Genomic DNA, 130,724 nt, shown 5'->3' with positions numbered 1-130,724 from the left:
GGAGGGAGGGAGGGAGGTGACCTAGACCGTGGGTAGGCAACCTAAGGCCCATGGGCCTGATGCGGCCCAATCACCTTCCATATCCAGCCTGCGGACAGTCCGGGAATCAGCGTGTTTTTACATGAGTAGAATGTGTCCTTTTATTTAAAATGCATCTCTGGATTATTTGTGGGGCATAGGAATTCGTTCAAAACTCCCCCCCCAAAAAAAACCCAGTATAAACAAATAAATAAACAGAGGCCGAGTGGCGTTCTGCCTGCCAGGGGATCCTTGCCTGCGATTCCTGGGTTGGGCTAGATGACCCTTGGAACCCATTTCAACCCGACAGATTCTATTAAGAGTCAGAAGTGCTGTTGAAACCAGGGAGGAGAAGGATCAGACCAGCCCCAGCTCGGCAGCCAGACCCCCCCCCTACTCTGTCATAACTGCCATCATAAAGAAGGACTGTGGGGTGGGGTGGGGTGGGGGGTTTCCCTGCCCCAGACGCCCAGAGGAGGGGGATGAGTTGGAGGCTCTGTGCTTGACAAGAGGGGCAGCCCCCTGGATGTTTTGGGAAACAGTGAAGTGGGTCACTGGCTGGGCAGGTAGGTGAGGATTTTTTAAAATTGGCAGGTTTATATGAATTTAATTCATGAATTACCGGAAGTGGGTGTTCCGGTTTTCGAACGTTTTTTGGAAGCTGAACGTCCAATGCGGCTGTCAGCTATTGTTTCCGGGGCGCCTGCGCCAATCAGAAGCTGCGCCTTGGTTTCTGAACATTTCGGAAATCAAACAGACTTCCGGAATGGATTAATTTTGGCACGTTTGTTTTACTCATTTTTTTGCCTTTTTGGGGCTTTTTTGGTTCATTTGTTTCTGTGACTGTGTGGAACCCAGTTCAGCTACAGATGGATTGATTGTGTGACTGCGGAAATTGAGAAAAGCCCCCAATCCAAACAATGTCTGTCATCAGTGTGCAGGTCAGGGGAAAAATAATTTAAATTTTTATCATGTACAATACTATCTTCTTATTTCATAGTACAATACATTGCCCCTTCATGGATCAATACCTTGTCGTGGCGAAGGGGCTTGAAAAACTCAGAGAAGCTATGAGCTATGCCATGCAGGGCCACCCAAGATGGACAGGTCATAGTGGAGAGTTTTGACTAAACGTGATCCACCTGGAGATGGAACTGGCAAGCCACTCCAGTATTTTGCCAAGAAAATTCCATGGACAAAGACAACAGGCATATAAAAGTTATGACGCTGGAAGATGAGCCCTTCAGGTCGGAAGGCGTCCAACATGCTACTGAGGAAGAGCGGAGGACAAGTACAAGTAGATTCAGAGCTGATGAAGCGGCTGGGCCAAAGCCGAAAGGACGCTCAGTTGCGGAAATGCCTGGAAGCGAAAGGACAGTCCAATGCTGTAAAGCACTCAGCAATGGCCAGAGGATTGGAGAAGATCAGTCTACTACATCCCAATCCCAAAGAAGGGCAGTGCCAAAGAATGCTCCAACTACCGCACAATTGCGCTCATTTCACACGCTAGCAAGGTTATGCTTAAAATTCTACAAGGCAGGCTTAGGCAGTATGTGGACCGAGAACTCCCAGAAGTGCAAGCTGGATTTCGAAAGGGCAGAGGAACCAGAGACCAAATAGCAAACATGCGCTGGATTATGGAGCAAGCTAGAGAGTTCCAGAAAAACGTCTACTTCTGCTTCATTGACTATGCAAAAGCCTTTGACTGTGTCGACCACAGCAAACTATGGCAAGTTCTTAAAGAAATGGGAGTGCCTGATCACCTCATCTGTCTCCTGAGAAATCTCTATGTGGGACAAGAAGCTACAGTTAGAACTGGATATGGAACAACTGAGTGGTTCAAAATTGGGAAAGGAGTACGACAAGGTTGTATATTGTCTCCCTGCTTATTTAACTTATATGCAGAATTCATCATGCGAGAGGCTGGACTAGATGAATCCCAAGCCGGAATTAAGATTGCCGGAAGAAATATCAACAACCTCAGATATGCAGATGACACAACCTTGATGGCAGAAAGTGAGGAGGAATTAAAGAACCTTTTAAGGAGGGTGAAAGAGGAGAGCGCAAAATATGGTCTGAAGCTCAACATCAAAAAAACCAAGATCATGGCCACTGGTCCCATCACCTCCTGGCAAATGGAAGGGGAAGAAATGGAGGCAGTGAGAGATTTTACTTTCTTGGGCTCCTTGATCACTGCAGATGGTGACAGCAGTCACGAAATTAAAAGACGCCTGCTTCTTGGGAGAAAAGCAATGACAAACCTAGACAGCATCTTAAAAAGCAGAGACATCACCTTGCCGACAAAGGTCCGTATAGTTAAAGCTATGGTTTTCCCAGTAGTGATGTATGGAAGTGAGAGCTGGACCATAAAGAAGGCTGATCGCCGAAGAATTGATGCTTTTGAATTATGGTGCTGGAGGAGACTCTTGAGAGTCCCATGGACTGCAAGAAGATCAAACCTATCCATTCTTAAGGAAATCAGCCCTGAGTGCTCCCTGGAAGGACAGATCCTGAAGCTGAGGCTCCAATACTTTGGCCACCTCATGAGAAGAGAAGAATCCTTGGAAAAGACCCTGATGTTGGGAAAGATGGAGGGCACTAGGAGAAGGGGACGACAGAGGATGAGATGGTTGGACAGTGTTCTCGAAGCTACGAACATGTGTTTGACCAAACTGCGGGAGTCAGTGGAAGACAGGAGTGCCTGGCGTGCTCTGGTCCATGGGGTCACAAAGAGTCGGACACGACTGAACGACTAAATAACAACAACAATATTAGTATTCTATAGCAAAATAAAAAAAATCCTTCAGTAGCACCTTAAAGACCAACTAAGTTTTTATTTTGGTATGAGCTTTCGTGTGCATGCACACTTCTTCAGATACACTGAAACAGAATCCACCAGACCCTTATGTATATTCAGAGGGTGGGGGTGATTTGAATGGGTGATGGTCTGATGGGAGTGGTAAACCTGTAGATGGCTGTTAACGACTGTTGATGACTGCAATTGGTCCTGGGGGAAAAAAGCAAGGGTCTGGTGGATTCTGTTTCAGTGTATCTGACAAAGTGTGCATGCACACGAAAGCTCATACCAAAATAAAAACTTAGTTGGTCTTTAAGGTGCTACTGAAGGAATTTTTTTATTTTGCTTCGACTCAGACCAACACGGCTACCTACCTGTAGTTAGTATTCTATTTAATACTAATAAAAATAAGAATGCTATAACTATATATAATAGATATTAAACGTTCAATATTGCCACTGATGATGAATATTAATTGGGATCATAATTAATCCTATCACTTAAAAACTACGTACCGTAATACAGTACATTACTGTAACCTGCTCTGGCGCTGTATTTAAAGTACCGGTAAGACCCAAGCGACAGTTCCGCCTTTTGGTCGTTAGGGGGCGTCGCCTCTATGACGCCTTTCTGCGAATGCGCCCATCACCCGAAGTTGTTCGGGGCAGAACGCCGGACGAGCGAAGCCCGGCGAGCATTGCGCATGCGCAGAAGCCCTTTAAAAAATCTTATCCCCGCGAGACTCTCTGCCAATGGGAGTCGCGGTCCGAAAGGGTTTGGGAAGCGTGACGCGCATGCGCATAAGGAGGCGGGGCGTTGCTACGGTGATTCTCTCACGCCCTTTTGCGCATGCGCTTTGGCGAGACACCGGACTGTGGCGGGGGGGGCAGTCCGCGCATACGCTTTTGAGGAGGCGGGCCGTTGCCACGGTTATTTCCCCCTCGCCTTTCTCTCAACACGCCATTCTGCGCATGCGCTTTGGCGGGAGACAGGACTGTGGCGGACGGGGAGCCAGGAGACCGCGCATGCGCATGCGCCTCTGAAGAGGCTGCCGTTCCCACGGCAACTCCCCCTCCCGCCCGGTCGCCTTTCTCTCCACACGCCACGCCCCTCCGCGCATGCGCCCCCGCGCCTCCTCAGACCGGGCAGAGCGGCTCTTTTGCCCGTGGTCGGCGCGGTGCATTGTGGGGAGTGGCTGAGGAAGTAAAATGGCGGACCTGGCTAACGAAGGTAGGCGGCCGGGGGGGGGGAGGAGGGCAGGCGGTGGAGGGCGAGGGGCGGCGGGGGACCCGGGCAGGCGGCGGCGGGAGGAGGCGCGGAGGGAGGCGCCGCCCGCCAGGCCCCGAAGGAGGCGCCGCCCACCCCGGCCAGACCCGACCCAGGCAGGGCGCGGCCAGGCCGGACAAAGGGAGCGGCCTCTGAGGCGGGGCGAGGGCTCCTCTGAGCATGGGCAGAGGGCTGGCGCGAGGGGAAGGATGGAACGGCGAAGGGAGGGCTGCAGGCGCCGAGCCCCTCGGAACGCAGCCGTGCCTCTGAGCATAGGCGGAGTCCCCGGGCGGACCTCTGAGCATGGGCAGAGCGCCTTGGCTTCTTTGGAGGAGGCGGAGGCCGAGGAGGAACCTGGCGTGTCCCCACCTCTGGCCCGGCCCCCCGTTTCCTCGTGAATTAAAGGAATGATGGATGTGGAGAGGCAGCAGTGCCTCTGAGCATAGGCAGAGTGCTTGCCTCAGGGGAGGCGGGCAAAGGGTTCAACGGCGGGGGGGGGAGGGCTGCAGAAGCCGAGTCCCTCCAAGCGAAGGGGAGCCGTGCCTTTGAGCATGGGTGGAGTGGCGCCAGCAAGTGGAGTCCCGCTTAGGATGAGAGGCGGCGGGACCTCTGAGCATGGGCTGAGTGCCTGGGCGTGTTTGGAGGAGAAGGAGCCCGCCCTCTGTTTTCTCGTGGAAATGAACAGCAAGGGAATATTATTATTATTATTATTATTATTATTATTATTATTATTATTAAATTTCTATACCGCTCAGTCCTACGCAATTTTATTCTCGCCTGTTGCAGACGCTGCAATAATTGGCTAAGGGTGCCTCTGAGCATGGTGAAGGCGAACAGCACCACCTCCTAGGCAGAGTTTAGCCCTTGGAAGCCACACCTCCCCAATCAATACACAACTTTTAGAAGACATATGAAGGCAGCCCTGTATCAGGAAGTTTTTAATGCCTTGACGTTTTATTATGTTTTTATATGTGCTGCAAGCTGCTCAGAGTGGCTGGAGAAACCCAACCAGGTGGACAGGGTGTGAATTATTATTATTATTATTATTATTATTGCTAGGTGGTTGAACCATGCTTTTTTTTTTTAAAAAAAAAAAGAGGATCCCCTGGAATCGAGATTGAATAGGACAATCTTGCTTTGGGGAGGAGGTGAGCTCTTTCTGACACTAACTTCCTTTGGCTGCCCCAGAATAAATTGCAAGAGGAGACAGTGCCCCTGGCCATAGGTGGAGTGCCTGGCCTGAAGGAGCCCCTTCCTTTCTTTCTGTAGCCTGCCCTGGAATAATAAAAAAGGGAGGATGGTTTCCTCAAAATCACCTTGTCATAACATTATTAAAAACCTAACAATATTAAAACCAAAGGTAAGCAACAAAGATGCTAACACGTTAAGAACAGCCCCCCCCCCCGAAAAAAATCTCCCTTTACCAACTTGGGGTTCTCCAGATGTTCTGGAGTGCAGCTCCCACCAGCCCCAACTAACGCAAAGAAGTGGTGATTTAAAAAGAAAGAAAGACAGGCTTCAAAGAGCGCCTTTCTTGGTCTTTTCCCATTTTCAGAAATAGCTCAGCCGTAGGACACCTGCCTTGCATGCAGAACATCCAGGGTTCTGTCCCCGGCAACATCTGCAGGTACAGCTGCCAGTCAGTGCTGAGCTGGGTTGAGCAGTGACTTGAGATATCGCCTCTTCCTGCGTTAAGAGAGACTTTGGGTAATTTCCTAGAGACAGAGATTGCAGTAATCTCTGGGCACTACAGCCTAGCCTGAGGCAGGTGAATATACCACTCCGTAAGCATGTGCAAAGTGCCAACACTCTTCCAACTCCACAGTGGTTCTGTGATGCTCACATTTCACAGCTGCTCTTCGGTGAGCTCTGCCTGGCGCAGCACCCACATGCGATGGTTGTAATATGGATGATGTGAATTATTCCCTCGGGGCGCCACAAATGGGAGCTGCTGATAAACTTTCCTTTGTCTCCCTTCTCCTTTCAGTCAGAAGGTCTTTTTAGAGTTAGATCTTTCTCCCTTTCTCTAACCACACTTTTTAGATCCTCGTTGCCTGTAGCACATGGCTAGCCTTTGGCTTTGATCCAGAACGTTGGCGTGAGCAGTTAACCCTATCCTTTTTTTAAAAGCTATCTAAACTTTAAGATTAGACAAATGCTTGGAGGATAAAGTTATTGATGGCTGCTAGTGGGGAGAGTTGCAGCCTGTTGCGTTCAGGATCTGGGCTGCTACCGTGGCTGACCACTTTGAGAACCAGACCCTGGATCTAGCAGCCGGATAACACCATTCCTGGCCCCAACAACATCCAACATACCATCTCAGGACCATTTAATTGCTCATCTTCTAACATTGCGTATGCCAACAAATGCAAACAGTGCCCTTCAGCTCTCTATATTGGACAAACAGGCCAAACCCTACGCCAAAGGATAAGTGGACATAAATCTGACATCAGGAATCACAAGACAGAGAAAGCAGGAGGAGAACACTTCAATCTCCCAGGACATTCTATACAAGATCTCAAAGTAGCTGTCTTATTACAGAATATTTCAGAAACAAACTGGAAAGAGAAGTTGCTGAATTGCAACTCATTACCAAGCTTAAAACCATGGAGAGGCCTGGTTTGAATAAGGACATTGGATTCTTATCTCATTATACATGATAAAGCTTTCTTAAGCCATCTCACCCCTTGCTTTTTCCTGCAAGACCTATTGCAGTCGTTAACAGTCGTCCACAGGTTTACCACTCCTATCAGCCAATCACCCATTCCCACCACCCTTCTGAGTAATACCCCTCCCCACCTTCTGACTATACATACGGGTCTGGTGACTTCTGTTTCAGTGTATCTGAAGAAGTGTGCATGCACACGAAAGCTCATACCTATGACAAACTTAGTTGGTCTCTAAGGTGCTGCTGGAAGGATTTTTTGTATTTATTTTTAGATTCACAGTGAATTATTTCCCCCTTTTTGACGACCTTCTTGCAGCTGGAGAGACTGGTATTTTGTTTTGTTTTGTTTTCGGTAGCTTCCTTGACAGCAGGTTCTGCTTCATTCTAGCCAAGCTTGGCGAGGAGACATTCTGGACAGGTGCAGTCTTAAGGCCGTGAACATATTCTGTAGCTGCTGCCCAAGGAGCTCAGAAGACTATCACTAGACAGAGCAAGATATCACCTGTCTGCCCAGAAACATGGCGGTTTATGCTTTGGAATATATTTAAAAGCTGGTGTGGAATTTGGTGGCCGGGTCTCCTGGGCATATATAAGTCGAATTCTGGCTTGACTGCTCTGTCTCCCGATGGGTTTCCAAGTTCAGTTAAGAAGGTTTTGACCTATAAAGCCTTGCACTGCTTGGGACTGCCTCTTCCTCTTCCTCTGGGAGGAAGCAAGAGAACCAGCCTTCTCAGTGGTGGCTCCCCGGCTGCGTAATGCTCTTCCCGAGGCCACATGCCTGGTGCCCATGTTGTCAGATTTCAGGTGCCAGTCAAAGATGTCTTTCTTCTCCCAAGAAGGGTGGCTTGTTTTGGTGATGTTTTGGGTTGGATATTTTTCTTGGTGGTTGTGGATTAACACTTAGTGTGCCTATATTTTATTGTTTCATGTTTTATGGGTTTGGGTTTTTGGGGGGTAAATCATGCAGGTGCGGGGAGCTGCCTGATACTGGCAGGTATTGTCTACTCGGACTGGCAGCAGCTCTCCGGGGAACATTCCCAGCCCTACCTAGAGACGTCACTAGGCATTGATCCTGGGGCCTTTGCATGCAGAAGAGGTGCTCTATCATTAAGCTGCGGCCCTTTCCTGTAAAATTGATTAAGGTTCTAGTCCTCATTGCTCTGAATAAGGAAGATAGGAAGCTGCCAATCAGGTAGAATATAGAATCATAGAGTTGGAAGAGACCACAAGGGCCATCCAGTCCAACCCCCTGCCAAGCAGGAAACACCATCAAAGCATTCCTGACAGATGGCTGTCCAGCCTGTGCTTAAAGACCTCCAAAGAAGGAGACTCCACCACACTCCTTGGCAACAAGTTCTACTGTCGAACAGCTCTTACTGTCAGGAAGTTCTTCCTAATGTTTAGGTGGAATCTTCTTTCTAGTAGCTTGAATCCATTGTTCTGTGTCCGCTTCTCTAGAGCAGCAGAAAACAACCTTTCACCCTCTTCTATATGACATCTTTTTATATATTTGAACATGGCTATCATATCACCCCTTAACCTTCTCTTCTCCAGGCTAAACATACCTAGCTCCCTAAACAAAGGCATCGTTTCCAGGCCTTTGACCATTTTGGTTGCCCTCCTCTGGACACGTTCCAGCTTGTCAGTATCCTTGAACTGTGGTGCCCAGAACTGGACACAGTACTCCAGGTGAGGTCTGACCAGAGCGGAATACAGTGGTACTATTACTTCCCTTGATCTAGATGCTATACTGCTATTGATGCAGCCCAGAATTGCATTGGCTTTTTTAGCTGCTGCATCACACTGTTGACTCATGTCAAGTTTGTGGTCTACCAAGACTCCTAGATCCTTTTCACATGTACTGCTCTCAAGCCAGGTGTCTCCCATCCTGTATTTGTGCCTTTCATTTTTTCTGCCCAAGTGTAGTACTTTACATTTCTCCTTGTTAAAATTCATCTTGTTTGCTTTGGCCCAGTTGTCTAATCTGTTCAGGTCATTTTGAAGTGTGATCCTGTCCTCTGGTGTATTAGCCATCCCTCCCAATTTGGTGTCATCTGCCCCTTAGCTGTTGCTCTGTAGTCGTGTACATATTTTTTTTTGCAAGGGGATGTTTTCCCCGCCCCCTCACTCAGTGGCTACCCGTTCAGTGGGAAAGACAGCGGTGCTGCCACTGAGTTTCGAAGATCCTTGTTTGTGAAGACGGCAGCAGGCTGTGCATTCTGAGCTAACTTGAGTTCCTTTCCACTTTTTGTCTCTCTGCAGAAAAGCCAGCCATCGCCCCTCCCGTCTTTGTGTTTCAGAAGGATAAAGCACAAAAGGTAAGGAACCGGGGCTTGGAGAGGGGGCTTCCAAGTGCTGCCCAGCAAGTGGTCAGCTCTTGCTGGGAAGGCGAGACTAAGGGCTGAGAGGGATGTGCTGGGGATGGACTTGGAGGGTGGGCAGGCAGGCACCCCTTCTTGTGAAGCCGGGTTTGGGGAACCTTTGGCTCTCCACTTGCTGTTGAATGACTACTGCCATAATCCCTGGACAGTGACAGGGCTAGCTGCTGGTAGTTGTAGTTCCTCAGCCTCCGGAGGACTAAAGGGCCCTTGCACCCACATTCAGAAATCTCCAGGAAGCCTCCAAGGAACAGCCCTGCTTTGGGAAGGGCAGCAAGGTTTCTGTGCAGAAAAGGAAAGGTTTGCAAGTCTTTCCATGCTAATGTCTTCACGTTGACATCCTACAGGGCAGCTCATAACCAGACAATCATATGACAGTGTGTGTGGGGAGGGGGTGTGTGCATCCCATGTTAGTCCTACTCAGAGTAGACACTGTGAAAACACTGGGCATGGCTCCCTTATTTATCCACTTGATTTGTATCCCACCTTTAGTCCAAGGAGCTCAATGTGGCATACCTGTTTTTCCTTCCCCTTCCCATTGTTTTCTTCCCAAGGACTCTGTGAGGTAGGTCAGGCTTGGGAGCTGTTGACTGGACCCGAAAGGTCTCTTGGTGGGAGTGAGGTTGATGGTGAGAGAGTTGCAGTTAGGACTCAATTAGATCAGTTAGTTCAGTCGGGAAGAACAAAACGACCCCACTTTGAATCAGTCTAAGAATTGACTGCAAATTTGAGAGGGTCAGTGTTGTCTGTGCTCGCCAGACTTTGTGGGACTTCAGTCCCACTATGACCGAGGGCGGGGCTGTTGGGGAGGGAGGGAGGTCCTACCAGGAGACAACAGAGCAGGTTTCTTTTTACTACGTAGAACAAATAAAAGTTTGACGCAATTTAATGCTCCTCGCCTCGCAAAAAGGGGAGGGTGTCGCGCCTTCTACGATTTCCGTCTGCTGCAACACGCCTGTGTGTGTACTATCTTGTTTGTTTTTATTTTATTTGCTTGCTAAATTTGCCCACTGCCCTTCATCCGGAGATCCCAGGGCGGTTCACAACGTAAAAATGCAAAACGGGAATGCAAAACACATAATGGAACAAAAAGCAAACCAATAGCCCCTCTCCTGCCAAAACTGTGAGAAGACCGCAGAAATACGAAGACTCAGTTATAGAGAGACGTTTTTGCCTGGCGCCCAAAGAGATGTAATGAAGGCGGCCGGCGAGCAAGCCTGCCTTCGGAGAGCACCTTATATCTTAAGCAGGGGTGAGGGAGAATGCGGCTTTTGGTGCTCTCCCCAAACCACACACCCCTCCTCACCCTTTGCACCCTTCCCTGAATGTTGGAGTTTTTTCGGTGGGGGGCTGGCTGGGGTGTGTCTTTAGACTCTGACGGTGCCTCTGGGCCGTCCGGATCTCGGAGGCGGACATGCACAAATGTGCGTAAAATCTAGCCTACTGTACAAAGGTAACCGCTGCTTGTGCCAGTCCAGGCATCCCCAAACTGTGGCCCTCTGGATGTTTTGGCCTACAACTCCCATGATCCCTAGCTAACAGGATCAGTGGTTGGGGAAGATGGGAATTGTAGTCCAAAACATCTGGAGGGCCGAAGTTTGGAGGTGCCTGTGCCAGTCGCTCCACTGCCCGATTTTGCCTCTAGCCCATTCCCTCCGTTGGCACAACATGGCCCCTGGGAAGGGAAGGCAGCCCTCAGGCCGAGGGAGCTGCCTTGGCCCTGATCTTAAAGCCCCCTTGTTTTGGGAGCAATTCTTCATTTTACCCACGTGTTGATTTAGTTGTAGGCAAGTCGGCGACTTGAGAAACTCATATGAATGGTGGATTAAAAATCATTTGGACGGTGGCCCTGATTTCTTTGCAGCGGCTTTGCAACTCCTTTTTCACCATTCGGTTTTTTGCCCCTTGGTGTTTGTTGGAACACAATGGGCTTTGCTGCCCTGAGAATCCACTGGTTTCTGCTGGACTTGAGAATCACGTGTTTTCTCTGTCAAATTGGAGTAGAAATATACCCTGCCCATAGGGCTAAGTCTTAATACTGTATAATTATTTTGTCTGTGTGTTTTGGTCTAAGGCGGTATTAAGGCTGACTTCCCTTGAGTCACTCCTACCAAAAAGTTGTGCTTTGAATAGCTTGGCAATGTGGTGTTCAGTTTTGAATTCACCAACCTTTGCTGCAGTTCACCTTGTGCGATTCTGTTTTTTCTGTGTTGCAAATGTTCGATTGTGATCCCGCGGTTAGGGACAGTCTGGTCTTCTTATAGGTGCCTGGCTCTGGGTGTGTGAAGTACAGTAGCCGTGAGAATCTATCCGGCGCCTGTGTGTTATCCATGCCAGAGAGAAGCAGGAGAATAGTAAAGTGTGAATTCCGCATACTCTGCCTTTCCGAAGGACCTAGGAAGAGACCTGCCAGTTCAGGGGGGGAAAACCATCCCAAACCAGGCTTGGGAAAACCATCCCAACGTAGATCCATAAAAGCAGCTTGGAAAGGCCTGTGTCTGTTGCTGTAGCCTTGCAAAGTGATCAGTGGCGGTTTAAGGATTTTTTTGCTTTCCTGCCAATTATTCTTTCTTAGTACAGCAGTACCTCTGTTCTCAAACGTCTCCGTTGATTAATGTTTCAGAACCCGAATGCCTAAAACCCAGAAGTAAATGCTTCCATTTTCGAATGGCTTCTGTGGCGTTTTTCAATTTTCTCAACTGAGTATGCAGACAGCCTTTTGAGCCTCAGTTTTCAAACGTTTCGGAAGTCAAACAGTCTTCGGGAATGGGTTACGTTCGAGAAGTGAGGTACCACTGTACTGGTTTTTTATTTTTGTTTTTTTGTAAACTGCTCTGAGGGGACCCCCAGGGGTCATCCGGTCCAACCCCCTGCCATGCAGAAACCACAGCTTAAATGCGACAGTCAGTAGTGGAAGCACAACTAGCCGGAACACCCTGGTGCCGATGCCCGTAAATACAGTGGGCACTCGGGTTGCGAATGTGATCGGTGCAGGAGGCACGTTTGCAACCCACAGCGCCGCGTCTGCGCACGTGCGGATTGCAATTTGGTGCTGCTGTGCATGCGCAAAGTGTAATTTAATGGTGTGCATGTGCGCGCGCCGAAACCCAGAAGTAACCCACTCTGGTACTTCCGGGTTCGGCAGGGTGCACAACCGGAAAACGCGCAAGCCGAAGCGTCTGTTACCCGAGGTAGGACTGTAAGGCGCCAAAGATTCCTCGGGGTCTCATTTCTCTTTTCCAAGGGCGCGGGGTTGTTGATGGGAGACGGCAGGACCTCAGGAGGCCTGCTTGCCCTGAGAGCCAAACCCAGCACCCAAGACATAGGAGACGCCGTGGAGGCCTTCACGCTGTGGGACCGTGATGCTGGTGGTGATGCCCGGCTCCCAATGGACCCCCCCCTGTGCCCTTCTCCCTCCTTCCATTGCCTGGCACTGAAGGGCTCTTCTTCTCCTTTGCTCCCCAGTCCCTTGCAGAGCAAAAAGGGGTGTCGGACTCAGGCGAGGACCCCCCGGGAGAAGCAGAGCCTCCTCGCCGGCCTGCAGGTCACCCCAAGTCACCAGGGGGGTGCAACTTTGAGGCTCCCGCCCCCCCAGGGGCCGATTCCCGCATTCTTCCGGTTCGGCCCGGACTGGCGAGGGTAAGTCTTGGAAAAGCTGGCCGGAAAGGCCTTCCAGGGAAACACTCTCTTGAGTTCTGTTTCTCACCCCACCCCACCCCACCCCAAAGTATATGTTTTCTCTGCATACCCCAGCCTTGCAGTTTAACTTGTCTGCAGTGGCACAAATGCGTTTCCAGAGCTTTGGTTTCTCCCTCCAAAAGTCAGCAGTGCTGGGAGAAGAGGACACAATTTCTCCTAATTTCCACAGCCCGAGGGGTGCAGCTTTCGGAGGGCCAGAGGCAAAAAAGTGGGCTGTGCAGTCCCTGTGGTTCATTGTACAGTAGGGGGGCCAAATTGTCACAGTTCAGGAGACAGGAAGCCGTCCCAGCGAGAGTCCTGATCCGTCTCCATGCTGGCCTCTGACTTTATATCCACTCTCGGGCCTGACCATTGACCCTGCTGGCTGCTGTGAGTTGGTGCTCCAGGAGCCCCCAGAGAGCACAAGCATGGCCAGCCTGGCCTGGAGACAATAGCACAGGCTTCCTTTGTCATGTGTCTGGGGGTGAGGGTGGCCGGTTGCTGTGTGAGCCTTGGGAGGGTCGAGCTCAGGATGGAACAGGAGTTCCGAGATTGGGCTGGACGGCGGTTGGGTGCGCATTAAGTGGAAATTCTGGGATGCGGGTGGGCAAAGGTGTGCTTGGTAAGGGAGGGAACAAAACAGGGTGTCGCCTTTGAGAGCGCCAAGGACGCAGTCCTGTTTTTAGAGCTTTAAAGCAGCTGACAGATGCCCCATGAGCTCTGAGGCAAGGGTGGGATAGAAATACAAAAAGGGGTGGTATTATTTTTATTCCTATACTGCCCTTTGTTCCAAAGAGCCCAAAGTGATGCGTGAACCCATACTTTTGGGGTGCGGGGGAGCATGGGATGTTTGCAAGTCAGGAGTGGTGGTCCAGCCCAGTGTTCAAAATCCCCCTGGTGCCAGGCCCGTTTTGTGACTGGAGATCTCTGGGTGCCAGGTTGGCAACGGGCATCTTCCCTCTGGCTGGGCCCTCCGGCTTTCTTAAGCAGGTCAGCAGAAAAAACGCTCATTTGTTGCCTTTATGCCCCACCTTCTCCAATGAATACATGGTTCACCTCCCCCCTCCTCAGTTACTCCCTACAACAACCTGGCGAGATAGGTGAAGAGGCTGCGACTTGACTCCAAGGTCACCCAATAAGCTTCGTGACCGAGTGGGGATTTGAACCCTAGCTCTGCGTTGCCCACGCCAACTGGCATCAGCGGCGTTCTAGGGTTCCAGGCGGGGGTCTGGACATGCCGGCGGGGCCTTTGGTTACCTGGAGACCGAAGGCCTTCTGTGTGCAAAGCAGGCGCTGCACCCCTGAGCCAGTGCCCTTCTTGGACGGGGTGGTGAGGGAGAGGAAGGGGCGCTAGGGATGTGTCTCAACAGCGTGTCTTTGGGCGAGGGGTTGGCAGAACGCTTGCTGCCTGCCGTTTTTGGAAGTACAGTGGTGCCTCGAACTTATGAATTTAATCCGTTCCGAAGGCACCTTCGCAGGTCGAAAAATTCGTAAGTCGAAAAGCGCCATTGGAAACGTGATTTCCCATAGGAATGCATTGGAAATGGAAAAATTTGTAAGTTGGAGCAACCCCATCTAAAAATTCGTAAGTCGAATTCGTAACCGCCGCGGTTTCCATTCAGATGTCAAAAAAATTGAAAGCGTGCGGCCGTTTCCCTCATTTGTAAGTCGAAAAATTTGGTTGTCGAGTCGTTCGTAAGTCAAGGTACCACTATATCGAGATTTGGAAAGTGAAGGGAAGACTGTACCCTCGTTGCTTAATCCTTGGCAGCGTTTTAAAATCCATCCAGCCCGTGCCCCCCTGGGTGGCCCACCCAGGCGCCGCTGGGGCTCAGGGCACCCAGCAGCTCCAGAGGCCGGTCTGGCCACAAACGGGAGGGAACGAGAACTGGAAATGCAGCAGCCTTTGGAGGGACACAGATTTCCCATTTATTGGCCTGAGCATCCCAAAGTTCTCCTTCCCTCCGATTCCCTCCTTCCTCCTCCTGTTCCATCCTTGGATGCAATTCTCCCAAACTTGCTCTCCTGTTCTGTGTTTTTGGCCATTTTTTACTTACTTTTAATTGAGTTTTTAATAGCGTTAAATAGCTTGGGGGGGGGGAGGAAAAGAAATACAGGAAAATTCATTTTTTTAAGAAAAGTTTTCACGGTTGTCCAGCTGTGCTAAACATTAGGAAGAACTTCCTGGCAGTAAGAGGTCTTCTTCGGCAGTGGAAGAAGGCGATGGGCTTTTCAGCTGCAATTCCTGCGTTGCAGGAGGTTGGGCCAGAGGATCCTTTGGGTCAGAGAATTTGAGAGTTTAAGAGGACACAGAGTAGCATTCTTTCCAAATGAACAATTCTGTGGCTTCCCGAGTCCTTAGGAAAGCATTGCAAGAGGGAAAGAATGCCTGCGTCTGCCATTACAAAGGGTCCCGCGGCCTGAATTAAAACGGTTGCTCCTTTCCCCCCTTTTCACTTAAAAGATTTAAAAGTAAGCTTGGAGTGTGATAAATCCAGACTCTTGCGTAGACCTGTGGGACCTTCTCAGCTGCCGTGTTTGCATATAAAGTGGTACCTTGGTTCTCGAACTTAATCCGTTCCACGGGGCGTCCGTCCGACTCCCGGAACCGTTGAGAAACCAAGGTGCGGCTTCCGATTGGCTGCAAGAGCTCTCTGCACTCAATCGGAAGCCGCGTCAGATGTTCGGCTTCTGTAAAACGTTTGCAAACCGGAACACTTGCTTCCGGATTTGCGGCGTTCGGGAGCCGATTTGTTTGGGAGCCAAGCCGTTCGGGAACCAAGGTACCACTGTAAAATAAAATTTGACCAAACTGCAACAAAGTGGTCTTAGGCACTTTAACCCTGAATCTTTTTCACTTACGTGAGTTGTTTTCAGTGTGGGCGATTTGCCAAGGCTTGGATTCCCAATAATTGTGTGTGTGCGTGTGTGCGTGCAGTGGACCAGGACTTCCTCCTTCAGATCCTCCTCCAGCAACACCAAATCCCGTAATCGAGAAACAACCTATTTGGAGAAGGGGCAATCGTTGGGTGTGTCACAGATCGCTGTTGTTGATTTTGTGTGCATGTGTGTGAGAGAGAGAGTGTGAGATGCAATCTAACTCTTACACGCGTGTATATATATTTGTTACAGAGGTCAGCAGATGGGTCAAGTCCAGAAGACGGGGAAGGTGAGGGAGACCTCGTGTCCGCTGCCTAGAGACAGTCCAGAGGCGCCCCGAATTCCCATTCTCGGGGTGATGATCCCGCTGTGCCAGAAAGAGACACTGTCGGGATGGGTTGCCCGGAAGGCCGAAATGTTTGCGTCGCCGGCCAGGGTGCATGGGCTTATTTCACTCCAGCCGTTCCCGCCACAAGGGTTTCGCTCCCACAAGTAAAAAACCCTCCCGGCAGTCAATGGGGCCAGTTCTCGCGTTGGGCAGAGGGAGGTGGCGGTTCCAGGGGAGGGCCAGACAGCAGCGGCAAGGGATCGGAGAGGGAGAGTTGTGAGCGACAGCCGCGCTGGCCGGCCGAGGCTACTGGGGGGTCAGAGGCCAGCAGCCCTTGGGGGACCACAGACGCCCCCTTTCTTAGGGCCCGCTCAAGACGTTTTGCCGCCTGAGGACCAGAAGGCACCCTCTCCCAGGGCACAAGCAAACCAGTTGGGCTAGTTGTTGAATCTTGCTCAAAAACTGGTGGGAAGACACCATCACAGGATTAGGGCAGGCTGCACGGCAGTGACAGCTCAGGCTGCTCCTCGCCCCTCAGCTTCTGCCGCCTGAGGCAGCTCCCCCCCTCTTTCTCACGGCAGGGCTGGCATGGAAGACACGGCCGCCAGAGGAGTGCCCATCTGTTTCCAGGTGGTCCCTCCTGCTAGCCGGCTTTCCACCCTGAGGCTGAGATGGCACAAAGTGGGCTTCCCCTTCACCCTCTCTCCCTCTTTCTCCTTCCCCACAGAGTCCGACCGGGAGGATGGGAGCTACTGCCCCCCCGTCAAGCGTGAAAGGACCTCTTCCCTCACACAGTTCCCGCCTTCGCAGTCAGGTAAGGGGGGCGACTTGGGCGGTTCCTCTCATCCTTTCTCTAGAGGAGAGGGGGACGTGTGTTTTCTCTCTCTTTTTAAAATCTATACAACACAAAAACACAAATTATACACAACAAAACAAAATACAAACACCTCAATAAAAAATAAAAAATCAATCTTCTATCGTGAATCTTTATTGACTTCCTCCATTCCTTCCCCACTACGTTTCATTATATTACTTCCTTAGTACTTTCCCTATCTTGATTCCAATCTTTTTAATGATTATCTAAACCTATTAATACTCTTAATGGCTTATCAATACTAAAAATCTCTTATACTTATCTCAAAATACAATTCTATTCTAGTTAAATTTTAAAACTTAATACAATAACAACACTTAACTAAATCTTAATATATGATAATAACTCAACTAATACTCTTCTACAACCTCTTTATACTTCCAAATCTTTTAATAAAAACTGCTAATCTTACAATTCTTGTCTAAATAAACTTTAAATTTCTTCCAATCTTCTTCCATCAATTCTTCCCCCGGTCCCGGAGTCTCCCAGTCAGTTCCATAAATTCTATCAGCTTCAACTGCCAGTCGTCCACTGTTGGTACATCTTTAGATTTCCAATTCTTTGCTAGTACTAATCTTGCTGTTGTGGCATACAGAAAAAACGTAGTACTGTATCTTTCTTGGGCAGTTCCTCTCTAATTATCCCAAGTAAAAAAGCTTCTGGTTTCTTAACAAACATGTTTTTCAACACTTTCTTCAGTTCATTATAAATCTTGTCCCAGAAGCTCTTTACTTGGGGGCATGTCCACCACATATGGTAAAAGGTTACTTCCACAGTCTTACATTTCCAACATTTATTATCCTGCTTATGATAAATCTTAGCTAACTTTACCGGTGTAAGATACATCATCTTCATCATATTTTCTTTCAATGCATTACATGCGGTAAATTTCATATTCTTCTTCCACAACCTTTTCCAATCTTCTATCATTATATTATGCCCTACTCTTTTGCCCAATCAATCATCACATATTTTGTCTGTTCATCCTTGGTATGCCACCCAACAATAAATTATACATCTTTGAAAATTCTTAGTTTTAGACTCTAGCAAATCCGTTTCCAATTTGGATTTTTCGATTTGAAAGCCTACTTTTTTTCCATCTTATACAATTCATTTATTTGATAATATTGCAACCAATCATTCAAATAATTTTTCAACTGATCATATGTTTTTAACTTAAATTGGTCTTTCTCTTCCACCAATAATTCCTTGTACGTACGCCATCTGGTCTCCATATTCAACTTATTGTGTACTTTAGCCTCTAAGGGTGATATCCACCTGGGTGTTTTTCTTTCTAACAAATCTTTATATCTATTCCAAACATTAAACAATGATTTTTCTTATAATATGACATTTGAAACCTTTGTGAACCTTAATCTTGTCATACCACAGATATGCATGCCATCCAAATGCATTATCATAACCTTCCAAATCTAATACATCAGTGTTATCAAGTAGGAACCATTCTTTCATCCAACAAAACGCTGCAGCTTCAAAATATAACTTTAAATCTGGCAGTGAGAAACCTCCTCTTACTTTCGCATCTCACTTTCTGCCATTCTTTAAAACATCCTAACTTATCAACAATAGGTAATGCTTGAAACAAAAATAACATTTTTAGCAATACATTCATTTTTATCACTGATATTCGGCCCATCAACGATAGTTTCAAATTAGACCATGTATCTAAATCTCTCTAAATCTCTAAATTTCATTCCATAATTTCTCATAATTATTTTTGAACAAATCTATATTTTTTCCAGTCATATTTACTCCCAGGTATTTCACCTATTTAACAAATGTCAACCCTGTGGCCTCTTGCAACCTTTTTACTTCTTCTGGTGCTAAATTCTTACTCAACACTTTGGTTTTCGACTTATTCAATTTGAATCCTGCAAGCTGTCTGAACTCCTGAATTATCTCCAGTGCTTTAATTACACTGGTCTCTGGATCTTGTAATGTTAAAACTAAGTCATCCGCAAAGGCTTTTAATTTATATTGTTTTGATCCCACTCCAATCCCTTTAACCTCATTGTCCTTTCTAATTTTATTCAGCAAAACTTCCAGAACTGTTATAAAAAGTGGAGGGGAAAGTGGGAACCCTTGCCTGGTACCTTTTTCAATTCTGATTTCTTCTGATACCACATTATTCACAATAATTTTCGCTTTTTGCTCTGAATAGATAGCAGGTAGGTAGCCGTGTTGGTCTGAGTCGAAGCAAAATAAAAAAATTCCTTCAGTAGCACCTTAAAGACCAACTAAGTTTATATTTTGGTATGAGCTTTCGTGTGCATGCACACTTCTTCAGATACACTAGAAACAGAAGTGTCAGACCCTATATATATACAGAGGGTGGTGGGGGTGGGTGGGAATGGGTGATGGGCTGATGGGAGTGGTAAACCTGTAGATGGCTGTTAATGGCTGCTGATGGCTGCCTTGCTCCCCCCCCCCAGGACTAATTGCAGCCATCAGCAGCCATTAACAGCCATCTAATTGCCCATTCCCCGTCTAGCAATGGAGAAAGGGTGTGCGCAAATGAAGTGTGAAATGAAAAGACTTTGGGGCAGGTGGGCTGTTGGCCTCATCCAGCAAAACTTGCCTTCTGTTTTGACATATGCTTGTTGTGGGGAGCTAGTACTGTCCTGGTTGGGGATACCACTCAGTATTGATTTCACACACACAAGCATTTCCCCCCCTCTCTGATGCTGTTGCTCTCTTAGCTGCAACAGGGGGTCTTTCCTCAGCACCCAGGGAAATACAAACTCCCATTTCGTAGAAATTGCTTAGAAGGAAGCTGTGCGTTTTGTCCTCTAACCCTTCCGGGGACAGTTGGAAGCGTACTCTAAATGCCCTTTCCCTTAAGAACCTGAAGCCTTCCTGCTAGGAATTATGGGTAGTGAAACCCTCCCCAAAAAGTTCCGGAGAGTCTTTATGTATCTTACAGTCACAACCGGAATTGTAATCGCAAAAGGCTGGAAGGGAGAGGATATCCCATGCAAATTAGACTGGCAAAATAAAATGAGAGAGTACGCTGAGCTGTTGGGATTATCAGCAAGGCTAAGAGAACGTTACAGATGGAAAATTTATCAGAGAGTGGGATATATACAGAGTCTGTGTAAAAGAACATTGTCAAAAGATCAATCCGTTGGCAGGTTTTGATTGAGCTTCGGTGTGTAAATAAGATAATTTTATAAGTTAAATAAGTAAAGTTTAAGCACGTATTTAAGGAATTCAATTTGGGAACCCAGGGGAAGATTGGAGGTCTTGTCCAATTTAATCACAAATAGATGTACAAAGGAAGTATTAGTTTAAAAATGAATAATTATGTCTTTTTTGTTTCTCATTTTGCCTATAACATCTATTGTACATTTCTGTTACAAAGCTTTCAGTCAATAAAGCATTTTAAAAACAGAAGAAAGGAAACATACTCTTTTAAAAAGAAGTTGGGGTGGGGATTTGAACACAGCCCTCTCCTAGCTTCCGCACTGACTGCCCCCTTATGCTGATTCTCTGGGGGCGGGCAGCAAAATGGGGAGGGGAGCGCTTTTCCCCGAGGCTCTGAGCATCCTCTATCACCCTCTCTCCTCCAGTGACAAAGAACAATGTCTTCATGCCATCAAGTTTATGCGAGCCTTCGGCGGGGAACTCCGACTCTGAACCAGGTGATAAATAATAATAATAATAATAGTAATAATAATAATTTTTTATTTATACCCCGCCCTCCCCAGTCCAGAGACCGGGCTCAGGGCGGCTCACAACAAATATAAAACATTGATTAAAATGACTTAAAAACAGCTTAAAACCATCGCCCCTGCCTCCCTGTCCCCCTCCCAGTTTTGGAAGTGGGGAGAGAGGGCAATGTTTTTCATTTTGCATTCTAGAGGAAAAAAGCACTGGATTCCGGTTGAAGCCTCCCACTCTCATCCATGGCCAGGCGCCCAGCGCAGGTAAGGAACAACTCTTTTTACCCGAGGGCACTAGTATGATTGTGTTAATATTCAACCTTTCCCCCAAGGAGCTTGAGGTGGGGTCCGCAGTCCCCCACCCCATGTTCTCACAATAGCCCTGTGGGGTAGGCTAGGCTGAGTGAAAGCGGCTGCTCCCCAGAGGTCAACCCTGGCGAGCTCTCCAACTGCCATTGTAATAATGATGATGATAATAATTATAATTATAATTTATTATTTATACCCCACCCATCTGGTTCCCAATAGAATATTAAAAACACGATAAAACATCAAACATTAAAAAACTTCCCTAAAGAGGGCTGCCTTCAGATGTCTTCTAAAAGTCAGATAGTTGTTTATTTCCTTGACGGGAAGGCGTTCCACAGGGCGGGCGCCACCACCGAGAAGGCCCTCTGCTTGGTTCCCTGTAACCTCACCTCTCACAGGGAGGGAACTGCCAGAAGGCCCTCGGGAGGAGGACCCCGGTGTCCGGGGTGGAGACGCTCCTTCAGGTATACCAGGCCGATTATGGCTATTATTATTAATATTCTTTATGCCCTGTCTCCTGCTCTGACAGGACTCAAGGCAGCTGACGTATAAAAACAACCACTGAGAACAATCAAAATGCAATTATTTCATTTCTATTTATTTATTTATTTTATCAAATTTGCATACCACCCTCCTATCTGAAGATCACAGGGCCGTTCATGGCATTAAGCATTTATAGCATTAAAACTACATACGTATATAAAATCGGTAAAAACACACCAATTAAAATACAATAAAGACAGTACGGCACCGGCTTTCCCCCTAAAAGCAGTCCTGGAACAAGATCTTCTTCGCAGCGAGGGAGCCAGTCTGGTTCCTCTGGGAGGGAGTTCCAAAGCTGTCTGGGGGTTAGTAATGCAAGATGGACTTGTAAAAGAGCATTGGGACATGAATTGGGGGGGGGGTGTTTAAAAGCACCTTTCCAGAAAAAGAAAAAGAAAAACCAGAGTCCTTTTTGTTGGGGATAATTCAGACAGAAAATCCCAGGTGCCGAAAAAGGCTATTCCTGTCTGCCGCTGCTGCTGCGGCCTGTGTTTCGTTAGCCCAAAAAATGGAAAGCGAGCGAGGTCCCGACCAAAGAAGAGTGGCAACTTAAGCTGATGGAATATACGCAGCTTGCAGATTTAACATATACAATAAGAGAACAATAAGAACAGAGGTGTATAGAGGAGATTGGAAAATGTTTATTGGATATATTGGGGGGGGATTATGTACACTTGAAAACGTTGGCAGCATTAAGATAAATTCAACAGTGTAAATAAGTTTTGATGGATGCAATAATGGAATATTAAATGGTTTAGTTTAAGTAATGCAGGGATTTGTGATATGCAAAATGAACCATGCAAAGAGAAGAAGGGAAGGCATTGGCATTTTAAGGTGGTTTAAACAAATACTTGAAAGTGTAAAACAAAAAAATTAATAAAAATTATACCGTATTTTTCCATGTATAAGACTGGGTTTCCCCCCTAAAAATAATGTCCAAAATTTGGGGGCGTCTTATAGATGGGAGAATACGGTGTATATAATAATAATAATAATGCAAGATGCACTTTGCGCTGCCTGGGAGCTAATAGGAAGTTGCCGTCCAAAACATTAGGAGGGCGTCCAGGTTAGGGGTTGCTGGTGAGTTTTGGACCAAGCTGGGGAGGGGATCCCCTCCTCCATCTCTGTGGAAGGCCCCAAAGAATCATTTCTTCTGTTCTCGTCCCCCCCCCCTTAGGGGTCCCCAGCCAGAAACCGAAGGAACAGCAGAGAAGCGTCCTGCGCCCGGCAGTATTACAAGCCCCCCAGCCAAAGGCTTTCTCACAAACAGGCAAGTGACTCCCCTGGGCGTGGGAAGCGTCCGGGCGCAGGGAGCAGAAAGGCTTGCTTCCTAGGTCCATGAGCAGCCTTGTTTCTGGCAAGGAATAGGGTCCCCATCGAAGCCCAGCATCCTGCCCAAACAGGATGGCGCTGGGGTCTAAGCCGCTGAGCCTCTTGGGCTCGACGATCCGAAGGTTGGCGGTTCAAATCCCCGTGATGGGGTGAGCTCCCATTGCTCTGTCCCAGCTCCTGCCAACCTAGCAGTTCAAAAGCACACCAGTGCAAGTGAATAAATAGGTCCCGTCCTGGCGGGAAAGTAAACAGCATTTCTGTGCGCTCTGGTTTCCATCATGCGCCAGAAGCGGTTTAGCCCTGCTGGCCACATGACCCGGAAAGCTGTCTGTGGACAAACACCGGCTCCCTCGGCCTGAAAGCAAGATAAACATGCAACCCCAGAGTCGCCTTGGACTGGACTTGACCATCCAGGGGTCCTTGACCTTGAACTTTTACCCAACCAGAGACCTCCAAGGGGAAGCCCCCATAGCAGGGGGCCACTCTGTTGGCTCAAAGGAACTCAATCACCGTCACCACACGAACCCTAAATGTGTTCTGGGGTTTCCCCCAACCCTCCAGGGCAAAGGGAAATTTCTGTCGCACAAGCTGAACTCCTTGTGCTAATGGAACCAAACCCATCCATGTACATTGGTGCCTCGACTTACGAATTTAATCTGTTCTGAAGGCACCTTCATAAGTCGGAAAATTTGTTAGTCGAAAAACGCCATTGGAAACTCGATTTCCCATAGGAATGCATTGGAAACGGAAAAATTCGTAAGTCGAAGCAACCCTATCTAAAAATTCATAAGTCGGAAAATCTAAAACCACCACGGTTTTTTTTTCGGATGTCGAGACATTCATAAGCGTGCGGCCATTACCTCCATTCGTAAGTAAAAAAATTCGGTTGCCGAGTCATTCGTAAGTCGAGGTACCACTGTACAGTCGTACCTTGGAAGTCAAACAAAATCTGTTCTGAAAATCCATTCAACTTCCAAAACGTTCACAAACCAAAGCGCAGCTTCCGATGGGCTGCAGGAAGCTCCTGCAGCCCATCGGAAGCCGCGCCGGACGTTCGGCTTCCAAAAAGGGTTTGCAAACCAGAACAGTCACTTCCGGGTTTGTGGCATCCGGGAGCCGAAACGTTGGACTTACAAGGTGTTTGGAATTCAAGGTCCGACTCTATTGATTTTGCTTTTAGGTAAAATTGGGTCATGGATGTGTGTGTTTTTACATACATTTGGGAGCAGCAATGCTCCTGAATCCCAGTTGGAGGAGGGGAGAATTGCTGCTGTGCCCAAGTCCCCCTTTTTGGCTTCCCCTCGGGGCACCTGGCTGGCCAATGTGAGAACAGGATGCTGGACAAGATGGGCCTGATCCTGCAGCCGGGCTCTGCTTAAGCCCTTGTGATTCTGCCCCGCTTTTAAAAACCAACAAAACCGTCGCGGAGAAATAAGGGCTGTTGCAAGAACGAAGCCGGTGCTCCTTGTGTGCTTTTAAACGGAGCGTTTTCTCTGCCGCAGTTCCAAGCAGCGGGACCAACGGTGTAAGTATCCCTTCGGATCCCATGGCCGCTGTGTCGGAATCAGCAACGAACGCCGTGCCGAAAAGCCCCAACACAGAGGAGAAGGTGAGTGTCGGGAGCCCTGATGTGTTGGCGGGGGGGGGGGACGCGGGCCAGCGTCTCATCTGCTGGTCCTGGGTTTTTATTCTGCAATTTGATGATTGGCTCGTGGTGTTGGGGGGCACCCTTGCTGCAAGAATATGGGGGGGGGGGCTCCCTCAGTCCAGGCATTCCCTGGATCCCAAAGACATACTTTTTAAGGCCAGTACCCCCCCCCCCTGAACTACTGCCTTTAGCTGTTTTGGTGGTGCTTTCCAACCGTTTGTTTTTGTGCGTTGCTTAAGGAGTCAAACAGCACCTCGGAGACAGATAAGACAGACCACAACACGCCACAGTCCTTCGTGTTTGGGCAGAACCTAAGGGACCGTGTGAAGGTACGTGTAAATTTGATAGTAGGATAGGCAGGGTGGGAATCCTCTTGGCACCTGTCTGTCCTGAGAGACAAGGGAGGGAAGCCAAATAGCTGTGTGAGCAGCCTGGAAGTGGCCTCCCCGGGTTCCAAGCCTGGGCAGTGTGTCTGCGGCTGCCCAGACAACAGGACCCCCCTTTCAGCCTCGCTGATAGGGGCCAAAGGAAAGCAGAGCAATATGTTTTTGGCACCTGCTTGGCTGCCGGAAGGAGCCGTACAACGCCTTGGGGTCTCCAGATTTGTGTCGGGTTTACTCCTGAGCCTTTTCTTCTCCCGAAGATGTCCCACAAAGTTTTGGGTCAGCGTTTTCCTCGACGGGCTCCCTTCCCAGGTGGACAAGCCCCATCTGCCCCCCACCCACTTCCCTCTAGGGCGCATGTAGAAAGTGCCTTCCTGTCCTATGTGTAATAAACTGAGCTAGAGACAGGCGGCGACCTTCCTCAGCCCTCCCCGCCCTGCAAATCTCGACACGTCTCACTGCTTCCTGTCTCCATCCCAGCTAGGGGATGAAGCCGACGGCGCCGTCGACGCGCAGAACTCCCGACTCCCCAACTCGGAGGCACCTCTGGCCACAAACTACTTCCTCCAGTACATCAGCTCCAGGTGGGGAAGAAACCGCAGGCGATTCCCCCTCCCCTTCCCCTCGCTCACCTTGGGTTCTGCAGCAGCCTTGAACCCCAGGCCTTCCCTCGTTCCTCTGCCGTGTCACTGTCGCAGGGGGGAAAAAGAGCATTCCTCTTTCCCCTGCAGCATAGAAAACTCTACGCACAGCGCCGAGGCCCCCAGCAACAAATTTGTGTTTGGCCAGAACATGAGCGAGAGAGTCTTGGTGAGTGCTCCCTTCTCCCTGTTTGCTCCTCTCGAGTCCACAGACGGAGAACAACGTCCTTGCGAGGCCCCTGACAGTCTGTATTCCTTCCTCTCTCTCTCTATTTTTTTTCTTTTCCATTTCTATATATCACTTTTTCTTCCCCGGGAGCTCAAGGCGTCCTGCATGGTTCTCCCCCTCTAAGGCCCCGCAGTGACTTGCGAAGGTTCCATGGGGGCCAGTGGCTGCCTCTAAGCCTAGCCCGCCTCGCAGGGTTGTTGTGGGGATAGGAGGAGGAAGTGCGGGGAACCGTATGCATCACCTGAGCTCTCGGCAGTAAAAAAGGTGGGGTGAAATTCAATCGCTCAATCAATTCTTTGAATACCAAAGTGAAAACAAATCTTGCTAGGTTTCCCCCCCCCCTCCATTTGGGGGGCAATCGAGGTTCTGGCAGCCGTGTCAATTGCTCCTGAGAGCTTTTGTAGATTTAGACAGCAAAGATGGAATGGGGTGCTTGAGTATCCTGGTTTCATAGAATCACAAAATTGTAGAGTTGGAAGGGACCCCCAAGGGTCATCCAGCCCAGCCCCCTGCAATGCAGGGGGAATCTCAGCTCAAGCATCCATGACAGATGGACACCCAACCTCTGCTTAAAAGCCTCCAAGGAAGGAGAGCCCACAACCTCCCCGGGAGTCCATTCCAGAAGTCAAATACTCGTGGGCAAGTCCCACCTGGGTGGGAACCTATTACGGGGCAGCCAGCTCAACTCAACCAGCGGGATGCAGCCCCAGGGCAGCCGCCAGGTCGCTCGTCACCCTGGAAGCCAGCCTGGAGTGTTCCCTCGGTAGCATCCCTGTTTTCTGACCACTCTTCCTTTCCGGCAGAGCCCCCCCAAGTCGAGCGAAGCCAGCACAGACAGCGTCAAGGAGAACGCCGGCGGAGATTCGGGCTCGGAGTCCTCGTCCCAAGAAGCCACACCCGAGAAAGGTACGGTCGCTGGCCTCCCTCTTCTCCCCGTGTCCCAGGAGCCGTCCGCTTGGGGTCCGTCAACTCATGAATCACATGTGCCAAAGTCTGGTGGGTTTTGGCAGCTACGCTCTTCCTTGACCTGGGTGTCAAAGCAGGGAGGGGAGGAACCGTTGGTGCTGTGACATTTCAGAGCCCCTCTGTGCCCTTCTCTGCCCCGCCACCAACCAAAAACGTGGCCTATCTTACTATAAAAGAAAACTTTATGAAGATGTTATGCACCCCCAGCAAATGGGCCAAAATGTACAAAACCAACTCAAATTTATGCCGGAGGTGTAGAGAGCTAGAGGGAACGATGTACCACGTGGTGGGGTGGCAAAAATAAATAAAAAAAGAGCTTTTGGGAACTTATATATAACAAATTTTAAAAATGGTTTAAAGCAATGTTTATCAAAAAAGTATATGGAAGCCTTCCTCTTAGGCATGATGGCATCAGACATAACCAAGAGAGAAAAGGATTTTTTTGGTACACAACTGTGAGGGACAGAACATACAGGCAGGTCCCTCCCATCTTAAGCAGCAGCTCATCACCCAATGGGAGCGCTAGTGGGGAGGAAGAGATCTCCAGCGGAGATTCAGGAAGTGGTGTCCGAGGCTCAGGCAAGGTAGCGGAGCCCATGCCCAGTGTGGGAAGGGAAGTGGGAAGCAACGGAAGGAGACCAGTCCCCCCGACCCCGGAACTGAGGAGGAAGCGACGGGGGTGGAGATTCAGTATTCCTAGACTACTTTGCTGGAGGAAAACGCGCGAATCTCCATTCGGAGGTTCTGACCCCTAACGGACAACATGTACATAGTACTGCTCTGCACTGTAAATAATCAGCACTAAATAAAAGCATGAAAAGACAACGCCTGGAGGAGTCATTACTCTAGAGTAGCCACCAACACGCCTGTGACAACAACAATAGCAGCGAGAATGCTGATTGCCAAGGGGTGGAAAGGAGGTAAGGCCCCATGGAAAGAGGAGTGGCAAGTTAAACCGCTTGAATACATGGAACTAGTGAATAGGATGGAAAAGCTCAGGGATCGGCCAAGCCAAAAGTTTAAAAAGGAGTGGGAGATTCATAGGCAGTATTTAAAAGAACATTGTCCCCATCTTAAAACTGTGGGATGCTTTGAGTAACTCTCGGAATTGCATACGGTATAAAGAACACAAATAAGATATAAGACAGACTAAGTTTATTGAAAAATAGAGCCAAGTAGGAAGGAAGGAAAGAACCCACAGCAAGGAGGTCGGAGGTTGATGGCTGAAATGTTTTTGTGTTTTTGTGTTGTACTGTTTGCTTTTTTGTGTGAGTTATGTTGTTATTTTATTATTATTATTATTAGTGTGTCTGTCATTTTTAAACCAGAAAAGATTGAATTTTTATAATAATGATGATGATGATGATGATGATGATGATGTGGCCTATCCGTTCTCCAGCCAACAACATTTCAGAGTCGCTGGCCGAGTCTGCTGCAGCCTACACGAAGGCAACGGCCAGGCGGTGTCTTCTGGAGAAGGTGGAGGTGATCACGGGGGAAGAAGCCGAGAGCAATGTCCTACAGGTAAGCAGCAGAAGCGGGCGGGGGCAACGTCTGCATCCCAGCATGCCATCTCTGCAGGGACCAGCCCATTTGCAACCTTTGAGACAGTTTGATTGGTCGAAAGCACAGCAGCTTTCAGAAGTGCCCTTCAATCCTGATTAGGGAGAAGGAGCAGGCTAAACTGTACAAGCATAATATAATATACTCTATAATATACTGTACTAAATATAAAATAATATACAGCCGTACCTTGGCTCTCGAACTTAATCCGTTCTGGAGGTCTGTTCGACTCCCGAAACCGTTCAGAAACCAAGGCGCGGCTTCCGATTGGCTGCAGGAGCATTTCCCGGAAAACTGGTGTCTTATTTATCCGCTCAGCGGTCGTGAAAGCAGGAAAAAACTTTGGCTCGGGTGCCGAAAAGATGTTTGGGGCTCCCACCCCATATCTGCCTTGTGCTGCCTCCTGAAAACTTGTTGTCAGAGTCCTTTGCTGCATCACAGTTAGCACCTTGGGGGTTTAGCAGTGTATGTGTAATGAATTTTTATTTGATTTTCAAAAATATATCCATGCAACAGAAACAATTCTGAATCTAATTATCAAGATTGAATCTCCTGACTCCCCCCCCATCCCTTCCATGGGTCCCTTTGAATCTTATTTTCAGCTGCATATCACCCCTTCTCCAAATTCTTGTCTTCCTAACTTATCCATCCATTCTGTACATTACAAGTGCGTTTCAAACCCTGCTAATGCTTACAGTGATCTTGTATATAAATCCTAAACTTTGCCCCTTCTTTTATTGTCTTCTTGATTTCTGAGCTTCCCAGTTTGGCCTAGTCCATCCACTTGGTTTGTCATTCTGAGTTAGCACCTTGTTGACTGGCGGCCCCTGTTTCCCTTGCAGCCTCATTCACGCCAGTCTCTGCGCTCTGCGCATGCTCCAATGTCCTTTTCCTGCAGATGCTCCTTGCTGCTGCCGCCTTCTGCGCTGGTCTTTCCTCCTGCAGCTTTCGATCTCTGCTGCCTTCGCTGTTAACGTTCTTCAGCCCCTTTCCTCTGTTGCAGATACAATGCAAGTTGTTTGTCTTTGATAAGAACTCCCAGTCTTGGGTCGAAAGAGGCCGGGGACTCCTGAGGCTGAACGACATGGCTTCCACAGACGACGGGACGCTACAGTCGCGCCTTGGTAAGAGCAGGTGCAGAGAGCAAGCCCCCGGGAACTGGGGGCCGCAGCCGGGGGCCACATGGGGAAGGGTCTGCCAGGGGAAGCATTGCAAAGGCCAGCCGGCCGTTGGGGCTGAGCAGGACGGACACACACCCCAGAGATAGAAGACTTCCGTAGAAAGATATTGATATGCCACTGATTCCAACTGAAACAAGGAGGGGCTTTCTGACAGCAATGATGGCGATGATAATAAAGTTTATGCCCCACCCACCTGGCTGGGTTTCCCCTGCCACTCTGAGCGACTCCCAATAGAATCTTTAAAAACGATAAAACATCAAACATTAAAAGCTTCCCTGAACAGGGCTGCCTTCAGATGTCTTCTAAAAGTCGGGTAGTTGTTTATTTCCTTGACATCTGACGGGAGGGTGTTCCACAGGGCGGGCGCCACCACCGAGAAGGCCCTCTGCCAGGTTTCCTGTGATCTCGCTTCTTGCAGGGAGGGGACCACCAGAAGGCCCTCGGGAGAGGGGCCCCGGTGTCCAGGGTGGAGACGCTGTGATCCGAAATAAAATGCCTGGTTGCTCGTTTCAAATTTATCTCTCTCTCCTCAGTGATGAGAACGCAAGGCAGCCTTCGGCTAATCCTGAACACCAAGTTGTGGGCTCAGATGCAGATCGACAAAGCCAGCGAAAAGAGCATTCGAATCACAGCGATGGACACAGAGGACCAAGGGGTCAAAGTCTTCCTTATATCGGTAAGGGGGGGTAAGGCGCAAGGGGCAGAGGCGGGCGGCGCTGGGAGTGGGGTCCACAGGCCACATGGGAAGCGCAAAGAAGCACAGAGTGATGCGTGTTGGGGCAGAAAGACTTGCGCCCATGCTCGGGGTGGTGGGGTCTGGACCTGGTGGAGCCACCACAAACAAGACCTCGGGGTTGTAGCTGATTAGTCTTGAGGAAGGGGCAGCCGATTTGCAGGAAATATTCTATGACCCCCAGAAAAGAGACAAAGCACATACTGTATTTCTCCGTATATAAGACAACCCCTATTTTTGGATCCCAAAATTAAGAAATAAATAATTGCAACATTCCATGTAGACTCCCAATTTCAAACTTAACAAAATTGGCGGGAACCATAGTATTATACACGGAAAAATACACGTAATTTTGTATCCAAAGGAAATCTTCAATATAAATTACAGTGGTACCTTGGCTGTCAAATCTAATCCGTTCCGGGGGTCCCAGAACTGTTCGGAAACCAAAGCACAGCTTCCGATTGGCTGCAGGAGCTTCCTGCACTCAATTGGAAGCCACGTCGGACGTTCGGCTTCCAAAAAACGTTCGCAAACTGGAACACTTCCTTCTGGATTTGCAGCATCCAGGAGCCAAGCCCTTCGGAACCAAGGTACCACTGTATGAGAAAAGGCACACACTCCATGCTAGGGGTCATCAGGAAATGAATTGAAAGCAGAGCCGACAAGATCGCAATGCTGTTGACAAACCTTTGGGGCTCTGTGTGCTCTCCTGGTTGCCTCACCTCCCAAAGGATGTTGTAGGGTTGAGGAAAGGGCGAGTGGAACGATCCGAGGGAAGGTTGTGCCCTTTGGGACGACTTTGAGTGCAAGGCCTGGAAGGAGGAGGTAGAGGAAAGTCTGTCCCTCTACGCCAGGGGTCAGCAACCTTTTTCAGGAGGGGGCCGGCCCACTGTCCCTCAGGCCTTGTGGGGGGCCCGGACTATATTTTGGGACAAAAGAATGAACGAATTCCTATGCCCCACAAATAACCCGAAGATGCATATTAAATAAAAGCACACATTCTACTCATGTAGAAACACGCTGATTCCCGGACTGTCCGTGGGCCGGATTGAGAAGGCGATTGGGCCGTATCCAGCCCACAGGCCTGAGGTTGCCTACCCCTGCTCTATGCTAACATTGAGAACTCTGGGACTTACAGTGAAGCTGCATGTTGGGAGGTTCAAGGCAGCCCTCCCTCCCTCCCTTCTCTTCCTTTTCTCCTTCCTTCTCCTTCCTTCCTTCTCTTCCTTTTCTCCTTCCTTCCTTCCTTCCTTCCTCCCTCCCTCCCTCCCTCCCTCCCTCCCTCCCTCCCTCAAGCAGCTCAGAGCTAACCTAGGGAACTCCCTCCCTCCCGCAGGAGCCAGTGCCAGTGATGGGCCCTGACCTGGGTGTCTCTTTTTTTGGCTGCTTCTATCTTTTTTTTTATTAAAGATTTTCTTGATTTACAAAAATCTGTGCAATGTCTCTCGTAATGTTTTTATCAATTGGTTTCATTTGTTGAGATGGGGAAAGGTGGGTGGGGGAGGGGTCGGGTGGCGATGTTTCTATTTTGCTTAATATATGTGAGGGTTTTGTCAGCTTCACTTGTGCAGGTTCTCTGTTGTTCCCTTGTGTTCCTTTGGGGGTGAGAGAGGTTGGGGTTGGCCTAGGGTATGGAACAGCTTGCGTTTGGTGCCCTCCCGCCACCCACTTTTGAGAGCGAGCCGTTCTTTGCCCCGCAGGCCAGCTCTAAAGACACGGGGCAGCTCTACGCAGCCTTGCACCACCGGATCCTGGCCTTGCGGAGTCGGGTGGAACAGGAGCAGGAAGCCAGCAGCGCGGCGCCCGAGCCCGAAGTGACCCAGTCCAACGAGGAAGACAGTGACGACGACGTCCTTGCCCCGTCAGGGTCGCCTGGAAGTGGTGAGCAAGGACCGCGGGAGGCCAGGTCTCCCTTTTCCAGGGGCCTTAAGCATCTCCCACATTTTGTGGCGTTGCATTTTCAGTTTCCTAGACCGGGGGCTTTGCTAACGGCAGAGGAGGTTTGAGGGTGTTTATTTCTACCCTGCCAGTCTGGCTGGTTTCCCCAGCCCCTCTGGGCGGCTTCCCACAAAATATTTTAAATACATGAAAACATCATTCGTTAAAATCTTTTCTAAACAGGGCTGCCTTCATGTTAATATTCTCCTTCCTCACTCACGCTAGTGAGCTGGTAGCAGACCACATTGGATTCGTGAGAATCACTTGAGGGAAGCAATCCATTCTGGATTTGTTCCTGGTAAATCCCCTTTTAATTCCCTCTCTTAAAACAACAACGACACATTAATCTTCTCTTAAAGCAAGGTTGACTCACTTTCAGTCCACAGTGTGATCCTGGAGGAGGCAGGCTTTAGCTTGCACAGGTGAAACTCAGAAAATTAGAATATCGTTGAAGAGTGCATTAATTTCAGTAATGCAACTTAATATTTTTTTCTTTTTCTTTTAATTTTTACAAATGCTTTCTTTTGGAAATTCCACAGTAATAAAACAAATAGTTACAATGATACAGTGGTACCTCGACATCCGAATGACTCGACTGCCGAAGGTTTCGACTTACTAAGTTGGCAAACCCGGAAGTCTTTTCGCCGTGTGCACGTTTTGCGCCTGCGCAGAAGCAGCGCGTGCGGTCAGCGCATGCGCAGAAGCACAAAATTGCACATGCGCAAAACAGACGCTTCAACAACCAAAGGATTTGACTTATGAAGAGCGCTGCGGAACGGATCACCTTCGTAAGTTGAGGTACCACTGTACAACAATAAACAAAAATAAACATCACTATTACGTTTCATTAATTACATTCCATTTATAATTGACCCGCCTAATGACAAATAATTACATTTACAACAAATAAAGGCTTGACATATCTTGCTTTGTATGTCATGCATCTATCTCATATATTGGTTTCACCTTTTAAATTGTGTTACTGAAATAAATGCACTCCTTGACGATATTCTAATTTTCCGAGTTTCACCTGTAGGTACCGAGAAAAGTGTGGGTTCATCTTTATGGCCCAGGACCCTCGTACTTACGGGACTGTCTCTCCCAGTATGCCCCGCGGAGGACCTTAAGGTCCATAAACAGTAATACCTTAGAGGTCCCGGGCCTGAAGGAAATCAGAATAGCCTCTACTAGAACCAGGGCCTTCTTAACACTGGCACCGACCTGGTGGAACGCTCTGTCTCCTGAGACCAGGACCTGCGGGACCGGATTGCTTTCCACAGGGCCTGTAAGACAGAGTTGTTCCGCCTGGCATTTAGCCTGGAGCTAATCTGATTCCCTCCCCCATTTTCCCTTTCTTTTTCCCTTTTATATGAGGCTGCATTTTTTAATTTTTAACTTAATTTTGATGTATGTGGTCTTGTTGTTTGAGTTGTATTTTAATCAGTTGTTTTATATTTGGTGTTAGCCGCTCTGAGCCCAGCTTTGGCTGGGGAGGGCGGGGTATAAATAAATTATTATTATTATTATTATTATTATTATTATTATTATTATTATGAATGAGCCCAGGTGCTGCTGCTCAGAGCCAGCACACGGCAAATTACATCAAGATAGAACAAAAAGAAGAAGGGAAGATGGCTGTGTAACCGGCCCTTTTATGGGGTCTCCCCATCTACCTGGTCACACACAGAGGAAAGATGCTCTACACCAGGCATCCCCAAACTTTGGCCCTCCAGATGTTTTGGACTACAATTCCCATCTCCCCCGACCACTGGTCCTGTTAGCTAGGGATCATGGGAGTTCTAGGCCAAAACATCTGGTGGGCTGCAGTTTGGGGATGCCTGCTCTAGACCAGGTGGAACAGAAAGTCCTCCTGGCTGGACCAACATCCCCCTGTCCACTCTAGGCAAACAGGAAGTGTTGTACTTGACTGCTTTTGGGGTGTTACATCCCACAGAGTGTCCCCCTAAACCTGTTTCGACCAAGTTGGCCATTTTTCGTGTGCAGGGAGGGATTACGTTCCGAGGCACCATGCGCATGCTCAAGCAAAAGCTCATATTATTGGGGGAACCCCGTCGAAAAAGCCTGGAAACTCCCTCTAAAAACCATTGGGAAACCCTTTTTTAAAAACCCACCCTAATTGCTCCCTTGCAACCTTGCTCAGACTCCCAACTCTGCACAGCCTTCACAGATTGATGCAACGCTTTGCTGATGCAGTTTTTTGTTCCGTTTTCATGTTCTCTTGGTCCTTTTTTGTGCCGGCTTCACAGCGAGGCCTTGGAGGCGTGTATACGGGGGGGGTTGTCTGTTACCATATTTTGTGGGTTTTATTTGCATGTCATTTGGATGTATTTGACAGCTGCAGAAAATTCCTAACGAAACGTTAGGGACGGGGGGGGGGGGACTCTAGTCGCCTGGAGCCGCTCTGGTCTCTCTAGGTGACCACCAGTGGCCGGTTTTGCAGCACCTCCTTCTCTCCCCCCCCCCTTGCAGGTCCCACCAACGAAGGGGACGGGCAGACAACGGGCGGCACATAGCAGCCGCAATCCGCGCTGCCGGCAAGAGCCGCCGCCCCCCGCCGACACCACCGCCCTCTTTGCAGACCCCCCTCTTGTGGGGCGGGGAGGGACGCCCTCCCTCCGACCAGCTCTTGCTCCGGGCAGCGACGGAAGCGCTCGAGATTGATGAACTCTGCACATCCCAGTTCTGGGTTTTTTTTTTCTTTCCCCCCTTCCTCCCCCATCGTGAGTTGGACTTTTGGGGGGGCGGGGCAGGGGGGCGAATCTGTTGATTCCATATTAAAACAAGAAAACAAAACGCAGCGGACTTTGGACAAAACAGGCTGAATGTGGTTTTGGGACATGTAAAAAAAGAAAAAAAATGCTCATCATATTGATGAGTCCAGGGAGGAGAGAAATCCCCTTTTCCTCCCTTCCTCTCTCTGCCCCCCCCCCCTCCACACTTGGCGAATATTTGAGGGGGGGAGGCACCTTGAGACTTGCCACGACTTGCCCGATTCTCCTCTTGGCAGCCCTCGAGGCCTGTGCCGCAGGCGAAATCCTTCTCCACACGGAAGACTCTTCTCTCCCCCCCACCCCCCATTTGCCGTTTTCCCTCCTCTTTTTCTTTTTTTTTAAAAAAAGAAAAAAACACTTGCCCCGGCAGAAGAATCTTTCGTCCGACGGACATCTCTTGTCGTGTTTTCTCCTTCCTTGCCTCATCCCCAAACATCCACCCAATTGTGGCTGACGCGGAGAGACGCTTTGCTAATTTTTTTGGAAGGGGGTGTCTTTTTAAACTCTGCCTTTCCCCCCGGTTACATCTCACCAGGCCAATTCCTTCCTCCGATTTGTTGTGACTATCATTACTACTGGTTTGCCTTGCTTCAGTCGTGGCATAAACTATTCCTTGAAAGGTAGCCCCCCAGTTTTGAACTGGATTATCCATCTCTCTTGTGCGTCGAGCAAATTGGGGGGGGGGACCTTTTCTGTTCTTATTTAAGACAAGCAAAGCTATCCTACAAAATTCCCCTCAAATTTCCTCCTGGTCTTGTCACGGCGCCAAACAGCCGATTTGTAGGGTGAGGAGGGGGCTTTGATTTGCTCTCCCCCCCCACCTGATCCAGGAATATTTGCTGGGCACGCAAAGAAAGAAAGATATACCCCCCCACCGCAAGCGTCTTTCCCCGTGATCAGCCTACCTGGCGTTTGAGAGGGGCGTGTGTGTTTATTTCTTTTCTGGTTGGTAAAAACTTGCTGCTGTGTGTTATTAATATTATTTTTAAAATCGGAACGTGCCCTGGAATCGCCATCTTTAGAACGGGGCGCGGGGGTGTGTGTGTGTCGTATTCTCTGCCCCTTTGGCTTTTTGCCGGCCAAAGATGGCTTGCACCGTCTTTTTCTGGGTTTCTAGTGAGCGGCGAAGATGCCTCCGGGTTGATACGGAGGCAGCCTCGAAGTGCATGTGGCCGGGAACTGGACATCGCACCCTTCAGGCTCTGGACGGGGGCGCAAGCGGGATTCAGGGGGGAACACGCCCATCCACGGAGTACAGTTGGAAAAGCCGGCAGCTACCCCTGCTGGGCACACGGTTCCCAAGTAAACAGGGCCGTACCTGGTGGGGAGCCTTGGTGTGGCTGAACTACGACTCCCAGAGAGCTCTAGTTCAGCAATGCCCAGAAGGCAAAAGGGTGCTCTTGCCCCTTGAGCCGAGGCAGCCCCAGCTCCTGCCATCCCCCCCCCCCCGCAGGACAGCTCCTCCAGTGCAGGCAGTTTCCGCCTCTCCAAAGAGCGACAACTGTCCCAACTCTTATTTTTAAAGCCCTTCAGAGAAAATTGGGTGGGAAAATCTGGTCCTCAGTGCTAAAAAGAGACTTGCAAGGTGTGCGTTTACGCAGGCATGGCAGGGGGGTGTCCACTTCCTTCGGACCCCCAGAGTCCTGAGGGCTCCCCCGTTTGGGTGTCACACGTGCGAAAGGGTTTGCGAGAGGGCAGCGCTCGAAAGGAGAGCGCCTTCCAATGGTTAAGGTTGCATTGAATGTGTTTAAACAGTTTTCCTCCTGCAGAGTTCATCCTTTCCGGGGGGGGGGGGGGGTTATACACACACATATATATCTGGCAGCTATTTATGGATGTGGTTTGGATCCGGACACAAGTCACTTGCAGCGAAAGAAGAGGAGAGGGTGGATGGGAAGATGAATTTTTAAAATAATTTCCTGTTGCACAGTCTCCTGTTTCCTCTGCGTACTTTAGCCAGTCAGAAAACACCTGTTCCCCCCCCCCTTTTCTCTCTCCCCTCTGGTCCTGCGTTTTATTATTGCTCCCTTATTCCTCTCCCCAGTGTTGGAGGAAGGTTGGCTGGGCCAGAGACAAGGCTGCGTTGAAACTTTTCCCTTCCTTCCCCCCGTTTTCAACGCTCCCAACTAGCGACAAGTTGAAAAAAAACCAAAATACAATTCCCCCCCAAAAAAAGGCAAAAGACCCAGACAACGACCCCTGTGTTTTGGAAGATTTCTGTACAATTGTCATATCAGATGTATTTGGGAATTACATTAAAAAAAAGAGACAAAACTTGTAACAATAAGTCCTGCTTGCTTGGCTGGCTTTTTCTTCCATTCTCGCTAAATCTTCCAGGCGGATTTCACCATGCCCACGAAATATTCGTCGCTGTCGATGGAAGCGCTGACTGCGCTGTAGTAGTTCAGGAACTCCTCGGCCGTCACCTGCGAGTACGAAGAGCCTTGAGGGTTTGCCCTCTATTCGACACGCATCACCCTCATGACCATTTATTCCTGCCTTGCCAGAGGTCAGACTAGAGGACCTTTGGGATACCATCCACCTCTGCAGTTCTCAAATTCTAGGGTGGTCATTACAGAAGTACTAACAAAAGTTGCATGCCTCTTTTCACCCATAGATCTCGGGGCACTTCTCGGCGTAAAAATACAAGGTGATTGGGTGGTTTCCAACATACTGTATATAAAACCACAATAAAACATTACACCTTAAAAGGTTTCCCTGTACAGGGCTGCCTTCTAAAGGTTACAAAGTTATTTATCTCATTTATCTCTGTGACATCTGATGGGAGGGCGTTCCACAGGGCGGGAGCCACCACCGAGAAGGCCCTCTGTCTGGTTCCCTGTAACTTCACTTTTTGCAGGGAGGGAACCGCCAGAAGACCCTCGGAGGTGGACCCCGGTGTCCAGGCTGAATGATGGGGGTGGAGACGCTCCTTCAGGTCTACAGGACCTAAGCCGTTTAGGGCTTTCAAGGTCAGCTCAGAAACATCCTGGGAGCCAATGTAGGTCTTTCAAGACCAGTGTTATGTGATCTTGGCGGCCGCTCCCAGTCCCCAGTCTAGCTGCTGCATTCTGGATTAGTTGTAGTTTCTAGGTCACCTTCAAAGGCAGCCCCACGGAGAGTGCATAAAAAATGGCAAAAAAGGCAATCACGGGAATATGTAATCAGCGCAAAAACAAAACTATACTGTGATAAATCCCTGAAACGAGATTTTGATAAAGTGAATAATAATAAGAAAACTAAACTAATAATGGTTCAAAAAAACAAAATTAGCTTAAATCTCCCAAAAGAAACGATATAGAAAAAACAAATTTCTCAAAGAAACCTCTAAATAAAGTAAACCTTGACGGGGTGCCTGCTGAGTGACTCGTTTCTAAGACTGACATTATAACATCACAACTAGGAGAGTTTTTACAGCCCTCTACCTAATCTTTTTCAAATAGCTATGATATTCATTATTTGAACTGTCTCATAGGATTAACTAACCTTTGGTTTAAACAAAACTAGAGTCTTATTTTGGGGGAATTTACCCCAGACTGTGGTGTAGCTTTCAGTTCTTTTCAGAGTCTACAGTTCCTGTCTAGTTTTTGATAAGAAAACCTCAGCCCCTAAATTTTTTTCTTTTGATGAAACAGATAGAGATTTTCCAGTGAAACAAGAATTGTTTTTTTGAACAATTATTAGTTTAGTTTTCTTATTATTATTCACTTCATCAATATCTCATTTCAGGGATTTATCACGGTACAGTTTTGTTTTTGCGCTGACCACATAGAGCGCATGGCAGTAGTCCAAGCGGGAGAAAACCAGAGCATGCACCACTCTGGCGAGACAGTCTGTGGGCAGGGAGGGTCTCATCCTGCGTACCAGATGGATCATTTATTCCTGCATTGCCGAGGGTCAGACTAGAGGACGCTTGGGGTCTCATCCGGCTCTGCAGTTCTAGGATCACCATTATCTAATTACTAACTAGGCTTCTATACCTCCTTTCACCCATAGATCTCAGCGGTTCTCGGCATGAGGTGAAAAGCAGCCAGGTTTTTTATGTCCAAGCAGGGCGATCTGTGGCCCCTGGGTTTTGGGGCCCCCAGGGGCCAGCAGCTAGCATGGGCAATGGTTAGCGATGCGGGTGGGAGGAGCGGCAGCCAAAACTGCAGCTTACTCCATCCCGAAGGACCTGAGAAGAGCTGTGCAGGATCAGGCCAGTGGCCCATCGAGCCAAGATTCCCACATTGCTGGGGGTTGGACTAGATGACCCTGGGTGTCCCTTCCTCTCACCTTCCCATCCTTATCGTCCGGGGAGTCAAAGCTGTCCAGGAAGGAACGGAAGACCTGCTCCTCCGTCCACTCGCCGCTCTTGAACTTGGGGTGGCAGCGGCCGTTGTAGACCCCACGAAGGTCCTCCACTGTCACCAGGCCATCGCCTGTCCGGTCCAGTTTTTGGAAGGCTTGCCGGATGACCTCCTTCCTGGCTTTGGACATGGGGGGCTGGGAGGAGAAGGGGAGAGAGAAAGAGAGGCAAGGCGTTGTTTTCTGCTTTTGAAACTCGCTCCTCTCTGTCCCAGGTGTCAATGGCAAATGCTCAGTGGAGCCTCCACAACCAGGAGCAGTCTACCCTCAATGCCAGTTACAAAGGGGGTGTAACAAAGGAAATTCCCTGTACAGTATTGCAAAAATAGATGAACTCTAAACTACCACAGGCAACATGCGGCTAATAAGAATATGTGTGTGTGTGTGTGTGTGTGTGTATAGATGATAGATAGATAGATAGATAGATAGATAGATAGATAGATAGATAGATAGATAGATAGATAGATAGATAGATAGATGATGGATGCATGAACCAAATTAGAACAAACAAGCAAACAAGCCTTTCAACAGTCACAATCCAGTAACCTTGTGATAATAGAATCATAGAATCATAGAGCTGGAGGAGACCACAAGGGCCATCCAGTCCAACCCCCTGCCAAGCAGGAAACACCATCAAAGCATTCTTGACATATGCCTGTCAAGCCTCTGCTTAAAGACCTCCAAAGAAGGAAACTCCACCACACTCCTTGGTAGAAAATTCCACTGCCGAACAGCTCTTACTGTCAGGAAGTTCTTCCTAATGTTTAGGTGGAATCTTCTTTCTTGTAGTTTGAATCCATTGCTTCGTGTCCGCTTCTCTGGAGCAGCAGAAAACAATCTTTCTCCCTCCTCCATATGACATAATAGAAGTGCCAAGTTTAGAAACTCTTAATTAAACAGAAAGTATGTAATAGAATCGCAGGGAATGAGAGTCTGTCGTTCATTGAACGGAATTGGATATTAGTTACTAATATTCTTAATATCCGTGTCTTGCCTGTGATTGTTTAGAGTTTCTAAGTGGGGGCAGGAGGGTGGGTGGGCGGCAGGGAAGTATAAAGGAGGTTTTGCAACCTTTTTAGTTCAAGGAAAACTGGGGCAATGGGATGCAGGCTTTATAACAAAGGGCGCAATGAAATAAAACACTCGTAATACAAGTAGAATTGGCGGTAATACACCGAAGCTGAGCATTGGAAAATTTGGGATGGATAAAAGGAAGAACTTCATGAAATGCAGAGTTACAACAGCGGAACTCCCTGCCACAGGAGACATGGACGACCACCAACTTTGGAAAGAGGGTCAGACAACTTAACAGAGGAGGGTGTAGCTTCTAAGCTCTCCCACCGCAGTGGGCTGGGTGCTTCTGAATTCATTCATTTATTTCAGTCGTACACCACCCTTCGCCATGAGATCCCGGGGGCGGTTCACAGATTAAAATACAAGGATTAAAAACAAGGCCCACTGCAGAGGGTTTCTGCTGCTGCGACATATAAATGGAGCCTCCATGGATGGAGGCAGTCTACCTTAGAAAAGCGGCAAACAAAACTCGCTCACCCGCAAGGCCTCCAGGAACTCGTCAAAGTCCAGCGTGCCGCTCTGGTTCTTGTCGCAGGAGGCGAAAATCTCCTGCGCTTCGCCCCGTTCCAGGGGGACCCCCGCATCGCGGAGCCCCTGCACAAATTCCTCCAGGTCCAAAGTTTTGCTCCGGTCGTCGTCCATGACCCGGAAGAACCTGCGAGAGGAGAAAAGGAAGGTTTTGCTTTTCTGTGAGATACTTGCTGTTATTTTCCCATGCATAAGAGTATATTTCCCCCCCCAAAAAATTTATGTTTAAAATTGGGGGTCTTATACACAGAATGTTGCAATTATTTATTTCTTAATTTTGGGCTCAAAAATGGGCCATTGTATACATGGGGGCGTCTTATACACGAAAAAATGTGGTATTTTATTTATTTCCTATATTCCTCTTGAGTGTAAAAATTAACAAACCTCAAAGCAGTCTAGAGAAAGGATGAAACACTTACTGGTGAAAACAGTTGTTTAAAATGTTTGCAATTAAATTTAAATCGCTAAACTAGGGGGGGGGCATTAAAACACATGCCGATATGTCTGGACAATGGTTTTCAACAGTGCTTTTTGCAGGGGGGGGGGGGGCGTGTATCCCTAAACATTTTATGAATCATTTGTACTTTGGTCCATTTACTGTATTTATTTTCCCCGATTTGAACTACAAAATGGTGGTTTTCTTGAGTCAAAACATTTTTTTAGGGGGAAAAAGCTCTGGTTTTCAGCAAGAAATGAGTAACGGCTGTCAGACAGAGCGTATGTCCTTTACGTACCTGGCCAGCCCCTTAATCCCAGAGGCTCCTCTTTCCAGACACTTTGCCCGGAGTTTCGCGATGGCACCCGTCTCCATTTTTACCTCGGTGCTGGGAAAGTCTGCGGAGGGAAAAAGACACCCAGGGTGGATCGGGCCCTCGCCCTCTTCCCTGTCGGCCTGCTCAAATGGGTTGTAATTAATGGATTGCACCCAATGTTCAGTCATTGCGGGCCCACGGAGTCTTCTCGTATAATCAGAGTTTGGAGGGGATCCCTTGGGGTCATCCAGACCAACCCCCTGCAATGCTCGGGAGCAAATGGTCCCCGAAACACCTTCGCTGCCATCAGCTGTGGTTAGGGTGCTGTCTAGGGGGCCAGAGTATTTTAGAATACAGGGGTGCCTTGGTTTTCAGACTTTATCTGTTCCAGAAGTCCGTCTCAAAACCAAAGCACTCCAAAAGCAAGGCGTGCTTTAATCCGTTCCAGACTTTTAAATACAACCCCTAAAATAGCAATTGAACATGAATTTTACTATCTAACAAGACCGAGCCTCCAGGATGTTGGAAAACTCCCCGTCCGCCAGCTCCCTCCTTCCCAAACCACGTCCACCTTCCTTCATTGATCTTGGCTTCGCTCCTCTGAGATCCGTCTCGGACCACGACCCGCAATTCCATCTTGGACGGGGCTGAACCACAACTTGGTTTTGCAACCTCCACTTAAATCTCCCTCCTTGGCTCTTTGGGGAATTAAATTTAAGACTTCTTTCGGCTGAGATCTAACCGGCCAGAGCATCCCGAGACCCAGGGGAGATGGGAGGACATTGCAAAAGCCCTCTGGCCTCGTGCAGAGTGCTCTCCTGGACTTTGACTCTGCTGCCAGGATGAGGCAAAAACTTACTTCCAACTTTCAGGGTGAAGTAATAAAACCCCTTTAAATTCCATGGGACTATTGGGAACAGTTTAGAGAGAGCAGTTAAAAGGACATTATTACTGGGGTGGTTTTTTTTTGCAAAACCTCCTACCTGGGTGTGTTTCGTCTTCTGCTTCCTGGAGGTGTCTGAGCTCTGCCTGGCAAACGTCCTTGCACAGAGCTGGCTGTGATCCTGAGTTTGCTGGCAGACGTCTCCATAGCAATATCCCCCGGTTGCCAGGAGGCGCCTTCGGGGCCGGCTTGGCAGCCCAAGGGAAGGCCTGGCAGGCAGGCACAGCAGTTGGCAGAGCAAGGGAGCCCAGCCTGCCACGTAAAAAAATAAAATGAGAGTGTGCCACGTCGCGTTGGGAGCCCTCGAGGATCCTGGTGGCTCTTGCAGGGCCAGGGAAAATAATAATTTGTGGGGTGGCACAGAAGGGGCAACGTGAAATTTCTAAGTGGGCACACTGAGCCCCATGCATTGCAGGGGGTTGATCTAGATCTAAATCCAACTCAATGGTGTAACTTTGGAAAATGTCGATCACTTCTCCTACCTGGGCAGTTTATCTTATCTTTCCACAAGGGCCAAAACTTATGCCGAAATCCAGCATCGCCTGAGCTCTGCGAGTGCAGCTTTCTCCCGATTGAAGTGCAGAGTGTTTGAGGACCGGGACATTCGCAGGGAAACCAAAGTGCTTGTTTACAAAGCTCTTATACTACCTTGCTATGTGCTTGTGAAACATGGACCACTTATAAACGCCATCTCCAATTCCTTGAAAGATTCCGTCAACAGGGTCTCCGGAAAATTTTACACATCACTTGGGAAGACAGGTGGACTAATATCAGTGTACTGGAAGAAGCAAAGATCACCAGTGTTGAAGCGATGATTCTTCAACATCAACTTTGCTGGACTGGTCATGTTGTGCGGATGCCTGATAATCGTCTTCCAAAGCAACTACTCTATTCCGAACTTAAAAATCGAAAGAGTAATGCTGGTGGTCAACAAAAGAGGTTTAAAGACTCTCTCCAGGCAAATCTAATAAAATGTAGTATAAACACTGAAAACTGGGAAACACTGGCCTGCGAGTGCTCCAGTTGGAGAGCAGCCTTTACCAAAGTTGTCCTGGGCTTTGAAGACACTCGAACTCAGGACGCTAGGGAGAAACGTGCTAAGAGGAAGGCACGCTTGGCAAATCCACACCTGGATCAGCTCCCGCCTGGAAACCAATGTCCCCACTGTGGAAGGACATGTGGATCCAGAATTGGCCTCCACAGTCACGGATTCACTTTTGAAAACTGTGTTTATGGAAGACAATCTTATTTGGCTACAAGGGATCACCAAAGAAGAAGATAGTGCCAAGATCTTCAGCTAGGTTCCTGCCAGTCAGGGGGTTGGGCTAGATGGCCCCTGGAGGTCCCTCCAGACGCTACCTAAGATTTCAGAAAGGAATTCTAATGATAGGAGTCTAGCCATGGGTAAAGAGGGGTGGGTGAGCTCCGTATTTTGGGGTTGCCTATGGTCCAAGCAACAAGGAAACGGCTTTGTAAAGATGCAGGTTATTGTTTGATAAAGGTAAAGGGACCCCTGACCATTAGGTCCAGTCGTGACCGACTCTGGGGTTGCGGTGCTCATCTCGCATTATTGGCCGAGGGAGCCGGCGTATAGCTTCCAGGTAATGTTGCCAGCATGACAAAGCCGCTTCTGGCAAACCAGAGCAGCACATGGAAACGCCATTTACCTTCCCGCTGTAGCGGTACCTATTTATCTACTTGCACTTTGACGTGCTTTCGAACTGCTAGGTTGGCAGGAGCTGGGATCGAGCAACGGGAGATCACCCCGTCGCGGGGATTCAGACTGCTGACCTTCTGATTGGCAAGCCCAAGAGGCTCAGTGGTTTAACCCACAGCGCCACCCACGTCCTCTTGATAATAGTACAATAATGATAATGATAATAACAATAATAACTTGTTATTATTCTGCCCCGCTCAATCTGGCTGGGTTTCCCCAGCCACATTGGGCAGCTTCCAACAAATACATTAAAGGAGGAGCAAACCCAGACCAGAGGTTCATTGTGAATAATACAATCATAGAATCCCTCTTCCATGCAAGATATTTGAAGATATCTCCTCCCAGTCTCTCCTCTTTCCCAGGCTAAACATGCCCAGCTCCTTCAACCGTTCCTCATCAGGCTTGGCTTCCAGACCCTCGATTTGGGGACGGCACTCGGGGACTGTGAAGCGGGTCAACTGGACCCCCCTTGCGCCGCTGGCTGGCACAGACGCCCCTAAACTGCTGGGTGCAGATAAGGGTCTCAAGAGGGGAGAGCGGATCCAGCTTTCCTATGGTAGCATTGAGTGGCATATACTTTGCTCCGCCCACTTCCCTTTTGGCCACGCCCACTTCCCAAGTGCGGCCCCCTAAAAGCCTCCCCACGAGAGCATGCAGCCCCTGAATCGAAAACAATGCGCTTGGTAATTTTGTCTTTTCGCGACGCTTTCTCCCAGGAACAGACAGGAAGCTACCTGGGCAGGGATTTCCGAGATCCCTTTTCCCAAAGTTGATTTTTACATTGGCTGCTTTCCGAGACCTTGAGGACTAGTGTCTTGTTTTCATTTCAGTTTTTCCTAGAGGGAAATACCCAACATCGCCCCTGAGCACGAGGCTGGTCGGCTAGGAATGAAGACTCGCAAAGCACACAGATCCCGAGTATACCAAAATAGGTTTATTATTTGGCTCTAACGGAAGAGGAACAGTTTTAAATAGAGGTTTCCGGTGTAACAAAATCCCCAGTTATAGGCACTTGAAAGTGAAGCCAGGCGCACAAGTTTGACCTGGGAACGTGGTAACAGTCGTGGGGCAGAAATGGGCTGATTCTGCGCTCATGGCTATAAGAACACAGTCTGCCTCTCGAACTCTTGGTTGATGAGTAAGTCAAGGAAATGGGTACAAAAAACAGAAATGGAGCCATAAAAGCACGGAAGTTGGAAGGGGATCCCAGTGGTCATCTAGCCCAACTCCCTAGGAATGGAATGGAAGCGAAAGAATCCCTGACAGATGGCCAAGGGAAGAGAATCCACCACCATCCAAGTCAGTATTGCTAGCACGGACCGGCAGCCGAAGGCCGGGAGCCCTTGAGGTCCTTAAAAAGAAACAAAGCTAGTCCTCATTGTTCGGAACCGAAGGGCCGATTGAAGGCCCTTCTTTCCTGTTAAGACACGTCTTTGGGGGGGGGAAAGGAACGTTATCTCCCATTAGAAGAGGGTGAATAGGAATCTAGAATGCTGCACTGATACCAGAAGCCCAGCACAAAGTTTCCAGATCTCATGGTCTCGCTGGTTCAAACCAGGACACGTGAAATGGCCTTGCATCAAGTTGGAGGGGGTTGAGCCTGGGACGTTCTGCATGCAGGGCACGCGTCCGTCCGTCCCCACCCTCTTTTTAAAACTAAAACCAAGCTTCTAGACCTCATGGCTCTCAATAAAGGCTGCGAGAGGAACGTAAGAAAGTAGCCTCCTCCAGTCCTTGTGGTCTTTTTTAAACAGGCGCGCTGGGCACCTTCTGCACGCCAAGCAGGTGCTCTGACCCAATAGCTGGCACTTGCTCCCTGCACTTATCTGAGGTAGAACTGGGGGGGGGGGGGAGAGCTGCCACTGGGACTGTAACGGCCCCCCCACTCGGTCCTGGAAAATAAGGTTGCACAGCGAGATCAGGTTCCTGTATTTCTAGGTCGGAATAGCTCAGGAGACTCTTAGGGATGCGAGTTCGAGCAAAAGATCCCTTCCCTTAAAAATATTTGGTGCTGGTGGTGCAGAATCAGCATCAGGCCCCCCACTCACCCCTGCGAGGCGGTCCCTAGGGAGGCAGTCGTCCCCCCCCCCCTCGTCCCCAGAACACCCCAGAATTACTGCACTCTGCCCTGTGAGCCACGGCTGCCGAGAAATACACAAAAGTGACCCGGTTAACCTGTGGAACTCGCTGCCACAGGAGACCCCCCCCCCGTGGAAGGAAGGGGAGAAGAGGGCTCTCTATATGGCTCCTAAGCCAGGACGGCTCTGCTCTGCCCTCCAGGGGCAGCGATGCTTCTGAATCTCCAGCATTCGCACTCAGATCCGGGCTTCCCAAATGGCCATCATCCTGTGAGAAGAGGCTGCGGGAGCAAGTGAGCCGCCGATTTGGCCTGATCCAGCAGGCTTCTCCAACCCCCCCGCTTTCCAGGAACGCTCATTCATCCGCCGACGGGAAGGGGAGAGAGAAGTCAAGTCGCTAGTCCTCAAGCAATTTGTCTTTAGGTGCAGGATGAGGCCTGAGGGCGAACCGGTGATGCCAGGAGGGTGCAAATAATTCCACAATGTCCGCCTTCAACAGGGGCCGGACCCCCCCTATCCCATTCCAGACCCCCCAAACAGTGACTCGCACCCGCGCTCAGACCGTCGTCCCAAAAAGAGCTTTGTCCGAATCCTGGGGGTCGTCGCCTAGGGAGAAGTCTCTGGCGCCGTCCGGGACGCAGTTCGAGTCTGGCAAGAGGCCGCTGGAGTCCGGGGAGCTGCCGCTGCTGTCGGGCCCCAGCCTCTCCCCTTCGGACATCTGGGCTAGGAGGGTGTCCAGCACGGGCCGGCAGCGGCAGATCTCGCCCAGCAGGCGGCTGCGGTGACGGAGGCGCAGGATCAGGCCCTCCTTCTCCCGGATGACGCCCAGGAGCTCCTGCACACGGTCTTCGGATGAGCGGAGTTTCTCCTCCAGGGCAGCAATTTCCCTTTTTTGGGTGGGGGGAGAAAGGAGGAAAAGCAGCAGTGAGGTTGGGGGGTGCAGGGGATTAAGGCGCTAGTCCTCAACGTTTCGTCTTAAAAACGCAAGCTGCCGGTCCTCTTTCTTCCCACCCCGCCTCTCTCTTAAAAAAGGGGCTGGAGAAAGGGCTGCTCACTGGCAGGAAGGCAAATGTTTCCGAAGGCGGATTCTTCCGGCAGCTTTTTTTTGGGGGGGGGGGGAGGGAAAAGAAGGAACACCGCCTAGTTTTGGGGAGCCTTCAGGACGCCTTGAAAGGAGAAAAGGGAAACCGAGAGTGGCTCAAGGCGCTAGTTCTCAAGGTCCATTTCCCTGCCCATCCCCTTTCCTCATTCTCCGCCCAAGGCGCTAGTCCTCATGACCTTTCAGCTTGGCTCCTTTACTCCCCAAGGCGCTAGTCCTCAAGGTGCATCTCCCTGCCATTCCTCTGGGTGCTAGTCCTCCTGGCCCTTGCCCTTGGCTCCTTTACCCCCCAAGGCGCTAGTCCTCATGGCCCTTCAGCTTTGGTCCTTCCCCCGCTAAGGTGCTAGTCCTCAAGGTCCATCTCCCTGCTCCTTCCCCATGCCTCCTTCTCCACCGAAGGTGCTAGTCCTCGTGGCCCTTCAGCTTTTCTCCTTTACCCCCCAAGGCGCTAGTCCTCAAGGCCCTTCAACTCTGGCCTTTTACCCAAGTTTCTAGTCCTCACGGCCCTTTCCCTTGGCTGCTTGACTCCCCAAGGCGCTAGTCCTCAAGATCCATCTCCCTGCCATTCCTTTTTCCTCCTTCTCCGCTCAAGGCGCTAGTCCTCAAGCCCCGCCCCCTTTTCCTACCTGCCCTTCTCTCGGCTCAGCTCGTCCATGGCCCTGCGGGTCTCCCCGTCCTTCCGTATGAGACTCTGGGCCTGGCCCCGCACGGTCTCCTCGGCGGCGGCCAGGCGCGCCTCCAGCTCGGCCACGCGCCCGTGCAGCGCCGCCAGGTGCGCGTTCGCCTCCCGGATCTGCACCGGCGTCGGCGGCGACGCGGGAGGAGGAGACGCCATGACGGCCAGACGGCGCAGCCCGAGAAGATCCGCCCACCGCCAGCGCGCGGCCAATGGCATCTCGCCGGGGAGGGACGGAACCCCGCCCTCGTCCTCGGGGAGCCAGTCAGAGGCGACGCGGCTCGCGCACGCCCCGCCCATCTCCCCAGGCGCAGCCAATGGCGCTCAGCCGGGGAGGACAAGCCACGTCCTGAATATGATGCTCGAGCGCCCCGCCCACCGCCTCACGCGCAGCCAATGGCCTTCCCCTGAGGGGAGGAAGCCGAGCCTTTTGCTTGAGCATTACCCTCAATCAAAAGGGCCAATCAAAAGCATCACCCTCAATCACCCCAGGCCAATCAAAAGGGTAGAAGCGTGTTCAGCCCGCCCACACGCCGCCCTTCATTGGTCTGTTCCTGCATCAATCCCGCTTTTCCCAGCGACGATTGGTCTAGCACTCGCTGCCCCGCCCCGCCGCGAGAAGTAGACCCTCCGGAGACTCGCGAGAAAAGGCCGCCGCCAAGATGGCAGACTACTGGGACATCCCGGAGGGCACCGATTGCGCCCGAAAGACCTGGCTTACGACGCGCCTCGGGGCCATTATCGGTGAGGAGGCGGGGGCTCGGGCGGAGGGGGAGGCGCCTGAGTGCGGGGAGCCGCTCGCCCCTCCCTCTCGGAGCCACTCCGGATTGACTCCGGATTAGCTCCGTTCACACGAACCGGAGCGTGTTTTGGCCCGAGACGGAGGAGAGGCCCTTGCTCACGCTTTGCGACGCATGGGGGGGGGGAGAAAGAACCCCGCAAAGCGCACGTCCCCGGGGATGTGTCGATTCGGAGTGACTCCGGATTAGCCCCGTTCACGCAAATGGGAGTGGGGGGAAGGATCATGTTTTGCCCCGAGACAGACGAGAGGCTCTGTCCTCGCTGTGCAATGCATTTGGGGTAATGTGGGGAAGGACCCCCACAGGGGACGAATCCTTGGATCAATTCGGAGTGACTCCAAAATAGCCTCGTTCACACCAACCGAAGCGCATTGGGGAGGGGGTGTCGTGGGGGGCCAAGTTTTGCCCTGAGACGGTCAAGAGGCTCTGTTCATACGGAGCAATGCATCGGGAGTGATGTGAGGAAGGACACCCCCAAGGATCAAGCCTTGGATCAAATCGGAGTGGATTCTGCCACCCTGAAGGAGGCACAGTTTTGGTGCGAGATGAGAGCCCCTGCTTGCGTTTTGGCGCAGTCCTTATCCAGGGTCAATTTGAAGGGCACTTATAAACTTAAAAGTAATCCATTTGGAACCCTTCCAGTCAGGATTCAGACCTCATCATGGGACTGAAACTGCCTTGGTCGCACTGGTCGATGATCTCCGGCGGGCTAGGGACAAAGGTGAGAGCTGTTTCCTTGTTCTGCTGGATCTCTCAGCGGCTTTTGACACCATCGACCATAACATCCTTCTGGACCGTCTAGAGGGGCTGGGAGCTGGGGGCACTGTCATACAGTGGTTCCGCTCCTTCCTCCTGGGCCGTGTTCAGAAAGTGGTGGTGGGGGATGAGTGTTCAGACCCCTGGGCTTTCACTTGTGGGGTGCCTCAGGGTTCTGTCCTCTCCCCCATGCTTTTTAACATCTACATGCAGCCGCTGGGAGAGATCATCAGGGGGTTTGGGCTGGGTGTCCATCAGTATGCTGATGATACCCAGCTCTACCTCTCTTTCAAATCAGAACCAGTGAAGGTCCTGTGTGAGTGCCTGGAGGTGGTTGAAGGATGGATGGTGTTTAATGGATTGAGGTTGAATCCTGACAAGAGAGAAGTACTGTTCGTGGGGGACAGGAGGCGGGCAGGTGTGGAGGATTCCCTGGTCCTGAATGGGGCAACTGTGCCCCTGAAGGACCAGGTGCGCAGCCTGGGAGTCATTTTGGACTCACAGCTGTCCATGGAGGCGCAGGTCAATTCTGTGTCCAGGGCAGCTGTCTATCAGCTCCATCTGGTACGCAGGATGAGACCCTACCTGCCTGCAGACTGTCTCGCCAGAGTGGTGCATGCTCTGGTTATCTCCCGCTTGGACTACTGCAATGCTCTCTACGTGGGGCTACCTTTGAAGGTGACCTGGAAACTGCAATTAATCCAGAATGCGCCAGCTAGACTGGTGACTGGGAGCGGCCGCCGAGACCACATAACACCGGTCCTGAAAGACCTACATTGGCTCCCAGTACATTTCCGAGCACAATTCAAAGTGTTGGTGTTGACCTTTAAAGCCCTAAACGGCCTCGATCCGGTATACCTGAAGGAGCGTCTCCACCTCCATCATTCTGCCCGGACACTGAGGTCCAGTACCGAGGGCCTTCTGGCGGTTCCCTCGTTGCGAGAAGCCAAGTTGCAGGGAACCATGCAGAGGGCCTTCTCGGTGGTGGCGCCTGCCCTTCGGAACGCCCTCCCAACAGATGTCAAAGAGGAAAACAACTACCAGACTTTTAGAAGACATCTGAAGGCAGCCCTGTTCAGGGAGGCTTTTAATGTTTAATAGATTACTGTGTTTTATTTTTCTGTTGGAAGCCGCCCAGAGTGGCTGGGGAGACCCAGCCAGATGGGCGGGGTGTAAATAAAAATTATTATTATTATTATTATTATTATTATCCCGGGTCAATTTAACGGGCATATGAACTTGAAAGTAATTAAATTTGATAATAGTAATGAATGAGCTGCGTTAACATGGGCTGCAGATTAGTCCTGTTTGCGGCAGTTTGGTGTAGGGCGGCTCTGGACTAGCCGCATTGTGACTCCAGATTTGTTTCGTTCACAAGGGTCCATGTGCATTGAGCTGTGCAGGCCTCCTGCCATAGGAATTAACCTGAGGTTGACTTCAGATTAGCCCTGTTCCTGCAGGCTGAGGAGGCTGGTGACTCATCCTAAAATCTGTCAGGTCTGGGAAAGGTAGAAAATGTAACTCTAAAAATTGCACATACTTTTGTAAACCAAGAAATCTTTAATAAAAAAAATATGGAAGCTATACGTCGGCTCCCTCGGCCAATAATGCGAGATGAGCGCGCAACCCCAGAGTCGGTCACGACTGGACCTAATGGTCAGGGGTCCCTTTACCTTTACCTTTTTTATGTTAAAAACAATAATAATAGGCAGCAGCCAAGGAAGGTTTACCTCCTGGTTGTGGGTTAAACCACAGAGCCTAGGGCAGGGGTCCCCAAACTAAGGCCTGGGGGCCGGATGCGGCCCAATCGCCTTCTAAATCTGGCCCGCGGACGGTCCGGGAATCAGCATGTTTTTACATGAGTAGAATGTGTCCTTTTATTTAAAATGCATCTCTGGGTTATTTGTGGGGTGTAGGAATTCCTTCATATATTCTTTTCAAAATATAGTCCGGCCCCCCACAAGGTCTGAGGGACAGTGGACCGGCCCCCTGCTGAAAAAGTTTGCTGACCCCTGGCCTAGGGCTTGCTGATCAGAAGGTTAGCGGTTCGAATCCCTGCGATGGGGTGAGCTCCCGTTGCTCGGTCCCAGCTCCTGCCAACCTAGCAGTTCGAAAGCACGTCAAAGTGCAAGTAGATAAATAGGTACCACTCTGGCAGGAAGGTAAATGGCGTTTCTGTGCGCTACTCTGGTTCGCCAGAAGCGGCTTTGTCATGCTGGCCACAAGACCCGGAAGCTGTACGCCGGCTCCCTCGGCCAATAACGCGAGATGAGCGCCGCAACCCCAGAGTCGTCCGCAACTGGACCTAATGGTCAGGGGTCCCTTTACCTTTACAGTCAGACTAACCCAAGAAAACAAGAGGTGGGCACAGTTCCTTGGGGTGGGGGTCTTGAAAGGAGGGCGGCTGCCACATAGAATCCTTCCCCCACCGCCCATTTTTTAAGGGAGGACCAGGTTTTTTTTTTAAGCAGCTGAAGGTATATTATATTTCTGGCTTTTTGTTACAGAACAGGGGTCAGCAAACTTTTTCAGCAGGGGTCCGGTCCACTGTCCCTCAGACCTTGTGGGGGGCCGGATTATATATTGGGGAGGTGAAATGAACGAATTCCTATGCCCCACAAATAACCCAGAGATGCATTTTACACAAAACAACACATTCTACTCATGTAAAAACACGCTGATTCCCAGATTGAGAAGGCGATTGGGCCTTAGCTTGCCTAGCCATGTTTTAGAAGAAGAATAAAGAATGTATTTTCCTATGCAAAATTTTCCTGCAGGTCTGGTGGGGTCTGCTTACCGTGTGACCCTGTTCCCGTCCGAGACGACCCTGGGGGCTTTTCAGAGGGCGACCACTGGAACCGTCCTCATGGGTAAGTCCCGCACAGACTCTGCTTGGCAGCAGCCCAGCCCGCTTGATATTTGGGAGAGGAGAATGAGAACGAGATGCCGCGTCTATTCTTGTAGATAAGCGAGCCTCTAGGCGTGTAGTTAGCATAAAATCTAAATAATCATGATAATAATCAGTGGTTTTTTTTTCTGGGGGACGGCACAGGGGTACACATAGCCCTAAACATTTTGTGAATCAGAGTTTGGCCTCATTGAGGGGCAGTATTTCAATATAAACAGGACAAAAAAAATTTTTAGAAAAAAAAAAGGGCTGGTGATTTTGTTATTTGTGCCCCACAGCCGCAAATAAAGTTCTACTTATAGCTGGCTGTTCTGTAATTAATCAAACTCCCTTTGCGTTCAAACCAGGGCAAGGTCGAAAGCAGCCGCTCTCAAACTCCGAGAGCGAAATCTCAACATTGCTGGGTGTGTGTGTGTGTGTGCTTGCTGTAGGAATAATAGGGCTGCCTTATATAGAGTCTGCTTAGTTCAGTATTGCCAACACTGGCTGGCAGCAGCAGCTCTCCAAAGAGGCTCTAACCAGATGAAATGCTGCTGCTTTCTCTCGATTTCTTCCCCCCCCCCGTCTGTTTTTTTTTGTCTCTGCAGCCACCTTGGGGGCCGTTTTTGGGGTCACGACTTGCCTCAGCGCCCAGCTCCGAGAAGACCCAGAGGACCCAACAAACTACTTTATCGGAGGCTGCGCCTCGGGCGCCATCTGGGGAGCCAGAGGTCGGTCGCCCGCCGTCCCGACTCAAATTTGCCCAATTGGGAATAACCCCATGTTTCCGTTTTCGTTCTTCAAATTTCCCCGGAGACCCCCCCAAAAAACACGCCAGCAACACAACTTGAAAGGGCAGATCCTTAGGAAGGGATGGACCCCCCAAAAATAAGAATTGGGACTGGTCTTTGGTCGCCTGGGGAATTTGGGAATGAAAGGAAACAGTTCTGTTCTCCTGCAGATGTCTCTCTGTGCTGCGCTCTCCTCTCACTGGCCTCAATTGCTTGCGCAGTTTTTCCATAATAATAGTAATAATAATTTATTATTTATACCCCACCCATCTGGCTGGGTTTCCCCAGGCACTCTGGGCAGCTTCCAGCAAAATATTAAAATGCAGTAATTCATCAAACATTAAAAACTTCCCTAAACAGGGCTGCCTCCAAATGTCTTCTTAAAGTCAGATAGTTGTTTATCTCCTTGACATCTGGTGGGAGGGCGTTCCACAGGGCAGAATTTCCCCAGAAACGCGGCTCTAACCCCATTACTTGCCGCCAAGAGAAATCCCCTTAACGGTTTTCTCCTCCAAGCACCGATTCCCATTGCAACGCAAGTGCTGTGATTGCACCTTCTCTCATTAAATGCTTGTTCTGAACAATTTGGAATCGCCTCCCAAGATTCCTGCTCCATTTCCATTTCCGAGTCTGTTTCCCCAAATACGCTTTGACCCCGTATCCTGTTGCAGAAGGCCTCTGTATATTTTGGAGACCGCTCGGTTATTTTATTATTATTTTTTAAGATGCGTATGCTGCCCTATAAAAATAGCAGCCTTGGTTTTTGAACAGCTTTGTTCTCAAACGTTTCAACTCCCGAACGCCAAAAACCCGGAAGTAAATGCTCCGGTTTTTCGGAATCCGGACATCCGACATATATATATATATTTATATTTGACATCCGGGTTCCAAAAAACAGAAAAAAGAATATATATATTCTTCCCCAGCCACTCTAGGCGGCTTCCAACAGAAGGTTAAAAACACGCAACCAATTAGAAGCTCCGCCTCGGTTGTTGAACGTTTCTGACAGCCGAGGTTTGACTGTATAAGAACGCAAAATAAATAATACAAATACAGTAAAAGCAAAGACGACCCAATAAAGGCCGTCGGATGTCAATCAGCCCAAGGCCTGGTTTGAGGAAAGTTTCCATCTGGCAGCTAAAGGGGTTTTGCCACTTCCCCCTGCCTTACTTTCTCTAATCTACACTTTCCAAGGTATCCAAGTTTTTTGGCCTTCCCCGCCTCCAGTGACAGGGAGTTCCGCCGTCCGACTATGCCCTGCGTGACGGCGGGCCTCCTCTTCTCCCCTCTCCTCTCCCTCCAATAAAAACCACATTGAAAATCTTCCAAAATTATAATACAATCGAAAAGACCCAATTTTGTGCCCATTTTTATATCTTTGAATGACTTCCCATGCTCTGAAGTTCCTTTTCCAGTGGCAGGGAGTCCCGCCGTCCAGCTATGCCCTGCGGGACGCCTCTTCTCACCTCTCCTCTCTCTCTCCTCTCCCAGCCCACAGCTTCGCCACCGGCACAGCCGCCTGCGTGGGCCTGGGCGCGGCCGCCTTCCTTGCCAAAGTCGGCAAGAAGGAAGACTGGTGCTGGCTGCAGACTCGCAAAGACTGAACCCGGAGCCGCCCTCTCCGTCCTCCAAGCGCGGCGCACGATCGCCACCAACCACATCCCAGGGCATGGACTTTAGCGGGAAATCCTGGCGCCCGAAATCCCGGGGCCGTGAGCCAAGTGGCCCGAGAGAATCTTGTCCTGCAAATAAAAGCGTTGACCATTTTTCGGTCCCTGGAATTTTCCTCTTTGTGACTTCCTTGAGCCCAGACTGTAGGGGGACAGACCCTAAAACTCTTTAAATGCGCCTTAAAACACATTGTAATTTTTACCCCATTTTCTCATATTACCAAAAAACATTTTTAAAATAATATTTATTACGTTTTCCATTTTAGCAACCCAACAAAATCCACATTAAAACATTCCAAATTATAATACAATCAAGAAAAGAAGCCAAATTTCATGCCAAATTAGATACCTTTGTGTGCCTTCCCGTGCTCTCAAGTTCAGCCAAATATTGTGCTGCATTCCTTGATTAGTCCAAATAGTCATTTTACAAAATTGTAACACTATAACTTTGCACGGCCAATTTGGAAGACCAAAACTCAGTGCTTTTTTCCCCCTCTTAAAAAAATGTTTAGGGGTACTCTCATCTTCGACTTGAGAGAATCAACAGTAAATGGGGTGGGGGGGAATTCGCAAAATGTTTAGGGGAAATTAAATTCGCAAAATGTTTAGGGGTATGCGTCCCCCCCCCCCCAGAAAAAGCACTGCCGAAACTTCATGACCACCTTCTCTTCCCCTTTTCGCGGTTCCTTATATTCTAGATTTTAGCATTGCGGATCCGATTTTATTCTATTGGTAATTTATCCTTGAAAATCTATTTAAATGATCTCACTGCACGTTTTTATCCCAGTCCTGCGATGAAAACCCATCGTAAAAATGGGATCTTCCAAATGTCCTCAGGCCTACAGCTTCTCGGTCCCATATGGGTGGGGTATAAATTATTATTTTTACTATTATTATTATTAGTAGTAGTAGTAGTAGTTTTGCTTCCCCGCCATCAAGAGTGTCGTTCAGATTGCGCGACCCCCTAAGGGGGGAAATGATACAGTAGAGAGATGGTATATTTACAAACAACAATGGAAAACGGGATGGCAGCTCAATAAAACGAAAGTATAAATTACTATGGAAATTTTTGTGGAAACATTGTATTCAAACATTGTAAAAGAGAGGGAATATAGCAGGGTAAAATTCAAAGCAGGAGCAGCGTATTTATTCAAAATCCAGTTAAAACTATTTAGTTTTAATAAATAAGATAAATACAGTTTTTCAAACGGCTGCTCTAAAAGAAGCCTGACTTTTGGTCCTTGTACCTTAGTATTGCCCACACAGGCCAGCAGCAGCTCCTTGGGGTTCGAGGTCTTTTTTCTGAGCTCAGCCTGGATCAAATTTCTTCTGTTTCGCTCTTAAAGGACGAGCCACGGCTCTGCCGTAGAAGAAGTTTGACTCAGGGGAAAAGACCGTGAACCACGAGGAGCTGCTGCTGGCCCGTGTGGGCAATATTGAGCTACAAGGACCAAGGGTCTGGCTTCTTTTACACCAGCGGTCCCGAGCACTTGAAAAACTGTACTGTATTTATCCCATTTATGGAGGGCAATTTGAACCAGAAGCTGCCAGGCTCGCGGGAGCGCCGAGCTCAGGACTGTAGCCCCACACTGACCGGCAGCAGCGGCGCTCCAGGGTTTTGGATTTGGGGGTGAGACGCATTCTCAGCCCTACCTGGAAAGGGGCTCTAACCACCTTTCCCTAGCCTGGAATAAAGGCTGCAGCCTCCCTCCCACTCCCTGGTTGTTTTCATCGAGGGGGGTAGACTGCTCCTAGACCAGGAGGCTCTATTTCACTATTTGCGGAGTTGCAGATCCCGGCTGGGGCACAAACACCCCTGCAAAAAAGCCTCTCTGTCTCCCCACGTCATGCCCCACAGCATCCCCGAACCCCAATCGTGCCTCTTCTCCACCTGGCTAGAGGACAGAGAAGCGGGTGCGAATCTGCCTTTACCTACGTACTGTATTTTTCTGTGTAGAAGACTACAGGGGGTACTGTATTTTTCCGAGTAGAAGACTATATTCCCCCCCCATTTTTTTTAAAGTTAAAACGGGGGGGGGGGGTCATCTTGTACGTGGAATGTTGTGATTATTTATATAAATATAAATAATCATATTTCTTTCTTAATTTTGGGCTCAAAAAATAGGGGCCGCCTTACACACGGGAAAATAGGGGCCGCCTTACACACGGGGGGGGGGGGAACTATGGTAAATGTGTACACTATTGCAAACAATTAACATTTGCTTAACAGATTAGACAACTGGGCCAAAGCAAACAAAGCAAACAAGATGAATTTTAACAAGGAGAAATGTAAGGTACTACACTTGGGCAAAAAAAATGAAAAGCACATATACAGGATGGGAGACACCTGGCTTGAGAGCAGTACATGTGAAAAGGATTTAGGAGTCTTGGTAGACCACAAACTTGACATGAGTCAGCAGTGTGATGCAGCAGCTAAAAAAGCCAATGCAATTCTGGGCTGCATCAATAGGAGTATAGCATCTAGATCAAGGGAAGGAATAGTACCACTGTATTCTGCTCTGGTCAGACCTCACCTGGAGTACTGTGTCCAGTTCTGGGCACCACAGTTCAAGAAGGATACTGATAAGCTGGAACGTGTCCAGAGGAGGGCAACCAAAATGGTCAAAGGCCTGGAAATGATGCCTTATGAGGAACGGCTTAGGGAGCTGGGTATGTTTAGCCTGGAGAAGAGAAGGTTAAGGGGTGATATGATAACCATGTTCAAATATATAAAAGGATGTCATATGGAGGAGGGTGAAAGGTTGTTTTCTGCTGCTCCAGAGAAGCGGACACGGAGCAATGGATTCAAGCTACTAGAAAGAAGATTCCACCTAAACATTAGGAAGAACTTCCTGGTGTATCTGAAGAAGTGTGCATGCACACGAAAGCTCATACCAAAATATAAACTTAGTTGGTCTTTAAGGTGCTACTGAAGGAATTTTCTTATTTTGCTTCGACTCAGACCAACACGGCTACCTACCTGTAAACTTCCTGACAGTAAGAGCTGTTCGACAGTGGAATTTGCTACCAAGGAGTGTGGTGGAGTCTCCTTCTTTGGAGGTCTTTAAGCAGAGGCTTGACAGGCATATGTCAAGAATGCTTTGATGGTGTTTCCTGCTTGGCAGGGGGTTGGACTGGATGGCCCTTGTGGTCTCTTCCAACTCTAGGATTCTATGAACAATCTGAAGCTGGACTGATCTAAAAGACGTGCGATGATTATAATTCATAGCTTCTTATATTTATTTTTAAAATGGGAATTGGAATGAGGAAAGGCAAGTAGGAAAAAATACAGATGCTATGACGTAGAAAGGATGCAGGCAGAATTCGAATGGCTTACCAGAAGAGCTAAAATTTACAGTGGAAAATAAGGATGTGTTGAAATGCTACAAAATGGACAAAATTATTTATTATCACTATTATTATTATTATTATTATTATTATTATTATTATTATTATGTCAAACTGAACATGAAAATAATAATGCGGAATCAAAAGAGAAACAAACAACAAATTGATAAATACTATATTTACAAAACACACCTTTGTGGCAGGGTCGCCGCCCCCCATGCTCCGCTCACTGCACCCCACTGCCCGTGGTACCCAAAGGTGGGGGTAATAACATCCACATTTGCCTCTGCGCCCCCCCCCCCCAGGCTAAAAAGGGCTTCCCCACCCCAGGCGATCGGGGTCAGGACTCCCGGAGGGGAATGCGGCCCCCGTCCACCTCTGCCCTACATGCCTGCCTTGCCGTGCGCCAATCAAATCTTTTAATAGCCCCTCGGAGGGCACTGGGTGCGGATTCGGTGACACAGTTCTGGCTCCAGGAGCGGGGCTGCCCCACGGCCAGGGCAGGTGAATCCACGAGGGAGGGCAGGGGTGCCAGAGGAGGTGCCCCCTTTTCTAACCGGCTCCCGGCAAATCAGGCGCCCTAGGGGATCTATTTTTGGGCCTCCCCGATTTATTCAGGGCGTGTGACGTTCCCGGGCTGGCATCTCCGGGGAGACGCGGCCTAGAAGTCACGGCGACTTTGAGCTGCCAGCCTGGATTGGGCCTGGCAGCAGAAATCCGGCTGGGTCGGGGCCCAAGGGGGTCCCCCATTGAGCCCAGGATCCTGGCTGCCCCCCCCCAAAACGGGACACAAACTTCAAGAGCCTCCTGTCCTTCTCGTTTGGCTGATTGGATGCAGGAATTTTGTGCTTGGCCAAGGCGGGTCTTGTGGCAGGCAGTTCCCCAGTCTAACCAAGCCAAATCTCCCAACCTTCCGCTTCACGGGAGGCCCACAAATTCTGGTTTTGTTAACCCGGGAGGGAGGGAGGGCTTTCGCCTACCAGGGAGTGGGTGCGAGGGGCGGGGCGGGCTTCGCAATCCTTCCCAGAACGGCTGCTTGGAGCTTCCGCAGGGGAAAGGCGAGGAGGAGGAGGAGGCCGTTGCAACATGGCGTTGTGCCAAGGAGCTGGGCCCTGCGAGTGGCTGGCAAGGGGTTAATCACAGCAGCTGTTTCCCGCCTCTGCCCTGGGTGCAGATCCTGCCTCCCGAGCAGCTGCATCGGGGCTTCTCCCGCTGTTGCTCTGCGGTAGACTGGCTCTGTCCATGGAGGCTCCGTTTAAGAATGACAGGAAACTCAGTGTCCTGTCCTTGCACCCAGATCCCCCAAACAGGAGCAGAGTGTATGTGTGAATGGGTTTGCGCAGCCTTGGGGGCAAGTCATTCCTGCAGGTCGCTTCTCCGACTCCCCCTGCAGAGGGAAAGGCAAGCAGCACTCTGTGCGTGCCCAGAGGTGGTCCTTTCATGCAAGGGGAGAGGCGGCTGGTAGGCTTAGGCGGTGCACGCTCTGCATATGCCCAGAGGCACCCTTTTCCTGCAATAGGAGAGGAAGTTGGCATGCTCAGGCTTTGTCCACTCTGCGCATGCCCAGAGGCTCCCTTTTCCTTCCTTTCTTTCAAGGAGGGAAGCTGCACACTCTGTGTATGCCCAGAGGCACCCTTGTCCTGGAAGAGGAGAGGAACTTGGCATGCTCAGGCAACGCCCACTCTGCGTATGCCCAGAGGCACCCTTGCCCTGCAAGAGGAGAGGAAGCTTGGCATGCTCAGGCAGCGCCCACTCTGCACATGCCCAGAGGCGCCCTTGTCCTTCCTTTGGCAGGCTCGGGCCGGGCGCGCTCTGCGTATGCCCAGAGGCACCCTTGCCCTGCAAGAGGAGAGGAAGCTGGCATGCTCAGGCAGTGGCCACTCTGCACATGCCCAGAGGCGCCCTTGTCCTTCCTTTGGCAGGCTCGGGCCGGGCGCGCTCTGCGTATGCCCAGAGGCACCCTTGTCCTGCAAGAAGAGAGGAAGCTGGCATGCTCAGGCTTTGTCCACTCTGCGCATGCCCAGAGGCTCCCTTTTCCTTCCTTTCTTTCAAGGAGGGAAGCTGCACACTCTGCGTATGCCCAGAGGCACCCTTGCCCTGCAAGAGGAGAGGAAGCTGGCATGCTCAGGCTTTGTCCACTCTGCGCATGCCCAGAGGCTCCCTTTTCCTTCCTTTCTTTCAAGGAGGGAAGCTGCACACTCTGCGTATGCCCAGAGGCACCCTTGCCCTGCAAGAGGAGAGGAAGCTGGCATGCTCAGGCAGCGCCCACTCTGCACATGCCCAGAGGCGCCCTTGTCCTTCCTTTGGCAGGCTCGGGCCGGGCGCGCTCTGCGTATGCCCAGAGGCGCCCTGCTCCTCCTCCTCCCCTTCCGACGCGCCCCGGCTCCGCGGCAGCAGCAGCAGCCCTGCCCGCCCGCCCGCCCTCCGGCTCCGAGTCCGGGAGCTGGGAGGGCGGCCCTGGCCGCGGACCCGCCCGCCTGGCGCGGCCAATGGGCTCCGGGAAGGCGCGCTCTCCGCCTCCGATTAGCGCCAGGCAGGCAGGCAGGCAGGCAGAAGGAGCCGCGGCCAGGCGGACGCACGTGCGGACGGGGAAGGAGCGAGCAGGACGCGCGCACGGAACAGCTGCTGCGCTTGCAGAAACAGCAGCCCGGCCAGGTAGGAAGGAAGGCAGCCTCCCTCTATGCGCGCGCGAACGCGCTTCTCTCTCGCCACGTTTTCCAACCGCGACGCGTGCACGCCGCCCTGCCTCGTTCCCACGTGACGCGTGTCTAGGTGGGGGGTCTGGGGTGGGGGGAGCGAGCCCCCACCAGGCAGGGTGTTGTAGGGGAGAAACCGGGTGGGACTGAGCCGGGGGGAGTTGGAGAGGAAAGGGGGCGCAATGGTTGCCCCCCTCCAACAAGAGTGGTCTTCTCTATTTTTCTCGGCCCGCTTTTTTGTTTTCACTGCATCCTTGTAAAAGTCTTGGTTTGCTTAGAAAAAGGGGGAAATATATTTTGTATTTTGGTTCGTATTTGTATTTTGTATTTTTGTTTTGTGTTTTGCTCTGTAAGCCTTAATATTATGATGTTGTTGTTGTTGTTTAGTCGTTTAGTCGTGTCCGACTTCGTGACCCCATGGACCATACACGCCTATATTTATATTTATATACAAAATATGAAATATATATGGTCCACGCCATGGACCATAGCACGCCTATATTTATATTTATATACAGTATAATATTATACTGTATATAAATATAAATATAAATATAAATGAAGCCTTCCTCGCAGGGTCGTTGCCAGGGGAAAGGGGAGCAGGAGAGATTTATGGGCACCCCAGCGCCCCTTGAAAATCATGGTTGAATGCGGGGGGGGGTTGTGGGGAGTCAGACGGGCAGGAGATCTATGGGGTCTGCCGACCTCATGCCCCAGCTTTAAGAGGGGGGTAGCAGGCCCTCGTGGCCCCCCCCCCAGCCTACCCAAAATGGTGAAAGTGAAATAGGGGAAGTTTCTTCCTCTCCAGCCAGCCCACAGGGAAGAAGGAGCAAGGAACATCTGCCTGGCACTCCAGATGTAGAAGCATAGAATTGCAGAGTCAGGAGGGACCACCAGGGGTCATCCAGTCCAACCCCTGGCCATGCGGGAATCTTGGGCTCGAACTCACGACCCTGAGATCACGAGTCTCAGGCTATGCTGACTGTGCTGCCCTGGCCAAGACGGCAGGAAGGATTCACTGGGGGAGGAAAAAACCCAGTCTCAACTGGCAGCTACTGTACCGTCTTGGAAAGGTGAGTTTCTTGTACAGAGCAGAGGGGGTGCTCTGCATGCAGAAGGTTTTGGGGTCCGTCCCCAGACAGGGCTGGGAAAATACTCCCTGCTCAAAACTGTGGAGAGCTGCTGCTGCCAGCCTGTGCCGGCAGTGGTGAGCTAGGTGGGCTGATTTCAGCCCCGTTTAAACCAGCCGCCTGTTGATAATATTGAGGACCAGGGAAGGGCAGGTGCTTGGCATGTGGAAGGTTTTCCAGGTCCAAACCTCGCAGGGATCTCCTAGCAAGAGAGCTGCTGCCAGTCAGTGCAGGCTGTATTGAACTAGGCAGAGCAATGGTCCAAGGCAGCTTCCTCCATTGCTTCAGCTTGTATCCAGACTCATGAGGAAAAGACCGGAGCTTAGCGGTCAAGCACCTGCTCTGAGTGCAGAAGGCCCTCCTGGCACTTGAAGGTAGGGCAGCCGCTGCTGCTGCCAGTGCGGGCGACACAAAGCAGATCTCCATGCCCTTGTTCACAACGCCGAGGACCAGAAACTTGGTTTTTAAGAGAACCACCTTCGCCCAGCGCCAGAGCAGGTGCTCTGCATGCAGAAGGTCCGGCCATCCTGCGATCGTCCCTTGTCACCCTGCCGGTCAGTGCAGACATCACCAATGGATAAGCCCTCGGTGTCTGCAGCCTTTTGCAACTGCAACAAACCTGCATGACCTTCTGCATTCAGAGCACCTGCCCTGCCTCTGGGTATAAGAATAGAATGGCATTTGCTCTTGACTTTGAACAAAAAAAAACGGGTTCCGTTCTCTGTTTCCGGGGCTGTTTTTGCTCCAAAATCACTGATTCTTGCCGGGTTTCTGCTTAGGAAAAGATGGAGGCCTGTTCCCTGACGCAGGAGGGAGTAAATTCCTGCATGCCTTCATTTCATTTAATCTGGAAACGTTTTTTTATTTTTTCTTCTTCCCAGTGGGTGTAAGGTTTCAAATCCTTCTGGCGAAACAGCTTTGGCAGGAGCGAGGAAATACTGCTCCTTAATTCCAGCTCCGTTTTTCTGCAGGCGCTCCCCACGTGCTCAGAGGCGCCCTTTTGGCACCGTGCCCCGGACTCTCGAACGCGGCTCGGGGGCATTGCTGCTCCTTCGCTTCGCAGCTGTTAGGCTGAGAGGTGTCTGCCAATAATTCGGAGCCTCTCTGGACTTTTTTTACAGTCCTGTAAAATGGGAACGGACCCCGTCCCGCCTCGCAAGGTTGTTGGGAACAGAGCAATGATGCCCCAAAAGCCCGAGGCAGGACGATGGGTCTGTTTTATTCTTCCTTGCATTCACACCCCAGCCTCGGTTCTCCAAGGAGCTTGAGTTAGCATGAGTAATAATAATAATAATAATAATAATAATAATAATAATATATTATTATTATTTCTACTTTGCCCATCTGGCTGTGGTTCTCCCTCATTTAATTCCCACAACAGCCCTGCGAGGTAGGACGCTTGCAACTTAACAAGTGTATTCTGCTCTGGTCAGACCTCACCTGCAGTACTGTGTCCAGTTCTGGGCACCACAGTTCAAGAAGGATACTGACAAGCTTGAACGTGTCCAGAAGAGGGCAACCAAAATGGTCAAAGGCCTGGAAACGATGCCTTATGAGGAACGGCTTAGGGAGCTGGGTATGTTTAGCCTGGAGAAGAGAAGGTTAAGGGGGGATATGATAGCCATGTTCCAATATATAAAAGGATATCATATGGAGGAGGGAGTAAGATTGTTTTTTGCTGCTTCAGAGAAGCGGACACGGAGCAATGGATTCAAACTTCAAGAAAGAACATTCCACCTAAACATTAGGAAGAACTTCCTGACAGTAAGAGCTGTTCGGCAGTGGCATTTGCTGCCAAGGAGTGTGGTGGAGTCTTCTTCTTTGGAGGTCTTTAAGCAGAGGCTTGACAGGCATATGTCAAGAATGCTTTGATGATGTTTCCTGCTTGGCAGGGGGTTGGACTGGATGGCCCTTGTGGTCTCTTCCAACTCTATGATTCTAAGTGAGGATCCGAACCCAGGCCTCCCTTTTGATTATGTCTATAACCGTCTCTGATTAAATGCAGAATAGTAGAAACATGAATATAAAATATAAATTTCTACCATAGCCCACCCACCAGATCCAGCTCTGTGGAAGGATTAATTCCGAGTAGGTTTTTTCATTCTTTCGCAAACTGAAATTCCTTCATTTTGCAAGTTGCCATCTTTTTTAAAAGTGATTCGTGGATCCAGCTTTTTGAAATTGGCAAAGGACCGGCTCCTTGTTTTCCCCTCCGGAAGAAGCGAGGTCATTGCTTTTAATTGGGGAGGGGGCTGCTTCGAAAGAACCCACCCCCCAGGCCAATTCAGCCCCCCTCCAGGTGTGGTCTAGGGGGCTCTGCCTTCATCTCAGTGCCAGATTTCCTTCCTCCGCTCAGCGCTGCATCTTCCTCAAAGATGGCCCTGGCAACAGACTCTCCCCTCCGGATTGGGCCCGTCTCTGCATCTCACCCCCCCTTCCCTCCCCAGGCATGGGCACACAGCTGCTCTCCCCCCACCCCCTTTCAGATCTCAGCGGCTTTGTTCGGAGGTGGTCGTCTTCCTCCTCCTCCTCCTCCTCTCTGCATCCAGGGATTTTTGCAAGGAGAGAACGAGAAAGAGCTTGTCTGGTGCGGAGAGGAGATGTGAGTAAGCGATGCAGGGGAAATGGGGGGGGGGCGCAGAAACATGGGGTGATGATGGGGGGGGATCTGTGGTCCTCCAGAGAACTTTGCATGCCCACATGCGGCCGGTGATGTCTTGAGCTGTTGCAAATCGCTTTGCCGTGCGGAAAACCCTCCATCAGGATTTGAGCCCCGGAGCCCTCTGGCCTCCTGAACACTCGAATCCGGAAGCATTCCCTGCCTCTGGAAGCAGAGCACGGGCGCAAGGAGCCCCCCCACTCCACCCCACCCCCGTTCTTTTCTGCCCCGAATCTCCTAGCGTTCCGCTTTGGTTTTTATTTCATTGCAATTCAATGCTGCCGTTGCCATTTGTCATTCATTGCAATTTCCTCTCCGTTGCCATTTTTCATTCGTTGCACTGCACAGAATTCCAACGCTGGAATTCTGCTGGTTCTATCCTGCGAGGCAGTCCGCACGCTCCGGGTCCCTCAATGGAGCCTCCCCTCGCAGTCGCAGTCTACCTGCGATTTCCAAACGGCTCACCGTGTGGCATCTGATTGGGTGGTGTGGGAAACAGAAACCCAGGATGGACATTTAAAAAAAAAATCCTCTCACCGTCTTTCTTTAAAGCTATGATAGGCGCGGGAAGAGCCTTTCCTTCTAGGCCAGGGGCCACGTGGCCTTCCGAGGGCCGCCTGGGCTGGGAGCGAAAGCAATCGAGGCTGACTCTTTGCCCACTGAGCAACCTACCCATGAGGTTCACGTGCAATAACACTCCACCCATTTAGCTGGGTTTTCCCGGGGGCTGGGATGGATGACCCTTGGGTCCCAACCCTGTGCAGTTCTGTGATCCGGGCAAGCAAGCGGCCCAGCCCCTATACACAGGCAGTGGGGCTGCTCTCAGCCCTGGGCTTGATCCAGCCTGACTCCATCTCCTTGGCTGGTGCAAGAGGGTTAAGCTCCTCTCCCGGCGTCCCACAGGGGGCCCAAAGCCCCACGCTCAGGGCTGGTACCGCCTCCTGCCTCGAATCCTAACCCGGACTTCTCTTTCCTTGCCAGAGCTCAACAGCAGCGGAGGCGAGAGGAAGAGTCTGCCCTAGAACAGAGGACCTGAGCTGAGCCTGGCAGAGGCTCCTCCAGGTAAGCCACGGATCTGGGCCGCCCCTCGCCCGTGCCAAGGAGGAGCCCCACTTGGCCACCCAGAGGTGGGTCCGCTCGAGGGGTCCTGGCCCCAGCCTGTCCAGAGAGGCCAATCTGCTTTGCAGGCGGCTGGTTTTTCAAATCCCAGCTCCCTGTGCCAAGCCGGGTCTTGGCATGCCGGCTGTTGTCCTCAGGTGCCCTCTCTCCCGGCTGGCGGAGCCTCAGTCTCCCCCTCTGGAAAATGGGCCTGTTGCTTTTCACTCAGAGGTTGCGCCAAGGGGTTTTCTGGGGTTGGGGGCTGGTTCTGGACGACGGTTTTAATCGGGGTGACCCGATTAGGGCAGAGGCGCAGGCCAGATTCCTGTGTTCCAGCGGGTTGAGCTAAGATGGCCGTCAGGTCCCTTCCCTGTCAATCATTCTGGGAATCAAGGGGGGGGTTGGACTAGATGATCCCTGGGGAATCCTTTCCACGATTCTACGACTTATCCTAACATTGGAATGTTAGAAATTAGGTGGTTTTAGCCACTTGAGACAAGAAAAACTTTGCTGCAGGAAGGCTGTCTGCTGAGAAAGATTGATTTTTGGATGCTGAAACATGGATTATTATTTTTTACGCCAGCTGATGCCTTGTTCCTGCTTTGTCCCACACAGCAGGGCTGGTTTGTTTTTTAAACCCAGGAGAATGCAGTGCTTGGATATTTCTAATAGATTTTTTTTAATAAAACCCTCGTATTTAATGTTAATCCTTTGGGGCTTTTAAAAGGTATGCATGATATGACCATTCTGAAGGGTCTGTCAGTAAAGCACCAAGGTTTTACAAAAAGGAAGGAAGGATGGATGGATGGAAGGAAGGGAAATTAGGTGGTGAAGGAAGGAAGGAAGGAAGGAAGGAAGGAAGGAAGGAAGGAAGGAAGGAAGGAAAAGAAAGGATGTAGGTGGCGGAAGGAAGGAAGGAAGGAAGGAAGGAAGGAAGGAAGGAAGGAAGGAAGGAAGGAAGGAAGGAAGGAAGGAAAATTAGGTGGCAAAGGAAGGAAGGAAGGAAGGAAGGAAGGAAGGAAGGAAGGAAGGAAGGAAGGAAGGAAGGAAGGAATTAGGTGGCGAAGGAAGGAAGGAATAAAGAAAGGAAGGAATTAGGTGTCGAAGGAAGGAAGGAATAAAGAAAGGAAGGAATTAGGTGGCTTTGTTTTAGGCACAGATTCCATTTCCCACCCCGCTTCTCCCCGCTGGATCCCCCAACCCCCCTTGCGAGGTAGGCCAGGCTCCCCCCCCTGTGGGTTTTGGCGGGTCAGCCAGCTTTGGCTGCATTCCTCCCCCCTCGCTCTCTGCTCCTTCTCCCCCCCCCAGGTGCCCGGGGTGCTGAGCCGCCCCTGAGATGGGTGAGCGCCAGGCTCGCGCCAACAGCCTGTTCCTGAACGAGGAGGAGTCCAAGGCGCTAGGGCCGGGGGGCAGCCGGGCGCAGCGCCTCCGCCATGCCCTCCGGAAGAGGGCGGCCCGGGCGCAAGCCAGGATGTACGGCGTCACCCGGGCGAGCGTGCGGAGTTGCCTGCAGAAGAATGCCTTCGTCCTGCTCACCGTCACGGCTGTCCTTCTGGGTAAGGGGGCGCAAGGGGGGTCCCTGCATATCCTCAGATGGGCGTCTTTGGGGTGCCAGTGGGGCCGAATACCACCCTGCAGAGCTCCTTGCTATCCCCAGAAAGCCCTGGTTTTGTCCAGAGCGGAACGGTGGAACTCCCCGCTGCAGGATCGGGGAAATTTGTGGCGCGCACGGCTTCTCGCGACAAAATTGCAATGGGGGGAATCGAGGCACGGGCCAGGATCTTTGCTGGAGAGCGGTGGGCTCTTTTCGGAGGAAAGGGCTATTGCCGAATGAAATCGCGATCAGGATTCGAATCATGGGCCAGGGAAGGAGAAGAAATAAATGGTTGGCGACAGAGGATAAATGGCAGTGGAATGCTGTACTGTGAACAGCAAAGGAAGGAGGGGGAAAGAAGCATCTCTTGGGTGTGGAAAGTCCATTTTTAAATTGGTGGTGAATTCAAATTAATTTGCTGTTAATTTTGGAAAACTTAGGGGAAATGAATTGCCCCCCCAAAAGAAAATAAATGGCAGTTATGGCAGCCGATAAAGAAATTATCTGAAAGAAATGATCACACTGAAAAGGATTTGAATAATGTCAATTTTTGTGTAAAAAAATTAAAATTTGTATATTAAAAAAAATGGACGAGTGGTTTTGGGGCAGCTAGGAAGTTGCTGGCCTCTGAACTCCCAGCATGCACCTGGTTGGCTGCCCCCCGTTTCATATCATGATTGTCGGTGTAACAGACAAGGGTGGCCCCCGAGCATGCGCAGAGTGCCTGGCCACCACTACTTCATGCTTCTTGAGCCGGATGTGCTGGCAGGGCACTCTGCGTATGTGCAGGGGGGGCCTCACACGCACAACCCCCTTCAAGGCAGGAATCTTTAGCCCAACCCCTGACCCCAAGAGTCCCCTGCTCTAACCACTGAGCCATTCCACCGCTGCTCTGAAAGGGCATCGTCACTAGGAAGAACCAGGCGGGGGTGGTGGTTAAACTACTTCTTTAACATCTGACCCCCTCCAAGCCACAACGTGACCACCTAAAATCGACTCCCTCTGGGGTTGGGATGGATGGCCTTTGGGGAACCCATCCCAATTCAAGCCTGTGGTTGTTTAACCCCCTTGTGGCCAATCAAAGAACTGCAGCCAGGGCATCTGGCTGGGTTTCCCCAGCCACTCTGGACGGCTCCCAATCAAATATTAAAAACACAATACAGTACAGCATTAAACATTAAAAACTTCCCTAAACCAGGTGGTACAGTCCTCCTGGGAAGGGCTATAGCATTTAAAATAAATATATTTTTTTAAAAACGCTCCCCCATGCAGGTAGCAGGCTGTGGGGCTCAGAGGAAAACCTAAGGCTCGAGGTTCCAAATCTGCCCCCTGGAAATCAGATAATGTGCTTTCTTTCTTTCAATCCAGTATACGTAGCTCAATCGGCACGAAACTCGATCTCAGGGTCACGAGTTCGAATGCTGCGTTTGGGGGAAAGGATTCCTAGATCATAGAATCATAGAATCGTAGAGTTGGAAGAGACCACAAGGGCCATCCAGTCCAACCCCCTGCCGAGCAGGAAACACCATCAAAGCATTAGATTGCAGGGGGTTGGACTAGATGAGCCTGCGGGGTCCCTTCTGGGAGATCTGGACGTCGGGGAAGGCTTCTGCCTGCTTTGCGTGTGTGGGTCAGATTAAGCCGGTCACGAGCTGCTTGCAGGGTGACGCCAAATAGCTCCGGGTTCCGGAAAAAAATAAAAATTAAAAAGAGAGAGAAAGAGCCAGAAAAATTTGCAAGGATTACAGAGGATTGGGGGGTTGGGGTGGGAACTCTAGCAAGCTGCAGAGAGGAGATCTGCTTCGCTCTCTCCGCTTGCAAGATCTCAAAAAAGAATGATATATTTTCTTCAAAAGTTTATTTTTAAACTTTTTATTTATTTATTTAAGTTTTGCATTTCCTAATCCAGTCTCTTTGCAGTTCATCTCAATTTCACGCGTTTTTAAAACATTATCATTCCTTCCCCGAATTTGTTCCACCTGGTTTGGGAATTAATTGGCTTGGAGGGAAAGAATTGCATGAAAACTCTCTCTCTCTCTCTCTCTCTCTCTCTCTCTCTCTCTCTCTCTCTCTCTCTCTCTCTCTCTCTCTCTCTTTTTAAAAAAGGAAAATATTTAAGCTCTTCTTTAAATATCTCCCCTCCCCCCTTTTAAGTACCGTATACACAAGCTGCACTTCCGTGAAGGGAAATTGTTAATGTTTTTAATATTCTATTGGGAGCCGCCCAGAGTGGCTGGGGAAACCCAGCCAGATGGGCGAGGTATAATAAATTATTATTATTATTATTATTATTATTATTATTATTATTATTAAGCAGGTCAAAGGCGGACAAGAAAACCCAGCCGATATTCACGAAACACAATTAAAAATTTGATAAATAGTCTGGGTTTCTGAGCTTTGTGGGCCCACATCTAAATTGGCTGCAGAAGGGATTTCAGCGACTTTGCTCAACCTGTCCAACTCACAGGGTTAGATCCAGGACTCCGCTTCCCATCAGCCCCGGCGAGTGCGGTCAGGGGACCATGGGAGTTGTAGTCCGCCTCTTGCTCCGAGATTCCCCGGTGGCACTCTGCACATGGCTCCGGGAGCTCTCGACCCGCTATTCAAGTGCCGGGAGCAAATTTCTGTGCCCCTCCTTCCGCCCCGCAGGGATCACCTTGGCGATGGCCCTGCGGCCCTACAAGTTGACCTTCCGCCAGGTGAAGTACTTCTCCTTCCCCGGGGAGCTGCTGATGCGAATGCTGCAGATGTTGGTCCTGCCCCTCATCGTCTCCAGCCTGATCACAGGTGAGCTGCTGCACCTGGAGGGCTTCTGCCTTGCCGGACGCTAACCCTGCGGGGTGGGCCAGGGCGTGGTCTTTTTGCAGCCTGGTCTGCACTCATTTGCACGGGGAAAACACGGGTGTCAATAAATGTGTGTGTGTGTGTGTGTGTAATATAAATATTTCAATATAAATATTGGATTTGGATTTAATTACTTATATTTAAATATTCACTTTAAATTTGAATTTAATTACTTATGTTTAAATATTTACTCTGAAATTGAATTTTGATTTTGAATACAAGTACTTTTAATTTGAATTTAATTGCTTATATTTAAACATTTACTTTTAATTTGAATTTAATTGCTTATATTTAAACATTTACTTTTAATTTGAATTTAATTGCTTTCATTTAAATACTTTGAATTTCAATTTGAATTTCATTACCGGTACTTATATTTACAAATTTACTTGGCATTTGAATTCCAAATTTGAATTTAATTACTTATATTTAAATATTTGCCTTGGATTTCAATTTCAAATTTGAATTTCATTACTTACATTTAAACATTTGTTTTGAATTTGAATTTCATTACTTACATTTAAAACATTTATTTTGAATTCGAATTTCAAATTTCAATTTGATTTCAAATTCAAATAAATATGTATACTCCTGCGTACAAGACTACTTTTTAACCCAGGAAAATCTTCTCAAAAGTTGGGGATCGTCTTATACGCCGGGTCGTATTTCTTATATGGCGAGTATATCCCAAACTCTATATTTTAACTGGAAAAGTCGGGGGTCGTCTTATACGCCGGAATATACATAGTTTTTCCCAACTCCGCATGCTTGATCTTGAGCCGCCGCCGCTCGGCCTGTGTCTTGTCTCTGGAGAGCCTTCTCCCTCCCCGAATCTCCAGCTCCTTTGTCCCACCCCGCAGGCATGGCGTCGCTGGACGGCAGCGCCTCGGGGAAGATGGGCTTCCGCGCCGTCGTCTATTACACGGCGACCACCTTGATAGCCGTCTTCATTGGCATATTTATGGTCCTCATCATCCACCCCGGGAAAGGCAGCAAGGACACCCTCCACCGCGAGGGAACCGTCGAGCAGGTCCACACCACCGACGCCTTCCTGGACCTCGTCCGGTGAGTGGGAGGAGCTCTAAGATCCTAGAACTGTAAAGCCAAAAGGGACCCTGCGGGGTCATCCATCCCAACCCCCCTGAAAAGCAGGAATCACAGCTGAACCATCCCGGGCAGGAAGCCCACCTGCTTGGCGGCGGGAAGATAATCTGGTTTTCTTTCCCCCTTCCGTCCGCAGGAACATGTTCCCCCCGAACCTGGTGGAGGCCTGCTTCAGACAGGTAAGAGGGGCGCAGCTGGGCGGGTTCCTCCCCCCGAGAGGATCTGGCTCGGACTTAAGGGTGTTGCTGCCGGCCAGTGTAGGTGAGACTGGTGGACCAAGCCACAGTCTCCCGAGTTTGTATTCAATTTACCCCTTGATTCAGATTCACGGGTAGGGGATCTTTTTGCTCTCCGAGAAGCCTGGAGAGCTGCTGCTGCCGGCCAGTGTGGGCCACACTGAGCTTGATGGGTCGGGGAGCAGATTCCTGAGTCTGCATTAAATGAGTCCCTTGATTCAGATTCACGAGGACCAGATCCTTCCTCTCTTGGGCTCAGTACTAGATCAGGAGCCTGAAACCCTGGAGGGCCGCTGCTGCCAGCCAGTGCAGGCACTATGGGCTTTTCTGGTTTTGTATCCAATCCACGCTACGTTTTTCCTCTCCCCCTGCAGTACAAGACCCAGTACAGCGTCAGAGTCATCAACCGGACCCTGGCCGAGGCAGCCCCCACCGCTGCCCCCCAGGCCTTGCCCCACAACAGCAACAGCAGCACCGCCCTGGCCTCGCCCCCCTCGCTGCTGCTAACCCCCGCGGCTCCTGAGAACACCACCGGCGTCTGGCGCAATGTCTCCCAGGCGCTGGGCGCCCTCCCGGAGGTGCTGAGCTACGAAGAGGTGATCCCGGGCGCCGGGTCGGTCAACGGGGTCAACGCCCTGGGGCTGGTGGTCTTCTCCATCTGCTTCGGCCTGGTCATCGGCAACATGAAGCAGAAGGGGCTGCCCCTGCGGGAGTTTTTCGACTGCCTCAACGAGGCCATCCTCCGCATGGTGGCCATCATCATCTGGTGAGCGTCGCACGGGGATCTCCGGGTCGTGGGTTCGGGTCCTGCACCAGGCATGGCAGTGGGGTTGGGATGGATGACCTCTGGGGACGCCTCGTGACTCTACGATTCCGCAATCGGTCTGCGACTTCAGGCCAGGCCAGTCGGTAGAGCGTGAGACTCCCTTCCTCTCGGTGTTGTGGGTATGAGCCCCACGTTGGTTCTAGCTCCACCTCCTTGCGTTGCCCAACCTCAGACTCGAACCCAGCACCCCGAGTTTAAGAACCTTAATCTCTGCCAACCTCAAAGCAGTTTACAAAAAAAAACCAAAACAAAACTCAAAGCAGTTCAAAGAAACAAAATATAATTCTCCGTAAAAAGAACCGTTCTTAAAAAAAATAATTAAAATCAACCTGGTGTGTTGGTGCTGCCCAAGGCAGATTCCTAAGTCAATTGCCCTCATGAGGACTAGAGCCAGTGCTTTTTTCTGGGGGTACACATACCCCTAAACATGTTGTGAATTTATGTTTTATCCTCATCTTGGTATGAGGAAGCAATGTATCCCTATATACGGAATTATTCAAGACGCAAGCAAATCTTAGTACAGTAATGGGACCTTGTTTCATTAAGTAATTGCTACAGTACGTTGATTATCGCTTTCATTTTATGGATCAACGGTCTCGTTAGATAGTAAAATTCATGTTATTTTTTAAAATGTTTTTTATTTATTTCAATCTTTAAATATCATACACATAAGTCGCATATATTCTTTTTACAAGAAAAAGAGATAAAAGAAGTAAAAAGATATTTCATTGTTATATACAAAAAAATTTCACATTCAAAGAAAAAGGTGTAAAAGGAAGAAAGAAAAAAACAAACAAATATAAAAAAGAAAAAAAGAAAAAAAAGGTCTTCCAATCATATCCTACGTAGTTTGTATTTATCCGTCATATTTTACTTCTATATTCTCTTCCTTTAAGCTTCAACTTGGTTCAATTCTAGTCTGCCTTCAGGATTTGGTTACTTCATTCATTGATATATAATCATCAAAAATCCTCCACTCCTTTTTTATTTTTTGTTTTGATTGCCCTCTAATTTTTCCAGCGACTTTTGCTAGCTGTGAATATTCCTTCATTAAAATTTGCCAATCTGTTATATTTGGTGCATTCTTATTTTTCCAGTTTCTTGCGATCAAAACTCTTGCAGCTAAATACCGTACATAAGTAATATTCTATTTGCATTCTTAATATCTTCCGGTAAAATTCATGTTCAATGGCTGTTTTAGGGCTTGTCTTTAAAAGCCTGGAACGGATCAGGCATCCCCAAACTTCGGCCCTCCAGATGTTTTGGACTACAATTCCCATCATCCCTGACCACTGTTCCTGTTAGCTAGGGATCATGGGAGTTGTAGGCCAAAACATCTGGAGGGCCGCAGTTTGGGGATGCCTAGATTAATCCGTTTTGCATTCCTTTCTATGGGAAAGCGCTGCCTTGCTTTTGGAACGCTTTGGTTACGGAACGGATTAAGTCTGGGAACCAAGGTAGCTCTGTACCTGTATTAGAAGTTGGCTGGTGCCGAGGTTCCTGCTGTTTCTGACCCCACCTGCATGGGGCGCCCTTCTCCCCCCCCAGGTATGCCCCAATTGGGATCCTCTTCCTGATCGCGGGCAAGATCTTGGAGATGGACGACCTGGCGGTGATGGGCGGCCAGCTGGGCATGTACACTCTGACGGTCATTGTGGGGCTGCTGGTCCACGGCCTCGTAGTCCTGCCCCTCATCTACTTCGCCGTCACCCGCAAGAACCCCTGGCGCTTCATAGGCGGCCTCCTACAGGCCCTCGTCACCGCGTTCGGGACGTCCTCCAGGTAAGCGGGCGCCGAGCAGCCGCCAAGGGCCGTTTCTGGGACCCCGGGGGCCGGGTTCCTGGTTTGGGGTGTGTGTGTGTGTGTGCCGCCCTTCCTGGATCAGGCTGCCCATTTGGGCCAGGAGAGGGAGTGTGGCTGAGTGGTTAGAACGCCAGCGTTCAGGACCTCCTCCAGGTCAGTGGGCGTTGAGCGGCCACCAAGGCCCACCCCCCAGGGCTCTTTCCGGAGTAGATTCCTGGTTTGGGGGGGTGTGCCGCCCTTCCTGGCACCCCTTCCCCAAATCCTCGGCTCTTCTGCCTTTCCCATATTGTGATACGTTACAGGCAAGGAACGAGAGCAGGCAGCAACGAATCGTTCTCCCCATGGCATAGCTGCCAAGTTTTCCCTTTTCTCGCGAGGAAGCCTATTCAGCATAAGGGAAAATCCCTGTAAAAAAGGGATAACTTGGCAGCTATGCCCCATGGTGACAATCTTGCACGAAATAAGCAGGATCCGAACTCGTGCCTCTCTCCCCACCATAGCGTTTCTGGGACCCCGGGCGGATTCCCGGTTTGGGGGGGTGCGCCACCCTTCCCAGCACCCTGAACGGATCAGGTGTCTTATACATGGGGGGCATCTCCGCCCCATTTTCTTAAATTGGACTCCCAAAAAATAGGGTGCTTCTTATACATGGGGGCGTCTTATAGATGGAAAAGTACTGCATATAATATCATATCATATCATATCATATCATATCATATCATATCATATCATATCACATCATATTGTCTATAGAGATTCGGAGAAATCTCATCTTACGGGTATGCATTTGGCGTTTGTAATTGATTTGCATTTGTAAAACCAAATAAAAATGATTTCAGCGAATAGGCAATAAATCACAAGGCAGCAAAAAATAAAAATAAAACCTTAAAGATTGCTCAATTTTGGAGGGAGGTGTTGCAAAAAAAAATATGAGCTCAACAAGTTTTGTGTCCCGGTTTTCACTTTTTGAAAGATGGCCAGCCTTCGCCAACTACAAGGGTGGCCCCCTGAGCATGTGCAGAGTGCATGGCCGCCCCTTCCTCATGTTTCTGGCAGGGAAAGGAGCTACGGGTGCTTTGGACCTGGGTCCCGGGGGTGGGGGTGGTCTACTCTGAGTAGGATTTCCAGCCTGCTCATCCCAGAGCCGCCCTCCTACCCTCTCGCCTGCAGCTCGGCCACGCTCCCTGTCACGTTCCGGTGCCTGGAGGAGAACAACGGCGTTGACAAGAGGGTGACCCGCTTTGTCCTGCCGGTGGGCGCCACCATCAACATGGACGGGACAGCGCTTTACGAGGCGCTGGCCGCCATCTTCATCGCGCAGGTCAACAACTACGAGCTTGACTTTGGGCAGATTCTCACGATCAGGTGCGTGTCGAACTGCCGGGTTTACAGGTGAAACTCGGAAAATTAGAATATCGTCGAAAAGTGCATTTATTTCAGTAATGCAACTTTTTATTTTTTAACCAATGCTTTCTTTTGGAAATTCCACAGTAATAAAACAAATAGTTACAATCGTACAAAAATAAACATCACTATTACATTTCATTAACGAAATTCCATTTATAATTGACCCGCCTAATGACAAAAAAATTACAATTACAACAAATAAAAGCTTGACATATCTTGCTTTGCATGTCATGCATCTATCTCATATATTGGTTTCACCTTTTAAGTTGCATTACTGAAATAAATGCACTTTTCGACGATATTCTAATTTTCCGAGTTTCACCTATACGTCTAAGCTCAACAAGCTCTAACTTAGGGCCCCACTTTCTTGCCCCCCCCAAAAAAACCCACTGGATGCACATTTCCAAAATATAAGATAAAAAAACAAATATGTGCAAATGGTTTGAGATACCTATGAGTTCCATAAATCACAATATAGCATCTATTCAACACAAAAACCAGTGGCAATTTGCTGATGACAACGGACAGCTGGACATAGAAAGGGCCCCATTACCTTCAGGAGCTGAGGGCCGCATCAAACCTCAATCTGGCCCTGTGCGTGTGCGAAAGAGGGGCTCGATTTGTCCTCCTCCTCCTCCGACGCCCCTGCGAGGAAGGTTTCCTGCGGTTGCCGCTGCTTCAGACACACCACAATGTGCAAAACAAGGGTTCCTGTTCCCCACGAACCCTGAAATTCACGCTCGTGAAGCATTTTATTTTAACGATCCAATTTAGAATTTTAAAAAATCAGATTTAATTTTTTAAAAATCCTTGGTTTTTATCCACCCTGGTTAACTGTGTGGCGCATGTCCTTTAAATGACCGGCTGCAGAATCTGGCTGGTTTCGAAGCGCCTTTTGAGCGCCTCCCTGGCAATGCTCTTCGGGGCGGAGGGTTGCATCTTGGCAAAGGGACCCCCAAAGGACATCCAGCCCAACCCCGAAACCCCGGCTCACCCAACTCCCTCTTGCTCTCCGCAGCATCACCGCCACGGCCGCCAGCATCGGGGCGGCCGGCATCCCTCAGGCGGGTCTGGTGACCATGGTGATCGTCCTCACGTCCGTGGGGCTGCCGACCGAAGACATCACCTTGATCATGGCAGTCGACTGGTTCCTGTAAGTCCCTGCGAGGTGGGAAGGGGTGAGGCTGCCTGCCTGGGCTGCAGGAATTAATGTTTATTTCATTTTTTTAAATGAGATTTTGCAGATAGGAATCGTGAGGCTTTCTCGACACCTTTGGCCCCAAACTGCGCCCGCGGCCTGGGAGAGAGTCAGAGAGACAGCTTTTATTTCCAGGGAAGGACCCTGAGTTTCTAGTCCTCCGGTTTCTGGACTTCGGTGCCCTTATTTTTCAGGGAAGGATCCCACCTTTCTAGCCCTTAGGGTGCACTTGAAATAGGAGCATAGGAAGCTGTCTTGTATCGAGTCCACTCAGTAGAAGGGGACCCCGGGGGTCATCAAGTCTGACCCCCCTGCAATGCAGGAACCTCAACTAAAGCATCCATGGCAGGTGGCCTTCTGACCTCTGCTTAAAAAAACCTCCAAGGAAGGAGAGCCCACTACCTTCCATCCCAAACAACTCTGACTACCAGAAAGTAGTCAAAAAAATGAAAGGCACAAATACAGGATGGGAGACACCTGGCTTAACAGCAGTACATGTGAAAAGGATCTAGGAGTCTTGGTAGACCACAAACTTGACATGAGTCAGCAGTGTGATGCGGCAGCTAAAAAAGCCAATGCAATTCTGGGCTGCATCAATAGGAGTATAGCATCTAGATCAAGGGAAGTAATAGTACCACTGTATTCTGCTCTGGTCAGACCTCACCTGGAGTACTGTGTCCAGTTCTGGGCACCACAGTTCAAGAAGCATACTGACAAGCTGGAACGTGTCCAGAGGAGGGCAACCAAAATGGTCAAAGGCCTGGAAACGATGCCTTATGAGGAACAACTTAGGGAGCTGGGTATGTTTAGCCTGGAGAAGAGAAGGTTAAGGGGTGATATGATAGCCATGTTCAAATATATAAAAGGATGTCATATAGAGGAGGGGGAAAGGTTGATTTCTGCTGCTCCAGAGAAGCGGACACAGAGCAATGGATTCAAACTACAAGAAAGAAGATTCCACCTAAACATTAGGAAGAACTTCCTGACCTTAAGAGCTGTTCGGCAGTGGAATTTGCTGCCAAGGAGTGTGGTGGAGTCTCCTTCTTTGGAGGTCTTTAAGCATAGGCTTGACAGGCATATGTCAGGAATGCTTTGATGGTGTTTCCTGCTTGGCAGGGGGTTGGACTGGATGGCCCTTGTGGTCTCTTCCAGCTCCATGATTCTATGAAAGTTTTTTTCCCTGATGCTTATCTGGAATCTCCTTTCTTAGAACTTGAAGCCATGGGTTCGAGTTCTACCCTCTGGAGCAGCAGAAAATAAGCTTGTTCCCCCTTCCATGTGCGATATTAGAGGATGGCTCTCCTACCTCCCCTCAGTCTCCTCATTTCCAGGCTAAACACACCCAGCTCTTTTGACGATCCCTCATAAGGCTTAGTTTCCAGACCCTTGATGGTGTCGGTCTCCCTCCTCTGCCCCCCTTCCAGCTTGTCAACATCCTTCTTAAATTGTGATGCCCAGAACTGGACACAGGATTGCAGGTGGGGCCTGACCATGGCAGAAGTGATTGGGACCACAGGTGAAACTCGGAAAATTAGAATATCGTCGAAAAGTGCATTTATTTCAGTAACGCAACTTAAAAGGTGGAACCAATATATGAGATAGATGCATGACAGGCAAAGCAAGATATGTCAAGCCTTTATTTGTTGTAATTGTAATTATTTGTCGTTAGGCGGGTCAATTATAAATGGAATGTCATTAATGAAATGTCATAGCGCTGTTTATTTTTGTATTATTGTAACTATTTGTTTTATTACTGTGGAATTTCCAAAAGAAAGCATTGGTAAAAATTAAAAGAAAAATAAAAAATAATAAGTTGCATTACTGAAATAAATGCACTTTTCAACGATATTCTAATTTTCCGAGTTTCACCTGTATGACTTCCCTTGGTCTGGACACTAGACTTCTGAGGATGCAGCCTAGAATAGCATTCGCTTTTTTTGCTGCTGCATCACACTGTTGACTCGTGTTAAGCTTGTGGTCCACCAAGACCCCCTAGATCCTTTTCACATGTACTGCTAGTGAGCCAGGGGCCTCCCATCCTATATTTGTGCATCTGGTTCTTCCTGCCGAAGTGCAGAACCTGACCTTTGTCCCTAGGGAAATTCATTTGGTTTGGGTCCAGTTCTCCAATCTGTTGAGGTCTGCAATAAACCCAGATGCCAACTTTGCTGCCACATACACCCAGACAACACCATTACTGGCCCCAACAACATCCAACATACCATCTCAGGACGATTTAATTGCTCACCTTCTAACATTGTGTATGCCATCAAATGCCAACAGTGCCCTTCAGCTCTCTATATTGGACAAACAGGCCAAACCGTACGCCAAAGGATAAATAGACATAAATCTGACATCAGGAATCACAAGACAGAGAAAGCAGGAGGAGAACACTTCAATCTCCCAGGACATTCTATACAAGATCTCAAAGTAGCTGTCTTATTACAAAAGAATTTCAGAAATAGACTGGAAAGAGAAGTTGCTGAATTGCAACTTATTACCAAACTTAAAACCATGGAGAGATCTGGTCTGAATAAGGACATTGGATTCTTATCTCATTATACACGATAAAGCTTTCTTATGCCATCTCACCCCTTGCTTTTTCCTGCAAGACCAATTGCAGTCGTTAACAGTCGCCCACAGGTTTACCACTCCTATCAGCCAATCACCCATTCCCACCACCCTTCTGAGCAATACCCCTCCCCACCCTCTCACTATATATAAGGGTCTGGTGACTTCTGTTTCAGTGTATCTGAAGAAGTGTGCATGCACATGAAAGCTCATACCTATGACAAACTTAGTTGGTCTCTAAGGTGCTGCTGGAAGGAATGTTTTTTATTTTGTTTAGACTTTGGGCTCACATTTAGCTTGCGGTCCACCGAGACCCCCAGATCCTTTTCGCCCTCCCCTCATCTTAACTGCCGCCCCGTTTCTTCCGCCAGAGACCGCTTGCGGACCACCATCAACGTCCTGGGGGACTCGCTGGGCGCTGGCGTGGTGGAGCACTTATCCCGCCACGAGCTGGAGCTGCAGGACACGGACCTGGGGGTTGACTCGGGGGCTGAGGAGAACGCGAAGCCGTACCAGTTGATCTACCCAGAGAACGACACCCAGAAGCATCTCAGCGGAGAGACCTCAATGTGACGACGCCCAGGAGGGGCGGGCGGGTGGGCAGGGGGCTGGGGGCCGGCGAAGGGGGGCCGAAGGGCCTCTCCGGATCGGAGCCATCGACCGACTGTGAAATACCAAGGAGAGGCACAGCCATCATCTGTATCCCCTTCCCCAAATCCTCAGCTCTTCCCCCTTTCCCCATATTCTGATACATTATTGCAGGCAGCTCTCTAACGGTGACAGTTTTGCACGAAAGGATTTCAGGATTCGAACTCGCGCCTCTCTCTCTGCTGCAGCGCGGGGAGGCTCCCCTCTTCCTTCTTTCGATCGCAGGAGTTTCCACGTTATTTAAATCCGGTGCCAGTGTTCCTTTTTTGTGTCCCCCCCCCTCCCCGGTGGCGACCCAGGTGGCGCTGTGGATTAAAACACTGAGCCTAGGGCTTGCTGATCAGAAGGTCGGCGGTTCGAATCCCTGTGACGGGGTGAGCTCCCGTTGCTCGGTCCCAGCTCCTGCCAACCTAGCAGTTCAAAAGCACGTCAAAATGCAAGTAGATAAATAGGAACTGCTACAGCGGGAAGGTAAACGGCGTTTCCATGTGCTGCTCTGGTTTGCCAGAAGCGGCTTTGTCATGCTGGCCACATGACCTGGAAGCTGTACGCCGGCTCCCTCGGCCAATAATGCGAGATGAGCGCACAACCCCAGAGTCGGTCACGACTGGACCTAATGGTCAGGGGTCCCTTTACCTTTACCTTTTACCCCTCCCCGAATCATGTTCATCTCCATCACAAAAAACAAACACTCGTCTTTCCAACACTTGAAACAAAACACACGGTTTTTTTGTAAAAAAAAGAAAGAAAGAATGTATAGATGTGATGCTTTACCGGCGTAGAAAATAAACGCTGTTTATTTATGATGATGGTCGGCGCTTTTTTCCGGGGGGGGGGGGGGGACGGGACGCATACCCCTAAATGTTTTGTGAATCATTTGTACTTTTGTCCATTTGCTGTATTTATCACACACACACACCCGATTTGAACTATAAAATGGTGATTTTATAGAGTCAAAATGAGAGTACCCCTAGAAAAAAAGAACTAGATGATAGATAGATAGATAGATAGATAGATAGATAGATAGATAGATAGATAGATAGATGATGGACATACTAGAAGTAATTTTATTTTATTTTATAAAATGGTGATTTTCTCAAGTCAAAATTAGAGTACCCCTAAAAAATGTTTAGGGGAAAAAAAGCACTGAAGACGGTTATTAAAGCGGAGAATTGTGAAATGTCTGTGATGGGAGGGGGGAATGGGATCGGGGTGGTGTGGGAGCTACCGCAAGCAGGATTTGAACACAAGACCCTCTCCCCTTCAGTAAATTCCAGACACTGAGATTCAGGAGCACGTCTGCCTCTGAAAGCAGAGCCACTGGCACCATTGATGGTTTTTGCCTGATTCACTTTTAAAGCCTTCTAGGCTGGCAACCGTTAGGACACGGCGATATATTGATATATCATCCCAAACTGGTTTGAAGCCGATATAAGTTGCCCGTTTATAAAATGTGGTTTTTTGGTGGTGGTGGGGGAAGCTTTGGGTTCTCAATTTTATTTTTATTATGTATTTTGTGGTTTTATATCTTGATTTTATTCCGTGAACCGCCTTGAGACCCCCGGGTTATAAGGCGGCATATAAATGCAATAAATCATCATCATCATTTTTGACCTGGCAATATAGCGTGAAACACTTTTGCCGAGTTCTGTTTTTAACTATCGGTCGCTACGACGAATCTACCCGGGGAAAAGCAGGAAGTGTCCTGGGAAAAGAGGACCAATGGCAAGCCTATTATCATATTCTGTTAGAAGAATCCTAAGGCCTCAAATATAAAATGAATGTTCATAGGTGTGCTAGGTGAGCACGCATACATCCTATGCCCTTTTAAAATGTGGTTTTTGGGAGGGGGGCTATTGGGTTGTTTTTCTATCTATTATGTATTTTGTGATTTTATATCTTGATTTTATTCCGTGAACCGCCCTGAGACCCTCAGGTATAGGGTGGTATATAAATTCTAATGATGATGATGATGATAGAATCATAGAATCATAGATTTGGAAGAGACCACGAGGGCCATCCAGTCCAACCCCCTGCCAAGGAGGAAACACCATCAAAGCATTCTTGACATATGCCTGTCAAGCCTCTGCTTAAAGACCTCCAAAGAAGGAGACTCCACCACACTCCTTGGCAGCAAATCCCACTGCCGAACAGCTCTTACTGTCAGGAAGTTCTTCCTAATGTTGAGGTGGAATCTTCTTTCTTGAAGTTTGAATCCATTGCTCCGTGTCCGCTTCTCTGGAGCAGCAGAAAACAACCTTTCTCCCTCCTCTATATGACATCCTTGTATATATTTGAACATGGCTATCATATCACCCCTTAACCTTCTCTTCTCCAGGCTAAACATACCCAGCTCCCTAAGCCGTTCCTCATAAGGCATCGTTTCCAGGCCTTTGACCATTTTGGTTGCCCTCTTCTGGACACGTTCCAGCTTGTCAGTATCCTTCTTGAACTGTGGTGCCCAGAACTGGACACAGTACTCCAAGTGAGGTCTGACCAGAGCAGAATACAGTGGTACTTTACTTCCCTAGATCTAGATGCTATACTCCTATTGATGCAGCCCAGAATTGCATTGGCTTTTTTAGCTGCTGCTTTTTTATGATGATGACATGAACCCAAGTAAAATGATATAATACGTTACACCCATATATACACTGTAAAATAATATACAGCAAAATAAAACAAATATATATATACACTGTAAAATAAAATAAAATGACATAATATAATATAATTAACATATGTAGCACATATACACTGTAATATAAAATAAGGGAATAATGTAATGTAATATAACACACAAATTTACACACTGCATGAAATGAGACAATTCTCATTTTTGAAATCCTTCCTACCCGGGAAAGCCAAAGGAAACGAAACTGGCCAATCAGCGGCTGCGGCGCCTCGCCCGCCTCCCTCCCTGCCACCGGAAGTCCGCCCGGGCCCGCTCTGCCCCCGCCCCTTCCGCTCCCTCCCGCTCTCGGTCTCCCCTGCCTCCGGCGTCGCGCGGCGTTGGCGTCACACCTCGCGCGCGGCGTCGGCTTCCAAGATGGCGGCCTCCATGTCGGCGGCGTCTCCGCTGCGCCTGCTGTGGCGGGGCCGGGCCCGTCTGTGCCCGAGGCGGACTCCGGCTGCTTCCCGAGCCTGGGCGGCGGCGGCGGGGTCCGGACGGGCTTGGCTTCCCCCGGCGGCGGCGGTGGCGGCTCCTCGTCCTCCTCCCCCTCCCCCCCAGCGGCTGCTGTGCTTCGTGCGAGGCCCCGGAGACGGTTCTCCTTCCTCCTCCTCCTCGGACGGCGGCCTGGAAGACGGAGAAGGAGGCGGCGAAGGCGGAGGCGGAGGGGGCGGCCTCCCCGGGGATGGCGGGCCGGGGACGGCCCTGGCTCCCCTCATGGTCCCCGAGAGGGTCCCGCACGTGCCGCTCATCGCCGTCTCCAGGAACCCCGTCTTCCCCCGCTTCATCAAGATCCTCGAGGTAGCACGGAAACCCACCTCGCCCTCCCGGTCTAGAGCAGGGCTTCCCAACCTTTTGGGGGCTCTTAGAATAATTTTAAGGTCTTAGATATATCGGTCAAGCGGTTTCGGATATAGCTGGAGACCCACAGACAGACACATTTTTATTTATATAGATGTATGTGCTTGCCTTGTACATTTATGAACATTTTATTCTATATTTGAGACCTTAGGATTCCTATAAGGGGAGGCAAGGGTGCAAACAAACAATATTATTTTATTATTCTTACTATAGTTATTATTGTAATTGTTATATTGTTAGTTACAGGTAGGTAGCTGTGTTGTTCTGAGTCGAAGCAAAATAAAAAAATTACTTCAGTAGCACCTTAAAGACCAACTAAGTTTTTATTTTGGTATGAGCTTTCGTACGAAAAGGTGCTACTGAAGTAATTTTTTAATTTTTTTATATTGTTGTTGTTGTTCCTGCCCTGGTGTGGGAGAGGGGAGGGGAGGCCTCATCCTGATGTGGGGCATCGTGTGTGTGTGTGTGTGTGTGTGTGTGTGTGTGTAAACACACAACACACACACAAAAAACCCACAATCCCTGGAATTTTAGGATGTGACTCATAAACCGGCCGTCTGCTGGATTTCACACCGTTTCATCATCTCCTTTGCCGCTCATTTCAAGAAAATCGAAGCACAGCTCCTTTGGTTCGAACTATCAGCTGTTGTTTCCCTGTGGTTCCAGCTGAATGGCTTTTTGGATCCTTACCAACTCTGCAATGCGATGCCGCAATTTGCTTGCAGTGGCAACGCTTTCAGCCTTGGTGTTGTCCAAAACTCAAGATTAGACACACTGCCCTTTGAATTGCTTTTCCCCTTGAGAGGCCCAGAGCTCACCAAGGCCGCCTTTTCAAGGATTTGTTTGGGAGACAGACTGCGGGGAGAGAGAGAGATTGGGGGCTGTTCTTGTTTGGGCAGAAACCACAGTTCAGCATCTCTTGTTTCCTTGAACTGTGGTGGATGTGACAACATTTATATATGCTGGTAAGGAAGGGCAGAATTGAGAGAGAGGGCTGAATGTTCCTCAAGGGCCTTGTACGACCTTCTGGCAACCAATGTTCATCTGATTTCTACTCAAAATACAAGGAGCAAACCTTAATTCTAGTCAGGGTGGATAAAAATCAATGTTTTTAAATAAATAAATCAGTTTTTTATTTATTTAAATCAGATTTTTAAAATTTAAATTGGATTTTTAAACAACAACAACAACAACAACAACAATTTATTATTTATACCCCGCCCATCTGGCTGGGTTTCCACAGCCACTCTGGGCGGCTTCCAACAAAATATTAAAATACAATGGCCTGTTAAACATTAAAAGCTTCCCTAATGCTTTGGGAGGAAAAAACTTTCTAAAGATAGTTTTCTGTTTAAGTTGCATTATAGTCCAGAGGCTTTTATCAGGAAATAAGGATTTGTTTTAAGTTTTTCATGTGTGCTAAAATTCAGTCTAAAGTGGGGTTGTTGGGTTTTTTTAAAAAAATTGTGAAATCACATTGTGACCCATTGCGATGGCTTATAGCTTTTAGCAATAAAGATTTCATTCATTCATTGGGGCTGACTCCCTAGCAAATGGGCTTCGGTCCAAGAAAAGCTGCAACTTGGAGGTCCATGCTCCCCTCTTTGCCAGACTCTTTCTCTCCTAGGCTTGCCTTAATTGACTGTGACTGCAAGGTTGTTTTAAACTTTTCTTAGTGTTGCATTTTAATTGATGTAACCTGCTCCAGAACCTTAGGGTGAAGGGTGGGTAATTCATTAACAACAACAACAACAACGACAAATTAACCTTTTAGGTGAAAAACAAGAAGCTGGTTGAGTTGCTGCGAAGGAAAGTCAGCCTTGCCCAACCATACGCTGGCGTCTTCCTCAAAAAGGACGACAGGTAAGCCCAGAGATTTCACCCCAGTCGTTCCTGGGGTCCCACTCGAGGAATGCCACCCATATATTGTGCTCCAAAGGCCAAGTGCAGTTTTAAATCTCTCCCCCCCCCCATTTAATGTTCCGCCTTAAGGGGATGAGGTCTGCAGCTCAGTAGCAGATCACTTGCTTTGCATGCAGAAAGTCTGTCCTGTGGGGGCATCTCTGGGGCTGGGAAAGACCCCTGAGCCTGAAACCCTGGAGAGCCATTGTTGCCCCCCCCCCCCGGCAAAAAAATAAATTTCTCTCTGCCTGCCATTCTGCTTTCACTCCGTCTCCAGCAATGAGTCGGACGTGGTGGAGAACCTGGACGAGATCTACCAGACGGGAACGTTTGTACAGATTCACGAGATGCAGGACCTTGGCGACCGGTTGAGGATGATTGTTATGGGGCACCGGAGGTAAAGCCCCCCCCCCTGCAGGCCTCCCATCTCCTTCCTCATTGGCCTCCCCTCTGGTGAAGGGGAGGGTCGGGGAAAGAAGCGGCAAATGAGAAAGATGCAGACTGGATGACGAGCGCTTGCAATTGGGGAAGAATAGCTGCGCTTCATTCTGCCCCTCCTCCTCCTCCTCTTCTTCTTTGGCGATCCCTCATAGCCAAGTAAGATTGTCTTCCATAAACATGGTTTTCACAGTGAGTCCGTAAGTGACTGTAGAGGCCAATTCTGGATCCACACGTCCTTCCACAGTGGGAACATAAGTTTCCAGGCGGGAGTTGATCCCGGTGAGGGTTTGCCAAGCATGCCTCCCTCTTAGCATGTTCCGGTTAGCACTCCGGTTTGCAAACATTCTTTGGAACCCGAACGTCCAACGCAGCTTCCGATTGGCTGCAGGAGCTTCCTGCAGCCAATTGGAAGCCGTGTCTTGGTTTCTGATAATTTTGGAAGTCCAACGGACTACTGGGATGGATTCAGTTCGACTTCCAAGGTACGACTGTAGTAATTTATCTCCTTGCCATCTGGTGGAAGGGCTTTCCACAGGACAGGCACCACCACCGAAAAGGCCCTCTGCCTGGTTCCCTGTAACCTCGCTTCTCACAGGGAGGGAACCGCCAGAAGGCCCTCTGGGCTAGACGATAGGGGTGGAGATGCTCATTCAGGCATACAGGGCTTTAAAAGTCAGCACCAGCACTTTGAATTGTGCTCAGAAACATGCCTGGAGACACCGTGTGTGTGTGTGTGTGTGTGTGTGTGTGTGTGTGTGTGAGAGAGAGAGAGAGAGAGAGCGAGAGAATGCGGATCCCTTTACTAAGCCCATCTCCCCGCCCTCTGGGCCTTCAGGATTCGGATCAACAAACAGCTGGAGGTGGATCCCGAAGAGGCGGCTGAGGAGAGCAAGTCAAAGACCCGCCGGAAGCAGAAGCGGTCCAAGAGGGAGGCAGGCGAGCCTGTGGGGGACGTGGTGCTGGAGCCCCTCGAAGCGCCCCCAGGCGAGGTCCTCATGGTGGAAGTGGACAATGTGGCCCACGAGGAATTCCAGGTCACGGAAGAGGTCAAGGTGAGTGAGCTGGCTGAAAGTCGCCCCTTCGGTGCCCCTTGGGAGTCTGCAAAGGGAATGTTGCCCTTCCTGGACAGGTGCCGAGAGGGGCCAGGGCATTCCAGTGAGTGGAAATGGAGGTTCGTTCCTGGAGGGGGGTGTCCCTCTCCCTTCCCACCCTCCAACCGCCCCTACCGCTGTCTTCCTTCGCAGGCCCTGACGGCCGAAATCGTCAAGACCATCCGAGACATCATCGCGCTGAACCCGCTGTACAGGTGAGTTTGAAGAAGGCTTTCGCGCCACCCTCTTTGCCCCCCGGCCCTGCCTCCCCCAGGAAGTGGCCGTACAGGCAGTGTGGCCCTTGGGGGCTCTGCCCTTCCCTTGAGCCCCCGTTGGGGAGCTGCCTTGGGAACCCAATGGCAAACTAAATAGCAAGCTTCTCCCTTGGAACCATTTTCAACTGTTTTTATATGTTGAACAGTCTGTAAACGTTCAAATTCCTAAGGAATTGTTTTTTGCATTTTTCTTGCTGGAACCATCTTACTTCTTTCAGAACTCTGTATTTATTTTTTACCGTTGCCACACGCCCTGGGACATAGGGTGGGTGAGGGATTTAGGAACTGAACAAAGGAGTTCATAACATATTGGGAGTTTTGTTAGGCAAACAAAACTCCTCTATCCTCTATCAAACAAAACTTCCAATTACCTGGCCCGCCTTAGCAGGGCAATACGCAGCTTCTGAAGTGTACAGGAGTCCCAAGTCTAGCATGGAGTGTACATTGGGACTTTGGTTCTCAAATTTAATCCATTCTGGAAGTCCTTTCCAAAACCAAAGTGATATTTGGAGCTTTTCTTTTTGCTATTTTTCTTTTGCATTTTTGTTTGTGTGGCTTTTTCATTTCCCCCCCCCCTGTGACTTATTCTTCATTTTATGGGACTGACTTGTGACTGTGGCTTGTGACTTTGTTTTTGTGACTTTGTTTTTGTGACTGTGTGGAACCCAGTTCAGCTACTAGTTGATTGATTGTGTGACTTTTATCCGGAAATGGATAAAAGTCCCCCATCCAAACAATGACTGTCATCAGTGTACGTAAGAAAAAATAATAATTTCTATCCTCTACAATGCTGCCTTATTTATTTTATAGTACAGTACATTGATTCTTGCTTTTTTATGGATCAATGGTCTCGTTAGAGAGTAAAATTCATGTTCAATTCCTGTCTTAGGGCTTGCTTTTAAAAGTCTGGAATGGATTAATCCGTTTTGCATTACAGCCTATGGGAAAGAAGCGTGTCTTGGTTTTGGAACGCTTTGGAACGGATTAAGTTTGAGAACCATGGTACCACTGTAAAGTTATTTTAAACATTTTTTTCCTATTCATTATATATCATTTCCCGGAATTCCTTTATCATTTTGCAATTCCACCACATATGACCAAAGGTTCCCTCATACTAAACACCTCAGTCGAGCCCAGAAGCTGCGCATGCATGGAAAACTTCCCCCCAGTGTTGTTTCTGGGACTGAAGGACTCTTCCGTGACAATAAGTGGGAGAGAGGCAGCCCCTCCCTTCTGACTTGCCGTTTTGTCCCGCCCTTGCAGGGAGTCCGTGCTTCAGATGATGCAGGCAGGGCAGAGAGTTGTCGACAACCCCATCTACCTGAGTGACATGGGGGCTGCGCTGACGGGGGCCGAGTCCCACGAGCTGCAGGACATCCTAGAAGAGACCAATGTAAGTGGGGAGGGACAATCTGCTGGGGGGCCCAGGCGGATCTCTCTAGATCAGCCATCCACAGGTAGGTCGCCTGGGTTTTCCAGGTCAATCGTGGGGTCTAAAGAAGTGATCGCCTGGGTGCCCCCGTTCAATCGTGCCCCACCCTGCCCATCGCACCCCCGCACTATGTCCCATCACTGCTGTGAAAGCCTGTATTTTCTGCAGCGGCGGGCTGTTGGGTGAGCGATTTTAAGCATCCCCCCCCCCCAAAGAAGCTGAACAACTCTTGCCACTCTCTGCAACAGAAGCTTAACAATTCTGGTCAATGTCCCCCCCCCCCAAAGCCCAGCAACTCTGGCAATGACAATGGGTAGATCACTGCCAGTTTTATTATACTGGGAGTAGATCGCAGTCTCTAGAGAGCTGGACGTGCCTGGTCTAGATGAACTGGCCGGGTGCTAAGGGCCTCGACTGACCACCTTTCCTCGGTGGAACTCCCTGCCACTAGAGATTCAGCGGGCCAACTTTTAAGTGCCTCCTGGAAGCTTTCCTATCCTGCCAGGCATGTTGCAGGCAGCGAAGAAGACATCCTTCGACAATGGTTAATTGATTTCTCTTTTTAACCTCTCTTTTTTAAAAAAGCTGTTTTTTTGGGTGTTTGTTGCTGAAAACCGCTTTGGTACTCCCCACCCCCCACCCCTTAATATTTTCCCAGGCAGGTCTTTGGAAACTTATATGCAGACGATGCTGGCCTTGTGGGCTGCTGTTTTAATTCCTGGGTCCAGATGTGCAGCACTATCGTTTTGCAAAAAATAATTTCATATAAAACAGAGGACTGCTATAACAAGGATCCGAATGTGCTTGTGATTCATTCCAGCTATTGTTTTTTTTTAACTAGTAACAACGTCATTTTATAGTGATGTGTTTAAAATGTCAGATGCCTCCTTGAACCTTGGGAGAAAGGCGGGCTAGAAATATACAAATCAAGAATAATCCTTGGCGCCGTGGAGCCTTCTTGGACATAACTCTCCTTCCCCTGAACCCCAAGGCTCTCCGACCCCCCGAAAAGACACATGGGAATCTCTTTCCTTTCCTCCTAGATTCCCAAGCGCCTCTACAAAGCCCTCTCTCTGCTGAAGAAAGAGTATGAACTCAGCAAACTCCAGCAACGTCTTGGGCGGGAGGTGAGCAGAAGGTCTCCTTGGAGGTATTATGGGGCAGAACGAGGTTCCCAACAGAACATTAAAAACACGATAAAAGCTCAAACATTAAAAACTTCCCTAAACAGGGCTGCCTTCAGGTGTCTTCTAAGAGTCAGGTACCAGTAGTTGTTCATTTTCTTGACATCTGATGGGAGGGCGTTCCACAGGGCGGGCGCCACCACCGAGAAGGCCCTCTGCCTGGTTCCCTATAACCTCACTTCTCTCGGGGAGGGAACCGCCAGAAGGCCCTCAGGAGATGGACCCCGGTCCAGGGTGGAGACACTCCTTCAGGTCTACTGGGCCGTTGAGGGCTTTCAAGGTCAGCACCCAGACTTTGAATTGTGCTTGGAAACGTCCTGGGAGCCAATGCAGGTCTTTCAGGACTCGGGTTACATAGTCTCGGTGGCCGCTCCCAGTCCCCAGTCTAGCTGCCGCATTATGGATTAGTTCAGGTTCCAAGTCACCTTCCATGGTAGCCCCACAGAGAGCGCATGGCAGCAGCCCAAGCGGGAGATAACCAGAGCATGCACCACTGGCCAGACAGTCTGTGGGCAGGGAGGGTCTCATCCTGCGTCCCAGATGGAGCTGGGGGACAGCCGCCCTAGACATAGAATGGACCTGTGCCTCCATGGACAGCCGGGAATCCAAAATGACCCCCAGGCCGCGCAGCTGGTCCTTCAGGGGCACAGTTGCCCCATTCAGGACACCCGCCAAAGCCCTCTCCGCTCTCCCATGTCTCCCTGCCGGCAGGTGGAGGAGAAGATCAAACAGACGCACCGCAAGTACCTTTTGCACGAGCAGCTGAAGATCATCAAAAAGGAGCTGGGCTTGGAGAAGGAGGACAAGGATGCCATTGAGGAGAAGTTCCGCGAGCGGCTGAAGGACCTTGTGGTCCCCAAGCACGTCATGGAGGTCATCGACGAGGAGCTGAACAAGCTCGGGTTGCTGGACAACCACTCGTCCGAGTTCAGGTGAGTCGGGCGGGGGCAGGGCGGGGGTTCAAGCTGGAACCCAGCGGCATCCTTAGGGGAGGAGGGGCTTCCTGTCCTGACGCGGCCGCCTCTCCCCTCCAGCGTCACGCGGAATTACCTGGACTGGTTGACCTCCATCCCATGGGGCAAGTGCAGCGAGGAGAACCTGGAGCTGGCGAGGGCCCAGGAGGTCCTGGAAGAGGATCATTACGGCATGGAGGACGTCAAAAAAAGGGTTCTGGTAAGGACAAACGGGCGGTCGGGGGGTCTCTGCGCCTCCGAGGCGGGGTGGGGCGGAAACACAGGCCATGTTTTCCCCAAGCGCTGAACCGCGGTTAGGTATGAACCATGGTTTGCTCCTTTCCTTTCTATTAAGAGCAATGGAGAGAAGATAGGTACTGTATTTTTTTATTCTTATTTATTGAATTTATTTACCGCCCTGTAAACCGCGGTTACGTATCAACCATGGTTTGCTCCCTTCCTTTCGTCTTTAAGAGCAATGGGCAGAAGGCATGTAGAAACTCACAACTCATGAACAAATGGGGTATTAGCGTATTATTATTATTATTATTATTATTATTATTATTATTATTATTATTATTATATTATACTACCCTATGCGCTGTGGGTTAAAGCACAGAGCCTAGGGCTTGCCAATCAGAAGGTCGGCAGTTCAAATCCCCGTGACGGGGTGAGCTCCTGTTGCTCGGTCCCAGCTCCTGCCAACCTAGCAGTTCGAAAGCACCTCAAAGTGCAAGTAGATAAATAGGTACCGCTCCAGCGGGAAGGTAAACGGTGTTTCTGTGTGGTTTGAATGTTTAAAATATCTATGCAGTATATCACAAGTTTAATGGTTTAGTAGCTGGAAAATTGGGTAACGGGATCTGGAATGTAAAGATGATTTGGTTCATTTAAAGAACCAGAAGAGGGGGTGGAGGGAAGTCCAGGGATTTTTTTTGGGGGGGGGATGTTTTCTTTTGGTTTTTTTTTTAATGTTAATGAGAAATGTGGGGGATAATTTGGTATTGATAGAATATGGCATATATTGGATTTTTTTAATAACTGAAAACTAATAAGAAGTATTTAACAAGAAAAAGAAATAAGCTCGTTTTCTTTGCTGCCCAGGAATTCATTGCCGTCAGCCAGCTGCGAGGCTCCACTCAGGGCAAGATCCTCTGCTTCTTTGGCCCCCCCGGCGTGGGCAAGACCAGCATCGCCCGCTCTATCGCCCGGGCCTTGAACCGCGAGTATTTCCGCTTCAGCGTAGGAGGGATGACGGACGTGGCTGAGATCAAGGGGCACAGGTGGGGCGGCCATTGTTCGCAGCCACTTTAGTTGGGGGTTGGCTTAGAGGATGCCCTGGGGCTCCCGGGTTCCAACTCCTCTGCGGTCCTTTGCTTCTCGTGCAGGCGGACGTACGTGGGGGCCATGCCAGGGAAGATCATCCAGTGCCTGAAGAAGACCAAGACGGAGAACCCCCTCATTCTGATCGACGAGGTGACGGGGTCTTGGGGGCATCTCCTCTGGGCTCTTGGGCTATTGATTGACTGATTGATTGATTTGTCAGGAGGTTTTTAATGAATGATTTTTTCGTGTATCTTTGATTGTTTGTTGGAAGCTGCCCAGAGTGGCTGGGGAAACCAGATGTGCGGGGAATAAATAATAATTATAATTATAATTATTTGTATGCCGCCCCCATCGTTCAGCCCGGACACCGGGGTCCCTCTCCCAAGGGCCTTCTGGCGGTCCCCCCCCCCCCCGCGAGGTTACAGAGAACCAGGCAGAGGGCCTTCTCGGTGGTGGCACCCGCCCTGTGGAACGCCCTCCCATCTGACTTTTCTTAGAAGACGTCTGAAGACAGCCCTGTATTGGGAAGTTTTTAACGTGTGATGTTTTATTGTGTTTTTCATATTCTGTTGGGAGCTGCCCAGAGTGGCTGGGGAAACCCAGCCAGATGGGCGGAGTATAAGTAATAAATTATTATTATTATTATTATTATTATTATTATTATTATTATTATTATTTATTAAGATGGGCAGGGTATAAGTAAGAAATTATTATTATTATCTCCTCTGGGCTCTTACTAATTGATTTGTGTTCCGCCCTTAATCTGTGGGCAGCTCACAACATAACGTAACCCAAGTTGCGTAATGGAAACAAGAACAACAGCGGGGGTGGGGTGGGGGGAGGACCAAAACACAATAACCCCCCCTCCCCACCAACACATTTTAAAGGGTATATATATAGGGTGTTAATCAGCTCAAGACCTGGTTGAAAGGGAACAGTTTTGCCTAGTGTAATGAAGGCGTCAGGCAAGCCTCCCTGGGGGGAGTGTTCCACCAACGCGAAGCCACCACAAAAAAGGCCCCGCTCCTGCGTTGCCGCCCTTGGGGGGGGGCCCTGCTCCTCCCTGGCGCTGACGCGGCTCCTGTGCTTCAGGTGGACAAGATTGGCAGGGGCTACCAAGGGGACCCGTCCTCTGCGCTCCTCGAGCTGCTGGACCCCGAGCAGAATGCAAACTTCCTGGACCACTACCTGGACGTCCCGGTTGACCTCTCCAAGGTACGTTCCCTCCTCTCTCTCTCGAGGCTGGGCTCCCTGGACCCTTGGGGTGGGGTGGGGTGTGTGTGTTTGGATGGGCCCCCCAGTGGCCAGCAGGGTCAGTGGTTAGTGGGGAGGGAATCCGGGGTCAAGAGACTCCTTGGGGGTTACTGGGAGGCTGGAGAACATCTGTGGTGATGGGTGTTGAGATGGAACAATCATATTTCTATATGCCGCTTTTTGTCTTTTAAAAACATTTTACCCAATTTCCAGGAATTCCACATGCAATTCCAGTACATTTTTTTTTAAAAAAAATCCTTTCAATTGCCAATCCCCTCCGTTTGTCACAGCCCGCCTCCCCTCGTTTAACGTCAAAATCGTAACACCATCGTCTCCAAATCTTCCTGCTCGAATCCTGCTCACAGATGCTTCATGTTGTTGTATTTCTTCAAATAATCTGAATAATTTCGTCAGAAATAAAAGAGAGAGAAAATCGTCATTAGATTTTCTTATTTTGGCTGCCAGAGTTGACATAGTCTGTAATTTTGGTTATCCATTCTTCTCTAGTGAGAACTTCTTTCTTTTTCCATTTCTGGAATACACACATAAGCAACTTAACCATTTTGGGGGGGAAATTCTGTCCCTGTAATCCCTAGCAGAAAAGTTTTTTCTTTTTTCTTTTTTGGTGGGCTCACCTTTTTGTAATCTGTTCCTATATCGTTTCCCTGAACACCCTTCCTTTTTACACAACTCCTATCTGTGCCCCTTTCCATGCACATGAATCGCAAAGCGGAGGACTGAGCGCCACTTCTCTGTGCCCACCAGGCCAGAGCGGCTCTGGGTCTGGCTTTGCGGGTCTGCCAAGGTGCCCAGGCCTAAGCACGCTCTCCGCCTTGTGTGCTCCCACCCCAGGTGCTCTTCATTTGCACGGCCAACGTGACGGAGACCATCCCGGAGCCCCTGCGCGACAGGATGGAGATGATCAACATTTCGGGGTATGTGGCGCAGGAGAAGCTGGCCATCGCGGAGGTGAGACCCTGAAAGCCCCAGCCAAGCAGCAGGGGGATTTGAACCCCTGCTTAAAATGAATGAGCCCGGCTCTGGCGGAAAGGCAGTTTCATCTGCAATGGGTTTACGGAGAACGAGGAGCGAAATGTCCATTTTTAGCGGGCGCCAGGCTTAAGTCCGCCGCTAGGTTTAGCTTTTTGCGAGACAAAAGAGGGCAGGAGGTGAGCGGCTTCTAAGGATTGGGCTTCTCTAGAGAATGATAGAATTGGGAGGGACTCCCAGGGCCCATGTAGTCCAACCCCCTGCAATGCAGGAATCTCAACTCGGGGTGGGGGGGGGGGGTGGAACAGCCCCAGAGTCTGAACATTCAGCACAACTCACTCTGGGATTGAGGGAAAATGAGGTTTCAATGAGGACTAGAACCCCGGGCACTGTTTATATGATTGGGCGTTCCTTTATGACATATACCATACTTTTCTGTGCATAAGCAGGGTTATTTTTTGGATAAATCAATGTCAAAAATTTGTGGTCGTCCTATCCATGGCTAATGCAGAGTGGGGACGGGGGATTCGTCATCTTATACACGGGAGGTGGGGTGTTATACACGAAAAATACGGTATGTTATATACGGTTTTGTGTCATTCGTGGGGGGGCCTGATCTCACTTCTCTTTCCCTCCCCCAGAAATACCTGGTCCCCCAGGCCCGGGTCCTTTGTGGTCTGGATGAGGCCAAGACCAGCATCACCCAAGACGTCCTGACCGTCCTCATTAAGCAATACTGCCGGGAGAGCGGGGTGAGGAACCTGCAGAAGCAAGTGGAGAAGGTGAGAGAGAGGACCTTTTTGTTGTTGTGGAGGGGGGGGGGAACTGAGGCATTGTGTCCTCCCTCACCTTCCCACCCCCCAAAATAAGGGCTCCAACCCCCATCCCATTTGCTTGCTCAGGTGCTGCGGAAATCTGCGTACAAGATTGTCAGCGGGGAGGCGGAAAAGGTGGAGGTGACCCCCGAAAATCTCCAGGATTTTGTGGGGAGGCCCATCTTCACAGTGGACCGGATGTACGACGTGACCCCCACTGGGGTGGTGATGGGGCTGGCCTGGACCGCCATGGGTGAGACTCAGAAGCTCCTTTTCTTTCTCTCTCTCTTTCTCCCTCTCTGGATAAGAATTTTTATTAGTTTTCAAGTACAATACAGTGGTACCTCGGTTTATGAACACAATTGGTTCCGGAAGCCTGTTCATAAACTGAAGCGTTCATAAACTGAAGCGAACTTTCCCATTGAAAATAATGGAAAGTGGATTAATCCGTTCCAGACAGGTCCGCGGAGTACTCAACCTGAAGCGTACTACCCCGGAGCATGGGTGTAATTGGTTCCGGAAGCCTGTTCATAAACTGAAGCGTTCATAAACTGAAGCAAACTTTCCCATTGAGAGTAATGGAAAGTGAATTAATCCGTTCCAGATGGGTCTGCGGCGTTCGTAAACCAAAAATTCGTAAACCGAGGTGTTCATAAACCGAGGTTCCACTGTAATCCAATTATAGCCCCATTGTGTCACAATTACAATACAGTTCCCAATACAGTGGTACCTTGGTTCTCAAACGCCGAAAACCCGGAAGTCTGTTCCAAAACCAAGGTGTGCCTTTCCCATAGAAAGTCATGCAAAGTCACAAAAACAAATGAACCAAAAATGCCTCCAAAGCAAAATGAATAGCAAAAACAAAAGTGCCAAACTCATGGGTAGGCAGACTAAGGCCCGGGGGCCGGATCTGGTCCAATTGCCTTCTAAATCCAGCCCGCGGATGCTCTGGGAATCAGCTTGTTTTTACATGAGTAGAATGTGCCCTTTTATTTAAAATGCATCTCTGGGTTATTTGTGGGGCATAGGAATTCGTTCACCCCCCCCCCCAAAAAAAATATAGTCCGGCCCCCACAAGGTCTGAGGGGTGGTGGACCCGGAAATCGTTTGACTTCTTAAATGTTTGGAAACCAAGGCGCAGCTTCTGATTGGCACAGGCTCCCTGGAAACAATGGCCGACAGCCGCATTTGGCTTCTGGAAAACGGTTGGAAACCCTAACACTTGCTTCCGGGTTTTTGGCGTTTGGGAACCAATGTATGTCTGGCCCCCTTTCCCCCTCCCAGGCGGCTCCACCTTGTTTGTTGAGACCTCCCTCCGCCGCCCCAAGGACCGAGAGAGCAAGGAGGGCTCCCTGGAGGTCACAGGGCAGCTGGGCGACGTCATGAAGGAGAGCGCCAAGATCGCCTACACCTTCGCCCGGGCCTTCCTGATGCAGAGGGATCCTAGCAACGACTTCCTGGTGACGTCTCACCTCCACCTGCACGTCCCGGAGGTAAGAACGAGGCTGGACGTGGCACTGGGCAAGGTTCTCTCTTCCTCCTTCTCCCACCGCAAACAGTCATTAAGCTTTCCAGTCCTCACCAAGCACTTTTGCTGGTGGAGCTGAGGGTTTTTTTTTACCCTCTCAAGCTTTTGAGTTAGGCCCGTAGGAAACGATAGAGCCATAATGGGTTTGCTCCGAGTGAAGCTTAATAATAATAATAAGAAGAAGAATAAGAAGAAGAATTTATTATTTATACCCTGCCCATCTGCCTGGGTTTCCCCAGCCACAAGAATTTAAAAATACAATACAGGCGAAACTCGGAGAATTAGAATATTGTTGAAAAGTGCATTTGTTTTGTTTCAGTAAGGCAACTTAAAAGGTGAAACCAATATATGAGACAAATGCATGACATGCAAAGCAAGATATGTCAAGCCTTTATTTGTTGCCATTGTAATTATTTGTCATTAGGCGGGTCAATTATAAATGGAATGTCATTAATGAAATGTAATAGCGATGTTTATTTTTGTATTAGTGTATTAGTGTAACTATTTGTTTTATTACTGTTGAATTTCCAAAAGAAAGCATTTGTAAAAATTAAGAGGGGGGGAAAGTTGCATTACTGAAATAAATGCACTTTTCGACGATATCCTAATTTTCCGAGTTTCACCTGTATAAAGCTGCCCTTCAGATGTCTTCTAAAAGTCAGATAGTTGTTTATTTCCTTGACATCTGATGGGCGGGCACCACCACCGAGAAGGCCCTCTGCTTGGTTCCCTGTAAGCTCACTTCTCGCAGGGAGGGAACCGCCAGAAGGCCCTCGGAGCTGGACCTCGGTGTTTGGACTGAACAATGGGGGTGGAGACGCACCTTCAGGTACAGTGGTACCTCTACTTGCGAATTTAATGCGTTCCAAACGCACATTTGTAAGTAGAAAAAAATTGTAAGTCGAATCCCATAGGAATGCATTGGGAGAAAAAATTCTCAAGTAGAAAAAATCCTATCTAAACCGCATCCAAGATGGCGGGCGGAGCTCCATTCGTAAGTAGAAACATTTGTAAGTAGAGGTACCACTGTATACTGGACCTTTGAGGCCGTTTAGGGCTTGAAATGTCAGCACCAACCCTTTGAATTGTGCTTGGAAACATCCTGGGAGCCAATGTAGATCTTTCAAGACCAGTGTTATGTGGTCTCAGCGGCCGCTCCCAGTCTCCAGTCTAGCTGCCGCATTCTGGATTAGTTGCAGTTTCCAGGTCACCTTCAAAGGGAGCCCCGTGGAGAGCGCATGGCAGTGGTCCAAGTGGGAGATAACTCTTAGTTTGAAAGCAGCAAGATTCCCCCACCCTCTCTGTCATTATTCTTATTGGGTGGGTGTGCAGGGTCTGGTCTCTGATCTGCGCAGACTAAGCCTTGCCTCTCCCTCTCTCTGTGCGTAGGGAGCCACCCCGAAGGACGGGCCCAGCGCCGGGTGCACGATCGTGACGGCCTTGCTGTCCCTGGCGTTGGGGCAGCCCGCACGGCAGAACGTGGCCATGACCGGGGAGGTGTCTCTGACGGGCAAGATCCTTCCCGTTGGAGGGATCAAGGAGAAGACCATTGCGGTAAGTCAGGCAGCAGAAATGCTTCCTTCCTCCTGTGGCCGCAGCAGGGCTTCCAGGCAGGGATTGGGGGTGGATCCTGTTCGTTCTCCATTCTGCGTATCTGTAGCATCTGTCTATTAGGCTACCATTTCTTATCCCAAAGAATGGCAGCGTTGGGAAGGGATCCCGAGGGTTATCCAGCCCACCCCCTGGAATGCAGGAATCTTTTTGCCCAATACGGGGCTCGAACCCACAGCCCCGAGATTAAGAGTCTCAAGCTCTACCGAATGAGCTATCACTGGACAGGAACCAACAATATTTCCGATGCCTTTTTAAAATGTGGGGTTTTTTCGGGGGGGGGGGAGCTATTGGGTTGTTTTATTTTTATTAGGTATTTTGTGGTTTTATATCTTGATTTTATTCTGTGAACCACCCGGAGACCCCCTGGTATAAGGCGGTAGGTAAATTCAATAAATGATGATGAGTTGGCTCCTGCCCTGCCCCATTTTGCAGATTAAAACGTGTGTTTTAATTTGGTTTTTAGCTTGCTGTCAATTTTGATTATTTTTCAGCGTGTTTAGTTACATAACTCTTTTTAATTTTTAAACTGATTTCCTTGATTTTATTCTTTTGCAAACCGCTGAGGTTTCGGGTTGTTGCCCTTTCCTACAAGCAAGCGGTGTAAAAAAAAGAAAGAAAGTGAAATAGCAGAGCGCTTGATCCACGTGAACTGTCTCTGTCTCAACCCCCTCCTAGGCCAAGCGAGCCGGCGTCTCCTGCTTGATCCTGCCTCTGGAGAACAAGAAGGACTATTGCGACCTTGCGGACTTCATCACGGAAGGACTGGAAGTGCATTTCGTCGAGCACTACAAGGAGATCTTTGACATTGTTTTCCCAAAGCGCGATTCCCAGGAAGGAGAATGAGCACCTGGGCTCTAGCTGCCTTTGTTCCTCCTCACGCCGCCGTGGCCGAGCTCCGGCCCCGGGTCCAGGTCCAAGAGATGGGCTGAGCAGAGTGGGCCACCCTCCAATTATGCCTCTGTTTCCACCTGATGTGCTACACACCAAATGATGTGAATTATGAACTAATTAAAAAGCCTTTCAGTGAAATTTCCGATGCAAAGGGAAGTCTTGTGGAATGTGTTGGAACGTCTCCGTCTTGGCAAAGGGCAGCGTAAGGCATGTTTTGTTCGAGCGAAGCCAATCCCACCCTGTTCTACTCGTAAGAGGGTATCCGCAATGATCTTGCAAACATGGGAGCGGTAGACGCAAGTGGGGTAGTTGCTGCGGACGTTTGCACGATCCTCGCCAGTTAAAGGAATTGCACATCGCGCGAAGAAAGCAGCTAGAGGGAAGTTGGGAGGATAAGGCTATGCAGCGGAATCTCGGTTGTGGAACGTAATCTGTTTTGCCAGCTGGCAAAATCCATTGGAGAAATGTGCCTCGGAAGCAGCCCCAACTTCCGAAAATGGTTTGCAAACAGAACCAAACTGTTCAGCGTCCGAAGTGTTCGACAACCGAGGTTCCAACGTATAAAGGTTTCTGGGAGTCGCAAGTGAGCCAGAGTTGCTGCTGCAATTTTCCTTTGGGGGGTGTCCGGCCTCTCAAAGACAACCCCCTTTGCCCCGATTCATCAGACCCACTTTCCTGTCACGCCCACCTGGCTTTCTTGTGGCTGGCATGGCCAGTTTTGAAGCAGGCGCCCCCCTCCCCCCGCTTCTCTCCTGAGGTGGATGCAACCTCCCCACGTTGCACGGGTCAGGGTGACACAGCCTAGGGCAGGTATCCCCAAACTGCGGCCCTCCAGATGCTTTGGCCTACAACTCCCATGATCCCTAGCTAACAGGACCAGTGGTTGGGGAAGATGGGAATTGTAGTCCAAAACATCTGGCGGGGCGAAGTTTGGGGATACCCGACAACCCACCTCCTTGGTCTTCCTAAATCCCCACAGACGATGCTTCCAGATTTATTTCTTTGAAATAGGTTTATTGGGAGCTTTCCTTGAGGGGGGGGGGGACAGGGAGCTGCTAGTCCTTCTTGGCAGCTGCTTTCCTCATGGCCGCCAGGACATTGCTCAGCTCCTCCCTCTTCCTCTTGGCTCGGATGTGTGTGCCCACCTGGTGGAAGCAAAAAAGAAGCCGTCAGACCCCAAGAATGGCGGTGGGGTGGGGTGTGCAGGGGGTCTTTCAGAGTGGGACCCGCGTGGATTATGGGGCAAATCTTGTACTGAGGCAGAGGGATCCAGCCCTGCAAACTCCCCCCAGTCAGCAAGGCGGGATTTGGGACTGGCTGCCTGCGGGCTGAGAGCTCAAGACTGGGGAAAGAGCCTGCTTCTCCCTTTACGCCAGTTTCCCCAACTTAGCCAGAAGGGATGATGGGAATCGTAGTCTGAAAAGTTTGGGAAGCCCTGCTCTGCACATCCAGCGGTTGCAGCTGTGCCCCATAGGCTTCTGGGATGAAGGCAGTAGCTGGAGGGGGACTCGGGTACGAGGTGGCGCCCTGGTGCCAGCTTGGGCTACTTTCTGCCATAGTGTTAAGGGCAGGGGAAAACACCCACGCTCCTCTCATGCAGGGCATTGGAAGTCTCCCCTTATGTTGTCAATCTTTGGAACTCTCTGCCACAGGATCGGACAAGTTCATGGAGAGGGCTGGTGATGGCCGGCAGCCCTAGTGGTTTTGTCCTGCTGCCAGTTGGGAGGCAGCGATATCCTGATTTCCCACTGGGGCAACTGGCCTAACCCTGCAGGCTCCCCCATCCTGGCCAACTCAGGCCGGTGCTTGCCGCTTGGCCACTGCATTGCGGATGCCGCCCCACCCCCACCCTGCCCAGTTTCGGAGCACACACCCTTTTCTTGATGAACTTCAGAGCTCGCTTGTCTTTGGAGACCTTGAGAAGCTCCATCGCGCGCCTCTCGTAGGGGGCGAAGCCGCACACTTCCCGGATCATGTCCCGGACGAACTTGGTGTGCTTGGTCAGCCGCTGGAGTAGGAGAGATACAAGAATTAAAGCAATACAGTGGAAAAAATATTCATTTCTGATTTATTTTTTTGCCCTGCAGAGTTTAGCTCAAGCTGGCAGAGCACGAGAGACTTCCTCTCAGGGTCAAGAGTTCAAGTCAGACCTTGGGCAAAAGATTTTTCAGTTCCAAGATAACAGGCCTCCTGATACACGCATACACACACAGGAACCTCGGTTTTCAAACGTAATCCATTCTGCGAGACCATTTGACTTCGGAAACGTTCAAAAACTGAAAGCGGAAGCCTCAATACAATAGGGAAACTCAAAGCGGAAGCCGCATGGCATGTTCGGCTCCCGAAAATTGTTCGAAAACCGAAGCAGTTACTTCTGGGTTTTCAGCATTTGGGTTCCGAAACGTATGACAACGGAGACGTTCGAGAACCGAGGTTACGCTGTATATATAATTTTTATTAAATTTTATGTTTTCCAATTCAAAATACTACTTTTTACATCCTTAGGATATCAGCGAGTTCCATTCTTCTCTTTCCATGGTTCGTTTTGCATATCATAAACCCCTGCATATTTTACAAAAACTAAACCATTCAGGATTCCTTTACTGCATCCATCAAACCTCATTTACACTGCTGCATTTATCTTAATGCCGCCAACGTGTTCAGGTGGACACCTGCCTTTAAGCATTTATCCTGAGTGCTATGGGAAGGGCTGCAGCTCTGGCCGTGCTCTAGAGGCAGAAGGCCCCACATCCAGCCCCTGCTGCCTCTATTTAGGGCTGAGGGAAGCCACTGCCAGACAGTACAGTTTCCGTGTGCTGCTCTGGTTTGCCAGAAGCGGCTTAGTCCTGCTGGCCACATGACCCGGAAGCTATACGCCGGCTCCCTCGGCCAATAACGCGAGATGAGCGCGCAACCCCAGAGTTGGTCACAACTGGACCTAATGGTCAGGGGTCCCTTTACCTTTTAAACTTATCTACTGTTAGGTTAGAGCCGATAACTAATGAGGCTCAGCTGTCGGACTTGGCTGATAGCCCGGAACTGGAAGGGAGGCTTGCTTTGATAAAGGAACTGGCTGGGAGGGGTGAGCAAATGGCAGAAATAACTCAAACCTCAGAAGAGAGTTTGTCCGAGTCTGTTCCTAGTTCTTTAAAGTTACAGGAACGTAGGAGGGGAGGGTTACAGGATAAGAGGAAATGGCAATTACAGAGAGAGAGGCAGAGGGCGTTGTTCGAGCGTAGGAATAAAAGGAGGTGGACTCACGCTAGAGAGCTAGATGAGTCATCATCTGATTAACTAGTGGTCTTGAGCAGGAAGTTGCAGTCTTTCTTGTGGTTACTTGCCTTTGTTTTTGTCTATTTGGAATAAATCTCACTATTTACACACAGACTGTGTGCTAGCCATTGCTGTTGCTTACAGCATGACTCATCTAACTTGCTGCTGAAGGGGAAGCACGTAGATTTAAGCAAGAATGGAAGAAAAGGGGAAGCAGCAACCGGCTGGGGATTTATCAGTCGGCGCAACAGCAATGGAGATGAAGTTAGAAGATAATACTGAAGCTCTCTGGGCAGAGAACCAAGAGTTGAAGGCAAGATTAGCACGGCTGGAAGGAGTGACCTCAGAACAAGCAAGACAACTCTCTGACTTATCTGGCAGGCAAGTGGCAAAGAATTTTGTTCCCCTTCCCCCACGTTTTAGTGGGAGCGGTGCAGAGTATGATTCATTTCGGGCTTCCTGCTTGTATTATTTAAGGCTTAAGGGAGAAGAATACAGAGATGATGATGCCAGAGTGGCCCTGGTGGTGGGGCTTTTGGAAGGGAAGGCGCGGCAGTGTATTGCCCCTTACCTAATGTCTAATGACCGAGTGCTCACCAACTTATCAGCCTTCTTGAAGCTTCTGGATAGCATGTTCAGGAATCCTGCACAAGAAGCAGAGTGGGAACAGGAGTTCTTGAGCCTTAAGCAAGGAAAGGGAACTGTAGCACAGTTCTGGTCCTCTTTTGTGAGACTTGCTAGACAACTAGGCTGGGAAGGAAAGGCCTTGGTTGGATTGTTTAAGGCGGGACTCAGTGAAGAGATTCGGGTGGAGTTGGCAAAAAATCCTGGGTTGAAGACCTTGGAAGAGGTGGCACAAGTCGCCTTGCAACTAGACCTGAGGTTCCAATCGCTGGATAGGTTGCGTAGGGGCCAAGGAAGGTCAGAAAGCCGCAGGACATTTGTGCCCTTAGAGTTGCCGGATTCACGAAGGGTGGAGGAAAAAGCACCCATGCAACGTAGTTCTATCAGAAGGGGTACAACACCTAGTATTACACACGCTGAGAGAGAGAGAAGGTGGAGAGATCGGTTGTGCTTTATCTGCGGCTCCCCCAATCACATGGCTCGTCAGTGTACTGTAGGAAGAAACCGAGGTGCGCTGTCTGGCACAAATGTAACAACACCTGGAGAGGGCATAGTGGAGCAGTCGGGAAACGAGATGACCCAGCCCGTTCTGGAGGCCTCGGGTTGGGGGAAAAGAGACCCGAAGGGCTTCCACCTGGACCGATCTTACCAGTAATTACAGCATTTGCAACGCTACGACTCCCAGATGGAAAGGGCGAGCGTGTGGAAGTTCTTATTGATTCTGGAGCCTCGACTGATTTTATAGACATGGACTTGGTGAGCAGGTTGGGAATAGAGACACAATCATTGGAAGAACCTTTAGAAGTTAGAACTATTGATGGTAGAGTGTTGCTGTCTGGCTGTGTGTCAGAGGCCACAATGCCAATTGGTCTAGAACTGCCGGGACACCGAGAGGTCATTGCATTCCATATCACCAGGTTGAACTCCTACCCCGTGGTTTTGGGGATGAGTTGGCTATCCCGTCATGATCCGATGATCTCCTGGGGCCAGAGATCGATGACCTTTTCGTCGGTGTATTGCCGACTACATTGTTTGGGAATCAGGGCGGAGAAGAATGGTGAGGCCAATGGTACGTCAGACTGTGGTCCGCTCACTGGGGAAGAGAGACAAATACCCCCACAGTATAAGTCTTTTAGAGACGTATTCTGCGAGAAGGAGGCAGATCGGTTACCACCGCATCGCCAGTACGATTGCAAAATAGATCTGGTGCCAGGGGCCGAGATACCTGCCAGCCGTATCTACGCTATGTCAGAAGTGGAGTTGGCAGAACTGAGGGAGTTCCTGCGAAAAAATTTGGAACGGGGTTTCATACGGCCTACCAAGACTCCGGGAGGAGCTCCAATTTTCTTTGTGGATAAGAAGAACACTTCTGAGAAAAGACTTGTCGTTGATTACAGGAAGATCAACCAGCGCATGATTCCCAGTCGTTACCCGTTGCCACGAATTGGGGATTTGCTGGAAAGATTACGGTCGGCTAAAATTTTTACAAAACTGGACTTGAGGGGGGCATATAATTTGATACGAGTAAGAGAGGGAGATGAATGGAAGACGGCCTTTAACACCAGGTACGGCACATTTGAATATCTTGTCATGCCGTTTGGACTACAGTCGGGCACGGCCACCTTTCAGGCATTTATTAATTACGTGTTTTCCGACTTGTTGGATCGTTCGGTCCTTGCTTATTTAGATGACCTATTAATCTACTCGGAGAGTCTGGAAGAACATGTACAACATGTGAAGGAAGTGTTAGAGCGTCTAAGAGAACATCGATTGTATGCTAAGTTGGAGAAATGCCACTTTCACGTAACAGAAGTGGAGTTCTTAGGCTATAGAATCACCCCAGAGGGGGTGCACATGGATCCAGCAAAGGTTCAGGCAGTAGTGTCATGGCAAAGACCCAAGACTCGCAAAGATGTACAAAGATTCTTGGGGTTTGCCAATTACTATCGGAAATTTATACCAAGGTACTCAGGCCTTACAGCTCCGATAACAGATTGTTTGAAAGGCAAAAAGGCGTTTAAATGGACGGAGGAAGCCCAGAGGGCGTTTGAGAGACTTAAGAACTTGTTTGTGGAGGAAAGATACTTGGCTCACCCAGACCCGTACAAGCCGATGGTCGTGGAAACCGATGCTTCGGACAAAGCGATTGGGGCGGTGCTTCTCCAGGAAGATGACAAAGGGGAACTGAGACCATGTGCCTTTCACTCAAGGAAATTAAACTCGTCAGAACAAAATTATACTATATGGGAGAGAGAGTTGTTGGCAATAAAGGATGCTCTACAAACTTGGCGGCATTTCTTGGAAGGGGCGCAGCATCAGGTGGAGGTACGCACTGATCATAAAAATCTAGAGTACTGGCAGACGGCTCGTCAATTGAACCAACGACAGATTAGGTGGGCGCAATTCTTTGCCAGGTTCAATTTCCGGATTAAGTATGTGTCTAGTGCTCAGAACCAGCGGGCGGATGCATTGTCCCGAAAACCGGAGTATTCCGAAATAGAGACCGGGTTAGAACGGAGATTGATCCTGAGCCCCGAACAACTGCAGCTAGCAACAATGACGGCATTAGAACGGTCAGACTTTCTCCAACAAACGCAGAAGGATGGGTTCGCTCAAGAGAAGAGGAAGGCAATACGTAAGGGGGAAGTCCAAGGGAAGGAGTTTACTGAGAGAGGAGGGCTGCTGTACAAGGGGGAAGCTCTCTATGTGCCAGAGGGAGAGCTTCGTGCGAGGGTGCTGAGACAATGCCATGACAGTCCTACAGCAGGACATTTTGGGCAGTGGAAGACGGAACGTCTGGTATCAAGGGATTTTTGGTGGCCACGGATGCAGGAGGAGGTCAAGGAGTATGTCCGGGCATGTGAAGTGTGCCAACGGTCCAAAAGACCTCGCGAAACACCAGCCGGGCTACTTCAACCACTGCCCACACCACAAGCACCGTGGGAAGGCATTGCTATGGACTTTATCACTGATTTGCCCGAGTCGCAGAAACAGACAGTGGTTTGGGTGGTAGTAGATCTGTTCTCCAAGATGGCACACTTTGTTCCTTGTAAGAAATTACCGTCGGCACAGGAGACCGCGCAACTCTTCATAGAACATGTGTTCAAATTGCATGGATTACCGCAGAAGATTGTGTCTGATAGGGGAACGCAGTTTACCTCCCAGTTTTGGAGGAGACTGATGCAATTGCTGAAGGTGGAGGTGTGCCTCTCATCGGCTCGGCATCCTCAGACAAACGGAGAGGCCGAACGGACGAACGCGACGTTGCAACAGTACCTACGTTGTTACGTGAATTATCAACAGGATGACTGGGTTGGGAAACTAGCGTTGGCTGAGTTTGCTTATAATAATGCCGTGCATGCTTCTACACAGCAGACGCCATTTTTTGCCTGCCATGGGCGACATCCACGGGTGTTTCCGGGTCAGGGTGATGGACTGGCAGTGCCTGCAGCTGAACAGTTCGCAGAAGAAATGGAAGCGTTGCACAGTATTCTGCGAGAACAGCTAGAAAAAGCGAAGGCTCTGTATAAGGCAGAAGCTGATAAACACCGGCAAGTGGGCAAGGAGATAAGGGTAGGGGACCAAGTTTGGCTATCCACTAAAGATTGGCCGAGCAAGGGACGTTGTAAGAAGTTACTGCCGCAACGGGTAGGGCCATTCGAAGTGTTGGAACAAATAAATCCTGTTTCATATAAGTTACGTTTACCAACTTCAATGAAGATGTATCCGGTGTTCCATCGGTCACTCTTATCGCCAGTAACGCCAAGACACCGGTATCAGAAGAGGAAGGAGCCACCACCTTTGCCCATCTGGGTGGAGGGTGAACCGGAATATGAAGTGGTTCAGCTATTGGACTCTCGTAGAAGGGGCAGGGGGGTACAGTATTTGGTGGCTTGGAAAGGGTACGGACCAGAGGAGAACTCGTGGGTGAATGCGAGTGATATACATGCATCTAGGCTGCAGAGAGAGTTTCACCGTAGGTACCCTAATAAACCCAAACCCCGGGGTTGGGTAGAGGAGCAGGCAGAACAGGCAGACTGGGAAGCTGAAGTGAATGGTGGGTTTGAAGAGGAGGAAGAAGTAGAAGAGTCGCAACCGGGTTGCAGTTATTGGGGAAGTGAAGAGGGAGAATGGTGGGAGGTATCTCATAACGCCCCAAGTAAGGAAGTGCGGAGGCGGGAGGAAGGAGAGGAGGCCCCTAGAGGGGGGGATGATGTTAGGTTAGAGCCGATAACTAATGAGGCTCAGCTGTCGGACTTGGCTGATAGCCCGGAACTGGAAGGGAGGCTTGCTTTGATAAAGGAACTGGCTGGGAGGGGTGAGCAAATGGCAGAAATAACTCAAACCTCAGAAGAGAGTTTGTCCGAGTCTGTTCCTAGTTCTTTAAAGTTACAGGAACGTAGGAGGGGAGGGTTACAGGATAAGAGGAAATGGCAATTACAGAGAGAGAGGCAGAGGGCGTTGTTCGAGCGTAGGAATAAAAGGAGGTGGACTCACGCTAGAGAGCTAGATGAGTCATCATCTGATTAACTAGTGGTCTTGAGCAGGAAGTTGCAGTCTTTCTTGTGGTTACTTGCCTTTGTTTTTGTCTATTTGGAATAAATCTCACTATTTACACACAGACTGTGTGCTAGCCATTGCTGTTGCTTACACTGTTAAATGGGACGCAGGTGGCGCTGTGGGTTAAACCACAAAGCCCTAGGCTTGCCGATCAGAAGGTCAGCGGTTTGAATCCCCGCGACGGGGCGAGTTCCCGTTGCTCGGTCCCAGCTCCTGCCAACCTAGCAGTTCGAAAGCACGTCAAAGTGCAAATAGTGCAAAAAGTGCAAATAGATAAATACGTACCACTCCAAGCGGGAAGGTAAACAGCGTTTCCATGTGCTGCTCTGGTTCGCCAGAAGTGGCTTTGTCATGCTGGCCACATGACCTGGAAGCTGTACGCCGGCTCCCTCAGTGAATAACACGAGATGAGTGCCCAAACCCCAGAGTTGGTCACGACTGGGCCTAATGTTCGGGGGTCCCTTTACCTTTACACTGTTCAATGTGTCTTAATGCTGCCAACTGTTTCAAGTGTACACTGTTTCCCCCCCCCCCATATATTCAACAAACATCTTCCACTCTCCTCTAAACATATGTTCTTCTTGTTCTCTTAGTCTATATGTCAAGTCTGCAAGCTGTGCATATTCCGTGAGCTTAAGCTGCCATTCCTCTTTGGTTGGGACCTGGCACATTTTCCATTTTTGGCCTAATGAAACAACGGCCGCAGTAGTGGCAGACATGAATCACCTTTTTTGCGGCGTTGTTTTTCAAACTTGGGAGTCCCTGCCATTGCCGGACTACAACTCCCACCGTTCCGATCTAGCAGGACCGGTGGGCAGGGGGTGATGGGGGCTGTAGTCTATAACAGCTGAGCACCCCAGGTTTGAGGAAACACTAGCCTGGCAATTGCAGATCCTTTACAGCAGGCACCCCCAAACTTGGCCCTCCAGATGTTTCAGGGCTACAACTCCCATCATCCAGGGGCTAACAGACCAGTGCTCAGGGATGATGGGAGTTGTAGTCCCAAAACATCTGGAGGGCCAGGTTTGGGGGTGCCTGCTTTACAGGGTCCCCAGGCGAGTTCGAGAGAGCCCAGCAACCCACCCCCCTTTCTCCCTGACCCCAAACTCACCCCACGGCGTCGGCACTGGCGTGGCTTCACCACATTCTTGGTCACCTTGTGGCCCTTGTTCAGGCCCACGGCCATCGGGTAGCGGATTGCCATGGCTAGAGAAAGGAGGGGAGGTTGTTATTACCACGTCTACACTCACCGTACAACAACCCTGTGAGGTAGGCCAAGGCAACCCTTTGGGGCTGAGCGAGGATTTGAAGGTGGTTCTGACTGCATTCTCCCCACAGAAGGCAATGAAAGCCATAACCTTGGGTGGCTTCCCAAGAGGATTTTTATTGGATTTATATACCGCCCTATAACCGGGGGTGTCTCAAGGCAGTTCACGGAATAAAATCAAGATATAAAACCACAAAATACATAATAAAAACACATGAGACACATTCACAGAGGAAGAGGTGGCGAACAATGATGGCTCCCAGCTGTGCATCTGAATAATACCTGGAGCCATGGCGAGGGAGCGTTTCTCAAACAAGGATTCTTGTCCGACTACAACTCCCATCCCATCCCTAGCCAGCAGGACTAGTGGTCAGCGACTGACCAACTCCAAATCTTTCATTATGGCCACAGGGAAGCATGAAAGCACATAGAACATGCCAGTCAAACCTTTGGTGGCACACGTGTCAATTTTAGCAGCACAAGGTCTGGCCACTGAATGATGGGATTTGTAGTCCAACAGCCGCTGGGGACCAGTTTGAGAAGCATGGCTGGGTGACCCTTTGGGCTAGATTTTATATGTGCCTTTCCCCTCTCGCCCCCTTTTAAAGTCATCTAGGCCTGTAACACCCCCATACCTTGTGGCAAGGAGTTCCACAGGGCATAGTCATTTCTTCCTCTTTATTCCACCTCCCAAAAAAAATATTTATTTGATTTTCCACAATAAAATTTACATTCACACCACAACATACTATATAAAAACAAGATTCCCAAGAATCTCCTGGACTTCTCTCCTCCCCTTTGTGGGTCTTATTGTTAACCCTTCTGCATCTTTTATAACAATCCAAATTTATATACCCTGTTTCTCATATTTTAAGACATACCCATAAAATAAGCCATAGCAGGATTTTTAAGCATTCAAGGAATATAAGCCATACCCCGAAAATAAGACATAGTGATAGGCGCAGCAGCACTGCCGGCCGCGGCAGGAGGAGAAGGAAAAAAATAAGACATCCCTTGAAAATAAGCCATAGTGTGTGTTTTTGAGGAAAAAATAAATATAAGACATGTCTTATAATATGAGAAACACGGTATATACAGTATATATCCCTTATATCCATAGCTCATTGTCACATAACGTTACAAGGGAAATTGCAATCCCACTAAGGACTGGAACAGTTCACAATGGGATGGGATATATATGTAAAAAAACACTGTCAAAAGATCAATCCGTTGGCAGGTCTTGCTTGAGCTTCGTTGTGCAATTAGGCTAATTTTATAAAATAAAACTGACAGTAAGTCAAATAACGTGGAGAAACTAAAGTCTAAGCGCGTATCTAAGGGATTTGATTCAGGAACGCAAGGGGAAGATCGGAAGCCCTGTAAAACCTCATCACAAATGTATACACAAAGCAAGTATGAATAATTGCTTATTTTTCATTTTGCCTATTGTACATTTCTGTTTTAAAGTTTTCAACCAACAAAAAAGGAAGTGTTCACGATGGTTTTTATGATAAATTGCCAACATTCCTTATTAAAGCTTTCTGACTTTTCTGGTCATTTTTGCCATTTCGGCATAATCCGTCCACCATTTCTTCCCCTTTAGGTCTCCCAATTTCCAGAGGGAGCCTGGGGGACAACCTGTGGACCCCCCCCCCCGACGGGACTCTCCAACTCCCATGATGCTCAGGGGCCACGCTCTGCCTCCAGCTGCCCCCCCATGGCCTATTAAGAGTATCAATGGGACCCGGACTGGCCCTGGAAGGGGCTGCCTCCTCCGTCCCGCCTCGGCCGGGGGCCCCTCGTGTCCCGCGGGCTCCCCGCCGCCCGCCCCGCCGCCCCTCGCCGGCGGATGGACGCGGATTCTCCCTCGCCGCCCCGGCGGAGCTCACCTGCTGCAGCTACTGCTCCGTCCAAGCCCCGCCGGAAAAAGGAGAGCCGGAAAGGAAGGAAGCGGCTACTGCGCGTGCGCGACCGAGCCGGCCGGGGAAACCATAGAGACGCCCGCTTCCCAGAGAGGACGGGCGTGATTGGCCTGACCCGGAAGCTCCCGGCGTTTTCATTTCCGGCTTCGACGCAGCGATGGCGGCCGCGGCTCCGGTGATGCCGGTTCCCCGCGCGGAGCTGAAGCTGGTCCGGCTGCTGAGCCGCTGCGAGGCGCTGGCGGCCGACCGGCGCGAGCCGGACGAGTGGCGCCTGGAGAAGGTCGGTGCGCGGCGGCCGAGGGGCGGGGACCCAGAATGCACGGCGGGGTTGCCATGGGAGCGGGGAGCCGCCCCCTTTGGATCGCTGCCTGGCAGGCAGGCATCCGGCAGGTGCAGCTTGTCCTGCAAACAGCCGCACCTGTAGGCCGCCTGCCTGCGTCGCAGGTGTCATTATTATTAATGTTTATTATTATTTGTTGTGTTATTGATCATTATTATTCATAGCTATTATGAATAATGTTTAGGGAAGCTTTTCATGTTTAATGTTGTTGTTGTTGTTTAGTCGTTTAGTCATGTCCGACTCTTTGTGACCCCATGGACCAGAGCACGCCAGGCACTCCTGTCTTGCACTGCCTCCCGCAGTTTGGTCAAACTCATGTTTGTAGCTTCGAGAACACTGTCCAACCATCTCGTCCTCTGTCGTCCCCTTCTCCTAGTGCCCTCCATCTTTCCCAACATCAGGGTCTTTTCCAGGGAGTCTTCTCTTCTCATGAGGTGGCCAAAGTATTGGAGCCTCAGCTTCAGGATCTGTCCTTCCAGTGAGCACTCAGGGGCCCATCTTCCTGAGGGGCTCATCTTCCAGCGCCATAACTTTTATATGCCTGTTGTCTTTGTCCATGGAGTTTTCTTGGCAGGGATACTGGAGTGGCTTGCCAATTCCTTCTCCAGGTGGATCACGTTTGCTCAAAACATAACTTCTCTAAGTTATTTAAGCCCCTTCGCCACGACAAGGCAGTGATCCATGAAGGGGTCATGTTTAATAGATTATTGTATTTTAATTATGCATTTGCTTAAGTGCTTATTCACTTTCATTTGTGAACCATTCCTCATAGTATTGCAAAACAAATATTCACAATAAAGGACCTGCATTTGTACGAACCCAGATGGTTTAGTGTGGCAGCACCTGAATTATGGAATCATCATCATCATCATCATCATAATGTTATTTATACCCTGCCCATCTGTCTGCCCTATTATGGAATAATACTACTACTACTACTAATAATAATAATATTGTTATTTATAGCCTACCCACCTGCCTGCGTTGCCTCAACCACTCTGTGCGGCTTCCAACATGTATAAAAAATAATAATTCACATTTTAAAGCAGGTATCCCCAAACACCCTCCAGATGTTTTGGACTACAATTCCCATCTTCCCCGACCACTGGTCCTGTTAGCTAAGGATCATGGGAGTTGTAGGCCAAAACATCTGGAGGGCCGCAGTTTGGGGGTGCCTGTTTTAAAGCTTCCCTGTACAGGGCTTGCTCCTTGCTGTCCTTCCATGTTGCAGGTGAAGACTGCTTCATACCCTCCAACATTTCTCTGATTAAAATAAGGACATCATATTCAATAAAAATAACAATACAGTAGTAATAATAACTAATATTTATTAGTTATGCCCCACCCATCTGGCTGGGTTACCCAGCCATTCTGGACAGCTTCCAACATAGATAAAAGCATAATAAAACACGAAACCTTAAAAGGCTTCCCTATCCAGGGCTGCCTTCAGATGTCTTCTAAAGGTTACTCCTTGACATCTGACGCCAGGCAGGCAACTTCAATGTGCCTGATTCAAATATTCCTGTTTAGGCAGGTCTTCCCAGATGCTTAGAAAATGAGGTAATTGTAATCTGTTTTAGCATTTTAATTTTCTGTGTTCTTAAGTAGGGTTTGTTTCTCAGTTTTGTAAACTGCTTTGAGGGGTGTTGGTTTTTGTTTTTGTTTGCAATGAAGTGGTGTATGCATTTTATTAAATCAGATTTTGTTTTTGTTTTTTAATATGCAATTTCATATACTCTCATGATTATAAGAATTTAAAAATAACAATTATACTTTCACTTGTTAAAAGAATTAAAAAATATTTCCTATATTATAAACAACTTCAAATCCAATAAGTCTGGAGTGAAGATCACTTAAATGGCTCAATGTAAATTTACAAGAAGATGTGCATTATTTATAAACAGTCTTTGCTATTACTATCAGCAGTTGTGTTTTGTTACTTACTAATTGTTATGCTGCCCTGTTGCTCAAAGAAGTTCATGGAGCAGCTTAGCAATGAGTATTTTTTAAAGAAAAAATTAAGTACAAATTAAAACGTAAAGGCACAAGATTAAAGGCAACAGAAATGCCACAACGCAGATTTAAAAGCAGAGTTTGCATAAAAGACCCTGGGACAGCTCCCCACACTTTGGTTTCCAATGGGTGGTGATGTTTGAAACAGTTGTGACTGTTTGCACTGGCCCAGGCTCACCCAGCGTGGTCCCATGGTTGATGCTGCTCGAAAGGGTCCTTTTTTGTTTATTTGCTACTAATGTTATTATTAATCATCTTCCACACACACATCTCAAGGCGATGTACAAAATGCAAAATCAGTAGACAAATAGCTTCAGCAACAGATAAATTTCATGCCAAAAATATCAGCAGGTACATTTAAGAAAAATTCAAAACCGATATCCCTTGGCAGAGAACCTTCTCACCCAGCTGGGAAAACTTGTGTCTTCTGTCGTTTCTCAGCAGGTACATTAAACAATTGGCTCTGCCCCCTTAACCACCATTTCCCACGTGGCTCCAGGTGATTTTTTGAAGTTCTTATTCAAAAGGAAAGCAGGCCCTCCCTGCAGACCTCAATTCCTCCCATTCCTGCATTAGATCCCACATTCCAGCTACCAGTCTTGGCCTTACGTCCATGTAACAGATGCAGGAAATCTGAAAACGCACAAGAAAATATCCGAGGTCGTATTGTAGCAAAAATGGAGAGGTGGTTTTAAATGCACCCACCCACGGAATGCCATCGAAAGAGTCCTTTTTAAGCTGGGGGCGGGGAGGAGGTTTGGTGGCGCCCCTAACCACGAGGTTGTAATATTAGAAGATTTTTGAAGCGTTGGCAACCTTCCAACCATGCAAGGCGACCTCATGGAATGTCCTGCCACCCGCCACCCGGTCACCACTGGGTGTCGCCCTCGGCCTAAGGGGACTCCGTTCTAGCTTTGCCTTGAGAGGACCTTGACAGAGCGAGCTTCTCTCTCTCCCCCCCCCCATTGCTATCAAGCTGCCACGTCATGTGTCCATTCAGAGCCAGAGGGTTGTTGTGCCCTCGCGGTCTCCCTCCACCGTTGGAGGCAGGGAACGTCTCTTAAGTCATCATGCTCTGCTAGGAATCACCAGCGGGGAGCGGGGCTGCTGCTGCTACAGTCAAGCCCTGCTTCCAGGTGTCAAAAGAAATCACACCATTATCACAATTAAATTTTTAAATTCCGAATCTTTTTTAATAAAAAAATAGTTACTAAATTTCCATTTTATATTATTAAAATGCAATAACATTTTCCCATGATATTGATTCAATTGAAATGTCAAGCTCCTTCCCTTCCCCAACCCATGGTTACCTGAATTATGTTTTTAATCTTTTAGCATTTGTACATTTCCCTCCTTACTTCTCTGCACCCTCATATATCAAAAGGATAGCCAGTATGTATAAAGAGGTATACAGTGGTGCCTCGCAAGACGGATTTAATTCGTTCCACGAGTCAATTCGTTTTGCGAAAAATTGCTCTTGTGAATGGCGGTTTCCCATAGGAATGCATTGAAATTTCTTTTTTTGCCCATAGGAACGCATTAATTAAATTTCAATGCATTCCTATGGGAAACCTTGATTCGCAAGACGAATTTTTCGCAAAACACTCCAAGCCCTCAGGGCAGGGCACAACCTTAAAGTATAAAATTAAAAACACAGCTTATGTCAGCTTCTGACGAAGACCCACCAATGGGAGGGAGTTCAACTGCCAAGGGATGCAAAATCACACCTGGTTTGGGGGCTGGCGATTCCCCTCTCTGCCCAAGGAGTTGGGGAAACGTTGAATAAAGTGTTGGTCGTCTTTATGTCCTTGCCGCAGCCCTGCAGCGGCCGGGTTAAGGCTGTGAAGAAGTGCAGCAACGAAAAGCCCCTTTCAAATGCCCTAAATAGGTTACTTGGCAGGTTTCTGTGGCATGTCCAAACCGAATGCCTGTCTGGGCTGCTCCTTAGCTTCTGGCCCAATGTTGCTCACACCAGTTCCCTCTCGTTTCTTTCCCAGTACGTCTCTGCCCTGGAGGAGATGCTCCTTGACCTCAAGAAACACTCCAGGTGAGTTCCTTTCCCTAGTGGGATCTGCAGAGGTCTGAGAATCATAGAATTCTGCAAGGCAGAAATCTCAACAAAAGCTTAAACACCTCCAAGAAAGGAGAGTCTGCCACCTTCTGAGGGAGTCCGTTCTCCTTCCGAACAGCTCTTGCCTTCAGAAAGTTCATCCTGGCGCTTAGTTGGAATCTCCTTTCTTAGAACTTGAAGGCCTGGGTTCGAGACGCAGCCCTTCAGATATTTGAAGATGGCTCTCCTGTCTCCTCCCAGTCTCTTCTCCGGGCTAAACACTTCCAACTTCTTTAACCGTTCCTCGTAAGGCTTGGGTCCCCAGACCCTTGATCGTCTTGGTCGCCCTCCTTCGAATGCCCTCCAGCTTGTCAATACTCTCTGGAGGTACCCAGAACTGAACTCGGGACTCCAGGTGGGGTCTGTCCAAGGCAGAATAGCCCCTTGATCTGGACATTAGACTTCTCTTGATGCAGCTTATAACAGCACTCTTTTTTTTCCTGCTGCTGCATCACACAGTTGACCTCAAGGGCCTTCTCCAGACTCTTAGCAAAACAGATGTAGGAACAGAGGAAACTGCTTCCTGCCAAGTCAGACTATTGGCTAACCTAGCTCAGTATTGTCTGCACTGACTGGCAGGTGCTCTCCAGGGTTTCAGGCATGGGGAGACCCGGGATGCCAGAGACCAGGCAGTCCACCGTTCTGATCCAGCCGCTTTCCTTAACGTCCTGATGTTTCCCCTTTCAGCAAACCTGCTCCCGAGGTGCTGAACGAATATTCCCGCAAGGTGGATTTCCTGAAGGGGCTGCTGGAAGCAGACAAGCTGGTAAGGCCTTGTGTGTAGAGGGGGGAGAGGTCCTTCTCGACGTCCTCCGAGGTGGTCCTTCTCCCCGATAGCAGATGGCCAGGTGGGCTGCATCGTCGCAAGCCCTTTTCTCTCTCCCGGTCTCTCTCTCTCTCTCTTTTCCTCCGCAGTCGTCGTCTTCCGAAAAGGCCCTGGCCAACCAGTTCCTGGCCCCCGGGAGAACCCCCACCACCACTAAGGAGAGGACGCCGGCCACCAAGACAGTGCACCTGCAGACCAAGGCCCGCTACACGGGCGAGATGAGGAACGAGCTGCTTGGTACAGTTATGTCTCTCCGGCCGAGGCTGGCGCCGGCGGCTCCTCTCACCACTTCCCCCTGGGGGGGTCGCTTGGGCTCGCTGCTTTCTTCACCTTGGCTCTGGCTCTCTGTGTGTGCACCTGTTTCCGTGTGGGGACTCCCCTGATGGCATCTTCTGTCTTTAGGGACAGGCCACGTTCCAGGCAGGGCGATCCTTTTGAGCCGCAGGGCCACATTCCTTTCCGGGAACCAGGGTTAGCTACGTAAGCTGGGTGCCAAATGGCTCCTAAAACCGAGGTTGCAGCCGCTAAAACAGATACAGTCGTACCTTGGTTGTCGAACTTCATCTGTTCCAGGAGTCAAAGCGGTTTGAAAACCAAGGCGCGGCTTCCAATCGGCCGCAGGAGCTCCCTGCGCTCAATCAGAAGCTGCATCAGACATTGGGCTTCCGAAAAATGTTTGCAGACCGGAACGCTCACTTCCGGGTTTGCAGTGTCTGTCAGCCAAAACGTCCGACTTGCGAGGCGCTCGGGATCCAAGGTACGACTGTATCTGGTTGCCATTTTGGGGCAAGTCTTACTTTGCAAAGGATGGACTGACTGTGGTCGATTCTCAGTTAAATTCGGAGGACAACCTTGAGCCGGATTAAGAGCTTTGAGAACTTGGAAGAAGGAAAGTCACTTGATTCAGGGACAGTCCACCAATATATCGGTCAATTCTGACCTCTTTTTCTTACTGGGGACACGGACCATTCATGACGTAAGAATATTTTTCCCCAATGGAGAGCAGGGGGAAGCGAAGACAAGCGACAACAATTTCGCTTTAACGTCATTCGCTGCTCCTCAGGCTGCACGGAAAAAGCATTTTGGTTCCTGAAAGTCATTCTGATTGTGCAGATAAAACAGAACTGATAAAATTCTACAGGATGTGGTCTTAAGTGTGTGAAAACAGTCCAGATCCAAAGATCTCCTGGTGGTGGAGACGTCAGGAGGCATCCAGGCACCTGGGCATCTTCGCTTGGTCACAAGTGGCCAGTAGCCAGCTGCAAAATGCGCCTGGCGCCTGGCTAATTTCAAACCCACGCCTCAGTCTTACCTTCATAATATTAGGCAGGTTTCCACACCTATCCACGCTACCTGAGCTCTAGGAAACATTTTCAGCCATGCCAAAAAAGGCAGCTGCAGAGCTGAGCCAGTGAGAGGTGTGGCCTGGGGAGTGTTGCAGGGGCTGGGTAGAGATGTTCAGATGGCCACATGGAGCCTGACATTCCCTGTTCCTGGGCAAACATAGTTCCTCCAAAAGCCCCAATACCTCCGGCTCCAATTCCCCGCTATCACTGAACGCTCTCTCTCTTCCTCCCTATCTTTCTGCTTCACCAGGACCCCTCACGGCAGCCTGGTAAGTGTCTGCTCAGATCCATGCGTACAAAAGCGCTTCAGAAGGCGCCTTTGTGTCTTTTTGAGGAATTAACTTTGCCCGGTTGTTTTCGGGAGATCCGTTTTTATTTCCAATGGAACTGCTTTCTCCTCTTCTTCGAGTTCGTTTGGGGCGATTCTGTTGCTCGTCGAACCGGTTTTCACAGGGTGGGAGAATTGTAGTTGGAAGGGCCTCAATTCAGTCATGTCTGTTGATTTCAATGGGTCTCCTCTGAGTAGGACCCTGTATCATCCCATCCTTTGGGCGCTCGCTGTTTCTGGCCGTCTGCCAGCTCTTGGGGGGTCTCTGTCGCCCCTTCCCCTGCCTGCCTGCCATTACATTTGGGGCGCTGTGCCTCGACCCTTCCCTCTTTACCCCTGCCCCCCTCAGTCCGCCTGCAGGTCGCCTTCTGCTGGCCTCTGGCCTTTTCTTTGCACCTCTCCCCCAGCTGATGAACACAGACAAAACCTTTTCCTCCTTCCTTCCCCAGATCTGGAGGAGACGAGCCTGAGAAAACGCACGTGAGTGTCACAAGGGACTTTTGCTCTGGGGCAGCGTGACTCAGCAGGTGTCCTTTGTTCTATTTGGGGAGGCCGGGTTTTGATGGGGGGCAGGAAGGGGAGGGCGGGGCTATCCTGGCTTGCTCTGCCAGGAACACAACGTGTGTACCAGCCCGGGGGAGGGGGGGGAGATAGGCAGTTGCACAATGTGGGCCTTGGGCTGGAAGAAGGGTCTTCTATCCTTTGAACTGGGAGGTATGAGAAGTTCCACAAAAAGCTCAACAACTTTGGCTTCCTAAAAAAAGCTCAACCGCTTAGGTCCACCCAACAACAATGGGTAGATCAAATCACTTCCAGTTTTTTAATACTGTGAGCAGATCGCAGTCTATTGGGAGTTGGACGCCCCTGTACTATATAATAAAAAGGTAAGAATGTTGTCATGCTGCTGTTCACTTGGTCACAGGCAGGTGGTGCTGTGCAGTACAGCTTGAAGAAGAGAGCTGGTGGGCGGGTGGTCCAGGCAAGCGGGGGGGGGGGGGATCCAGAGCAGACTGCAGCAGCTCCCCCCGATCCACTGGCTCCTTGAGGCCTGCCAGCCCCGGGGCCCCTGTCTTCTGGGATTGTTGGGGGGAGGAGTAGGTGTGCCTGGCGAGCGAAGTGACCAGTGGCACAGCCCCTAGTGCAAATGTAAGGAGGGCGCTCTCTCGCTCTCTCTCTCTCTCTCCTCTCTCTCTCTCTCTCTCTCTCTCTCTCTCTTGATACACCCCAGGGGCCCCCTCCCGGATGAAAAGCAGTCGGCCGCCGAGCTGGACGCCGTCCTGCAACACCACCACAGCATCCAGGAGAAGCTGGCCGAGGAGATGTTGCACCTGGCGCGCAACCTCAAGAACACACCCTGGTGGGCGCAGAACGTGATCAAGCAAGACAACCAGGTGAGGCGGGTACTCAAGAGATGGGGTGGGGGGGAGAGAATGGCTTGTGAATACCCTTGCCTGCCCCCCGCCACCCCCTAGTTGCACAGGTTGTAACTCCGTATCCGCACCCCCTTTCAGACTCTGTCCCCACTCGCTCAAGCTGGCCGACCACAACTTCGAGAAGCTGAAGGACGAGTCCGACCGCCTGGAGCAGCATGCCAAGAAGTCCGTCAAACTGGCTCCTCTGGCTGATGCTCATCGTCGTCTGCTTCATCTTCATCAGTATGATCCTCTTCATCCGCATCTTCCCCAAGCTCAGGTGATTCCGGAGCCGCGGGCGGCAACCTGGCCACACCTCAGTTCACCGTTGCCCACAAAGTCCAAGGCCCCCCGGCACTTCTCTGGCGGAGTCTCTGAAGACACTCGCTGGAAGGGAGCTCCTGGCGCTTCTCTGAAAGAGTCTCTGAAGACACTGGCCGGAAGGGAGCTCCGTTCCTGCTGGAACATGACTCATTTTGACCGCTTTGGGAGGAACGGCCTGCCTGCTTATATGGTTGACAAAGGGGAGGCTCCTTCAGCTCCTAAGCTGGGCCTGAGCAGGGAGCGCAGCCAGGGGTTCAAGCCGTGGGCGTTTGGGACCTGGGGGTGGACTGGGCATGGTTTTCTCAGGCAGAGGCGGAGTTGCCAGACCAGGGGGATAATCCGACAGAAACGGCTCACCTTCCTTCTTCCTCCTGACTGCTTGCAGGGAGCTGAGTCTCTGGATGAGGCTAAACATTCTGTCATCGTGTAAGGCACCCCGTATCTCCCCCCCCCAAAAAGTGCACCTTCACTGCTTAGCTGCCATTTGGGGATGGCCTGGAAGGAGGGATCTGAGGCCGTTGGGGTTTCGTTTGTCTCTGAGGTCCTGCCGCCCGTAGAGGAATAACCAAGACTCTGGAGGTGGGGGGATTCTTGGCTGACAAGTTGGGGCAGGTTTTTTTTTGGGGGGGGGGAAATCACCTATCCTGTTCTTCTCCCCAAAAAGCCCTAAGTCCTAAACATTCCAGTATAAGGACTCCGCCACCTTTCGCTCTTCTTTCTCCCTTCCAGCCAAAAAGGAAAATACAACTTGGCCTTGGGTGGAGGTGTGTGTGTGTGTGTGTGTGTGTGTGTGTGTGTGTGTGTGTGTGTGTGTCAGTGTGTCAGCCACAGTTCTTACATCTGGGGTTAGACTGGATCTGCCACAGCGGCAGCAGGGGGAACGAGGGGAAGAGGGCTTTGGGGCGGCTGCCGGAGGCACCTCCCTGTTTTGAGAGCAAAGGCGTCCCCACCTCACAACGGCGGTGAATCACCTGCAGAAAGAGGCACCGCTCCCCAGTGGGGGCCTCGCCCTGCCGCTTGCCAAGCGCACACAGTCAGCTTGGCAGCTGAGCCAAGAGAGGCACAGTCCCCCCAGGGGGGAGAGGCTCTGTGTCGCCCCCACCTCCACGTGCTGCTGCTGCTCCCCTGTGCCGGAGCGATGAGCCTCTGCTTGCCCCCCGCCGCACGGAAAATGTGCCTCGGCCTGCCGGCGAGGGAGCCAAATGATGCATTGCCAGCCAGCCTGCCTGCCGCCACTCACACATTAAAAACAAAACCCGACTCGCTGCCACGGTGTGATTCTTTTGTGCGTGCGGCCTGGGCGGTTTGGGGGCAGCGGCGAGTCACCTGCAGCCCTCTTTGACGTGGGACTTTGCGCTCAGCGGTGGAGAGTTAAACTGCGGAACTCCCCTCCGTGGGAGGCAGCTTAACCGGAGACGCCTTGGCGCCTTCTGCCTGCCAAGCAGGTGTCCTGCCCATGGAGGGACAGCTTGAGACGCCTCTGCCACAACAGGAGCCTTTGGAGCTTCCTGCTCCGGACGAGGGACACTTCTGGGAAGCCCTTAATTTTCTTCACACCTAAGGTGGCAGGATCCTCATCCTGCCGGCGCTTTCCCCGCCTGGAAGGAAGCGGGAAGGGAGGGTGCGATGATGCAGAAGCCGTCTTGGTGTTCCCAGGCTCGCAGGAACCAGAGAGGGGTCAGCTTCCCAAGCTCTTGGTGCCAACGGCTGGTGACAGAGGAGGATATCCTCTGCCGGGGGAACTTTCCAGGCCATGGGTCCTGGCGGGCTGGGGCAGGGGTGGGGAGAGCCAAGGGGGAGGCAGAAGGGGCCTCAAACTGCTTCCCTTTTGGGGTTGGGTCTGCTGGACTGGGCTCTGGATCTTGAGAAAATGCCACCAGAGTTTGATCTCTGTCCATGATAGAGATAGGCCTTTGTAAGTGAGATAGGGGACAAGGAGGAGCCATTAAGAGCACAGGAGGTCCCCGCCGGGCCAGGGTTCAAATCTCCACTCAGCACAAAGCTCGCTGGGTGACCCTCGAGCCAGTCACTTCTCAGGCCCTTTCCCTACAATGCAGGGTTGTCGCAATGATAGCCTGGGGAAGGGAAGAACCACACACATTCTCTTGAGCTCCCTGGGAGGCGAGAAAGGGGATACAAAGGTAAAAATAAATTAATTGGGCAGGGGTGGGGATTGATTTCATAAATTATTATTTCATAAATTGATTTTTTTTAAAATAATCCTAAAGCTGATTTATGAGAAAGCTAAAGCAATGACTATCAATTGGGGGGGGGAGAGATGATTTAAAACTTTGAACAAGATAATAATGGACTAAATGCTGATTGAAATGGGTGATCAGCTTTCGAACACCCGGCAAGGCCTTGCGAGGGAAGCCCCACAGAGAGCGCGTTGCAGCAGTCCAGCCCGGAAGTAACCAATGCACAAACAATGGCTGCTGTCGAAGCAAAAGATATCCAATTGACCCATGGAAGGAGCAGGGTGGAAAGGGAGGTCTCGGAAGATTCAGTTGCCATCAGAGGAGACAGAAAAGTCCCCCCCCCACCTCCCCCACCTCATTAACAAAGGGGAGGAAAGTGAGTGTCGCAAGTTACTGCTCTCTGTCGGCAACCCACCTTGAGATTCCCGGCGACGGGAAGAATATAATTTCTTTCAGCGACCAGATTCCAGTTACTGGTTTTTGTGTGTGTGTGTTTGTGGTGGTATCTAGGTGACTGCTGAAAGGGGGGGAAATTACCAGTGGAAATGGCTCTTTTGCGTGAGAGAGGATGCCGAGGGGATTCCGGGCAGGGGGGCGTCTCCGGGCCCCAGGGAGGCAAGTGGCCTGGCGCCAGAAACATGCCTGGGAAAAGGTCTGCCGAGCACCTGCTTTGCATTCAAGAGACCCCAAGGAAGGCTGGGAGTCCAAAAACATGGAGAGCCAATAAATAATAATAATTATTATTTATTTATACCACGCCCATCTGGCTGGGTTTCCCCAGCCACTCTGGGCAGCTCCCAACAAAATACTAAAAATACAATCAAACATTAAAAACTTCCCTAAACAGGGCTGCCTTCAGATGTCTTCTAAAAGTCTGGTAGTTGTTTTTCTCTTTGACATCTGGTGAGAGGGCGTTCCACAGGGCGGGCGCCACCACTGAGAAGGCCCTCTGCCTGGTTCCCTGTAACCTCGCTTCTCACAAGGAGGGAACTGCCAGAAGGCCCTCAGGAGAGTGTCAGGGGTGGAGATGCTCCTTCAGGGATACTGGGCCGTTTAGGGCTTTAAAGGTCAGCACCAACACTTTGAATTGTGCTTGGGAGCCAAGGAAGGTCTTTCAAGACCAGTGTTATATGGTCTCTACTCCCAGTCCCCAGTCTAGCTGCCACATTCTGGATTAGTTGCAGTTTCTGGGTCACCTTCAAAGGTAGCCCCACGGAGAGTGCATGGCAGTAGTCCAAGCGGGAGATAACCAGAGCATGCACCACTCTGGCCAGACTGCGGACAGGGAGGGTCTCATCCTGTGTACCAGATGGAGCTGGTAGAGAGCTGCCCTGGACACAGAACTGACCTGCGCCTCCATGGACAGCAGTGAGTCCAAAATGACTCCCAGGCTGCGCACCTGGTCCTTCGGGGGTACAGCTGCCCCATTCTGGCTGCTCTGTTCCCAGAGGTGCTCAGGCCCCATTCTGGCATGTAGCCCCCCCTCCCGCCCCCTCCAATTGGGGGCTGGGTTCTCCTCCCCAATTGGTGGAGGGTGGAGAAAGGACAATTGGTGCCCTTTGGTTTGCCCTTGCAGAGAACGTAAGAAGAGAAGAACAGGGTCCCATCCTGTTCTCGCAGGGGCCAGTCAGGCCCCCCCCCCGAAGCCAGCAAGGAGGAGCTCAGCACTACTACTACTACAACTCTCCCCACCTGCAGTTTGCAGGAACTGGGGTTATTATTACGATTTATTAAACTGGTGTGCTCTGGTCCGTGGGGTCACAAAGAATCGGATGCGACTAAATGACTAAACGACAACAAAAGTTGTATACTGCCAGTCTCAAGGTGGTTCACAGCATAAAACCAGAATAGCAGAATAAAAATAAATGATATCCCACCCCAAAACACATTCTTAAAGGGCATCAGATGTCAATCAGCCCAAGGCCTGCTTGAAGAGGAACAGGAAGATGGAGCAAGCTTGTCCTCAGATGACCTGATTCAAAGGGCGAGAAATGGGATTCCGACCTCAGAAAGTTATTCCTAATGTTCAAAGCCGTTTGGCTGTGGGGCTGCCTCAGAAGGTGATGGACTCTCCTTCCTTGTTTTTTCTTTTTTAACAAAATAGGGGTTGAATGGCCAGGGATTCTTTAGCTGAGATTCCTGCACCTGTGGGGGTTGGAGTAGATGACCCCCAGGGGTCCCTTCCGACTACAGTTCTGTGATTCTATGCTAGTCCTATCTAGCAATGGCAGCAGCTTTTAATTCCAATTGGAGGCCCAAGGCTGCCTTATTATTATTATTAAATTCATTTCTCTATGGCTTTATATCTTCAAGAAAAAAATAATCTCAAAGCTGTTGACAACACATAATAATAATAATAATAATAATAATAATAATAATAATAATATTAGAATCATAGAATCATAGAATCATAGAGTTGGAAGAGACCACAAGGGCCATCCAGTCCAACCCCCTACCAAGCAGGAAACACCATCAAAGCATTCTTGACATATGCCTGTCAAGCCTCTGCTTAAAGACCTCCAAAGAAGAAGACTCCACCACACTTCTTGGCAGCAAATTCCACTGCCGAACAGCTCTTACTGTCAGGAAGTTCTTCCTAATGTTTAGGTGGAATCTTCTTTCTTGAAGTTTGAATCCATTGCTCCGTGTCCGCTTCTCTGGAGCAGCAGAAAACAATCTTTCACCCTCCTCCATATGACATCCTTTCATATATTTGAAAATGGCTATCATATCACCCCTTAACCCTAATCATATCACCCCTTAATTATTTATACCCCGCCCATTAAAATCGAGAATAAAAAAATATAGCAACTATAACGTACGCAATCAAAGCAACATTAATGAACAGGAAACGAAAATATTACCGTAAAGGTTTCGAAACAAAACATTACAGTACAAAGGTCAACTGCAGAAGAACGTATTGAACATGGCAAAGTCTCTCCCCCCCCCCCCCCCGGCAAACTGAACATTTTGGAAGAAAACATTACAAGACACCATATATAAAATATATGCTCGTTAAAACAGCATGATTAAATTGTGAATGAGAGAGGGGGGGTTGTTCCTGAACGATAGGCCGGGTTGGGATTATTTTAGCGCAGGTTGCAAACCGCAAAACAAAAGACAGGAAAACCAAATTGTGCATGAGTAAGACTGTTAACCCATTAACCCGGAGGCCTCCCTGGATGTGGTTTAGTGGTGGAGAAATTGTTTTGAAGGCCCAGGTGTCAAAAAAGGTTATTTCATGTCTGCCACTACTGCGACCCGTGTTTCGTTAGCCCCAACATGGAAAATGAGAGAGGTCCCAACCAAAGAAGAATGGCAACTTAAATTGACGGAAAATGCGCAGCTTGCGGACTTAACATGTAGAAGAAGAGAACCAGAAGAACATAACATTTAGAGAAAATTGGATTTCATTGCATATATGGGAAATAACTCTACAGCTGAAAACGCTGGCAACATTAAGATAAATTCAACTGGGTAAATAAGCTTTGGTGGATGCAATCACGGAATGCCGAATTGTAGTTTCTATAAAATATGCAGGGATTTATGATATGTAAAATGGAAAGAGAAGAAAGGAAGTCATTGACACCTTAAGGATGTAAAAAGTATTTTAAACTGTGAAACAGAAAATGTAATAAAAATTATATACAAAAAAAGAAAAATGGTTTCGAAGAGGAACGAGCGAGGGCCCTTGAGTTTAGCAGGCCCCGTTGAGGGAGTATCTTGACGGGTTAATAACGCGATAAGGCAAAATTAATAAATAACCCAGTTCTGGATCCACAGCGCCCAGTGGCAGGGAGGTTCTGAGTCATGCCTGGCTGATGGGATGCAGTCCAGTGTTTTGGACGGTCATGTGGCAGGTTGGGTAACAGGTTGGGTTTCTGGTTAATAGCGTGCATTCTTTTCATATAATTAACCTGCTCCTAGGCGGCCTGGCAATGAGGGCAAAGTCAGGATTTGCCCAACTGGGCACCTTCCAGATAGAATAATAGAATCATAGAGTTGGAAGAGACCACAAGAGCCATCCAGTCCAACCCCCTGCCAAGCAGGAAACACCATCAAAGCATTCCTGACAGATGGCTGTCAAGCCTCTGCTTAAAGACCTCCAAAGAAGGAGACTCCACCACACTCCTTGGCAGCAAATTCCACTGCCGAACAGGTCTTACTGTCAGGAAGTTCTTCCTAATGTTTAGGTGGAATCTTCTTTCTTGTAGTTTGAATCCATTGCTCCGTGTCCGCTTCTCTGGAGCAGCAGAAAACAACCTTTCACCCTCCTCTATATGACATCCTTTTATATATTTGAACATGGCTATCATATCACCCCTTAACCTTCTCTTCTCCGGGCTAAACACACCCAGCTCCCTAAACAAAGGCATTGTTTCCAGGCCTTTGACCATTTTGGTTGCCCTCCTCTGGATACGTTCCAGCTTGTCAGTATCCTTCTTGAACTGGGGTGCCCAGAACTGGACACAGTACTCCAGGTGAGGTCTGACCAGAGCAGAATACAGTGGTACTATTACTTCCCTTGATACTTCCCAGATGTTCTGGACTATAACTCCCAGCAGCTAGTTGTGTCAGGCAGAAGGGAGTTGTAGTTTTTATTTTTATTATTAGGTATTTTAATTATTGTTTGATTTTATACTGTTATATATTTGATGTTAGTTGCCCTGAGCCCAGTTTCGGCTGGGGAGGGCGGGATACAAATAAAAGTTGTTTATTGTTATTATTATTATTTTTAGGTATTTTGTGGTTTCTTATCTTGATTTTATTCTGTGAACCGCCCTGAGACCCCCAGGTATAGGGCAGTATATAAATTCAAGAAATACAGTGGTCCCTTGGTTCTCAAACGCCTTGAGACTCAAACAACATGGAACCCAAACACTGCAAACCCGGAAGGAAGTGTTCCGGTTTGCGAACTTTTTTTGGAAGCCGAATGTGCTCCATTTTGAGTTTTACGCTTCCGATTTGAGTGCCACACTTCCGTTTTGAGTGTTACGCTGAGGTCTGTCTGTTTTTGCTATTTATTTTGTGTTTTTGTGACTGTGCGGAACCTAGTTCAGCTACTGATTGATTGATTGCGTGACTGCAGTACATTGTTTATTGCTTTCATTTTATGGATCAATGGTCTCGTTAGTAAAAGTCATGTTCAACTGCTGTTTTAGGGATTGTTTTTAAAAGCCTGGAACAGATTAATCTGTTTTGCATTCCTTTCTATGGGAAAGTGCACCTTGGTTTTGGAACGCTTTGGTTATGGAACAGATTTCCGGAATGAATTCAGTTTGAGAACCAAGGTACAATAATAATAATAATAATAATAATAATAATAATAATAATAATAATAATGGCATAAGTTCCGCAGGCGCCGAGAATAAACACAGGTCAGGCAGCTGAGGTTTTTGTTGCTTTTCTCTCCCTTGGTTGCCAGGAAATCAGTTTGCAAAGGATTTGCAAGCGTTGCAAAGGGCCAAAACAGCCTTAGGTCCCTGCGTTTAAACCCAGCTCTCTTGGGGAAGGAAATTGGAGGAAGCTTCATGTTTTGGAAGCTCTGAGGCAGACAAAATGGAAGGTTTTGCGCGGTGCAGAGTTAAAACCCATGGAATTTGCCCTTTGGAGAGGCGATGAGGGCTGGCAGCTTGGACGGCATTCAAAGAGGATTAGACAAAATTCACGGAAGAGGAGGCGATCAATAGTTATGTTCTGCCTCCACTGTGGGGAGAGTGCGCCTCTGGATGATAATAACATAGAATCAAGGCATTTTAGACTTGGAAGGGGACCCCAAGGGTCATCTAGTCCAACGCCCTGCAATGCAGGGGTCTCAACTAAAACAACCTCTGCTTTAAAAGCTCCCAGGAAGGAGAATCCATCACAGTCTATCCAACGGTCGAACAGCTCTTACTGTCAGAAAGATTTTCTATATGTTAAGTTGGAATCTCCTTCCTTGTCACTTGAAGCCACGGGTTCGAGTCCTGTCCTCCAGAGCAGGATAAAACAAGCTTTGTTCCCTCTTCCATGGGACAGCCCTTGAGATATTGGAAGATGGCTCTCCTATCTCCTCTCACTCCCCTCTTTCTGAGGCTAAACATCCTCAGCTCCTTCAACCGTTCCTCATCAGGTTTCCAGACCCTGGATCATCTCGGTCGCCCTCCTCTGCCCACCTTCCAGCTTGTCCACATCCTTCTTAAATTGTGGTGCCCAGAATTGGACACAGGATTCCAGGTGGGGTCTGACCAAGGCACAAGAGCCCTCTCCCCTCCAATACTTTCCCCCCGTCTTGGCTCAGACTACCTCACAGGGTGGTTGTGAGGGGGGGAAGGGGAAGTCATTTAATTAGCAGGATGGGTGCATATGCAACACGTGGTAATGAATGCACGTCGAATCATTAATTGCCCCCTGTTAATCATGCCCGCAGGGGTAGCTCAGTTGGTAGAGCGGGAGACTCTTAATCTCTGGGTCGCGAGTTCGAGCCCCACGTTGGGCAAAAGATTCTTGCACTGCAGGGGGTTGGACTAGATGACTCTCAGGGTCCCTTTCCAACTCTGAATTCATAGATGCCCAGTGTCTTGTGCAATTAATACAGTAATATGTTTCCACGCCCCCTGCTATTTTCTTACTGCAAACGAATTCTTACTCAGATCAGGCTTCGTTATTCTCATTAATAAAAGCTTAATCCCCCACGGTTTTGAATAGTTAAGAAATTAACCCCGCATTACTTGCTACTAATATGTTGCCACATTCTCATGAATAACATCCAACACCCGCGACCCCTTATTCCCTGCAGATAACCATTCAACCCCTAAAGAGAGGCGTCATTCATCTATTCTTCTTTGTAATTAATCTATTCTTCTTTGTAATTAACAAGCAAATTAACCCACTGGTATCCTCCGTTATTACAACACAAGTCAGCCTCTGCTTGCTGTTCTTGTGAGCTGGTTAATTAACGCCTCGCTTCCTATTACTAACAGTAATTAATACATTTAAATCCTCTTTGCTGTCCTCATCAAGCAATCAGATGCCCCCTTCTGAATTTCTCCAGTCAACAATAAGAGGAAAGTGGCCCATATTTATTCGTCAACGGGGTGCTTAATTAATAAATCAATTAATGAATGATCAGGCTCCTCCTTTCCCCCAGTTGGAATAGCTAATCCTATGTCTGCTCAGAAGTAAGAAGGGTTAGGATTGCAACCGTGACACATAAATAAATACCTCCCCCACCGCTCATTAACGATCAGTTCCTAATGACTCAAGCAGTGCCCCTTCGGCCGCCGATTAATTAGCCCATTTGTTTCAATTTCTTACCTGGTTACATTTTCTTAACATTTATTAAGCCTGTGCATGTTCGTTAATATGACTACTACTGCCAGCCATTAATTATTTTTAAGGGAAACTGTAAATAATGGTCATTAAGGGAGCCAATAATAATAGTAATAATTAAAATAAGGAAAACCAGATGGCTTTCAAGGAAACCAATCATAATTTAAGGAAATCCACAATTCGTAGCAAGAGGAAACCAATTAGGATTGGTGATATTTAGCTAAGTCGGGCCGGTGCTTATTATGGGATGAGTGCTCTTCACGCCTGAAATTTCGCATCGAAATGCCAGCCAGAATTCCTCCCCCCACATTTAATCCAGATTTACCTTTTCCGTGGAAAAGCCAATATATTAAACCTTGTGGAGGAAACCTTGTTTGCAGTATTAAGCCCTTGTGAAAGCAGCCCTACTCAGTGTAAACCCATTAATTTGCAGGGAGCCTGCTCTGAACATGACATGCCTTGTTGCCCCGGAATTTATAGAATCGTAGAGTTGGAAGGGACCCCTGAGGGTCATCCAGTCCAACCCCCTGCAATGCAGCCATCTCGGCTAAATGACATTAATCAATAGTGGGTATGTTGTTGTTGTTGTTGTTGTTGAGTCGTTTAGTCGTGTCCGACTCTTCGTGACCCCATGGACCAGAGCACGCCAGGCACTCCTGTCTTCCACTGCCTCCCGCAGTTTGGTCAGACTCATGTTGGTAGCTTCGAGATAAATCACACCGCAGTGGGGTCTGGAAACCAAGCCTGATGAGGAGCAGTCGAGGGAGTTGGGGGTGTTGAGCCTTGGAGACCTCAAAACGTCGGAAGGGCTGGCGGAACATGGAAGATGGGAGCAAGCTTGTTTTCTGCCACACCGGACAAATGGCAAGAAAGGAGATTCCAGCGCAGAACTAATAATAATGATAGAAAAATAATGGGGGGGGGTGTTGCTGCCTGATTTCCCAAGGGGCCTGAGACCCCAAAGCGCATCATTTTATATAACAAGAATAATGGTAATAATGTCAATAATAATAGAAGCCTCCAAGGACGTTGTTGTTGTTGTTTAGTCGTTTAGTCGTGTCCGACTCTTCGTGACCCCATGGACCAGAGCACGCCAGGCACTCCTGTCTTCCACTGCCTCCCGCAGTTTGGTCAATTACAGCAATAATAGGTGGTGAAAGCCACCCAAGACCTTTGGAAAAAAGAACACCCCCCCCCCAAAGATGGTTGTGCTTCTGTAGTTCTTCTTCTCCTTCCAACAATAGTAACAGTAATAGCCACCCAGCACAAAGATGATAATAATCCTAATTTCTAGAGATGATAATGATAGCCATAATACAGTAATGACAAAAGGCACCCGAGACCTTTTGGGGGAGAGCTGAACTAATAAGAATAATGGTCATAATTTCAACCACGATAAAAGCCACCCAGGAAGGTGGTAGCGATAATAATAACAACAGCAATAATAATAATGAAAGCCGCTGGAGACCTTTTGGGGAAAGGGCGGCCTATGAGCCGGAGTAATTCACAATAATGGTACTGATTCCAACAATAC

The 130,724-nt window shown here is 49.4% G+C and overlaps 8 protein-coding genes across 14 annotated transcripts; 5 read left to right on the top strand and 3 right to left on the bottom strand.

Annotated features, from left to right (window-relative positions):
- The first annotated feature begins 3,999 nt into the window (after nt 1–3,999).
- RANBP3 (RAN binding protein 3) lies at nt 4,000–37,115 on the top strand. Of its 7 annotated transcripts, none has more exons than XM_035116997.3 (18): nt 4,000–4,045; nt 9,012–9,067; nt 12,593–12,766; nt 15,938–15,974; nt 16,741–16,827; nt 20,478–20,549; nt 20,769–20,834; nt 22,600–22,692; nt 24,257–24,363; nt 24,642–24,731; nt 25,266–25,369; nt 25,517–25,595; nt 26,459–26,561; nt 28,021–28,145; nt 29,218–29,308; nt 29,899–30,041; nt 31,799–31,979; nt 34,527–37,115. In XM_035116997.3, exons 1-18 carry the CDS (start codon nt 4,024–4,026, stop codon nt 34,568–34,570), a joined length of 1,674 nt encoding a protein of 557 aa, XP_034972888.1. In that variant the 5' UTR covers nt 4,000–4,023; the 3' UTR covers nt 34,571–37,115. The 7 variants fall into 7 exon arrangements, with proteins under 7 accessions (XP_034972888.1, XP_034972887.1, XP_088527401.1 ...); XM_035116996.3 differs by having other exon boundaries at nt 29,188–29,308; XM_088671275.1 differs by having other exon boundaries at nt 15,938–16,121; nt 29,188–29,308.
- Nucleotides 37,031–42,701, bottom strand: CAPS (calcyphosine). Its single transcript, XM_035117042.3, has 5 exons — nt 42,513–42,701; nt 41,512–41,611; nt 40,727–40,904; nt 39,104–39,313; nt 37,031–37,254 (listed from the first exon to the last, which is right to left on the bottom strand). The coding sequence occupies exons 2-5, from the start codon at nt 41,586–41,588 to the stop codon at nt 37,153–37,155; spliced, it is 567 nt and encodes a 188-aa protein (XP_034972933.1). The 5' UTR covers nt 41,589–41,611; nt 42,513–42,701; the 3' UTR covers nt 37,031–37,152.
- Nucleotides 42,702–45,103: 2,402 nt separating this feature from the next.
- VMAC (vimentin type intermediate filament associated coiled-coil protein) lies at nt 45,104–48,326 on the bottom strand. The gene is made up of 2 exons (XM_035117157.3): nt 47,993–48,326; nt 45,104–47,154 (listed from the first exon to the last, which is right to left on the bottom strand). The coding sequence occupies exons 1-2, from the start codon at nt 48,259–48,261 to the stop codon at nt 46,824–46,826; spliced, it is 600 nt and encodes a 199-aa protein (XP_034973048.3). The 5' UTR covers nt 48,262–48,326; the 3' UTR covers nt 45,104–46,823.
- Nucleotides 48,327–48,695: 369 nt separating this feature from the next.
- NDUFA11 (NADH:ubiquinone oxidoreductase subunit A11) lies at nt 48,696–55,057 on the top strand. The gene is made up of 4 exons (XM_035117038.3): nt 48,696–48,786; nt 52,376–52,468; nt 53,094–53,216; nt 54,768–55,057. Exons 1-4 carry the CDS (start codon nt 48,705–48,707, stop codon nt 54,878–54,880), a joined length of 411 nt encoding a protein of 136 aa, XP_034972929.1. The 5' UTR covers nt 48,696–48,704; the 3' UTR covers nt 54,881–55,057.
- A 5,669-nt stretch (nt 55,058–60,726) lies between these two features.
- LOC118085909 (excitatory amino acid transporter 1) lies at nt 60,727–80,912 on the top strand. Its single transcript, XM_060276496.2, has 11 exons — nt 60,727–60,949; nt 65,761–65,841; nt 67,186–67,433; nt 70,121–70,258; nt 71,176–71,380; nt 71,556–71,598; nt 72,030–72,421; nt 74,030–74,263; nt 75,455–75,649; nt 76,710–76,844; nt 79,832–80,912. Exons 3-11 carry the CDS (start codon nt 67,214–67,216, stop codon nt 80,031–80,033), a joined length of 1,764 nt encoding a protein of 587 aa, XP_060132479.1. The 5' UTR covers nt 60,727–60,949; nt 65,761–65,841; nt 67,186–67,213; the 3' UTR covers nt 80,034–80,912.
- Nucleotides 80,913–83,124: 2,212 nt separating this feature from the next.
- On the top strand, nt 83,125–99,487 carry LONP1 (lon peptidase 1, mitochondrial). Its single transcript, XM_035116991.3, has 18 exons — nt 83,125–83,580; nt 85,415–85,503; nt 85,820–85,939; nt 86,819–87,035; nt 87,228–87,289; nt 88,613–88,742; nt 89,825–89,908; nt 90,677–90,897; nt 91,000–91,138; nt 92,023–92,201; nt 92,307–92,394; nt 93,337–93,459; nt 94,351–94,467; nt 95,130–95,270; nt 95,391–95,556; nt 96,588–96,796; nt 98,221–98,385; nt 99,121–99,487. Exons 1-18 carry the CDS (start codon nt 83,158–83,160, stop codon nt 99,286–99,288), a joined length of 2,841 nt encoding a protein of 946 aa, XP_034972882.2. The 5' UTR covers nt 83,125–83,157; the 3' UTR covers nt 99,289–99,487.
- An 842-nt stretch (nt 99,488–100,329) lies between these two features.
- On the bottom strand, nt 100,330–110,988 carry RPL36 (ribosomal protein L36). The gene is made up of 4 exons (XM_035117040.3): nt 110,950–110,988; nt 108,905–108,999; nt 101,210–101,344; nt 100,330–100,481 (listed from the first exon to the last, which is right to left on the bottom strand). The coding sequence occupies exons 2-4, from the start codon at nt 108,995–108,997 to the stop codon at nt 100,392–100,394; spliced, it is 318 nt and encodes a 105-aa protein (XP_034972931.1). The 5' UTR covers nt 108,998–108,999; nt 110,950–110,988; the 3' UTR covers nt 100,330–100,391.
- Nucleotides 110,989–111,087: 99 nt separating this feature from the next.
- On the top strand, nt 111,088–120,941 carry USE1 (unconventional SNARE in the ER 1). The gene is given in 9 exon segments (XM_035117026.3): nt 111,088–111,262; nt 115,333–115,382; nt 116,133–116,211; nt 116,361–116,508; nt 118,395–118,425; nt 119,174–119,336; nt 119,457–119,465; nt 119,467–119,550; nt 119,552–120,941. Coding segments are annotated over 9 exon segments (777 nt in total). The 5' UTR covers nt 111,088–111,139; the 3' UTR covers nt 119,642–120,941.
- The last annotated feature ends 9,783 nt before the right edge of the window (nt 120,942–130,724 follow it).

This window comes from Zootoca vivipara, chromosome 6 (genome assembly GCF_965207765.1).
Source record: "Zootoca vivipara chromosome 6, rZooViv2.hap1.1, whole genome shotgun sequence".
Lineage (NCBI taxonomy): Eukaryota > Metazoa > Chordata > Lepidosauria > Squamata > Lacertidae > Zootoca > Zootoca vivipara.
Note: the sequence above shows the minus strand (reverse complement) of the source record. Positions and strands in the feature narration are given on the sequence as shown.

Coding starts and splice junctions, on each gene's coding strand:
- RANBP3 (XM_035116996.3), top strand. CDS start 4,024: ATGGCGGACCTGGCTAACGAAG. Junction 16,828..20,477: donor GTTCCCGCCTTCGCAGTCAG/GTAAGGGGGGCG, acceptor TCTCTCCTCCAG/TGACAAAGAACAATGTCTTC. Junction 26,562..28,020: donor AGAAGCCACACCCGAGAAAG/GTACGGTCGCTG, acceptor TCCGTTCTCCAG/CCAACAACATTTCAGAGTCG.
- CAPS (XM_035117042.3), bottom strand. CDS start 41,588: ATGGAGACGGGTGCCATCGCGAAACTCCGGGCAAAGTGTCTGGAAAGA. Junction 40,905..41,511: donor GGGATTAAGGGGCTGGCCAG/GTACGTAAAGGA, acceptor CTCCTCTCGCAG/GTTCTTCCGGGTCATGGACG. Junction 39,314..40,726: donor AGTTCCTGGAGGCCTTGCGG/GTGAGCGAGTTT, acceptor TTCTCCTCCCAG/CCCCCCATGTCCAAAGCCAG.
- VMAC (XM_035117157.3), bottom strand. CDS start 48,261: ATGCCATTGGCCGCGCGCTGGCGGTGGGCGGATCTTCTCGGGCTGCGC. Junction 47,155..47,992: donor CTGAGCCGAGAGAAGGGCAG/GTAGGAAAAGGG, acceptor CACCCAAAAAAG/GGAAATTGCTGCCCTGGAGG.
- NDUFA11 (XM_035117038.3), top strand. CDS start 48,705: ATGGCAGACTACTGGGACATCCCGGAGGGCACCGATTGCGCCCGAAAG. Junction 52,469..53,093: donor CACTGGAACCGTCCTCATGG/GTAAGTCCCGCA, acceptor TTGTCTCTGCAG/CCACCTTGGGGGCCGTTTTT. Junction 53,217..54,767: donor CGCCATCTGGGGAGCCAGAG/GTCGGTCGCCCG, acceptor CTCCTCTCCCAG/CCCACAGCTTCGCCACCGGC.
- LOC118085909 (XM_060276496.2), top strand. CDS start 67,214: ATGGGTGAGCGCCAGGCTCGCGCCAACAGCCTGTTCCTGAACGAGGAG. Junction 67,434..70,120: donor CGTCACGGCTGTCCTTCTGG/GTAAGGGGGCGC, acceptor TCCGCCCCGCAG/GGATCACCTTGGCGATGGCC. Junction 75,650..76,709: donor GGGCAGATTCTCACGATCAG/GTGCGTGTCGAA, acceptor TGCTCTCCGCAG/CATCACCGCCACGGCCGCCA.
- LONP1 (XM_035116991.3), top strand. CDS start 83,158: ATGGCGGCCTCCATGTCGGCGGCGTCTCCGCTGCGCCTGCTGTGGCGG. Junction 85,940..86,818: donor ATTGTTATGGGGCACCGGAG/GTAAAGCCCCCC, acceptor CTGGGCCTTCAG/GATTCGGATCAACAAACAGC. Junction 95,271..95,390: donor TGCAGAAGCAAGTGGAGAAG/GTGAGAGAGAGG, acceptor TTGCTTGCTCAG/GTGCTGCGGAAATCTGCGTA.
- RPL36 (XM_035117040.3), bottom strand. CDS start 108,997: ATGGCAATCCGCTACCCGATGGCCGTGGGCCTGAACAAGGGCCACAAG. Junction 101,345..108,904: donor GCCAGTGCCGACGCCGTGGG/GTGAGTTTGGGG, acceptor CTCCTACTCCAG/CGGCTGACCAAGCACACCAA. Junction 100,482..101,209: donor TGAAGTTCATCAAGAAAAGG/GTGTGTGCTCCG, acceptor TGCTTCCACCAG/GTGGGCACACACATCCGAGC.